This window comes from Rhinichthys klamathensis, unplaced genomic scaffold (assembly GCF_029890125.1).
Source record: "Rhinichthys klamathensis goyatoka isolate OS25496 unplaced genomic scaffold, OSU_Roscu_1.1 h1tg000781l_1, whole genome shotgun sequence".
NCBI lineage: Eukaryota > Metazoa > Chordata > Actinopteri > Cypriniformes > Leuciscidae > Rhinichthys > Rhinichthys klamathensis.
In genome coordinates, this window is record NW_026607178.1 from 1192272 (window position 1) to 1336450 (window position 144179).

At 37.6% G+C, this 144179-nt stretch overlaps 4 protein-coding genes across 10 annotated transcripts; 2 read left to right on the forward strand and 2 right to left on the reverse strand.

The window, feature by feature from the left end:
- Positions 1–544: 544 nt before the first annotated feature.
- On the forward strand, positions 545–12883 carry hnf1ba (HNF1 homeobox Ba). Its single transcript, XM_056243147.1, has 9 exons — positions 545–1005; positions 3193–3392; positions 4239–4509; positions 4596–4831; positions 8403–8563; positions 9285–9411; positions 9489–9668; positions 9762–9880; positions 12453–12883. Exons 1-9 carry the CDS (start codon positions 638–640, stop codon positions 12471–12473), a joined length of 1683 nt encoding a protein of 560 aa, XP_056099122.1. The 5' UTR covers positions 545–637; the 3' UTR covers positions 12474–12883.
- Positions 12884–19283: 6400 nt separating this feature from the next.
- synrg (synergin, gamma) lies at positions 19284–73452 on the forward strand. 7 transcript variants are annotated; one of them, XM_056243243.1, is made up of 24 exons: positions 19284–19359; positions 24715–24755; positions 24925–25049; positions 25165–25292; positions 25370–25475; positions 26492–26603; positions 28364–28675; positions 30612–30887; positions 32205–32279; positions 32379–32575; positions 35666–35905; positions 35989–36125; positions 37448–37566; positions 37849–37911; positions 38883–39842; positions 48285–48827; positions 54386–54549; positions 54718–54771; positions 58177–58273; positions 59232–59380; positions 61000–61110; positions 61791–61829; positions 67132–67164; positions 72309–73452. In XM_056243243.1, the coding sequence occupies exons 1-24, from the start codon at positions 19325–19327 to the stop codon at positions 72438–72440; spliced, it is 4248 nt and encodes a 1415-aa protein (XP_056099218.1). In that variant the 5' UTR covers positions 19284–19324; the 3' UTR covers positions 72441–73452. The 7 variants fall into 7 exon arrangements, with proteins under 7 accessions (XP_056099218.1, XP_056099219.1, XP_056099220.1 ...); XM_056243244.1 differs by lacking the exon at positions 67132–67164; XM_056243245.1 differs by lacking the exon at positions 61791–61829.
- A 10543-nt stretch (positions 73453–83995) lies between these two features.
- On the reverse strand, positions 83996–92108 carry dusp14 (dual specificity phosphatase 14). The gene is made up of 2 exons (XM_056243203.1): positions 91839–92108; positions 83996–84893 (listed from the first exon to the last, which is right to left on the reverse strand). The coding sequence occupies exon 2, from the start codon at positions 84773–84775 to the stop codon at positions 84131–84133; it is 645 nt and encodes a 214-aa protein (XP_056099178.1). The 5' UTR covers positions 84776–84893; positions 91839–92108; the 3' UTR covers positions 83996–84130.
- Positions 92109–103493: 11385 nt separating this feature from the next.
- tada2a (transcriptional adaptor 2A) lies at positions 103494–120260 on the reverse strand. The gene is made up of 15 exons (XM_056243153.1): positions 120127–120260; positions 119544–119650; positions 119381–119440; positions 119027–119118; positions 115327–115490; positions 114031–114119; positions 113860–113932; positions 113061–113124; positions 110489–110532; positions 107570–107680; positions 107232–107303; positions 106950–107082; positions 105360–105403; positions 104124–104197; positions 103494–104017 (listed from the first exon to the last, which is right to left on the reverse strand). The coding sequence occupies exons 1-15, from the start codon at positions 120149–120151 to the stop codon at positions 103832–103834; spliced, it is 1338 nt and encodes a 445-aa protein (XP_056099128.1). The 5' UTR covers positions 120152–120260; the 3' UTR covers positions 103494–103831.
- Positions 120261–144179: the final 23919 nt, after the last annotated feature.

The following is a 144179-nucleotide window of genomic DNA, read 5'->3' on the forward strand; positions in this document are numbered from 1 at the left end:
CATCCAAAATTACATTTATCCTTAGAGATGTTAAGAAAACCTAAATTGATTTTTTTTAATAGAAATCTCCTGTTGATTGAAAACAGACTATTGCTAGTCTGATGAGCTGAGACAAAATCAAGCTAATTATTAATTTTATTCATTTTAGATAAAGTTATTATAGCTACATATTGAAACATCGTTAGTCACTCTAAATCACTTGGTGTTTGTTTTGTCAGTGTGATATCTCAGTTGTATGACCTAAGTTTATACAGCAACATTTAGCCTAAATATGTAGCCTACATATTTAATTTATTATTATTATTATTATTACGTGCTTTAACAAGAGTCGACAAAGTCCAAAGTTCTTTCGAGTTGTGCTGATAACAGGCCAGTCAGTGTAAACACGCTGTACCTGCGCGTTAGTCAGTGTGGCCCAGGACAGCTCATTTGCATAAAGGCCCTCAGCAGACGCCCACTCATTACCATATTTTATATCGCCTGCCCTCTGGAAGCATCATGGCAAGTTATATCATTCAGTCCGACAGGGAAGTGGCCTAACTTTTCGGAGCAGGTGTCTTCGGAGGAGTGAAGAGGGGAAATTTCACATTCTGCATTTCCCTCTTTACACCTCCCTGCGTAGCTACTAAACATTTAGATGTTCGCAAAAATGGTTTCAAAGTTGACGTCTTTGCAACAGGAGCTTTTGAGCGCCTTGTTGGACTCTGGAGTTACGAAAGATGTGCTTCTGCAAGCTTTGGAAGACCTGGACCCAAGCCCGAGCGCTTTTGGAGTTAAACTGGACAGTCTTCAGATGTCGCCCTCCGGTTCCAAACTCAGTGATACGGATTCAAAGCCGGTGTTTCACACGCTGACCAATGGACACAGTAAAGGGAAGTTATCAGGGGATGATGAGGGCTCGGAGGACGGGGATGATTTCGACACACCGCCGATACTGAAAGAACTGCAGTCTCAAAACACAGAGGAGGCAGCGGAGCAGAGGGCAGAAATAGATCGGATGTTGTCGTAAGTTTATCACTTGTATAATATAATCATAGGCTATAATCAAAGAGATCGAAGTGAGAAAGAGACAAGGAACTGTAGGCTACTGTAGCCTACTGCAGTTAAAGGCCGGCTGTTAGGCTACTGTGAAATTACTGTCGTTTGACAAGCTGTAATTTTGTCGTTATAGGATTGAAAACAGTTTATTTATTCGTTATAATACAAACATTTTCACAGAAAAAGTAGCTACACATTTACTAAAAATGTGCTGACATAAAAAGTTATTCTTAATTAAATCATTCCACTAAAATGGAAACGTTTAATTGTTGCCTTCTAAAATCACAGGGCGTTGATAAGGTCATACACTTTTTATAGGCTATACCACTTTTAATTAAATTTCTGATTGAAGTTCTGAAAACTGATAAAATGTAGTGTTTTATAAATTACTGCGATACGTTAAATCGACGGAAAATATGTGGTTATAATGTAGCCTAATGACCAACTTTTCTCAACCGCGTAACATTGGCTTGAAATCTGGAAACGAAATTCAGTGATGCTTTTTCAAAACAGATTTAACTAGCCTACTGGCTGCAGTGTGTTTACAAATTTAAAAGCACGCGCCAGTGTTTCCTCTTTTCACATTCTGGTTACTAATTATCTACGTGAGTTATTTCTTTAGAGATATATCAACTAAAGAAGATCTATTTATTATTAACCACCTCTGCCCTCTCGAAAGAAAATAAATACACGCGCTCTGCTGTCTGATTTCATCTCTTTTGACGTTGTCCGTAAATGTATTTTAGGCCATGTAAATAAAATGATTGATGATTATTGTTGTATTGTTATTATTATTGCTATTATAGGTCGTGTAATCATAATATTATTTCAAATACAATTGCAAAAAAACAAACAAAAAAAAACGCCTAATTGCATTTTTTTATTAGGCTATAGGCCTTTTTTATAATTCAGCATATGATATAATCAACATCGACGTCACGAAATATAGCTGAAAATCAAAACTAAAGCACGTGGAGTTGAGTTATTAATTTTATCCTATAAATCATCAACTGAAAGACACACAGTGACGAATGATTAGCGTGAAAGGAGATCTAGTTATTCATTGTCGAAAGTTATAAAGCAAGCACGGACATATATGTTGTCAGTCTCTAAATCAAACCGTCTGGACAGATTTCAAGAGCAAAGGTTTAATCTGAAATTACTATGGTAAGACTAAACTTCGTTTTAATGCATCTTAAAGCATGTCTGCCGCTTTTCGCGTTTTCTCTCCTTTCTTATTTATTTAGGTAGCCTATATTTTTTATTTAACTTAGTAATAAATATTACACAGCTTTTAATTTAGTTTTGTTTTTAAGGAAAAGCATATACATTTAATAATAGCTTATTATTATGTTGCATCAGCAAATTTACCAGCCTACGGACTGGAAAATAAGAAAATCTTTCTAGATATTTCTCTATGATTTTAGGCTATAGGATAGGCCTATTGCACGTAAAGTTCTCGTTGGTAAGCTCTTCAAATTCACCAGATAAATTTAAATGCTCTCTGAATGTGAACATTAGGCTAATAAATTTATTTTGAAATATGAATAGAGTTCTTTGGATTTATTTGCATCCAACAACTTTTCTGTTGATGAATAAAAAATATTGTTATTATCTTGAAGCTAATTCCATAATGCTATAGGCTATTTATTTATTAAGCCATGTCAAATTCGTTTAGTTTCTCTAATGCTATTGAGTTTTTAGCAATTTTCGTCTCACGCAAAATGTTCTCCTTCTCTCTAAAATATAGAGTATTTTTTAAAACCATGTTTAATTATACTTTAGGGCCGTCTAAGTATTATTGTTTTTGAGATGGCTTTACAATGTTCTCGGTGAACAATATAGCTGTCGTGAAGTCCTTCAGTTGTCTCTAACTTGTCCTTTTGTAATTAAATCACAGTAGTTGGATTGCGTGCAATGAAGTCTTTAACCTTTGGAATTATTTACAACCTATTGAAATACACTGATTAACGATTGGTTATTAGCGCTGGGAACAATTGACCGCACTTACAAAACAAATAACATGTTAAACAGATTAATAAATTCACTATCATAAATATAAAAGAATCGAAACCAACTGTTAAAAGGTGACTTAAACTAATGATATAAAATGAGTTTGTTGTAGTTATTGTTTTATGTTTCCGGTCTCTTCAGGGAGGACCCGTGGCGCGCGGCCCGCATGATCAAAGGATACATGCAGCAGCACAATATCCCTCAGCGCGAGGTCGTGGATGTGACAGGACTCAATCAGTCGCACCTGTCACAGCACCTGAATAAAGGCACGCCTATGAAAACGCAGAAACGCGCTGCGCTCTACACCTGGTATGTCAGGAAACAGCGGGAGATCTTGCGACGTAAGTTAATATTTGTATTTCTTGCTGCAATGTGAGAGTTTACTACAGTGCTACAGTGAGACTATAGGCCTAGTAATATAAAACTGCCTGAATCAACTGCATGAAATTAAATAGTAGCCTATAAAGCACCACTTTCCACCGGAATCTATGCATTAATTATGAGGATTATGCAAAATCTATTCATTCTTTTTCATAAAAATCTTTTTCATTCTTATTTTTTTTCTTATGTAATTTTAGAGAGATACAGATTCAGTAAGGGCAGAAAGAGATTATTAGTGATGCACTTAAAAATAAAGGTTCCAAATGGGTGTTTTAGCATTAATGCCATAGAAGAACCGTTTTCGGTTCCCCTAAGAACTTTCCAATCAACAGTTCTAAAAAGAACTAAAATAGTGTGAAGAACATTCTAAAAATTTCCAATATAAAGAACCTTTTGTGGAATCTAAAGGTTCTTCATGGAACCAAATATGCCAACAAAGAACCTTTATTTTTAAGAGTGTAGGCCTATTATTATAATTTTTTTATAAAAAAATGTTTTTTTTTTGGAGACTGGCTACTTATTGCATCATCATTTTGAGTTTATGTTGTCATAAAAAGCGCAATGACATATAAAAAGGACAGTCATATAGAATGATGCAAAGGTCAAAGTTTATCCCCCATGGTGATTCGGTGTAACATCACACCCCGAAAGCTTTAAAATGACTGCATGTTTCTTGCAAAATATCCATTTCTTTCAAGAGATGTTACTTTATTCAACTAGGATTAAAAGCATATGTTAATTTAAACTTTATGTCCTATATGAAAATTCTGAAAGTGACATCAAAATTCCTCTCTTTTACTTTTCAGAATTCAACCAGATCTCACATGGCTGTGGCAGCAACATGTCAGACAAAGGCAATCAGGATCAGGTGCTACTTTTTTTCTCAGACTTTAGTCAGTCTGCGCAGGGTATGGTGCAGCCAGGGGATGATGCTGCCGTTGAACCTGCTTGCAAGAAGCTCAGACGCAACCGGTTCAAATGGGGGCCTGCATCCCAACAGATCCTTTACCAGGCTTACGAACGGCAGAAGAACCCCAGCAAAGAGGAGAGGGAGGCACTGGTAGAGGAGTGCAATCGGTACGGAAGAACTTGCTATGAATGTCAAAACTACTTCCTCACTTTCATCCCAGTTATGCTAATATTTTTCTCTTGACTACATTCAGGGCTGAGTGCCTCCAGAGAGGAGTATCGCCATCCAAAGCTCATGGGCTTGGCTCCAACCTGGTCACAGAGGTGCGAGTCTACAACTGGTTTGCCAACAGGAGGAAGGAAGAGGCTTTTAGACAAAAATTGGCCATGGATGCCTACAGTGGGCCAACGCACAGTCTGAACTCCCTCCTTTCACATAGTTCCCCACATCACCCACGAGCCAGCAGCTCCCCACCAGGAAAGATGCAAGGTATTGACACATCCTTTGTAATCTCTCGTCTATTATTTGATATTGCTCTTAGCCTGTGAATGTGGCTTAGGGTCGGAAAATACATTTATTGATCATTGTCTCCTCTGCGGTATGGTGTGGCAACGAAGTTGAAGAAGAGATGAGGTAGTTGATGAGATCAGGGGGAAAGAAAGAGAGCAGGGCAGTGATCAATGAGTGTGACAGAGTGAGCTGAGCAAATGGCATTGTTATTCCCAGCTTTGAAACACATACCAAGAACAATCTGCATTGTACCTGCAATCTCAGCTCTACTGAAGTCAGCAGGCAAGAGTGAGGCACAAAGAGCAGCCACCCTTGGACAGGACACAGGGTCAACCCTGGGTCATGCGGCTCAACTCACTCTCGAGTCCTAGTTATACCTGTAGGGTCACTGCGGTTTACTGCAGGCCCACTCCTCTGTTATCTAATGAATTGTATTCCCAGAAGGATTTATTGACTTAGTTTGATATGGCAAGACTTCGGCAGTAAAAGCAATACACTCTTTGACTCAACCAGCTTATTACATATTGTTGCTCTTTCATGTTTGAGCGCCAAAGAGCCAGTGCTTTCGCAGTGGGTGTTTTGCTTGTTTCTACGCATGTGGCACAGCAATAAGTGGCTTGTCTGTTTGCGTGTGGTGTTTCCCTCTGCACACCTGACCAGTCAGTGACCTCAGGTTGTGTTAATTTGGATGAGAAGGGGGAGGAACGGGATGGTATCGGTCTTCTCTTCCGTGCTTTTAGTCGAGGGTCTTACAAGGTGTCCCGCCAGATCCCTGCCAGCAGAATCAGCTGTTTTTTGGTGTCAGAAGCAGGCCTGACAAGAATGGCACAGCAGGACCCCTCATCACGTTGCCAGGGCACAGCCTGTATTATGCATGCTTAATTGACAATTAAAATCCTCAGCTACTACATCTCCCAGGCCTTTGATAAGGGACTCCCTTCTTCCCTGCTCTCTTTACCCTGTCTCAGCAGGGAACCCTTTTGTTTATGGTATATTAGAAGACTGTAGTGACTGTAACCGAGGTTCATTTATCTCTGCTAGGCCAGGGGGAGGGACAACTCGGATCCCCTCTCACCTTTATGGGCTGGGGTATAGAAGCAGTAGCTGGGCTCTGAGCAGAACAGCAGGAGCTGTCCGCTGGGCTTTGGCTCTTTTCGGGCCAGACAGGACTGATGAGCCCCTTCTGCTCGAGGTATGGAGGGTGCTGGGTGATTCCCGGTCTCAGCCCCCCTCTCGGAAACTACGCAAACCCAGGTTTTGTTAAGAGGTCGTTACCAGGTCAGATCGGAGAGAGACTCTACTTTTTTTTATTGATTCAGGTTTGGCCTGTTGATAACAGACAGGCCATTTTGCCGCTGCTGGAAGGTCAACTGATATGTGTTTTTGGGGCCTGACTGTGATCTTCCCTATGTTTGTGTTGTGGTGCCGTTGGGAAAGCATACCGCTTTCAGAATTCTCTTTGATAACATTTAGGTAGAAAATGTTGGAGTGGTTGTCTAAAGCACTGAAACAGTATCTATTAATCTAAATCTTTAAATCTATTAGTAAAGAAACTTGTATTTGAGACCGTCACCTCATGACCAAGGAAACTAGAAAATTTACCCTTTTAGTAATGTTTTTTAATTTACCCCTGACATATAATAGCAAAGGAGAAGCAGAGAACATTAGAGTTCAACTATCCTTGCTTAGTCTATTGGGGGCCGCAGAAAGGCTGAAAGGCCGAGTACGTCCTGCTAAGACCCAGGAGGCCTCTCATATGCGGCAATGCTATAATGAGCACTGCCTGGGGATGAAGAGCAATGCTTTGATATTACATGCATCCCAGGGAGAGCTGAACCCTTTAAAATCTGCTGAAGTCTAATGCTACCACTCCCCTTTAGGATTTCTCACCGCCCTCTGCCTCTAACCAAAGTTTGCGGTAGCAGTTTTTGTATTGTTCAAGCTATACTAAAAGGCGACTACAAAGCGAATTGTTAAAGTTGAAAACAAAGTTGATTCGTAACAAAATCTTGTCCAGGGAGATTGATAAGCCAATATTTAGCTATTTTGAGAATATTGTATCAGCCAATAACCTTATACACTGTCTAGATATAACTACCACCAGTGGTTGCTGAAAGTGTCTGTTGCTTTTCTGAATAGCGTAATTAAGACTTGGTTTATGATACCATTCCATGTAACTTTTATGTTGTGGTCTCAGAGGTTGTATTTCGGTTCCTGGTTCCCTCAGAAACCGAGCCCTCCTGCTGGTCAGCATGGCCCAGACAGCGCAGACCGAAATGATTGAGCGTGAGAGGAGATCCCTGCAGTCCGAGTGAATGCCTGATGGAGTCAGACAATAGCCTGTTCTCTCTCTGACACTTTTAGTGGGTGCGCGGTAGTAAAGTAAAGACTGTTTATGGTTGCTGGCCCATTGTGTGCTGAGCAGGTTGTAGGTCCAATGGAGTGCTTTATTGTCCTGCACTGGTGTTTACAAGACACTGTAGAGAGCTGGCAATGCTGTAAGTGTGCAGAGGGGGGCAAAGTTGTGTCTGCAGAGTTTCCCTGCACAATGAAACACAAAAAAGGATAAATCGATTTGTTCTAAGACCTTTCTGTCATATTTTTGCTGTTCTGCTAGTCTTTTTATTAGGTGCGTCACTCTGGGAGCACTCTGGGAAAGAGGTAATCAAAAACAAAGCCTTATTTCATTCGGCTGTGTCGTCATCTTGCTTGGCTAGCCAACCTGGTATTTGAATGTAGGAGTAAAGACTTTTGGACTGAAAAATGCCTATGACATTAGTATTAATTGAGTAATGTTTACCTTGTTCATATCTGTGGAGCTTGGGGTTGGCAAACACCCATTCGATAGGAGACAGGCTGAATTCCTGTGGCCCTGAATGTTCAAGAGTACCCACACAAGATAAAAGGTCTAAACAGAGAATTAAGCTTCAGTAGAGCATTATTATCTCATAAAGCTTTATTTTACGTAGATTTCACGTAGACCTCTCTGCAGAGTTTAGCCTTGAAGTTTCTAGTAATCCCGAAGACCTTGAATAACAGGTTCGGGTGTTTAATAGGCTTTATGCACAGCTTCACTACTTCCTGAACTTTAGCCAGCTCCTTTGTTTCCTGTCTGCCATTATTGGACAAACTGATTAATCCAGGTGTGCCTGATTATTGTTACTGAGGCCAGGCACACCTGGATTAATCAGTTTGTCCAATAATGGCAGACAGGAAACAAAGGAGCTGGCTAAAGTTCAGGAAGTAGTGCAGCTGTGCATAAAGCCAATTCGAGCTGGAGCCAAACGCTGCTAGAAAGTGGCCCTCCAGGAGAAGGATTGGATACTCCTGACGTAGATTATGAAGTTCTGAAGGTCAGTGCAGCATAGTTTTCAGAGTTGCGGACAACCCACATGTACACATTCAGATGACCTTGACCGTTCAGGGACCAGGTGCGGAGGGCACTGTTTGTTTACTCTGCCCTAACTAATAGATACAGACTGGGACAAATTTGCAAAGCATTTAGGAGACTAAATCTGATCATTTTCTTTCTCGCTTTCTTCCTTAATAGGTGTCCGGTACAGCCAACAAGGTCCTGGTGAAGTCAGTTCCTCCTCGACGATCAATCACCATAGCAGTAATGCCATGGTAACCAGCCAGTCAGTATTACAGCAGGTCTCTCCGGGGGCACTGGACCCCAGTCACAGTCTCCTGTCATCTGACTCCAAGATGGTGAGCACTTCTGAGCCCAGATAAGATATCGCATGCCTGCTCTTGACACAGAAACACAAAGTATGGCCTAATAGATACCTACCTTCACCCAGTAAGTGGGATTACAAATGCTGCATTGTACCTCCCAGTGCTAAACTTAGAGGCAGAAGGCAGGCCTTGGCCCATAGTGCACTGCAGGGCCGATCTTAGCAAATGTTAGCCAGTGGAAGTGAGAAAGGGGCACGGCCGTGGCTGTGCCAACAAACCTGACAAAGAAACATTCTGTTTGTATTGATTAAATGCCCCGCAGAGGAGGAGAAGGGTGGAGTTGTGCTTGTTCTCTGTCGGTTGAGTGACACCGGCGCTCAATGGAGTTCGTTATCTGAATACTAATGTTTGAGTTGGGCGAGATGTTCATGTAGCCTTTTGTTTCAGGACAATTTTCTATGCATTAATTTTTCTAGCAAGGCTGCGGTGTTACGTTATAGGTCAAATTCATCATGGTTTAGGGTGGGTTTCTGTCAATGGCAGGGTAGGAGGAAGGGAGTATGACAGCAGCTTATCTGAGTAGTCAGACGGTTGTCTGAGCATGGCCAACTCTTAACTCGGCTTATTCAAATAAACCTCTGTGTCTCTGTCAGGGCTCCGACACCTTCATAAGATAAGAGTACAGTTGAAACAGTTCTGACAGAAGCATTCATTCTAGTCAGTCCGTTGAACTATTGGTGCATTTTCTTCACAGATCTCTGTATCAGGTGGAGGTCTTCCTCCAGTCAGCACCCTGACCAACATCCATGCATCTCACCATGTGCACCAACAGACCCCCAACCTCATAATGCCCCTCTCTGGAGTCATGGCCATCGCACAAAGTGAGTGACCCACCTTGCTTTCCTTTTCAAATTCTTTATACATTCTCCACTTGACGCCTCATTGTTCTCGCGTCCAGGTTTGAATACGTCGCAGGCACAGACGATACCTGTCATCAACAGCGTTTCAGGCAGTCTGGCAGCTCTGCAGCCGGTGCAGTTCTCGCAACAGCTAAACGTCCAACACCAGCAGCTCATGCAACAGTCAGCTGGCCACATGAGCCAACAGCCCTTCATGGCCTCCGTCTCACACTCACACAGTCAGTCCACGTCCTCTGTCCAGTATCTACTGATCTAGTCAAGTTCTTTCAAATACCTGTTGATGTGATTTTCTGTTTGTGTTATCTTTACAGTGTACTCGCACAAGCAGGAGCCACCCCACTATTCTCACTCGTCTCGGTTTCCCCCCACCATGGTGGTGACAGATGCCAACAGCCTCAGCACACTGAGTTCAATGTCCTCCAGCAAACAGGTCAGTCATCCACAACATTTACCAAGACAGATTTAAGTCTGTTAGACTACGTTCAGACTGCAGGCAAATGTGGCCCATATCCGCTCACAGTTTGCTCACATGTGACTCAGATCTGCTTTTCTCATGACAGTGTAAACAGTACAAACCACATGGAATCTGATCTTTTAAATTCTGATTTGTGCCACTTCCATATGTGGGACTTAATCCGATACAGGGCGGATGTTTAGCAATGCGACCACAGTCATATCGGAATTCATGCAGAGCAACATTTGTCACAATTCTGCACTCATGGGAGTCACTTTTTTACATACCCAACGTTTTCAAGAAAGTTGCGAAAAGGTAGTCAGTAAAGGACAGAACTCATAAGTATTATAGTGAAAACTCTCTCTTCTGCGGCTGATCACGCAATACGTAAACGCAAACGCAAGTCAATTACTTTTATGTCCGCCGTGTTTACTTCCATATGCCAGTGTGTTGCTTTATCGTTCATTTGCACATGCGGGTCAGTTCAGGACCATGATCTGTTCACACTGGAATCTAATATTGGCCACATTTAAAACAACAATGTGAACAGCTATACAAAAAAATCGGATCTGAGCAATAAATCTGAATTGAGCACTAAGGCTCGCTGTGTGAATGTAGCCTTAGATCTGTTCTAACACAGCTGATTGGTTTCTTTGTGGGTGCTCAAGTCTATCTGCATGTCCGGCATACTTCTGCAAGCTTCTTATGGGTAAATAAAGCCATGTGGGATGGAATTGTTTACTGTAATCACTTTTAGCTTCATTAAAGCTACAAAGATGCTTATGACATGATCCACAAACCTTTTTAAGCCAGCTTATAATTCATATTGCAATCGCATGAGTTTTTTCGCTCATCTGCTATATTTATGACAATCAGTTGGGCAAAGTAATGGCGGCAAAGAGGAAAAAAACCCAGAGATACCAAGAAAAATGTTTATCATTGAATTTTTTTCATACCAGATTCCAAAAAAACATTTTACATATCTGTACAATATTACATTACTACATATATTAGCACAGACCCTACCAAACATTCACAGATTTTAAAAAAATATTTAATCCACAATCCGTCTCCATATACTGGCAAGAGTATTTTGATTGTACAGTAAAGTTTCATGTATGTTTGATGTAGCTCAGAATATTGCTTTTAAGCACCGTTTATCAACATTTAATCACTAACATTTCTTAAAGTGATCAGCATAAGATTTCTGGAAAGCACTGATGTTGAGTTTTTCTGTTAGATAAAGGCCAATGGGGTTTTTATCAGGCAGAGAATCTGCACACAAACCCAACCTGCTCCAGTGTCTTTGTTTAGCTGGGTTTGTTGCACATCTCGATCAGTGAAGCGAACCAACGTGGATACTCCTCAGAATTCCTATTTCCTTTTGAACAGCTTGACCAATCAGTCACCCGTGATCCAAGCCTGAGCACGACTTGATTGATGAAACCGCCTTTCGCTTTCTTTGTCACACTTTCTTTCTTTCTTTCTTTCTTTCTTTCTTTCTTTCTTTCTTTCTTTCTTTCTTTCTTTCTTTCTTTCTTTCTTTCTTTCTTTCTTTCTTTCTTTCTTTCTTTCTTTCTTTCTTTCTTTCTTTCTTTCAGTAAAATTATTTTAGTTTTTAGTTTATATGTATATATTAGTTTTGTTTTACAGTTTTTTTTCTATCTATCTTTCTTTCTTTTCTCGCTCTCAATGCAGTCATTCCTGAGTCCAGTTTAACAGTGAGTTCAGGAAATGATCCTCACTGTTAATCAAAGCCCTCGTGCTCCTTCGGCTCCGCTGCCGTGGATGGGAGTGTATGAAGTAATTACGTCTTTTCCCCTGCGCTCTGTGACCGCTCTAGCCTGAAATGCGGTCTGCAGTCGCCGCTTTTACATGCCCAATTTCCCACGCTGCCACATCACTGGCAGCACAAACCCTGGTGGCTTGAACCTCCTGCCAGCATTTGGTTCACTTATCAAGATCTTGTCTCTAATTCTGAATAATATGCAAATGTCCTCAATATTTCACTTGTGTGAGATTATTGGAAATGTCGGTTGAAAGCATTTAGATATCCCAGGTATGCGGTTCCTCAACCCCCCACCCCCAAAGTACTGAGAGAGCAATTTCAAGCTCTTATCAGCCTGGTGTATTTGGACTGGGCGGTGCAGTGGGCACTTTGGGGGACATTACAAACCACGCTCTGTCTTTATAACCCTCCTGTTTGCCGAGCTATCCCACTCAGCCTAACAACAAAACCTCACCTCCATTTGGAGACCTGCATCTAATGAGTGTAGTCTGAGCAGCTGGCCGGCACCTTTATCAGGTGCGTCTGTTTGTCGGCCAGCGGGTCACGACAGGGTCACCTGCCTCTCCCTCTCCAAAGAAAGAGTAAAAACACCCAAACAATACGAAAATGTCGGTTACAATGGAAAAGAGCGCACAGGGATGAGGTATATATTTGGTCAGGTGTGGCTGATAAGGAAATTCCACCTTCGCAGGATTTGTTCACATTTCATACGGAATCATGCTTATGTGACCATTTCCTGTTTCTCTCTTTATCTTGCAGTGTCCGCTGCAGGCCTGGTGAGCGTGTACACCTGACTTCCTCGATGCCTAGCAACAGGAGCACATCGTCCTGACCTCCATTCTCCCGTATCTGTGGCAACCCATAATAAGTGCTCGCAGCACGTTGGATGATGAGTTTGTCAATAAACCAGGGGCTGCAGTGGAGGGCAAGACCCACAAGACCGAACACTGTCGGGTTGTTCAAGAAGTCTGGCGATCAACGGACGACCAGCAACGGTACAAACTTTAGTGACGGTATTTTCCTTCTCAGTGATGGACGAACCGTATTAATGAACATGGGTGATCCTGAAGAACAAACAAATAGGAAAAACATGGTCAGACAAAGCTACAGATACAAATCTGCACCAGAAAGGAACGAAAAGACACCTGCTTTCCAGCCAGTTCCTGGAATAAGGGCACAATATGTTTCTAGGTGTGTGAAACATTGACAATCAGCCAATGAAGCATCTGTAAGGTTTTACGTAACGTATGACTGTGATGCAAAAACGTCTTCCATTAAATCTGAATGCTTAGACAATGTTCTGTACAGTTGGATGTAAATACAAGCAATTATTATATCACCATTATTATGAAGGATATAAATATTTGATAATCCATGTGGTGTGCTTTTATCTGTCTAAACATGTAAACTGTGATTTAGGATGTGACAATCTAAGGAACAGGTATGACGTATTGGAATATGCAATGTGACGGAGTGCGCAGTTTCCAAAGGTTAAAAGTGAGATAAATGTTAAAGCACATTCAACAAAACCTGAACCTATCGATCTACCTTTAAGTCTGGTTTTAAAATAGACACTACTGTCAATGTTGACTATTAGCATTGGTGTCGTCAGATAGATAAGACTCATCTTTCTGTGCCAGCGTTCAGATGGAGGAACTCAGTATAACAGACTCCCATCCAACAAATACTGGATTAATTTTACGGTCGATCAGAGAGACAGATAACTCTATCCGCATAGCCGGTCACCATCTTTGTGATACCGAAGGGAACGGCCATGAATCATGACGACGTGCCTTTCTAATCTAAATATTGACCTACAGTCAAACTGTCATTGTCATGTTGGAGAGATATGTGAAAAAGAGCGTCCTGTTGAATTGGTCTGTTATTGGACAGTGTAATTGTTATCAGTAGGAATTTCATGAAAGTTGGGAAATTGAGCCCGTTCGCCATTTCAAACAGTATTATTTGCTCACACACAACTCTGAACTAACAGGAAGCATTGTGAAATAGTTTTTATTGTGGCTCTTTACCTTGTTTGGTTTTTTTACTGGCATGTAAGTCCATGAATTGAAAACTGACATTGTCATTTTGGTAAACTAGTGCAAACGTCCCTTTTTAGTCCCATCTGAGAGTTTGAATACTTGTCAAAAGGTCACTTCGATGTTCTTTTTTAATGTTGTTGACTATGTTCCCACTGCCAGTTGACCTGAGGTTACAGTACTGGTTTATTCTCCTGTTTATGCTGGATTTATACAAAATGTGATTCTTTCCACATTGTATTATTTTTGTATAAAATGAAATCAATCTTTTAAAATCACTATTTATGCTTTACAAAAAAAAGTTCCAAGTAAAGTTTTTTTGCTCAAGATTGATAACAGTGGTCTGTCTCTGATTTGAAATGTGAAATTAGAAAAAATTCTGTATTTCTTATACATTTCCTCATACTGAATATTATAGTCTAGTATTTGCCAAGCTACAGTATTATGAATTTTACTGTTCTTTGCTTAGTTTTTCTTTTGAACACAATGATTTTTATGACATGGGTGTTAGGAATGTGTTTCCGTTCAGCAAGGGCCCATTACCAACCAACCCCTCCTTCCTGCGACAAGCACTATCTGTCTTGTTAAATCCCGTATACTTTATAGGACAAGCGACTTCTTCTATGGTGTTCTTAAATCTTTTTAGTTTGCACAATATTTTGACAATTTAAGTCTAGGTGCTTCTCATTCATTTCAAATATGTTGTGTGTTGTATGTTGTTCAGCAGCGTGAGAGAGGATGGGGTGCATGTTTGGAAGAAAACCTCCCTGTTGCTCTTTGTTTTCCTCCTACAGGTCTGAAACAACAATTTTTTAAATTCCCCACATGGCTATTACTAAACTTGGAGGATGAGCCGCACATTTTTGATGGAAACGAAACTCGTGCCAATGCCACACAGAGCGAGTGACCATGTTGTTGCTGTAGGGTGGAAGAGTATGCTTGGAAAACATGATGGCTCCATGAAGACAATACACTGTAGGCTGGGCACTAGGTTACGCACGGCACACATGCATTTATTTTACATGGGTCTCTTTTAATAAAACAAGTGTTGTAGTTTTAGTGATAGTCTTCTGTTTTTATTTAATGAACTTCTTGTTCACAATCATGCCTACATTTTGTCTGTGTATGTAGAGATTACTTTATATTTTCTTCTTTATTTACTGTTGTGACACTCCAGTATGAATTTTAAAAAACTGTAATTGAGTGTTTATGGGAATATGTACATTTCAGGCAGGTCTTCATGACCTCTGACCATTTTGTTTTTCATAACCATGTTTTTTTTTTTTGTCATCTTACAAATTACATTTGTATTACCCTTTGGTGAAAAAGATTGGAAATTTCAAATATGTTTTGAATATGACCAACAATTTGGAAATGAAAAAATCTTTTGACTTGTTAAACCTAATTCCATAGCCAGCATTTTGCATTTCCTAAATACACCAAATTAAATAATATTTTCACACGTTTGAAGGGTTATAGCATGACTGTTTTCTTCAAACATCACATCTTTTCACTGACACTGTTGTCTCCTTGATCACCAACTTAAAAAAAAAAAAAAAAACTTTATTAGGGGAAAAATTGTTGGAAATTACATCATAGATGTCTTAGACAGCCCTAAATGTGTTAATGTCTTTAAAAGAAGTCTTTTATTCTCACCCAGACTGCATTTATGTGATAAAAAATACAGAAAAAAATATTATGAAACATTATTACAATTTAATATACCTTTTTTTCTATTGTAATATATTTTAAAATGTAAGTTTTTCCCCGTGAAGCAAAGCTGAATTTTCAGCATCATTATTTCAGTCTTCGGTGTTACATGATCCTTCAGATATCATTCTAATGCTGATTTGCTGCTCAAGAAACATTTTCTATTATTATCAATGTTGAAAACAGTGTAAGACATTTGAACATTTAACAAAAATAAAAATTGCTTTTAGAGACACCTAAAAGCACATTTCGAGTAATTCTCTAGCTTGATGACGTGCTAACAGCAGCTCATACTGTAGTAATGTTATACACCTCAAAACTTTGTTCTGTTTTTTTTGTTTGTTTTTTTGTTGAATGTGCCTTAAAGTCACTCATGGAGTTATGAAAGAGAGCGTCCTGCTGGGTATACACTTGTAACCCAATGATGTCGCCCTGTTTGGTTATCAATGAGGCCTTTGATTTTGCTCCCAGGGAGCCACTAAAGATCTTACTGCTGCTCTCTTTTACTGCGCTGCCCTGAAAAGAGCAGAGGAGCAGAGAGAGAGAGAGAGAGAGAGATGCTTATTAGCATTCTGAGGAGGTGCTGAGTTAACAATGCAGTCAACAACAATAATTATAACCATTGTATTAGTTCAATTTAAGGCCAGCGCTGTAAAAGCTGGCCTGTAATTCTTGTATTTTAACAAGGCGAATGGAAAAAAATACAATAAAGTGCTATTATTGATGTTGAATGTGGTGTATTTTGTGGTAGTGAAACAATTACAGACTTTATATTACCAATATTTAGCTGTTAATTACCTGATGGTTTGTCAATGCAGGTGAGAGTGGGGTAAACTGTGCCAATTTTTTTCACAGGGAAGATGAAATGAGATGTATAGACCTGAATACATTTAAATAAAATTTTCAAATATAAGACACCATTTTAACGTAGGAAGGAAGTTTTTATCATAAAATATCACTCATGTGCATCTTTCAATCACAGGCAGTTGTGTTTCATTTTCAGTTCAAACATATAGCAATAAGCATTTGGTACCCCGGAAGGACTGAGCCTTCGTTTCCGAACAAGACTCAGAGGTCAACACAAGAGCAAGATGGACACACAGAGAACAGAGAGACGGGACAAAGGGACAGAAAATGGAAGTTACAAACTGAATGTAGCTGTGTGTTTAGTGGTCAGAAGAGAATGGGCACTACATCAACTCCAGCTGGGCCCCAAAGGGTTTTAATGGGCAGGAGAACCCAGCAGGGGTCAGAGGTCAGGAGGCCAATCTCTGCCAGGGCTAATTGGTAACATTGTGTCAAACTGAGATCAAAATTAGCCTTTGAAGTTCTGAATCTGAACAGTGTTTAATACGCTTTGAAATACAGTTATATTTTATTACATTTTAACATAATTCGTAAATAATATAAGGTAATAAAACATAGGCCTATGATTTATAAACTGTAAACTATTGATGTAATATATTGATGGGATAGATGGATAATATAATTTCCCAAACTTTTGATTATTTAAATAAATAATTATTATTTTTTGTATTCATTGTTATTCATAATATCCAGTCTTCAACTAGAAATTCACAAAGTTCATAAATTCAGTGAATTCAAACAGTTCATAAATATCCAAAACATACAGTCAGTGAAATACATCATAAACAGCTTCATGGCTTGACAGGTTGACAGTAGCTGGAAGACTTGAAGCAAAGGTGGCAGAGAGGAATAAAAACGTCATTATTAATCACATCATTGTTCTGCATCTATTGAGGGGAAGCACACTGCATTCAAAATACAATGATAGTGAAATCCTTACAGATGAGAAACATAAACAGACATTTTCATGACCCCACACACTCCTCCGTGAAGGAATTCATCATTCCTGCCTGTGTGATCCTTTGCTAGTTTATTGATCAATTCTAAACACAAGGATTTTGGAATGATAATAGATCCATTCGGGCCATTTGTGTCTAAATGGGAGTGAATAAATCCAGCCTTTCAGCTCAGAGACGAATCATACAGTAAAAGGGAGTCCTGTCAGAGAGCAGTGTCCACGCTGATGCTGGAGCGGGATCCCGTGATTTATGGTGATTGGTGGGATGCTCTGAGTCAGTTGTGGGTTAATGTTCACCTGGGTCACAGGGACACTGCTGGAACCTGCCTGTATTCACATCAGGCCCTCTGATGAGGCTGGCCTCAAGCTAAACCCACTACTCTCAGTGGGGAAACAGCGTCCTTCAGAGCTCCTCAATGGATCCTAATGGTAATGTAAGGTGGCTATTCAGCGAGCTGAATGGGCTCGGGTAGAAGAGAAATATCAATCTTGTCCAATGTATTAACACAGCCAAACTCAATAGCCCACCCCCCTTTTCCATGGTACCATTATTCAAAATCAAAATAAATGAATAAAAAAATACTGTAACTACTGTTTTGCCCCTCTATTCAGTTTAACTGCCCTTATAACTAATAATAATCAAGTAAATATGACATAGGTATTAGCAATTCATTTGAATTTTAGTTTATTTTACAGCCAATGTATTTTCACAAAAAGTCTTGGCATAACCCTGTAGTTTCATCCAATTAAAAATAATTAACAATGTGGACAATGAACAAAAATAATGTGAGGGAAATATCGCGGGACAGTGTCCCGGGACATTTTTTAAGAATTTGAGGCACAAACAATGATTTAATTTTATATTTAATAAAAATAAAAAAATCAAGCAAATTGTTTATTTATGCAAAATATGCATTTATCAAATAACTATATTTAGTAGCCTACAAAACGAGACCCTCCTAAGCAACAGTTTAATTTAGGCCAAATATATGATTATATGTTTAAATGTTGTAGTTAATTAATTTTTAATTTTATTAACATTGTCTATGCTTATTTAAGGTTTATTGCTAAAATACCAAGATCACTCCAGGGTTATTATATAGTTTACTAAAACCAAAACCATAAAAAACTGAAATAACAAATTAAATTAAATATATAAAAACCGAAAACTATTTTATTTCAGCTATAGTTGCCAGGACAACATTTGATGTACTAAAATAACTAAAAATAAAATTAGATAAAAATAAAAATAAATAAAACTATATAAAAAAACTAATAAAAGCTAGTAAAAAACTAAACAAAACTACTTTAATTAAAATGGAAAATATAACATAAAACTAATAGGCTACGAATTATTAATAAGAACAATAATAGTATATCAATGATACTAATATAACACTGGACCACACAAATCTGGATTTTAAATTGTATTTAGTCACGTTCCAAATTTTGATAACCGGGCTGCAAGTGCAAATCTCATCCAAAAATAAAATATGAAAATTAAATAGAAAATAAAAATACACTATTAAAAATGAAATAGAAAGTAGAAGCAGAATAAAGAAAAAACTTTTCAGCCCGTATTTTGTATCCTGTTCGTGGAGGCCAAATTGACGTTTAGGTTTAGCGCCCCCTGGGACAATCCAGAGCCCATTTACGATATCTGGGACAAATACTACAATGGCGCCATCGCCTGTGCAATTATAGTAACTGCAATGAGCGCAAGTGGTCGAACATGAGCAAAAGCTTTTTTTTTTTTTTTACAGTCTATGGCAAAAACTGTGCTATTTACAAATGATAATAACGTGTAAAAAATACACACAATACAATAATTTAAATTTACAAATAAAAGTTTAAAAATGAAAAGGACTAAAGTTTATTATTATATTATATAATAAATAATTTTCAAATTGTAAAATGAAACGTAAAACGTTGTAAATAAGTATATTAAAAGTATTGAAAATAAAAGCATCAGATGAGGTGACGCAACTGGTGGTGTGACCCCGGAAGTGGCGCATGTCTGTTCTCAGCGATGACGTCATTTCATTGAGCTGTTTAAGATGGCGCTTCGGCCCGGAACAGGGGGAGGCGGCAGGTACAGAATTTCATACTTTAACGCTTTGTTTTTTATTTTTATCTACATGTATACGCTTTCTGAAGTCAGTATGTGATAATTCACGTGTCTGTTTAAAAATTCATCCGTTGATCCCGCAGTTTCACTTTATTTAGCGTAACGTCTGGGGTGTTAATGGCTGAGTCTGGTCAGCTGTGATGGTGATGTGACGTTTGTCATACTGTATCAGAATGATCATCCGTCACATTCATATTCGTTTCTTTTTCTTTGCGTTTTTTTCTTTGCCATACACGTGGATACATAACGATATCGATGTCCAAACGTTATTAAACCGCTTGTCAGCAGACTGAGTGACTAACATCCAGAAAAAGATATTTACTGGTCGTGTCTCAAAACCTTGTGAACTGCCTACCTAGACAGCATTTTTCGTGTTCATTGCTTTTTTCGAACGTTCTATTCGTTGATGGCGTCCTAAAATTATATTCGATCGCAGTGTTTCCTACAGAATTATTCGCAGATACTGAAATGTTTGCAGGACTGTCCACCTTCGCTGTACTGTACATCTATAATACAAGTATTAAAACATACACATAAATGTATTTATATTTTATACATTGTAATTTTGTTTCCCTCTTTGAAATGCTTTAACTTCATGTTGCCATATGGACAATAAGTCAGTAATGATACTGGTTCATGAACCTTGAGTACACTAGGGTACAATTAATGACAACAGTGTACTGGAAACGATTAAAATCGCTGTGTTATGCAATGCTAGGCCAGTAGTTAGCGATGTCACTTTGAATAGAAAAACTACACTGAACACGTAATACGCATGTACATGACGTCACCGTTTTCACAAATGAATGTTTTTGTAGTTTATACGGAGACAATAACACATCGTTTTCAAAAACTTGCATTTTGAATACCGTTTTCAAAACACATATATTTTTTTAAACGGTGTCGTGTAGCCTAAGTGACCCTTGTGTTCATCCGCGCTGTGCCGTGTCGAAGTACAACTCACATAAAGTTGATAATTCTGCGAATAACTGCAATTGCAGATTTCGAACAGAGATGGCGACAAAGAGGAAAAACTGCGGACTGCAGCTTTCATTTAAGCATTCGTAAGACTTTCTCAGTCTGGTAACTACAAATTCTGAGAGTATTTTCAGCGATTAAAAGAACTGTCTCATAAGAGTAATTTTTTCTTGAATCGGACTACACTGCTTGTGTTGTGTATGTTTGGTTTTGTTCAATCCAAAGCAATGGAGCAACCAGAGCGTTTTATTATGCCCAAATATTCTATTTGAAGTGTCCATTCTGACCAATTACATGATTTCTTTATTGATGTCCACAATCTTTTTTTAACATTTCAATTAATCCAAGATTCCAAAAAGATAATTGAGTATACAAAATGTGGATATACAAAACTTACATTTGAATGTTTGCTCGTGGGCAAATACATCTGAAAGGTGATTCAAATATAATGATGTAATAATATTAATGATAGAGGGTGATATTCATTGTTTGCTGGTACCTGTTATACATGTAAGATTCTGCAATGTTTTGGTATAAGCTATCAAAGTTATAGGAATTGGTAGACCAGACCAGAGCCACCCTGACCAGCATGATGTATGTTTGGAGATGAGACATCAGCTCTCTGATGTGGATCTGGTGACTTGACAGCTCCCATATATATTCATAGTTGCTGCTTTTCATGTTGCGTATAGTTTTCTGGATCAAGATAGTATCGCCCTAGTGGGTGTCATTGAGCTTACAAATATTGATATCGGGCCAGTAAGGCACTTTAAATGTACCAAAGTTTTTACAAAGTAGAGCACATAGCTGTCAGAATGGATGGAAAGTCCAACTTCATGTTTTATTTACCTAAAGGCCTTTAGTCTCTGCTGAACTGCTTGAATAATGAATGTCTAGTTTCAAACGGGGCAGCATCGGGTAATAGATACCTGCCGTGAAACTAAATAACCACAGGGTTCTACATAGAGCTGCTTTATTTGGCAATATAATAAAAGTTCAACAGCAGCACTCCGAATTTACATGGAAGGACTTTGACGTGTTTTGCCACTTCTGTAAGACGAGGAACAGGCTAATGTGATTGTCAACGATTTTGTAATGCAAATTAAATGCTGTTTACCTTCTAAAGGTGTATATTAAAGAAGTAAACAATGCAAGAGTTATATTTTTGGTTGATTTATATGACAGGATTTAGTAGTTTGCTGAAGCAGCAGCTCCATGAAGTTAGATCCAGTCTGGTGGCTATAGCTGTGATGGGCATCTTCCATATGGCCGAGGCTCTTAAACAGCTGCAGTGGAGGGCATAGGTGTTTATTAGAACAGGTGTAATTGTATTTTTGCTGCCAACACCCTAAAAGATGCTTATCAGGTCTGAGAGTTCAGAAAAAAGACTGAAGACAGCAATGTCATAGATGCAATCTGTTATTCTGTGTGAAAGTCAGTGACTAAATAAATAAGTCTGCCGGCCCAGTGCCCAGCCTCACAGACCCAACACAAAAGGAGTTTGAGGCGTTTGACAGCTCTCAAATTCCCGTATCAATTCGGAAGGTAAGAGCTGATTATCTGTGGCAACCCTAAAAAGGATTTAGGGACATTTCTGAAGTTTATATCCCATTTAAAGTTTTGTTTGGTTGGAAAGTTGGATTGAAATGCCATATTGTAAGAGAGCCTATGGTTTTATCTCACGTTTGCTTTTGTTTCCACTATCAGTCAGGTTTAGAGTCGGGAGGAAGTGTGTTATTTTCAAACCCAATAGAGCATTAAAGGGATGGTTCACCCAAAAAATGAAAATATTGTCATTGATTATTAGCCTGGGAAACCTAGACAACTTCCGGCAAATTTAGATTTGCTCTGAAAGTTAGTCTGGCAAAGAGCTCATTCAAGCCCATTTCCAATCCGTTGAAATTGCGGCACCAATCAGAAACGTTGGGGCGGGCTTTACATGATGACGACAGCGCTGGGATTTTGAAGCAGATTTTGTAGCCTACATTACAAAGATGGATGCCGCCGTCGAACATCACTCGTTCGAATCAGCTATTGCGTCTGTTTCAAGCGATCTGAACGTTTCCTTTTTGTTAAAAACCGAGCAAAGAACAACACTCAGAGATGTTTCTCCACCGCTCTGCATACGTCATCTCCTTCATCGCTCTGATTGGGTTTAGGTCTATCCGCGACGTCCGTTGGTGACGCCCCTCTGGAAATGATTTCTCTATGACGCTTTACCAGACCATAACTCAGTTACAACTGAGAATGGTCTGGTTTTAACCAGGCTAATTGATTATATACTCACCCTCATGTTGTTTCAAACCCGTAAAAGACTGAGTAATGAATAATTGATGGCAGAAGTTTCATTTTGGGAGAACTAACCCTTTAACTCCCCTGATATTCCATTTTCTTGCTCACGGGACACTTCTCATGAACACTTTCATGACACTTTAAAAGTGTCATGAAACCTGCAAGAAGCCACATAATATAATTTTGCAGTAGTCACCACAGGCACTTTTTTTTCCAGTGAGTCTAGTTTGGAAGTATTGAGTGTTACTGGTTAATGCAGTGGTTTATGATTTGTCACACTTTTTTTTTCCTCGTAGGAAAACTTTGTGGAAAAAAACTAAATGGGAAGGTAAAAGGTGCCAACACCTTTGTCGTTGCTATTCTAACAGGAGATATTTTGCAGAATGTTAATGCTGCTTATTCCCTTGCAGTAGAAGCACACAGAATGCAGGCTTGGGGTTAATGATGTATAAAAAACAACAACAAAAAATATTTTTAAATATTATATTATTGACTTAATAAAACCACTTTTTTTAATGTCTATTCAATAATTTTTTTTTTACCACAATATCAAATTATCTTATTTTGAAAGCTTTTGTCAGCAAATAATTATATAACATTTATTTATTTGAATAAAGCTAATGTATTGACAACCCTAATACTTATTAATAAACAAGAATATATTAAGAATGAATATGTACAAGAAATATGAGATTTGAGAGCTTTGATAGAGAGATGATTGTTTTGTTAGCAAAAACAAAGAAACTCATTTATGAATTGAAGAATCAAAGATTTCCTAGTTTATTATGATAAACACTTTGCTATCATAGCATGAGATGGGATATTTGGTTGATGTCCAATGGGAAAAGCAGCTCTTCAGTATGTCATTGGATTTTAGACTAATAGCCTATTCAAGCATTCAAATCTTTGAACTGAAAAATGGTTCGTAACGGTTTAAATGCTACTTGATTGTGTTGATTTTATATTGGTTTGCAAATATATTCCTTATTTTTTTAATTGCCATTGTGCTTATACCAGTTTATCTTAACAGATCTTGTATAGACTAGGTAAATGGCTCTGCATAAAGTGTTAGACAGCCATTAATATGCTGTATCAAAGCTGCTGTTAACATGTTTCTCAAAGACAAAAATCCTGTCAGAAAAGCTCAATCTCAGGTTTTGTGGGTATAACCGTGTTTGCTCATGGATGGATGGATGTTGGCAGTAACAGTTTAAAATGGTGGATAAATGTGATCTCTCCACCCTGATGGCACAGCAGATCTCTCTTTGAATGTTAATCTGCCTTAATCCAGCGTTTTATTTTTTTCTCCTCCCTCTGTTGTATCGCAGTCTCTGTGAGCGCTGTAAAGCTGTGAGCCTGCAGGCAAACAGATGCAACACACACAGACAGATCGCTTTGTGCCAGAGAGCCTCGGTGGAGTGTTAGCCCACATTTCAGACTATTGCAAAAGCAAACAAAACTAAGCTAATTCTCGATGAGTTAATTTTACAATTAAGTAATTAAGACCCCAAATATGTTTTGTTTTTTTGTTGCTTTTTCAGCCGAATATGTTTGGTTGCCAAAATGTCTGTTCGTGAAAATGTTGGCCGGTGCAAAGTCTTTAGCTAGTAGTACCACAATTTTTTATTAAAGATGATGACCCATGATTGTTTTTACATTTACTGTTGTAGGATCTTCCTCTGATCATTACAATATTTGCAAAATGTTACTTTCATTTTCCTTATGGAATGAAAGCATAAATCTATTTCTGTTTTATTGTAATGTGTTTCTTAGCTGTGAAAACAATGTAATGAAGGGCCAATACTGGAATGATTTTGATTTCCTCTGTGGGGCAATAACATGAAGAACCTTCCAGAATAATGGACTTCGGCTGTTTTCATAAATGTTTTCTCAGTTGAATGATTGATTGGTTGCCTTTAGCCGTCTCTTGCATGTGGAGGGCGATAGAGTAAAGACATTAGCTTGACACTGAAATGAGCTTCAGGGGTTTGAAATGGGCAGCCTGGTAAATGACTACAATATTGAATGTGCCTGTCTTTTCTGTTCTAGTTTTATGTACCCTGTAGGAGGGGGTATTGGACCACCGCAAGGTACGCTGCTGACATTTTGCCTGTATTTTGCATCTTTCCACATTAGATCATTTTGTATTGGATACGCTTCTCCAATACAACATCTTTTATAACATTTAAATAGATTTTTTTTAATGGTTTTACATTTGTCATAAACAATTGACATTTTTAAACTGTTATTTAATGGCAGGAATGATGCCCATGCAGCAGCAACAGCAGCAGGGCTTCCCCATGGTCCAGGTCATGCAGCCCAACATGCAAGGCATGATGGGAATGAATTTTGGAGCACAGATGCCTGGTGCCATGCCAATACAGGTCTGTTCTGTTTCTGACGGACTTTTGAAATGTCTAAGACATGCATTAACAATAAAAAAAAAAGTGGACTTCAGAATCGTTAGATGTCCTAAATATCTTTCTCCCGTGTTTCTAGGGCGGGATGGCAATGGGAATGCAGACTCCCGGGATGCAGTTCATGGGTCAGCCTCAGTTCATGGGCATGAGGGGCCCGGGGCCACAGTTCCCTGTGGACATTCAGAAGCAGATGGCGGAGGAGCATCAGTAAGGCTTTACATATTCCCGCTGCCGGAAAGTTGCTTGCATGCCAGAACTCGCTTCTGATTAGTGTGTGTCCATAGAAAACGTCTGGAGCAGCAGCAGCGGATGCTGGAGGAGGATCGAAAGAGAAGACAGTTTGAGGAGCAGAAACAGAAACTGCGTCTACTGAGCAGCGTCAAACCCAAAGTGAGCGAGTCAACTTGACATCAACAAATGATCATATTTACTTTCTAAATATAGAGTAATATGTAGAGTAATATGCGATGATGGTAAAAACGAAGTGATGCTTTTAAATATGAAATTAAAACCGCCAGTAGGTGGCGGCAAGTCACTGTCTTTATGAGTGAGTCATTGAGTCATTAATTCGTTCAGTAACGAAGCACGTGGCTGTAATTATGTATGAATGATTGAATCTCACGATTCGTTCACAAACACTGCTGTGGCTTTCGTTGGCGCTATTATTTTGTTGCAAAAATACTGACAATACTGTGTTTAAAATGAACATCACTTAATATTAATACCTCTCGTTTGTTGAAATGTTGTATAAAATCAATGTCACATTTGCAATCGTGTGGATATTCATATAATGTGATCAACATTAAACATAGGGTATGTTTTTGTACCGTAGAGAGTTTGAATCTTAAATCTATCTGTATGCACACACAGTCTGTGTCTATATTTGTCTATATAGTTAGTGCTAAATCCCTACTTTTACAAAGGTACATTGTCGAGAACGGCAGTATAGCGTGATTTGCCAAGGCAGCATAATCTGCACACAACCTATCATATACACGCTGCTTGTGTGAGTGCAGTCAGTTTTGACCGCAAAAGATGAGGTAATTTGATTGGATGTCATGTATTTACGGCATTTTACCTGCTAGAAATACATGCTCAGTTTTAATGTTATTTTAAGTTGGGGTAGAATTAAATCAATGGCATTTATGAACTCATCCCTATTTATGAAATGAACTCAGCACTTTTTTCGCGTACCCCCTTCTGTCTGATTGAACCTAATCATGATTATTGTCCACTTTATATTCCAATCATAAATTGCCATCCAAATAAGGTATTTGATGGACAATATAGCTGCAGGAGAAGTTAATTAAAATAATAATGAGTTATTATTGCTGCTATATCACTGTCTGTCTTACTCTATTCTTTTTCTTGCAAATCAACTCCTCCAAACTTCTATTTTTGTACAGACTGGGGAGAAGAGTCGTGACGATGCCTTAGAGGCCATCAAAGGAAATCTGGATGGGTTCAGCAGGGATGCCAAGATGCATCCAACACCGTCTTCACAGTCTAAGAAACCAGGTACATCCAGTGACACGTTCCAGCTGCACGACTGCCTTCCGGCCATTTGCTTTTCATGTCCCTGCTCATGACGTCAAGGGTCACAGCTCAGACATCTTTTGACAAGGCCAGAGTGGCTGTCAAGAGCTAAAGGACATTACCAGGGACACGCTGTTAAAGGGATAGTGCACCCCAAAATAAAAATCCTGTCATCATTTACACCCCCCCCCCCCCCCCCCCCCCCCCGTTTCTATCAAATCCCCAGAGGAACACAAAAGGATGAATTTGAAGAATTGTACTGGATGCTGTTTTTTTGGTGCTATATTATATATATATATATATATATACAGGTTTGGACTGTCACGAGGGTGGGTAAATGATGACAGAATTTTCATCCTTTAGAAGCATTTCTGCTCTCTCAACACAAACGCACCACACCTTTTTCATTGAGCCAAACAGCTGTTTTCTTCCCAGCAGCCACCAGGTGGCTCTCCAGATTGGAGAGTGTTTGCTGTTTCCTCATCCTCCATATAACACATCCTCCACCTTCACACTCTTGCAGTTTCACCCCTCACACCTGCAAAAGAGCTTAATATCACAGTGTTTCTAGTTAACTGTTGTAACTGTCTCTTTAGTTTTTTGTAAATCTTGTAATCAGGGTCCAGAATTAACTTTTTGCCACCCCTGCAATTTGCAGGTGAATTGGAAAAAATAAACTGGTCAAAAATATTTATCACCGGCTAAAAAAAATTCTGTTTGAATTATTTAATGTGACGTTTGGGGTCAGTAAGATTTTTTAATGTTTTTTTAATGTTTTTAAAAGTCTCTTATTCTCAGGCTGCATTTATTTGATAAAAAATACAGTAAAACAGTAAATTGTAATATACAATATTAAAGTAACTTATATATAAAAATGTAATATATTTCTGAGATGACAATGTCTTTACTGTCTCTTTCAAACAATTTAATGCATCCTTGTTGAATAAATGTACAATTTCTTAAAAAAAAAAAAAAGTACTGATCCAAACTTCTGATTAATATTATTTTTTTAGTAATTGCATGCATGTCATCAGTCAAGTCAGATCGTCGTTCTTAAAATTGGACCTAAACCATGTATTTTTTCAGTTTGTTGATATAAGCCAACTGGCAAAGTAACTGTTTAATCACTCACCAAAGCCAACTTTTACTCTGATTTGTTATGAACGTTCACATCCTGTTTTATATTGTTAATGTGACATATTTTTGAGCAAAACAGGTCAGGATATTAAATGAAAAAATGTGGGCGGTAATTAATTGGATGGTGAGAAGGCAATGTTCCATAACAGAATGCAGTCAGAATGAGACTCTGCTAAAAGAATGCTTAAATATCTGTTTGGCTTTTGTATAACATTATCCATCAGCATGGATGGCCTAAGTGATGTTAGCAGAAAAGGAAAGACGAGCATTTTCTTTGGAATAACATGCACCGGTGAATCATTCACAGTAAGACCAGAAATGAGTGTCAAGTAAATAAATAGGATCAATTTTGATTTTAATTTTGGACCCTGTCAGTAGTTGTTTATACATTTTTTTTTTTATATTTTTTTTTTTATACAACAATTCAATTTCCATTGACATTTTCATTAAAAGGTTGAGTTTGTATTTGTTAACATCAGCACCACACCTAATGAAATTCAGTTACCTTCCTGTTGTTCTTTGTAAAACTGTTTCTCTTTTTTTTGTGTGGTCATAACTCATGATGTGCGTTGTGTCTGTCTCACTCTCTTGTTTGGTTTTTGCAGACTCATCGCCATCTCATACCTCTGTCACCTCTCACTCGCTTCCTCCTGCTTTCCCCGATGACGACGATGAGTTTAGTGACTTTGTGCAAGTCAACAACAACTTTGTTGATGCCTCCTCTTCTTTCCCCACTTCATCCCTCCCTCCATCCTCCCCTTCACTAAGAGCCGCTCAAGTTAGCCAGCCATTAGAGTTGGGGCCTGGCCAGCATCCCCCTTCCTCTCCTCTTCCTCACACTGTCCCTTCATCTCTCTCTGTCTCGCCTGTCATCCAACACTCTTCTGTCATCTCCAGCTCCCAAACTGCATTCCAAGGTAACGCCCCTCTCACAATCGCTCTTTTTCTATCATACCATCACTTGTTAGAACCCGTACCCAAGGGTCAGATGCAATGACTACACAACTTAAGGGCCGTTAACACAGAACGATTTTTTCCAATGCGCTACTTTTCCATAGGTTTTCTATGTAAACGCTAGATGGACGTGTATGACCATTGTGCGCTCGTATTGTGTCTATTGCAGCATCTCGCACGAGTGCCTCGTTTTTAAGACGCCGTGTCAAGATAAAATAATTCAACTTTTACATGCTGCGCCATTAATCAATGTCAGTTCCAAAACAGTGGACCAATCAGAAGACCTCGGGGGCAGGGCAAGCGTTGCAACATTTTGTGTACTATGACAACTGTTTTATTTGACTGCAACTAGCTTTAGCTCTTGATGGTATTCCCTGTATTTATATCTGCATCGGAGGATGGGGTGAACCAAAATGGATCTCGGTCCTGGCGTTCTCTGACACAGTTTTTATTAGGGTAAATGCCATAGCTGGTGCAATTTATTTTCTTTTTGTCCCGTGTCAAAAATAGTATCTATCTATTCTGCTGTTGAGCTATTTTTGTTATCGCATCACGTCTCGAAGTGCGTCTCAAAACCCTTGCATTCTGTGCTGCATTTTTTTTTAAACCAGATACGCGTTTTGTTTGAATGGCCCCTTAGTGTTTGTTTCTCCATTGTAGCCCATTCGAAGTTTCGGGTCGGTAGTTTTTAAAAAATATTTAAATGTTTTTGAAGTCTCTTATTCTCACCAAGACTGCACTTATTTAATCAAAAATAGTGTCATGTCATATTGTGAAATATTATTACAATTTAAAATAATTTTCTATTTTTATATATCATTTAAAATGTGTGAATGAATTGTTCTTTTGGCCTGGTGTTTTTCAGTGAGCTAGTTGATTCCGTTCTCAAGCCAGTTTTAATATCGAACGATCATTCACATTTACAGCTGTCATGGGCTCAGAAAAAACAGTTGTGTACTGTAAGTTGGGTTTGTATGCGCCAGCCAAGCAACTCTTATTGAGATGAATGTGAATGTTAACACATACCCTTCTCCAGTTCTTTAGGACCTTTTTGCCCATAAACGCTAGCTTGCTGTGTTCTTGACGTAGAGTCAAAAGTCTGTCGGGGTTTCTGATTCAGATATGATGGTCACCATCTGTGAGATTTGCACAGTGATTCTGACTCAACCATCACCTCCCTTCAGTTTTGTCAGGTTGCAGATGGTGTCCCATATGCTCTTATAATTTAAGCTGGAGTAATATCAGAAGACCAGCTCATGCACACAATGCCGATTGTGACAGCGCCCTGATAAGGCTCAAAGTGAAGCCTGCATGGAAGTGTGTGTTTGAGTATTACTGGTTCAAAACAAGTTAAACTCTACTGACAGAATTTATGTCATGAATGATGTCTGTTACCACAGAAAATAATTTAATTTGGACTAGAGCATATCACAGACTGTGGCTTAATATTTTGTGATGTTAGCACAACATTAAAGGCATTTAACATTTGCCAGACAATTATATCATGCCTAAACATTTCTTGTTTTTCCCCGGGCTTTGTGAAAGGGGTCAGCAATTAGAATAGTTAATGTAAAGGTAAAGTTATTGTTAAATGAAGCTGTTTTCTCATTGACATTGGTTACTTACCTGGCTCGGCAGGCTCGCTTAGATGTTTTATCAAGTGAAGTGAAGTGGTTTAGTCATAGTTGGACATTATCTGTTCCAAAACCCAGTGAGCTTCCTTGTTGTATACTCTTTTAGGCAGCCTCATCCCTCTCTAATAGAATATATCTTGTATCCGATGACTATGGATATGAACTGTCAGCAACTTCTTGTACATACACACAGTCATGTTTGGTACTCATGGTTAAAATATAAGTTTCTACAGTTCAAAATGGCCTCTGTTCCTAATTGATTCAGGCCCTTCTCTGGAGGAGAAGATGTTCTCATCATGCGATTTGACATCTGGTAAGAAGGCCCAGGTTAGTTTTAAGCCACGACAGGCTCTGTCTGAGCTGAGTCCGAGAGCTCAGGTCACAGCCCAGTTTCACAGCAGTACCAGATCCCGAAACTGGGCCCAAACCCAAGATGACTTCAATTCAGCCTTCATGACAGGGATGCCTCCTGAGCCTCTCGCCGCAGCTCAGTCGCCCCCTGCGGCAGACAGCCCGCCCGTCCAGCCCACTAATGTCAGGGGTGAGAAAACATCTGGTTTCAGTCCCACCTCTTTTCCGAGCTTCTCAAAATTAACACCGCTTGCAGCTCGAGACTTCCTGCCCTGCCTCTGTTTGCTAATCATTTTGAGATGTGCTTGGTTTAGAGGGGCTGATTTCTTAACTTGTTCTTGTTATAAAAGTCTTTATTGAAATCTTAATGTGATTATACCTAACAGTTCTCAATGAATAGCTGAAGTAAGATGAAGGATTTGGTTACTTGGATGTCTATGGTAATGCAAAGCCAAGGCATTAAACTGGAGAAAATGCATTGGCCTAGATGCTTTACCTTTGAAGACAATGTGCTCTTGAGCATGAAATATGTTCAAAGACTAATGGGAAAGTAGAATAAGATAAAGATGACTTAATGAAAATCTCAACTGGATGAAGAAATCTTCTGAAAATCTTCTACCTGCAGCACTTCTTTCTGTCCTGGAAATCTTACTAATGGTGCACGTAATAAAAAAAAAAAAATTGTGCATGTGCGTGATTTAACTCGTATATGCTGGGCTTCATCTCTTAGCACGGTGCTATATGTGTATGTGTGTGTATATATATATATATATATATATATATTTTTTTTTTTTCACTTCTATGTGATTTTTCACTCTTCCTTATTTTCCAATTTACACGTAATGATGATTCTAGATTTTTCAGGGTAACATGTCTGTTTAATCCAGGGGTGTCCAATCCTGCTTCTGGAGGGCCATCTTTCTGCAGAGTTTAGCTTCAACAAACTTGCTGGACATTTCTGGTAATCCTGAAGACTTTGATTAGCCTGTTCAGGTGCGTTTAGTTAGGATTGGAGCTACCCTTGGTAGGAAGGTGGCCCTCCAGGATTAGGATTGGATACTCCTGGTTTGGTCTGTCAGCTGAGCCCACTGGTTTCGTTAAGGCGGACCTGTTGAATGTTTCACTACTGATGATGCTTAGTTGGAGAATTAATGGCTGTAGCCTCATCTGTTTGCCTAATTTATTTCACCACAGGACAGTTTTAGCATAGTGTACACATTGGCAATGCAAATAATGATATGAGTGTCAATGCTAGTACAAAGCAAATTCTTTGTATGTTTTGCCACCAGCTCTCGGCTCAAGACAACTAAACTGACAGCAGAATCAGTGGGGGTCTTTAGTGTATCTGTGCATGGCGTCAGTAGTATATCCGCACTGGGCTTTGCCGACAGCAGGTGTGGGGGACGTCTGACTGTGCAATAATCACGTGGGATATATGCTTGATCAATCACTCTTAGCTTAATAGTCCAAAACAACATCTCACTGTCTCCATGTCCATCACAAACAGGCGTAGGCGTCTACCCCCAACAAGACATGCAACCCATGGTGCCAGCCTGGTTGTACAATGACTCGCTCATCCCAGGTATAAACTCTTGATATCTTTGGCTTTCGTGTCATTTTGTGGTTTTCCAAGATAAGTTTTATATCACAATGTCTAATTGCAAATGGTTGCTCTTCACAGAGTTGTTCAAGAAGGTCCTTGACTTCACCATGACACCAGCAGGCATTGACACAGCCAAACTCTACCCAATTCTGATCTCATCGGGTCTGCCACGAGAAGCACTTGGACAGATCTGGGCCTTGGCCAACCGAACCACACCTGGCAAGCTGACCAAGGAAGAGCTGTACACCGTACTGGCTTTGATTGGAGTCGCCCAGGTAAAAACATTAGTCTCAGAAAGTCCAAAATTTCCAAAAATGGAATATGTTCATACTCTGTTAGGTGGATCTTAAGGCCAGAGGTTTGGGGTTCTTCTTATCTTCTCTTGCTACCCTTGGCAGCTACTGTCCCGTGAATAGATACTGTAGCTCTTTCATCAACTCAAGGGACCCTTCCAGTATTAATGCATTAGTTATGCAAATTTAAAAGCTCAATAAAGAGCCATCTCTTCCAGCGTCTCTGTTTTGAAGAGCAATAAAAAAGGAAAAGCTCTGGAGGATGTCAGCCATGGCATTGAAAATGGAAGTTGACTTTAATGAATATTTTAGGCAAACAAATCAGACGGCCTCTTGGCAGAGGGAGAAATAGACATCTGGATGGAGAAGGAGGTCTATTGTCTGACAGCCCTGCTTTTCAATTTTGTCTCCCTGATGAAAGACGTGCTGTAAATTCACCATTCCTGTACGAGGCTTATTAAAGCGCTCTTGTCTAATAGCTCACTAAATCATTGTTATGTGTAGGGAGAATATCAGCTTTAATTGAGTATCTTATGTTTATAGCAGTGCCTCATACCTCAGCTTAAAGACTGTCAGTAATCGGTGTTTATCAGTCGGCACTCAAAGATCTGTGCTACTTATCATTGACGATGTCATGCTGCTTTAACGCTTCTTTTTATAGTTATTTGGCTAACGGGTGGTATGCTGTATTGCAGGAACCTTTAACTCCAATCCTGGAGGGCCAGTGTCCTGCAGGCTTGACAACCAATCCCAAATTTAGCCCACTTGTCCGTAATTTGAAATAATTATGAAAACCTTGATTAGCTTGTTCAAGTGTGTTTGGATTAGGACAACAATCTTATGTCAGACTGTTTGATATAGATCCTAGCCTAAACTTTGATCCTATCATTCTGTTGACAGCTTGTAGGAGCAGTTACACTACATAAAATTCCTGATTCCTGACCAGAAATTCATCAGGGTCTAAAAAAAGTAATGAATTTTCTCTCTGTCACTCTTAAGCCCAAAGTGTACTTCAGTTTTTGTGTACAGTGCACGTAGTAGGGATGGGCATTATTAATCGACGATCGATAATTGATCATTAAGAATTTCGTCGATCATGTTAATTTGTTATCGATAAAACTAAAACTAAAAAAAAAAAAAAAAAAATATCCTTTCCTCTAAATCTTTGCTTGCCTGGCTTATGCTACTCCGAGCTATGTCTGAACTTTGTATTTTGAGCACTTCTTGCGTTGCTTTTGCCTCTTCACGATGACTCGCTTGGTTTAGTCCTCAGTTGTAAGTCGCTTTGGATAAAAGCGTCTGCTAAATGACTAAATGTAAATGTAAATGTAATATGGTTGCGGTGCGTAATGTGAGCCTTGAAGCAATGAACCGCTGGATTGCACCACTGCAGACGGGTGGAAAGTGAACGGAATAAGTTGTTTCCCGGGCTGGTCAAGTTAGCGCAGAGGTACCTGTGCATCCCGGCAACGTCAGTCCCCTCAGAGCGGGTGTTTTCGGCGGCTGGACTGAAGAGTTTGTTTACACTCGACCTCGACGCGTCCGCACAAGCACGAGCAAAGGTGCGCGAGGCAAAAATGACGTAATTGCGGTATTCGGCGTTTTACAGGCGAGCGCGTGGAGTATAAACGCCTCGTCCGTTTGCGGAGACTCACGCTGCAGAGCCAGGCAAAAGTATAAACGAGGCTTGACGGTCACCATGTTGCGGTCGCGTCTGACCCCAGGCCCAGTCCATGTCATCAACATGCTTATCTTTCTCAACAAAAATCAGTAGACTGGTGCAGAAGTTTTATGTGAGTTAATAGATATTTTTTTTGAGGCTTTGTTAAGTAGCCTAATTTGTTGCTAGGTAGGCTAATCTCTCTCACACTCTTTCTCGACTTCGTACCTTGGATAGTTTTGAGTTACATTGAGTATTATTATGTTTTTGGTTAAGTTATTGTTTAACATGATTTTTTTTATTATTATTTTGGAACAAACGATCGGGTCTCTGTTTGAGGACGCCAACTCGCAGCTGCAGGTTTTGTTGCTTTTTAGAGCACCGCAGCGCATATTTCAAGTTTAGCCGAATGTCCAGTTTAACTGCCGCAAGTTGATTATCTTGTAATAAAGATCTCATCGAGGAAAAACACGCTGTATTTTTGTATTTTCATTGCATTTTTAATTTATAAAAAGTTAAATAAATAATTAATTTTAATATATAAAAAATATTAATGATTAATCGATAGTCGATCGTTAATTCTCCCGACGATCGACTAAGAAAATTTAATCGAATGCCCATCCCTAGCACGTAGTGTAAGTTCGACCAAGTCGTCTTTACTAGGTGCAGACTGGGTCACTCAAGACATGCACATGGGTTTATATTGATAGACGAAGTTTCTCCTTTATGTCCTTCGGATGAGACGTTAAACCGAGGCCCTGAGTCTCTGTGGTCATTAAAAATCCTATGGCACTTCTCGTAAAAGATTAGGGGTGTAACCCCGGTGTCCTGGCCACATTCCACCCATTGGCCCTTGCCAATCATGGCCTCCTAATAATCCCCATCCACTGAATTGGCTCTATCACTCTCTCTCTCTCTCCACCTGTAGCTAGTTTGTGGTGAGCGCACTGGCGCCGTTGTACTGTGGCTGCTGTCACATCATCCAAGTGGATGATGCACACTGGTGCTGGTTGAGGAGAGAACCCCTGATATGATTGTAAAATTGTACATATGAAAGCGCTATATAAATGCCCCATCCGTCCGTCCGTCCAGATCCTTTGACTGTTAAACATATTCTGTTGGACTGTAATTTTTAGGATACTGCTAAAAAATGCTTTTATTCAGAAACATGTTTACATGGAATATTTCAGAATGTATCACCCAAATTTATTTGAGAATTTCGATCTTATGTCAAGTTGGAATGCTAACATTGCGATAAAAATATTATAAACAAACAATTGACCTGACGTGCCTGAAATTTGTCTTGGGTAACAAAATTGTGGCCAAATAATACAACGTGAACCCGGTTTAATCTGCTTTGAATGACTTACTAACTAAACTCCTTTGTTTTATATTATGGTTGTATTCTCTAGAGTGGTCTCACAGTCATGAGTTTGGACATCCTGGGTCAGTTCCCCTCACCGCCTGTGCCCAATCTACCCGCCATGGCTATGGCCATTAATGCTGTCCTGCCTCAGCACCAGCAGCCCATCATGACCCAGCCGCCCGTGTCCATGGCCATGCCTGTCACTGCGCCACCTGTCATGGGAATGACCCCTAACCCGGCTGCACAACCACCAGCCACTTTCATCACCAACTTCCCTCCAGTTCAGGTTAACATTAGACACTTTATAACAGATAATAACTGTGTGCTGTTATCGCAAAACTGATTGATTGTTTCGTTGGCTTACTTCAGGCTACCAAGCCTGATGACGATGATTTCCAGGACTTCCAGGAAGCCCCCAAAGCTGGAGCTGGAGATGACTCATTCACAGATTTCCAAGGAGAGACAGGGGGAGCGTTCCCCAGCATGAAATCATCATCCCAGAGCTGGTACGATCGCCGCTTTTCCTCAACCTACTTCCTTATGAGTTGTGGCATATTGTTGCATGCCCGTGAAAGCATATTTTATACGTAATGCAAATAGCTTAGAGAAATGCATCGTAAAACAGCATCCTGTCATCTCTCTTTAGTGGTTTCTGATAGTTTTTATGCTTTGTTGATTCCTCCAGACTCTGGTTGCTCATCTGGAGCATGGAATCATGCTCTGCTTTGTAATAGCTTGTAATAACCCGCCCGGCGCAACAATTAAACCCCTGCTTTCTTTTTTTTAATGAACCCATTTCAATGGACAGCTGATAATCTCATCCCATTTTATTTCTATTCACATCTGCACGATTTTATGCTCCCAGGGAAAAGACGACGAAAGGCAATTACGGAAAGCAGGGAGTGAGAGGTTGGAAAGTGTATTCGCAGAGTGCGGCGGCCTTCACCGGTCGATCAGCCTCACTAAACAAAAATATTTTGGTGCTTGGATGTGTCAGATAGCTCTCTAATTAAATCAATGGAAATGAGAATGGTGAGAATAATACAGGAAGTGATGGTGAGAGCATTGGTGTTCTCCTGTGCCAGGAATATTGCTCTGTTATGAGGGAAGTGATCCAGGGGGGGGGGTACTGAAGTTACTAGTACTGAAGTTACTAGTACTGAAGTTACTAGTACTGAAGTTACTAGTACTGAAGTTACTAGTACTGAAGTTACTAGTACTGAAGTTACTAGTACTGAAGTTACTAGTACTGAAGTTACTAATGAAACTTCAGTATTAAAGTACATACTTTAATGACAATGGAAAATTAGCTTGTTGTCACTAAATTTGAAAGAAAATACATTTAAAAATATATATATTTAGCTATAACTGTTTTCAACATTGATAATAAGGGAATGTTTCTTGAACACCAAATCAGCATATTAAAATGATTTCTGAAGGATAATGTGACTGAAGAAGACTGGAAGTGCAGTTCCTTAAAAAAATTATTTAAAAAATCTTACCGACCCCAAACTTTTGAACGGAAATATACATGCTTTTCAGTTGAGACATCCTATCACTGAATTGTCTAATCAGACAGACACTAATATCACAAACTGTTTGCATTTATGTGTAAACATTGAGCTAAATGTATTATTTTAAATTCACTTTCAAGATGTTGAGAACTCCTTTCTCATTTCTCAAAATCTAATCGATAGTGTATCTGTCAATTTTTACATGCTATTTTCAATTTGTTTTGATTTGGGACACTAAATCCCTGTATAAATCCTTGTAAAAGCACTTTGATCTTTTTGTATTGACTCGTGTATGTTTTGTCTGCTTCATACAGTGTTCCTGCCATGTTGACTCCAGTGTCAGGATCTTCATCCTCCTCCTCCTCTGATAAATATGCAGTGTTCAAACAGCTGTCAGTGGAGCAGCCTGCAGAGCCCACAGCTCCTGTCTCAGGTAACACAAACACACACACAGCTCTATACACCTCATTAGTTAGCCCTTTGAGGACGGCAGATCTCTCAGAAGACTGCTGTCATATCAGTTTAACTTTAAAGACAGATTCTCTTGTCTAAATGCATTTGAGATAAGACTTTGAATTATTGTGTGGCTCACAGACGTGTTTTGCATAAATTTATCCTGCTATTTATCACCACCTTCCAGCTCCTGCTATATACAAAGCACACTTTACTGCCTCTACACACTGGCATTGTTCACTGTGTTTCTCTTTTGTTCTAGATTCAGGGGACAAATACAGTGTTTTCAGAGAGCTTGAGAAGCCTTCAGACAGAAAAACAGTTGGTAAGCAGATGCATGTTTGACAGCATTGTGTACAACACAGATCTGCATTCAAAAAATTATTTTTAAAACCATTTCACCAGCCTATAGCGTGTTTAGTTTCATGAAGGGCTCCATACACTGATGTAGGCATGTGTGCGTGTCCCTGTCTCACTAGAGCAGAATCCAGTGGGGACAGCTCTGAGAGAGCCAGTAAGTCAATGGTTGCAGTGATCCCTTTTCCAAACCTCCCATTCTGTTCTGAACTCTCTCTGCCTTTGATTCATTCTGTAGATCACAGCTGAAATGGAAAAGTTTGTCGTTCACTTCTAGTGGTCACTCAAAATGGGTTTTCATTGGCCCATATTGAGAGGGCATGGTAGCTAATGACTGATATAATGCCAGTATTTGATCAAATGCAATATAGTGACTGCAAATGTGTTAATGAGCAGTCCTGCAGTGTGCTGCTATATTTACATGCTGCAATGGACATGGTATGGCAAAATCTCTCTAGATTGCTGCCACGATATATACAGCCCTAGGCTGTCAGTAAATGTTGTAAGTAATTTAATCGGCCAAGCGGGCAATCTCAAAATGGCCAAATATCTCCGATTGGTCTGCTCTTGTCACTTCACTTCAAATGAAATGAGAATGGATTGTGGTTGCACCTGAGTGTGTTTGTTTTTTTATGGTGGTGTTAATGTGCTGACTGAAAAATGCTGTTACGGTATATGTGATATATTCTATCAGGTTGATTTCTGTCTTCGCAGTAAAAGTCGTTTCATTGTGCCACCTTTTTCATTTCATTTCAGCAGTCAAATGCAGCTTGTTAAGCATTGCTAATCCGTTTTTCTCCTTTTAGGCCTGTAAAATGAGGCTTTGAGCTACTTGTAGGCAAACTCTGTTTTGTGCCGTGCCACATCTCTGTCCTTTTGTTGTGGTGTGAAATGCATTTTGCCATGCTCTTCAATTGTTTTCTTTTTGTTTTTCCGCAGGGGAGGGATTTGCTGATTTCAAGTCTGTCAGTGCCGACGATGGCTTTACAGACTTTAAAACGGCCGACGCCGTCTCTCCACTAGACCCACCAGACCAAGCCAAGTTCCAGACAACTTTTCCTCCTCCTTTCACTTCTTCTCAGTCTCTGTCTCATTCGCAGCCATCCTCTCTGGCTCAACCTAGAAATCTTCTCAACATGGCAGACCTGGACCTCTTCACGACAATGGCTCCTCCTGCTCCCACTTCCACTGCCGACTCCAAACTCAATCTGTTCCCTTCAGCACCTCCATCCCTAGTATTGCCCTCCACAGTTGCGAAACCTCCCAGTGTAGTGGGTGATGACTTTGGCGATTTTGCCCTTTTTGGCTCCTCATCATCCTCTGAAGTAGCTCCTGCCACCTCTGTAGCAGGTAGAGGAGCCGGGACAGTGGTTCAGGACGACTTTGCTGACTTCATGGCATTCGGGAGCTCAAGAGATCAGAAAAGTGAGGCCGACTCTGGAGACTGTGGCGGCGAGAGCCAGGCAGAGACGTCCCAGCAGCGGCAACAAATTGGCGGCGATAAGTATGACGTCTTCAAGCAGCTTTCACTTGAAGGTGGCCTGGCCTACGACGATAACAAAGAAAGTGGTGGGGGCTCCTTCTCGTCGCTCAAGAGTGACAATGACGACTTTGCGGATTTCCAGTCCTCCAAATTCTGTACGGCGCTGGGCGCGTCTGACAAGAGCCTGGTGGACAAAGTGGCCGCCTTCAAGCAGGCCAAAGAGGACTCTGCCTCTGTGAAGTCCCTGGACCTCCCATCCATCGGGGGCAGCAGCGTGGGGAAGGAGGACTCGGAGGATACACTCTCAGTACAGCTAGACATGAAGTTATCAGACATGGGTGGAGACCTGAAGCATGTGATGTCTGATAGCTCCCTAGATCTCCCTGGTTTGTCGTCGCATCAACCCCCAGCTGCAGGTGAGGAATTAGTACGCTTGCTCTGGTGAAGTCTGGCCCACTCTTTCTTTCGCCACTTTCTCTATTTCATACATGCTCAGACCGCTCAGGCCTCTCAAAGGCTGAACAACCGCCCTATCAGACACCCAGTTGGAACACTGTATGTGTGTTCAGTGCGGCTGAGTTAGTTACATATCAAAAACTTGCTACACATCATAACATGCCGTCATTCCCATCGAAGTTATATACATTTCCAGTTTAATCATGCACAATTGTAAACCTACAGTATTGATTGTTGTTTATATTTATGTATTTATTTATTTATTTATTTATTTAATTTAGCTGATGTATTATTAATTTTTACCAGTCAAACCTTGTGCTTGTGAATTTGAATCTCATAAGATTAGTATTATTGCTAACAGCACAATAACTGGTTTTATCAACTCCTAGTGTTATCAGGTGATCAGGCAGTTACGAAAGCACATTTATATGCAGTATTTAATTCGAATAGCTCGTGACTTGGTTTTCTCTCCTGTCGTCCGTCTGTTCATGTTGTCATTGTCGCCATCTCTCATTAGTTACCCAGTTTCCCTTGCTTTGATTGTCATTGTATCCAAATCACAAACCAAAGCAGCATGTAATCATTAAGGGTGCACAAAAACTGTTCACAATTTTAATTTCTCACACTTTTAGGACTGATTGCCCACTTATTTTTGCAACTGATAAAATCAGATCCATTTGTTCAGTTGCCATAGTAATATCTACATCAGTTGCCATAGTACTATCTACATCAGTTGCTGTAGTAATGACTTACTGTAACGCAATGACAAGAGAATGAGAATAGCTGGAACGGTAATGTGGCAAGAACAGGAAATTTGGAATTTTGCTTCACATGTCCATTCTTTACATCTGGACATACTGACCTCTGTGAGATGCAACACAGAGGCATTATGATAATGTCTAATACATGAATTTGAAGGCATTAGTGTATTTTATACAGTATGCTGTGTCTGAAATCATACTGTTAACTATATAGTGAATACCACATACGGTAGTTTGCGATGTGGGAAAATAAAATTTAAATTAAAAATAAACATTTTAAAAAAGTCATTTCTGACACAGTGTCAAACACAATGTGCAATAATGCCTATGTACTTTTCCAAAAATTCCTAAAGATTTTTTTTTTAATTTGATCCAACAATTAATTTCCAAAAATGTAATCCGATTTCATATCATGTAGTTTGGATTAGATTAGTAAATATCGGATTTCATGCTTTTCAGACAACAATTAAACTGATTGGAGTGGGATATAACAAAAAAGGGCTTTTGGCGCAAAGCCAAACTGTATAATGTTCACATTTGACTTTATAATGTTCACATTCAAATCTTTGATTAGATGATTATGAGAAAGACAAAAGATTATTGCACAAGATGGCAATATTCATTTAAATTCTGCAAACACAAGACGTCTGGCTTTACATTCGTTCAGATTTTTGACTCCGAGCCATTTTGTGCTCATCAGAATTTCAAATGGAATATATAAACTGCCAGATTAATATGCTAATGACGCTGAAGCCGTTTTTTCCATTGCAGGCAACTAGGTCTTAGCATGATAATTGAGCTTAACATTTCTCTGCTTAATCTGATCCACAATTCCACCTTCCTATCAAACCATATCACAACCTTTCTTGGTTATAAAGAACAGGTTTTAATTAAATATCATTCTGGACACACTTGTTTTGCATGTTCATCCGTTCATGTGATGGTTATCCGTGTTTGCATGTGCATGGAGAAACCTTGATGCCGTGCCTCAGTGCATACATAAGCAAAAATGACAAAGCACTACTTATTTAACACGAGTCATATCACACAAGCATGAACTGGCTGCCCTGTACTTGAGCTGCATACCTCAGGCATCTGATACTAGTCCATGCTGAGAAATGGGAGTGCACATTGGGGCGCCAAGTTAGTGAGGTTTTCCCTTAGAGGCCTCGGCGACTGCCAGGAGCTCTTAATCGGCCTGTTTGTAATCAGATGTCTTTTCCTAATGTCAGTCAGTCAGCATTTATTTACACTCATTCTCTGCTTCTCAAGTTGTCTGGTCTGCATGAAATGCATCCCTCAAATGTGTGCTTGTGTTCCCTTGATCATTCATCGTCATTATGTATCAGGGTGAGAACACAGTCACGGTATTTCATCCAGTCAGCGCCAGCCGTCATATCAGCCCTCGTGTGCACAGACTGGTTGGAGTTGAGGAAGCACAGTAGAAAGAGTTCCCATACACTTGTGTGGTCTCACCAGAGCCAACAGCCAGACCTGAAAATAATAGAACGCTGCTACATCTTGTCAGAATTTCTATAATTACACGTTTCTTACTAGTAATTACCCGTTTTTGACTAGTTGAAACCACTTACATTTGTCAAACTTATTTAAGTTGGAAATGTAATGAAATCTCTGACTTCTCCGATTTGACTCTTGTACCTTCACATAAAAGCAACTAAAATGACTGCAGATTCAATATTTGAAGGTGAGCTTTTTCGTCTCATAATTACGCTAATTCCAACATGACATGAATGCAGCAATAGACATCAGCCAGAGTAGATATATTTAGGAGCCGTATTTAGACTTGAGCAAAACAAGGCCGTGAGGGATGGAAGTAGTTTGTTCAATATGTTGTATTCTCTAAAGGTCTTAATTTTAGAGATACTACGTGTATTTCTAGAGCTGATATATCGGTACTATATCGATATTACACATTTTTCAATTTATCAGTTTCAGTCGATATTGGATATTTAATTCTAGTTTTACATGTAGATTACCTTTGCCATCATGTAATGCTAAAACGAAGATTATTGGAGAACGTTTTACAAGAAAATACTATTTCAGCCGTAAAAATTTCACCTTTAATTACATTTTTTACTTGCCATTTCTTTGTAATTAATTGTGAATTTTTTTAGCACTTGATATTTAAAAAGTAATTTAATAAGTAATGCATAAATTCACTTATAGTATTTTAAACAACTGATTGTTGTGTTTACAGGTTATTTAGGCAATATCATTTTGATATCAGCTATTTATCCTTTTTGGCTATGAACATACAAATCAAATGCCAGTATCGACCAGAATTTTAGTATTGGTGCATCACTATTTTCACAACCCAGTGTTTTCAAGAAATTTTGTTCCTCTCGATTTTCAGTCTCTTGTCCGCTGAATGTTAAGCAACCAGATATATGTTAAGAATATAACATCCTGAATGAACTGTAATTCCATCTCACGCGGTCTCATTTTCGTTTACGTCGTGTTAAACTTGCCTTCCACTCCGACTGAGGTCTGTAGGAATCCCTTTTGCCTTATCTAAATGAATTATGTCATCATTACCTAAACCACTGTTGATTTTTAGTTACATCTTATACAAATGCTTCTAGCTCGGTTACTGGACACCTCTAGAGCCCAAGCATAAATATTGTAGCATGTTTATAGTGTTGGGTTTCCTAACACTTGCCCTACGCCCTTGGATGTGTAGCTAACCACCGTAGACTATCTCTTTTCCAGGCCAGAGCGCTTCTCGTGGTCTTTCCATGAGAAGGTGACTTTACTTCAGGTTTGTTGCGCTACGTGAGAGTCTGCGTCTGCTCTCGTAGACCACACTGAAGGTGGAACTCTTTCTAACTTTGCTTTTCTATGCTTCAGTATGTGCCAGCCTTCAATTTGTGAAATTGACAAGTATATACATGCAGTAAACAATTAGTAGGATTAGTCAGTTTTTCTGGCATACTAACAAAATAGGTTGTTTTTATCAAGAATGGAAATATATACATGCAAATTTAATAGTGTATTTTTATTACAGGAAAATAAGCTCTTATTTATTTTGAATATAGATAGACTTGATTAATACTCCTGATTGTGTTGCATTTATGCCAGAAAGCATATCATTTGTATTTATGAGGAGAATACTGCTTGCCGTGATATGAAATTGTTACCTTTTTGACTTGTGTGGGTCAAAAATAGCTCCTACTGAGATGTACAGGATGGCGAGAGAAAAAGGGTACCGTCTCTTTTTGTCGTTCTTTACCTGTCACTCAAACCAATAAATGCTCTGATAGGCTAGATTTATCTGGTTTCTTTTAACCCTTTGAGCACCTAATTGCGATTTAATAATTCTGATTGATAGAATTGAATAATTTTGTTTATTAAATTGTATGGCAACTGCATGCCATATCTTTGTATGTAGGCTACACATCTAAATCAAAGAACTACAGTGGACAACATCTGAAGTGGATCAAAAAAGTTTTGCTAATGTATTTGCTTAATACAACTAGATAAATGCATCATTTTATAATTTAGTTAATCATTTAATAATATTTGACTAATTAAATGGGAGCCTTTAAGCTTTGTCACTTGCTTGCAGTGTACATTGTGAGTGTCCACATGAATGAAGGTGTTAAATTAGTCACTGTGATTGGTTACAAACTACAATGCTCAATAGTTGTAGACCCAAATTGAACTCTGTAATTGATGCTTTTCACAATTAATCAGGGCAGACCTAAGCGGATTCTCAGTTATTCTTTTGATTTAATTGTGCAGCCCTAGTTTGAAGTTTTGATTAGTTGTTGTGGGTGGTGGCTTGCCAATTTATCACAAAATGTAATAATGAGCATCTCTGTAAATGCTCTCAGGTTCTCAAAGGGTTTTAATAAGCTGCATAAAACCAATATTAGCATCACCTTAATCTTTGCTTAAATGTTCTGTATCACCTTCCCTTATTTCTGGTTGCTTTTTCCTTTTATAGTCCGACTACAGTGTGTCTTTGACCAATGAGAACTAATCTAATCTTAATCTGTGAATGTGCCTTCTCAATGCTGGGTTCTGCATCTGGATTTGGGATTTTCTGTCTTGTTTTTGTTTCCTTCTCACTTCTGCTTTTTCTGACTTTGCATGCCCTTGTATTCTTATAATGCAAAAAAAAAAAACTTTTTAATTGTTAGTTTGGCAAGACTATTGTAACAAGATCTTTCATGGAATTTTGTGACCTCTCTCTCTTTCTCTCTCTGCCAATGTTGTCGTAATAAATATGAACAATGGTACAGCAGACATGCGTGCCGTCTTGATTTCTCTCTCCATCCTTCAATCTTGCCACCCAAAGCAGATTTAGTCATCAGAATTATCACACTGCACCAGCTTCTTGTCAATTTCACAAATTGATTGAGTATGTGAACAGTCGTGCCCCGCTCAACTGTGAGGGAATTAGGTATTGTCATGCATATGTGATTGTTTTTTTTTTCTAGAGCTGCCAATCAATTATAAATTTCAGTATTTTAAGTAGAATTTGTTCATTTTAATCAACATCATGCCCTCAAAATGAAGCCAGTTCCTGCTTATTTATCTGTATTTGAAATAAGTGCATGCAGTTGCTTCAAAGTGCACAGCACAATGCAGCTTTGCAGTTCTTTTATCAGTCTGTCAGTGTGTGGATGATTGTATGGTGTTGTGAATGATTGCACATCACTATACTGAAAGCCAGAAAAATGGCAAAAATATCTCTTGGTGAGTCAGTCTAGTTGCGATTTAAAAAAAAGTCAAAACTGATTCATTTTATAAAAATGAAAGGTGCAGAATGACTGACATGGTTATTTTGACCTTCAAAATGAAGTTGTACTTCTAGTAACAAATCTGAAAAGCATTCATCAATCCTCATATGCAGATGTCACTCACCCCAAACTAGTGAATAAGAAGTTGAGTGTATCTTCCTCGGCTCAGAATGACTTCTGGATGTAGATAAGGACTCCGGAATCATTAGAGTGGCTTTGTGTGTCAGAAGTGTCTAGTTCATGAACCAGGGCTTCATCATATGACGATATCAGGAATAATTCATCATGACCAGGGGGAGCATTTGAGGCCATCCTGAATCCCTAACCAATAGACAAAATGACACTTTCATTTGTCTGGTTTTTAAGCCATTTGTAAATGTACATTAACTCAACAAACACACAAGTTTGTGCTGTTTTTGTGTTTTGATAGTTTTGACCTAATGCATAAGGGAGTAAAAAAATAAAGTGGAAGTTTAGTTCGAACCGGGGTATCAAAAATTGGTATTGTGAATGCTGTCATGCGGACCCCGGAGCGCACCAGGCTACTGAACCCGAGACTAACTGTAGCAGTTTGGACTGGAAAAGTGGCGAAATTCACAATTCGGACTCTGGTGTGCACTATTTCAGGAAGTACAGTAACCTGCGCATGGGTTTTAGACAATGATGATGTCATTAGTTCAACAAAACACATGTAGGGGTTGACCGTGCTGATGATTTAATTTGGTTGATTTAACTTGCACCAGGGTTCGATAGAATCAAGTTGAATGTGAAACCAGACCAACGCTGTGGGAACAATTGCACTTGGACTGCAGCAAATGTGCCCAGTCCGAAAGACCCCTAAGGCTTAATATGTACACTATATCTTTATTAAAGATATTACAAACTTTATTACAAAGCTTGAAGAAAAAAAATGCAATTTTAACTTAAAACAAATTTAGATAAAGGGGAGAGATTTAAAGACTTTGCCCAACTTAATTTTAAGCTTTCTTCTTTTATAAAGAAAGTGGAGGGTTCAACACAATTTGAATTTGTATTGATAGCATCACTGTCTTTCTGTTTATCACCACAAAAAATTACAACTCATTCGTCAGTGTGTAAAAAAATCTTGTGCACTATAATGTCATTTTAGGCAAGGCAAGTTTATTTATATAGCACATTTCATACACAATGGTAATTCAAAGTGCTTTACATAGAAAAAAAAAAAATCAAACGAAATAACAAATAAAACAGTTTAGAATGAAGAAATTAAAATAATCAAAAGAAACAAGAATAGATAAAACAGTAGAATAAAAAAATAAAAAAATATTTTTTTAGTGGAAGTCTGTAGGGCAAAAGGTAAAAAAAAAAGTTAAATACATGTTTCAGAAATTTACCTCCAAAACTTACACATGCGTTAACGTGAGTGTTATAAAGCCACTTATTCTAATCCAGTCTTTCAGCTGCTGACCATGGAAAGCTGGTAAACATGGTAAGTTTCACATATGTGGATATCAAAAAGGGTCTTTAGATCAGTGGTTCTCAACCTTTTGGACTCAAAGGCCCCCTGATATTGGCTATTTTCTGGTATTTTCTTCAAAGCTTGTTTTGTCTTGTTTTCAAACGTTTTGACCGAAACTAGGAGTGTTGATATATTTAATCATCCATGATTCAAGAATTGTTCAATTGAAGACAACAGTTATTTAGAGAGAAACTAAATATTTGTATTTTTTATTTTTTATTATATTCTAATAGAAATATTTATATCTTGTTTTTTAGCATTTAAATTTAGTTTGGAGGTTTTTTTGTTGTTTTATATTTTAATAATAATTTATTCATTTATTATACATTTCAGTCATCTTGAGACCCCCTATTGGCCCCAGCCTCCTGGCTGAGAACCACTGGTGTAGATCCGAACCAGAAGTTTATCAGCGTAGAACGCTAGTCCCACCACTAAATGGGCAATTTAGACAACTTGACAGCCTAAATACACATTTTTGTATGGCCTTGCTTCATAAACTTTTGAAGGTGTATTACTACTATAAATGCTGCTTTAATTAAATGCAGATTCTGTCAGTAAAACTAAACTTTTATTGAACCCAGAACATCCTGTTCTACAATTATACTACAACAAGAAAGTACTTAACTGCTAAACTGTACTATAACTATAAATGTACTAAAATTTGTTAACCTAAAAAATGAAAAATCTTGTCATTAATTACTCAACCTCATATTGTTCCAAACCCGTTAGACTTTCGTTCATTTTCGGAACACAAATGAAGATCTTTTTGATGAAATCTGAGAGATTTCTGTTCCTCCATTGACAGTCCATGTAACTACCACTTTAATGCTTCAAAAAGTTCATAAAGAGATGGTAAAACTAATCCATATGTATTGATTAGTTTTACCTATATCCACATATAAACATTGAATTAAGCGGTTTAGTCCAAATTTTCTGAATAGACTCGATCGCTTTAAATGATGAACAGATTGAATTTAGGCTTTATTCACATATAAACATTGATCAGCGAACATAAACAGAGGCTCAACTGTACTTGCTTGATGCCTCTTGCAGAGGCTCAAATGTGCTGCGTAAAACGAGAATGAACCTCATTGGGGATTATCAGATAAAAGTCTAAATTCAATCTGTTTATCATATAAAGTGAACAAGTCTCTTCAGAAAAGTTGCACTAAACCGCTCAATTCATATGGATTAGTTTTAAAGCTTTAGTCAAAATGGTAGTTGTGTAGCTGCTCTCTCTCAGATTTCATCAAACAGATCTTCATTCATGTTCCAAAGATAAACTGAATGAGAGTGAGTAATACATTTTTGGGTGAACTATCCTTTTAAGGCACTGAAACCTAAAAGTTCATGGATGTTCCATTTTGTCTTTTACAGAGTCTGATGATTTAAAATTTGACCCCTTTGGCACATCTGCCGTCAGCAGTCTGGGCAGCTATGACTGGTCCGACAAGGACGATCTCCCATCTGGTCAAGGAAAGAAGCTCCAGGGAGAGTCTCAAGGTGGACTGCCATCCTCAGCTGTTGTCCATAGGAAAGAGACATCTTTCGGGAGCTCTGAGAACATCACCCACACCACAGTTGCCAAGGTGACCACCTTCCCAATCGAAGACGGTGGCTCCACCGCTGAAAACCGGTTCGAAGCCTTCGCTGACTTTGGCTCCATTGAACAGGCCCAAGATGACGACGACGACTTTGGCGACTTTGCCAGCACGGTTTCTGAGAAATCCGACTCCCTTCCTGGAATCACAGAAGCAGAGAGCAACCAGGGCGAAATGACAGATGACTTTGGAGCCTTCCAAGGAGACAAGCCCAAATTTGGCAAGTCAGATTTCTTGAAGGCCAGCACACAGGCCAAGGTCAAATCCAGCGAAGAAATGATCAAGAACGAACTCGCCACCTTTGACTTGTCCGTGCAGGGTAAGTGTCATCACAATATTTTATGCTAAAATATTAGCGTTTCGAAGGCTGCGTTCTCCAGAGGTCGCATACATTATCAAGGATGTGTCATTTCAGAAAAGTAACCATTAGAAAATTGACCATTATTTCTTGTAAAGCTTAAATTGTTGTAATTTCTTTTGACTTTGCAATGTAATGGTTACTTTCCTGAAATGAGGCGGCCTCAATGACGTATGCGGTTGACAAATGCGACCTCCGGAGAGAGACAGCAAATGGATCTCATTCCCTAAGGGAATTTGTGCATGAAATCTGCATACAAAAGGTTTCTACAAACAAATCATGAGTCACCAATAACTTTTGTACAAACATTTAATTCTAAATTGACAAAACCAGTAGGAATAACTTAAACCACACGTATGCTAAAATCACATAATCAAGATGACTTTATGATCGCATTATGGTGAATTTTATACATGGATAGTTCAACATAGCCTAGTGAAAGAGTATGAAAAGCTGCGTTATAGCTATCTGTATAACAACACTGACACATGCATGTACAGCTGCAAATGAGAGCTCTGTAATCTGGGTCTGTATAAAAGGTGTTTATTGTGTTGGAACTGGTTTTGAGGATGGATCCACTTTTCAAGGATCTTGTTGCACGTGCTCGGAAGAAAACGCGTCTTTAGAGTAAGCATCATAGGCTTTCTGAGAGTGACGAAAGGTTGTGAAACTTGGTTTTGTGAAACACGAAAGCACGTTTTATGCAAATGACTAACCTTGGGCACTCGGTCGCTCATTTATAATCCAAATTCATTAACATTAGAATGAGGTTAAGAACAAGTTCTCATGTGCGTACCAATACAGAATAATCCACGCAGTTATAACTTATTAGTGAATGAGCCCCAACGAGTGCATTGGATCCAGTGCATCTCCACAGCTGCATTCTCTCTGAAAGTCAACAGATGGCAGAGTGGCATCTGATGCGCACGGCAACGTCAATATATAAACGTTACCACCCAAATCCCTCATCACTTTGGTTTTTCATCCTCGCTCCCCAATAATGCATTAGCACTTACTCAATGACAAAAGCTTATTTGCCTCTTATTGATCCCCAACCGCATCCGGTAAATTTCATTTGTTCAAACAAAAGAGGGTTTACTCCTCTGCCGACCTCCTATCAGACAGTTAATCTGAGGAGTGAGGTTTGTGCAGGAATGGATTAGCGGCTGAAACCATGCAGAGACTGATGTGGTTCTCAGCGGGGGGGTGATTTACCTGTCGCTGCGTCAGATGAGCTTGTTGTGCCGCTGTCCGTCTCCTTGCTTATGTGTGCACGGCATGCTTTTCGTGCCAGTTTGACTGTGCGATGCCTCATGAATAATGTATGTCTCTATTACTATGCTGCTCTTTTGCACATAATTATCATTTGTTGCAAATGAGGTGTTTGTGGTTTGTGTTGTGGCCCCACCGTGGATTACCAATGACAGTTTGTGTGCTCCAGAAAGTTTTAATTATACAGCAGGATCAACAATTCAACTCGTACATTAAATATAGAGTGAGTATGGGGTAAGATGTGTCATCCCCTTTGTCACATGACCTGTCGAAGTATTTAAATGCATATGTATTACAAATACAATTCAAATAGACCTGTGAAGTGCATGTTTTTAATATCTGATTTAAAATTCCTTTTTTAATTTTTTTCCCATGACATGTGGGGGTGGTACAGCTCATTAAAATTATCTAATTTTTGAACCGAAACGCTTAAGTAGTTTGACAATCCTATTATTTCGTAGAAAAAAAAAAAAAAGTTTTAACAAAACCTTATATAATTATGATATACCTAATATCAAAAATATTTAAATGATATATGTCCGCCAAAGTCACGTGGTGCGATCAACATGCATAAAAAAATACCCATAAAACAGGAAATGTTAGGAAATGGCAAGGCAAAATTTACAAGCTAATGTTGTGGTATGACTCATGATGTGTTATTTTTATATTATTTACATACTGTTATAAAAATATTTACTAATTTAAAATATGAAAAAATACTATATTTTCAGTTTTCATTTTAATTTTACATTAGGTTTTAGAAATGTTATGTGCTTTCATCATTTATTTTTTTTATATATATTTTTATTTAACTTTACAGGTCCTTCTCAAACAATTAGCATATTGTGATAAAGTTCATTATTTTCCATAATGTAATGATAAAAATGTAACTTTCATATATTTTAGATTCATTGCACACCAACTGAAATATTTCAGGTCTTTTATTGTTTTAATACTGATGATTTTGGCATACAGCTCATGAAAACCCAAAATTCCTGTCTCAAAAAATTAGCATATCATGAAAAGGGTCTCTAAACGAGCTATTAACCTAATCATCTGAATCAACTAATTAACTCTAAACACCTGCAAAAGATTCCTGAGGCTTTAAAAAAATCTCCCAGCCTGTTTCATTACTCAAAACCACAATCATGGGTAAGACTGCCGACCTGACTGCTGTCCAGAAGGCCATCATTGACACCCTCAAGCAAGAGGGTAAGACAGAAAGAAATTTCTGAACAAATAGGCGGTTCCCAGAGTGCTGTATCAAGGCACCTCAGTGGGAAGTCTGTGGGAAGGAAAAAGTGTGGCAAAAAACGCTGCACAACGAGAAGAGGTGACCGGACCCTGAGGAAGATTGTGGAGAAGGACCGATTCCAGACCTTGGGGGACCTGCAGAAGCAGTGGACTGAGTCTGGAGTAGAAACATCCAGAGCCACCGTGCACAGGCGTGTGCAGGAAATGGGCTACAGGTGCCGCATTCCCCAGGTCAAGCCACTTTTGAACCAGAAACAGCGGCAGAAGCGCCTGACCTGGGCTACAGAGAAGCAGCACTAGACTGTTGCTCAGTTTTGCATGTCATTCGGAAATCAAGGTGCCAGAGTCTGGAGGAAGACTGGAGAGAAGGAAATGCCAAAATGCCTGAAGTCCAGTGTCAAGTACCCACAGTCAGTGATGGTCTGGGGTGCCATGTCAGCTGCTGGTGTTGGTGCACTGTGTTTTATCAAGGGCAGGGTCAATGCAGCTAGCTATCAGGAGATTTTGGAGCACTTCATGCTTCCATCTGCTGAAAAGCTTTATGGAGATGAAGATTTCATTTTTCAGCACGACCTGGCACCTGCTCACAGTGCCAAAACCACTGGTAAATGGTTTACTGACCATGGTATTACTGTGCTCAATTGGCCTGCCAACTCTCCTGACCTGAACCCCATAGAGAATTTGTGGGATATTGTGAAGAGAAAGTTGAGAGACGCAAGACCCAACACTCTGGATGAGCTTAAGGCTGCTATCGAAGCATCCTGGGCCTCCATAACACCTCAGCAGTGCCACAGGCTGATTTTTTATTTTTTTTTGTATTAAAAACACTTCTTTTATTGGTCGGATGAAATATGCTAATTTTTTGAGACAGGAATTTTGGGTTTTCATGAGCTGTATGCCAAAATCATCAGTATTAAAACTAGGGCTGGGCGATAAAACGATAACGATATGTATCGCGATAGACACGTGATCGATATCAATAAAAAATGTGTTCGATAAAACGTTCGATATTTTTTTTCTTCGTCGGAAGAAACCACAGGTTGCGAAGCAAGTTTGGTTGCATTATCAAAGGCACGCGCTCTCTGGTAACCTAGCAACGTAGGGAGTGACACGCTCAGGCAATCATGTAACGTGTCAGTTTTGTTGCGCCATATCGTTGTCTCGTGCTGCTGGGTTCCTCTTCAGTAACCGGCGATTGATAAGCAGAAAATGAGTGCCCTTCATCTGCATGCCATGCAGGCTAGAGTTGCGAAACATTATTGGATAATTCGCTCTATTCGCGTTTGATGTGAACACAGCATAATGAACAGGCTGCGATGTCAAGATTTCAATGCTGGAGTGTGTGTGTGTGTGTGTGTGTCCGACTCCCCGCGCGCGCGCGCGCGCGAGAGAGAGAGAGACACGCGGGCGCGATCGAACAGTGGAGACATAAAAACATACTCCGTCATTTTGTTAATACAGGACATCATTCAGTCTGCAAAGTGTTTACTTATATTTGTGTAGGCCTATACTCGCAATAAAACACAACATTGTGCTTTTGTCACACTGTATTTCTTGTCAAACTGTAACCTACAACTGTCACACACCGTTTTAAAAGCAAAACATATTTATCCAACCCTTTTTAAAACAGTCTGTGTGTTCCATCTTTTGGACATTCATCATATCGCATTGGTTTTCATTTCTTGTCCTCAAAACAGAGCACTAATCTGTTTATTTTTAAGTTACACATTGATTAAAAAAGAAAGTGAAATATGTTGGTAGATTATTTTATACGGAAATCAATTATTTATAATTCTGATGAGAATAAAGTTAGGGTTAATTAAAATTAAGGAAAACAAATATATTGATCTGATATATAGCAAATTAATTTTAAATTCATTCAGGTACAATTACCAAACATATCTCATATCTATCTTTTTATTAGTTTAATTAATAAACCAATTATATAAAACTATTATCAGTGCACTATAAATAAACTGGTTCTATGCCTTTATTAATAAAACTTATTTAAAAAATACAAGGCTTAAGACATTTATAAAAATGCCTAATATATTTCTGTTTTGCTTTTTACTCCATTGTACCGAAATCGTACCGAACCGTGATGTCTCAAAAAAGAAATCAAGCAGGGGGCACGTACGATCACAAACCCCCACCACCCCCGTCCCGCCGCGCCACTGTCACCTTTTTTACTCTGAGGAGTTTGCAGGTCTGATTGTGAATTTAGACTTATGTTTACATTCTAATTATTTGAGTTTTCCATGGTTGTGTTGACATTTCTGTCTTGGGATTGTAATCAGAGGAAGGGTAAGTTTAAAATAAAAATGTTTAAATGTAATATATTTTTTCTCCTGGTCCTTATTTTAAATGGGTCATAAAAAAATCAATAATTATCGATATCGACCGATATGAAACACTGATATCGTGATACAGTTTTCAGCCATATCGCCCAGCCCTAATTAAAACAATAAAATACCTGAAATATTTCAGTTGGTGTGCAATGAATCTAAAATATATGAAAGTTTAATTTTGATCATTACATTATGGAAAATAATGAACTTTATCACAATATGCTAATTTTTTTAGAAGGACCTGTATTTTTATTGCAGTTTTAGTGATTTTAGTACTTCCAACTTGTTTCAGTTTCTAATGTTTCTATTTCTAATTTGTTTGTCATCTAATATTTGTATTTTATTTCAGCTTGATTTCAATGACCAAAAACATTTTAAGTTTATTTTTTACCTTGCATAATATATATATTTAACATTGTACTATATTATCAAGTTTACTTGCTAGTTACATTACATGATGTTTTACAGTCATTAAATTGAAACTTTCTGGCAAACTTTCTTTTATTTTTACTTTCATGTAAAGTTTCATATGAGTCCCACAAGAATACAAAGAGTATGTACTTGGCACTCATTTTAAACCTAGTTGTTTCATGTTCTTTATCGTGGACACTCCCATTTGTCATTGACCCATATATTTGTACAAAGGTTCTCATAAGCGTAGCCACAGTCTGGGAGAGAAAGAAATTGTACGGTCCATCCCCTCTCCTGCCCCTGAGCAGCCCTTCAGAGACCGCTCCAACACCCTAAATGAAAAACCAGCGCTGCCGATCATCCGTGACAAGTACAAGGACCTCACAGGAGAGGTGGAGGTCAGTCACTTGCTCTTTGTTCTTCTCCTCCCTCGTTCTCTTTGAGCACACAGACCGGTTCTCCTTGTTGAATACAGCCTGAGGTTTCTCAATGAACAAAGCTCTCATTCGGTTTCATCTTTTTCATTCTTTTTCTCCCACTGTCTCTCGTCCAAACACTCCTGGCAGGAGAGTGAGCGATATGCGTACGAATGGCAGAGGTGTTTGGAGAGCGCTCTGCAGGTAACGTATACCTCGACACACATTCATAAAGAGTTTTGTATACACTTTAAAACTCTATCAGTCTCTAGATAGACTGATCATGATATCACAATACCAAAATCAACAGAAAACTGCTTCAGCCAGATCATAGATTCAGCAGTTGCTCATTTCACGAGCAGTAACGATAGCCAATCATCATTTAAATACTGTTTCAAAGGTATAGTAACAAAAGCTGCCTGGTTGTTAAGAGGTCACTGCCAGTCAAAACATATTTGATGTTTAATATAAAGTTATACAGAGTAGGAGTTTGGAACATTTTGGAACCCAACATGTTGCCACAAATGTAAACCTGTGCCCTTATTTATAAAATGCAATTGATCCTAATTTCCATAGATTTTATCCTACATCCTAAGTGAGGAACAAATAGGGATTTATAAAGGCAGAAACTGATGTGAAAATGTTTTATGCGTACGCCAACTGAAGAGCATGCGTTCAAACTTTTTGGTGCTCGTATACCAGTAATTCAATTAATTCATGATTATGGAATGATATGCATTCATATAATTATATGTGCAAATTATAACTGCTTTGTTATAATTACATCACTGAAATGAATTTCCTGAAAATAACAATAACAAATGGCTACAAACACAGATACTGAAACCAGGCCATGCCATGCATTGTCTGAGAGCGTGCTTGGATTTCCTTGCCTATTGATACTTTTCTGAACTATAAAGGGATATTTGTGGGCGTTCTGTAGGTGGAGTTGATGCGCTTGTACACATTGCTGTGAATTTAAGACGAACTGTGATTTATAAAGAGGGATACATTTATGATTTTTTTTTTTTTTGCATACAGACATTTTATAAATCTTTCATAGAAACATTTTAGAAACTGTTCTATGTTTGCATTTATGATCATTACATATAAATTTGATTGACAACATGTCTTGTTGGTTGTTGCAGTAATGTGCTGGCTTGTTAGAAGAAAAAGTAATGGATTTACAGAGAAGGACTGTTTCAGGTGCGGGAAACCTAAAGGGAATATTTCAGGCTGGCAATTTAAAATCTTTTTTAACATAATTAATTTCCCCCCTTTTTTTTTTACTACTTAAAGGGCTAGTTCGCCGAAAAATGAAAATTATGTCATAATTCACTCCCCCTCATGTTTTTCCAAACTTGTATGAGTTTCTTTCTTTGTTGAACAAAAAAGAAGATATTTTAAAGAATGTTGGTAATCAAACAGTTGACGGTAGTCATTGACTAGGAAAAAAACGGTAGCCATAGTAGGAAAAAAATACTATGGCAGTCAATGGCGACTGTCAATTGTCTGGTTACCAACATTCTTTAAAATATATTTTGTGTTCAACAGAAGAAAGAAACTCATACAGGTTTGGAACAACATGAGGGGGAGTAAACTACAAAATTAAAATTTTGGGGTGAACTATCCCTTTAACCCTCTGGGGTCCTTCGGCCCAAATGGACCCGAAGCATTTAAATATATATTTTTTTTAAATCATTGCTTTATCGGAATGGTCCGAAATTTGGTGACTTTGTTGGTACTTGGCATATGAACACCCCAAAAAATTGGGGACAGGATTTGAATAGTCTAAGTGGTTGTAAAAAAAATAGTCACACTCAGGACCTTCGGGTCCAAATGGACCCGCATAGGAAATTAATGGGAAATTGGCAAAAATGTGAAAATACAGAGTTATTTTGTGCGTACAAACACCAAATCAGCCACGATCCAGAAAAAAAGCACACAACAGTGAAGGGGTGAATCTATAAAACATCAAGAGTGCAAAACAGACACATCCACACACACACACACACACACACACACACAAACACACTTTTATACACCTACACAGTAATAAATTCAGATTACATATGGGTTTTGAATTTTTAAAATGCTCAGTTTGTCCACCAGATGGCATCCATCTCATTTCAAAAATTGCTTTCATGAGGCCTAGGCTTGACTCTAAAATGAAATACAGCTTTAAAAAAAAAATATAAAAAAAAATAAATAATTTTTTTTACATTTCTATTATATTCAATGGGGAAAAAATGGGTCATAATTATTGCATTAATATTAATTATAAATCATTTTTATTTTTGAAATTATCTCAAAACACCAAAAAAGAAAAGAAAAAATATTATAAAAAACAAGTAAAAAAAAAAAAAGATGATTTTTTTTTAATAAATATTAATCCCACCCTTCCGGCCCATTTGGACCCGAAGGTCCTGAGTGTGACTCTGAAATGAAGGACCCCAGAGGGTTAAAGTGCTAGTTCACCCAAAAAAGAAACATCTTTCATGATTTACCTTTTCCAAACCTGTAGAGACCGTGACATGCCAAGCCGCCGGTCAACCACTGTCGGACCATCATTGAAGGAATGTCGGTGTAGTTTTTGCGGTGTGTTCCTCACCTCTGGCTCTAGTTGGACCCCCCTGGCGTTGGCTTTTCGGCATATTGAGCATGTTGAATTGGCGGCAGAGCCCGACAATTAAAAGGGATCATTTTAATTGGATGTTGATTTTGGAAGAAAAACAGAAGTGATGAAATCAAGCAAACAATGAAGTCTAGACGACAAGTGCTGCTTTGTTATCATCTGGACTGTGATAAACAAACCATAAACAGTCTACTGCCACTTGCTGGTATGGAGACAGAGTTATTTCTTCTCTAACAGAGACGCAGTATGTACATTAGTTGGCCGTTGGCTTTTATTATTTGTGGTGTGTTCAAGGTCAACTGGCTTAAATGCAGGTGACACCACAGTTGGCTTTCATTGCATCTAGATTTTTGTTGGTTTGGTGTGTCTGGGCCTTATGGCTTACTGTGTTCTGCGAAACACAAATAAAGATATTGAATAATAATGGAAGTACGAATCTTCATAAGATCATCTTTTGCGTTCCACAGAAGACAGAGTCAATATGAAGGCGAGTCAATTATTACGAAGTTAATTTTTTTGAGTCCACTTTCCCTTTAAGCAATTTCAAGTCATTCACATTAGATGCATTCTTGTGTTTAGACTGGAGTTATAGTCTAATGTTCAATGATGAGGACATAAAATTACTTTTTTGTAACGTCTACTGAATCTACGTGCTTTCCTCAGTTTAATGTCTTTGAATTGCAGTATATTCATTTTGGGGGCTTTTCTCAGGAAATATTGATATATGAAATCATTTGTGATAATCCAGGATTAAAATAAACATTTAAGCCTGGTTTTTATTTTTTTATAAATGTGTGCATCTTGAGACAAAACAATGGCACTGACATATTTTAAGATGTTAGTGCAAGTTGCTTTCGTTTAAAACAGATTAAACATGCTAGTCTAGGACTAGTCTTTAGCCTTGTCTGTGAAACCGGGGGATAATACTGTAAAATATGGCCACTTTACAGCCATGTCTTTTCTTCCCCTTTCAGGTCATCAACACTGCTAATAACACCCTTAATAGCATCAGCAGTTCCACAGTGTGCACAGAGGTCATCCAGTCAGCACAGGGGATGGAGTACCTCCTGGGTGAGACTACGACTACATTCACACTTCATTTACTGATCAGAGACCAGCATTACCCATCATAACAGACATCAGTAAATCTCATAAGATCAGCCATGTCACACAATATCTTCATACACATTCATACCTGCTCCTCATGCGTCCCTGCAGTCTTCCGTCAAACAGACAGGCCAGGTGTTCTGGTTATCTGCTTCCTATTTCTGTAGACACACACACACACACACACACACACACACACACACACACACACACACACACACACACACACACACACACACACACACACACACACACACACACACACACACACTCAGGGTGGCTTTAATGAGCTGTACGTGCCTATGCTGGCGGAAAGGGAACACGGGGTGCGGCTGTTACATAGAAACAAACCGTTAAAGCTCTTTGATCCGGCGATTGTGACTGGAGACAGAGCAGGGCATTGTGGGTCTGACCGGGAGAGGCTAGTGTTACAGAGCAGAGCAACTATTCTGGGCCGCTCTAATGTGTTCAGCTTAAAAGGACATTCAGCACTGGTGAGTGCTGGGAACGGCACCGCCGGGTTATTGTTTCTCCTGTTTGGTTATGCACAGGCTCTGTTCGCACTGGACACAAATAGCATTGGCAATATCTTTAATACTTTCACTTTGGTTGCTATAGTAATGATGGCAAGAGAAAACTGGAAATACTGTTAACGCAAAAACTGACTCATTCACATGTTCTTTTGTTTTTATCGTCAAATTTAGGGGGGAAGAGCATATTTTGAGTTGACTGCTATGATGAATAGTATCATACCATAGCAATCACAACTATCATTATAATAGCACATTTCTATATTCATTGACACTCTTGGTTTTGCATTTCATTGAATTGTGTTCTTCATGTGTTCTTCAATTGTGTTCTTCATGTGAAGGTTTTTACATGACAAATGTTGTTGTTTTTTTTTTTTGTGTGTATATATCAGGTGTGGTGGAGGTGTATCGCGTAACCAAGCGTGTGGAGCTGGGTATCAAAGCCACGGCCGTTTGTTCGGAGAAACTACAGGAGCTACTTAAAGACATCAGCCGTGTGTGGAACAACCTGATGGGCTTCATGTCGCTGGCAAACCTCACTGTGAGTTTACCGAATAAACAATACCAGATCTTGTAGTAAGTCCAGTAAGACACAAATATTGATTAACAGATGCTTAACAGATGATTGGTTGATTTAAAATTTAGTATGAGTATAACTGAGGTAAACTGTGCTTTATGTGAGCTGTGAGCTCTGGAGCAGTAGGCACTTCTTTAAATGTGGCACAAAATACAAAATGTGGCCTATTACAGCTATTATACAATTTAATTTAATTAATTTTTTCTTTCAACAAATGGTGTGCTCTGAAGGAGCTTAACCAGTTTAGTGTTGGTACTTGAAGTGGGTAGGCAATAACACTAGTTTAAACACTCTTCACATCCTGATAGCAAATAAATAATAGAAGTCGTCTGAATATTAAAAAATGTACTACTTCTGTGGAAGTCTCAGGACCCCAAAAATATTTTATCTAATCATTGCATTCGGTCCAACAGACATCACATGTCATCAATGTGTCCCATGAGGCTATGCAGCATTGTAGATAGTCAGTCAGTCAGTCACCAAGCGCCCCAAACAAACAAGCAAACCTTTTACAGTTCCTCCTGATGCAAACTAACGAGCTTATGCTACGTTCACACCATGTCGTTATTACCCGTGACGCTCTACCCGGAGCTGTTCACGTCCTCCGACTCAGAGTTATGCGTTTCTATGTCAACTCTATCAACACTGAAATGAATTTTCAGCAGTCAGGCATTACAAGTCAGAGCTCTAAGTTGTTTACAGTCATTATTATTGTTATGTTATGTCCTTTGAGACATGAGGTAATTTAACGCCGTCTCTCGTGATGCTTTGCAAACTCTGCTGTACTCGTTCATGTGTTTTGAAGGAGGCGTGGCTTTGGAGACGCTCTTATGCTTTCAAATCTAGCTTGCTATTGGTAGCCTCTTCGAAATTTCCTACCCTACCTTTTAACCAGCTTAAACCATTTTAGTATATTATTTTATAACAGTCAGTAAACAAAAACATAAAACAAGTATAAAGTTTTAAATTATATCATATAAAATGTAACTAACTCAATTTGAGTTTGAAATAATTATATCAAGAGTTAATGAGAAGTGAAAATCAACATTTTAACTGGTCGGATAATAATATTTCAATGCATATATCATAGTTCTTACAGAAATCATGGTATTTGTATCATGGTATTTGTATGTTTATATCTTTGTAAGCATAAAGTCATGAGGTACCTTATTTGTGGAAAGTGAACAAGTTGCATGACAAAGCTCTCTGCGGTGTACTCATGGGAGAATATCGATGCCAGCAGATAATATTAGAGTTGTGCGGTCAGATAATATCAGCTTGGGAAAATGAAGTCTAGGCACACTTCCGAAAACCCACAAACGCTCTGAAGCATAATAAAAATGAACGTGGTTAGAGAGTGGAGGGTTTGTCTCTGCACGGATCCTGCTGTTTTGGCCAGATTCTGTAGCTGATCTATTGATCTGCAGGGCCAATCAACTGCTGTGAGGTTGATGGGCTGGTTCAGTGGCCTCTGTGATCTGAAGTTTGAGTGGCAGACAGCAATTTGTGTGGAGGATGCAATGTAGTCCCAATTGCTTTTTAAGAACTGAATTCATGATGATTGTGTGTGTGTATTTCTTTAGCCCGACGAGAGCTCACTGGACTTCTCCTCCTGTATATTGAGGCACGGCATTAAGAATGCCAAAGAACTGGCGTGCGGAGTGTGTCTGCTCAACGTGGACTCGCGCAGCAAGGTCTGTACGCACCAAGAACACACACATCTGCATACAATCATCAGCAACACACGCAAAACACAAATATATTGTATTTTATCTTTGATAGTTCACCCAAAAATGAAAATTCTGTTATTTATTTACCCATATGTTGGTCCAAACTCTCTTATATCTTCTGTGTAACACAAAACAGGAGTTTTAAAGTATGTTCTGCTTCCCCTTTTCCATACCATTACAATGAATAGGAACCAGAGCTTTATTGGTTCAAAAGAAGGAATTCAAAGCACTATAAAAGCATTATGAAAATATATCGGTTGAGCAACTGTTTTTGTTCGCTGATCAATGTTAATATGTGAATAAAAGCCTAAATTCAATCTGTTCATCATATAAAGTAATCGTGTCTTTTACTCTAATTTTACAATCTCTTTATGAACTTTTTCAAGCGTCAAAGTGGTAGTTTCGTAGCTGTCAATGGAGGGACAGAATTTATCTACAGATTTCATAAATATCTTCATTTGTGTTCTGAAGATAAACGAAAGTCTTACGGGTTTGGAACGACGCGAGGGTGAGTAATTGATGAGAGAATTTTCATTTTTGGGTAAACTATCCCTTTGAATTTCCCATTCAAAAACAACAACAACAACAACAACAACAAAAAACCATCCCTCCTGACTATTTCTTTGATTTTCACAATTTTACAGAAGAAAAACGAGAACACTTTTGGACGCCTGTTTAAAAGAGTAGGATTCACTGAACTGCCTCAACTCCAATTTGCAGCTTGTTGCAGGGGTCAGACAGACAAACCCGTGTGTTGCTGCCAAAATGACCAGAACTCACCTCTCGCCACTCAACTCCTTTCAGACTGCCAAAAACGGCTCTCAGAGGCGCGCTCTGACTCATGCATCTAAATCTACAGACGCTCGGTCAAGGCCACGCTTTCATTCAAGTAGCTTTAGGTGTTTAATTTGGCTATGAGCTCTTAGCTCCTGTTTTCTGAGCATTTACAGAAATCTTTCATGTCGAGCTCGTATTGCCAAAGAGACCAGTGAGTCTGATTGACGGCCAAAAAGCATGAGGCAGGCGGCAAATAGGTGATGTATTCGTCATTTTGGCACCCCTGGGCGGTGAAGAAAAAGTGGTATGGGGTAAATGAAATATCATATGAAAGGGAATAGTTCACACAAAAAAATTTGTAATTTTACTCACTTTCATTTCAACAAACCCTTATTCTTTTCTTTTCTTCTATGGGACACAAAATATTTTTAGCAGAATGTTCTAGCTGCTCTTTTCCAGACCATGCAAGTGAATTAAAAGTGATGGCATAAAAACAGCATTAAAGTGTTTCATATGACTTGTGCATTATATTTGGTCATGAGTTTGACGTCAATAATGCTATGACTTTAAAAAGCAGCCACCTGGTCAGTCAGACAGTATGCTGTTACCAAACTGACTTGGTTCTCGTTTTCATTAATTTTTTTAATTTAGTATTGACTTGGTACCAAAGTAGTTTAGACCAACATGACATAAATGACAGAATTACAATTTTTGGGTGAACTATCCCTTTTAATTATTAATTATTCTATTCATAAGCACAATCCAATCCTGTACAGGTTTAAACACGTAATTGTCACTTTGCCACTCGCCCTGGTAACATATAATGGCCATTAATCCTCGTCTCACTGAAACCCTCCTGAATCTCCCTCACATTAATGCGACGGTCAAGGGTTGCTGATGAAATAAGGGGTAAACATTGCTCAGAGTGCAATCAGGGATGGAGGGGCTCAGTGCAGCAAGGAATCATGGGACTGATGTCTGAGGAGCAGATGCAGCTCAGTCATCAGTCACGGCAACCAAAAACACAGGTGCTACTAGATCCGCTGAACACATCCAGCCCGCCGCAGATTAATAGAGCCGTTTCCGTCTGCTCCTGACATCCGATTAATATCCCACTTTTTAATTACGTTTTTGGTGGGTTTGGGGGGCAGCGTCACTGTCTGGGGCGAATTAAATCAGGGTTTTGAAGGTAGAGCTGCATCTCTGAGATGAGATGTTTTTAAAGGTGGGGGTGTTGGGCTACAGGTGGAGATTTTCACTGGGGTGTGGATGATTCACTCTGCTGACCTTGGGCTAGCATTCAGTTTCTGTCCCCGCCGGGGAAGCATGTGATCTTGCTGCGTCTGCTAACAGGATTTATCTGCAGGAATGGGCAACAGTGTATTAACTTAGCACTTTGCATAGATTCGCTATGCAAACTAAAATAAAATGCTATATACACTACCAGTCAAAAGTTTGGGGTTGGTAAGTTTTTGTTTATTGTAAATAAGTCTCTTATGCTCAACAAGGCTGCATTTAATATATCAAAAATACAGTTAAAAACAGTAATATTTAAAAAATGTTTATATATATGTGTTTGTATATATATATATATATATATATATATATATATATATATATATACAGTATATCTATCAGCATCATTACTCCAATCTTCAGTGTCACATGATCCTTCAGAAATCATTCTAATAGGCTAATTTGCTGCTCAAGAAACATTTCTGATTCTTATCAATATTGAAAACAGTTGTGCTGCTTAATGCTTTTGTGGAAACCATAATGCATATATTTTTAGGAGTCTTTTAAAGAAAGCGTTTGACATAGAAACATTATTTTGTAACATTATAAATGTTTTTGCTGCTTTGTTCAATTTTAATGCATCCTTGGTGATTGAGTACTAATAAAAAAAACAAAAAACGTACTGACCCCAATGTCAGTATTTTTTTTATGTTAATTTTAATATAAAATGGTTACATTTTACAATTATTTTACATTTATATTATAACTTATAAAATAAGTTTCTGACTAAGCTTCATTTTATGATAATAAGACTTGTAAAATATTTGAAAAGAATATTTTAATATTTTATAAGACTTTTATATGCTAAGGTTAGCCACTTCAAGCGGTTTGGCTTGCTTTTCCAATGTATCTAGCTAACCACACAACTCAAGTTGTGATCTCTGTAAAGCTTTTTGCAACACTAGCATCACCAAATTGAACTGCAAAAATGATTATCCATCAGGTTTCCCAAACAATCTAATCGGTCCCGCCATTTGTTGAGCTAGATACATCAAACCACTCCAACAAACAGCATTTAGAAAGCGTCCCATTGTTTACATGCTTCACCAAGTCAACCTGCGAATGGCGTACTTTTAATACTTTCTCATAGTTAACTGTGCAGAGACAATTACGTGTTTTGATTTTAAAAATTGCATACTTCACAAGTCAATTAACTAGAAGTAGTTATAGATTGATTCTCAAGACTTTGTGCAGTAAACACATGTTTGCTTAGAAGTGTTTAGATTATATACTGTATGTCCAGAATATAATATGAATTTGTTGTGTTCAGAACGATTTGAAAGTCTGGTAGTGTATGATCCTCAGTCATTTAGTGTGTAAATGGTTACCAAGGAAAAGCTGGGAAACAAAGTCGACAAGTGTATGATCCCTAGTGTTTTTAAATCTGTTCAGAATTTGTCATGTAGTGTATATTCCAGCCTTAAATGTCACGCTAATACAGCATCCTATTAAAAACCCTTACTCTGTGAGATGGGCATCCATGCTAAAATTAGAATAGATGCCAGGTTATTAAATTCAAGTACCTGTAGCACAGCTGGTTGCCCCTAATGTGAAAAACAATAACAAGTAGCTGTTGATAGGAAGCCATTAGTTTGTATTTATGCTGTATCTCAGCATACCTTTTACATTATGCCATACAGGAGCTGTCTCAAATGTAAAAAGAATTCTGGCAGAGTGGAATGTTTCAGATTTCAGAAACAGCAGTTCATCGATCTTTGATAGATATTCGGCCTCTATGCTTTTTTTTATTATGCATTATCGGCTCACAAAATACATAAAAGTAGTTCAAAATCATGTAAGCAAAACATGTAAGAAGTCTCGAGTTGTTTTGAACATCCTCCCATGACATGGTTGGTAAACAAACAAGCTTGTTAGTACCCTTGCAGTTAATTAAATGGAAGTCTTGCACACCAAAAAACATGCAACCTGTTAGTTTTGCATTTATAAATGGTTGCCACAGTCTTGGAAAAGTCAAGGTCAATTAAATAGTGCATCGACAGTAAGAAATACATTTTTAACTTATGTTTTGAAAAATCAATACTTTTATTTGGCAAGGATGCATTAGATTAATCCAAAATGACAGTAAAGACATTTATATTGTTACAAAAGGTTTGAATTTCAAATAAATGTTCTTTTGAACTTTCATCAAAGAATCCTGATTTAAAAAAATCATGGTTTTCACAAAAATATTAAGCAGCACAACTGTTTTTAACATTGATAATAATAAGAAATGTTTCTTGAGCAGCAAATCGGCGTATTAGAATAATTTCTGAAGGATCATGTGATGTGACACTGAAGACTGGAGTGATGTGGAAATTTTAAATAGTAATATTTCACAATGGTATAGTTTTTACTGTATTTTTGATCAAATAAATGCAGCTTTGGTGGGCATAAGAGACTTCTTTAAGGGTGTGTTCACACTTGGCATGTTTGGTTCGATTAAAACGAACCCTGGTGCGGTTCCTCTGTTAGTGCGGTTCATTTGTATAAGTGTGAACGCTGCCATCCGAATCCTGGTGCGCACCAAACAAACAGACCAAGACCCCTGAAAAGATGGGTCTCGGTCTGCTTCCAAACGGACTCTGGTGCGGTTCGACTGATATATGAATGCAACATGATCCAAATACATGTAAACAAACCAAAAACAGGAAGATTAGACCCTAAAAAGGACCGAATGCTCACACATATCGGTTTTCTTCTCGTCATAGTCGCAAGTTTGCCCATCATCATAGTTCGGTACAGGCATCAGAACCCCTCGCAGCGGATCTTCATTTGTGTGTGTGACGGAGAGATTCCTGCCGCTGTTTTGACTCCTTTACACATTTTATAAGCTCTTCTCGAGTTCTCAGCTGGTCAAGATACCATAACATGCAGGCTACGCACATACAACGAGCGCATATATCCCAGCACACATCATAAAAGCCAACCAATCAGGTTGTGAACATATCCCTATGCCTTTAGGTGCGGTATCTTTTGGTTCGGTGATAAAAATGCCAATCTGAATGCTAATCGGACCAGGACTAAATGTTTTTTTACACCCTAAGGGTGCTTTCACACTAGCACTTTTGGGTTCAATTGACATCAGAGTTCAGTTCGATTGGATGATGTGAACGTGGTCTTCCGAACTCCGGTGCGCACCTGCAAACCGGTTCATGTGAACTCAGAACAATTGCGTTCATATCAGGAGCGAAACGTACCAAAGTGAACCGCTATTAATGACGTATGATTTGATAATCATAAGAATGTGTGTTTGTTTCACTCACTTTCCTGTAGAGCGTGACTGGCGTACTGCAAGCAGAGAGAATGTATCATTTCTGCTCTCCTTCAGCGCTTTTAGAGCATTTGCAGTACATTTGCAGCAGATAGACGCAAGTGGCGTTACGTACCGAAGCTTTGGGGGAAAAAAAACAATGGTTCAAAAACAAAAATATAAAAGCGAGGTGAGCAACGCTATTAATTTTGCCGTCTTCTCCTGTGCCGTCATTCCCGAGCAACGGGACGCTGCTTTGAGGCAAACGCACCGCGGGTCGGACTCTAATAATATAATCTGAACACCGTCCGGCAGGGGGAGGGGGAGCAATCAAACTCCGGTTCAGACCAGGCAATCGAACCAAGTGTGAAAGCACCCTAAAACATTTTAGAAAATGGTTGTATATGCATTTCCGGTGCTCAGCACAACCCCTATTAATGGTACAAAGCTATCTTTGATGATACTTAGGAACTCTAGTTACTCACAGTTGCCCTTTCTTGTCTTGCACTGTAGCTAATTTGCAACAAGCTTCCGCCTTTAAATGGACACCCTTCTTCCACTGTGGGCTCTCTGGTGTTCTAGTTTTGCTCATTAACCAAACAAAAAGAGAAGAAAAAAGCTCTATACTAACGCTGATGCTGACTTGTTTATGCTACTTGCAGGCACTGACAAAAGACAGTCGCTCCAAATTAAGGGTAAATATTTCAGTTTTTCTCAAAGCTTCACTTTAGTGAATGTAGGTTAAAGCTGAAGTGTCCCTCACTGTCCTTCAGACTTTGTTGTAAGAAGGGTTGTCATCTTTGCAGGTAGGATGCACTGTTTGCAATCAGATAGTCATTAACCTTTCCGCCAGCTAAACAAGGTCGGTTGAATTAGGATGACCTTTTCAGTGATTCTGAGCCACCTGTTCATCTGAGAGGAGAGAGTGCGCTTGTGCAGCAGCTGCCGTCCCTCTGTGCACCACAGACACATACACACGTATATACACCGCGGGATCAGCCGTTCATCACACAGCATTGTTCAGATGTCCACTCAGACACGTACATTCTCTCTCTCACTTTCTGCCTTTCTTTTCCTAGTACAGAGATGAGCAAGTGCATCAGAAAGACCGACAGATGCTATATCATTTATCTTTGACTATGCATATATATATAGGGCTGTCAAACGATTAATCGCGATTAATCGCATCCAAAATAAAAGTTTGTGTTTACATAATGTGTGTGTACTGTGTATAATTATTTTTAATACATAAATACCCACACATGCATGTGTATTTAAGAAATATTTGCATGTATATACTGTATATAGACTGAATGTAGCCTATATATAATGTATATTTTATATAAATAACATATTTTACTTAAATATATACATGTGTGCATTTATATACAAAATAATTATACACAGTACACACACATATAGTATGTAAACACAAACTTTTATTTTGGATGCGATTAATCGTGATTAATCGTTTGACAGCCCTAATATATACACATATATATATATATATACACTCACCGGCCACTTTATTAGGTACCCCATGCTAGTAACGGGTTGGACCCCCTTTTGCCTTCAGAACTGCCTCAATTCTTCGTGGCATAGATTCAACCAGGTGCTGGAAGCATTCCTCAGGGAGTTTGGTCCATATTGACATGATGGCATCACACAGTTGCCGCAGATTTGTCGGCTGCACATCCATGATGCGAATCTCCCGTTCCACCACATCCCAAAGATGCTCTATTGGGTTGAGATCTGGTGACTGTGGAGGCCATTTTAGTACAGTGAACTCATTGTCATGTTCAAGAAACCAATTTGAAATGATTAGAGCTTTGTGACATGGTGGAAGTAGCCATCAGAGGATGGGTACATGGTGGCCATAAAGGGATGGACATGGTCAGAAACAATGCTCAGGTAGGCCGTGGCATTTAAACGATGCCCAATTGGCACTAAGGGGCCTAAAGTGTGCCAGGAAAACATCCCCCACACCATTACACCACCACCACCAGCCTGCACAGTGGTAACAAGGCATGATGGTTCCATGTTCTCATTCTGTTTACGCCAAATTCTGACTCTAACATCTGAATGTCTCAACAGAAATCGAGACTCATCAGACCAGGCAACATTTTTCCAGTCTTCAACTGTTCAATTTTGGTGAGCTCTTGCAAATTGTAGCCTCTTTTTCCTATTTGTAGTGGAGATGAGTGGTACCCGGTGGAGTCTTCTGCTGTTGTAGCCCATCCGCCTCAAGGTTGTGCGTGTTGTGGCTTCACAAATGCTTTGCTGCATACCTCGGTTGTAACGAGTGGTTATTTCAGTCACTGTTGCCCTTCTATCAGCTCGAACCAGTCTGGCCATTCTCCTCTGACCTCTGGCATCAACAAGGCATTTCCGCCCACAGAACTGCCGCTCACTGGATGTTTTTTTCTTTTTCGGACCATTCTCTGTAAACCCTAGAGATGGTTGTGCGTGAAAATCCCAGTAGATTAGCAGTTTCTGAAATACTCAGACCAGCCCTTCTGGCACCAACAATCATGCCACGTTCAAAGTCACTCAAATCAACTTTCTTCCCCATACTGATGCTCGGTTTGAACTGCAGGAGATTGTCTTGACCATGTCTACATGCCTAAATGCACTGAGTTGCCGCCATGTGATTGGCTGCTTAGAAATTAAGTGTTAACGAGCAGTTGGACAGGTGTACCTAATAAAGTGGCCGGTGAGTGTATATATATATATATATATATATATGCATGTATGTTTGATTAGTGACCTTGAAATAGTATTTAATAATAGTATAAAATAATATTTTATAATTTAATACTGTTTTATAACAAGGCAATGCAATCACACTATGAGATATAGTTGCAATTACAAGAAATTTTATTCTGCAATTATGAGAGTGTCATTTGTGTGATATAAAGTCACACTGTGAGAAATAGTTGCAATTACAAAAAAAGTCGAAATTATTAGAAATAGTGTGATTTGGGAGATATGAAGTCAGTTGCGAGAAATATTCACAATTATGATAAATATTTTTATTTGCGAGATATTGACGCAGTTATGAGAAATGAAGTTGCAGTTACGAGAAATAGTGTAATTTGCTAGATATAGTCAAACAGATATAAATTCTCAATAACGAGAAATAGTTACAATTATGAGAAATAAGTTGTAATTGCAAGAAATAAGGTCACAATTATGAGTGTGTCTTTTGCGAGATAGTCGCTTTTGTGAGAAATAAGGTCGCAATTGTGTCTTTTGCTAGATATTATCGCAATTATGAGAAATAAGGTCGTAATTGCAAGAAATAAGGTTGCAATTTTGAGAAATAATGTTGCAATTATGAGTGTCATTTGCGATCTAGTCGCAATTACAATTATTAGTGTCTTTTGCGATAGTCGCAATTACTAGAAATAGTGTCATTTGTGAGTCACACCGTGATATTCTGTTGCAATTGAGAAAGTTGCAGTTGTTATATTTGAAGTCACATTATGAGATATAAAGTTGGAATTAGAAGAAATAAAGGCACAACTGTGAGAGAGAGTCACAAGTGCTCTTTTTTAGAACATCTGTAACAGGAATGTACACAAGTAGAAACAAATTGACACAAGAGACCAATATCAAGATCCCCCCTCTTGATTTTTCTTTAGCTTTTTAACAAACATCCTTTAAACAGGAGTAGGACAATATTGTTTTACAAGAGAATATAGGAGAACTTGTTTGTTTGTGTGTGTGTGCGCGCGCGTGTGCATGCATAGTATCAGTGTGGGAGGGCATGATTCACAACATGAGTCATTTCTCCTTCCAACATCAGGAGCTTCATTCTGCATAACTGCCTTATCACAAATGCACAACTACAGCTGTGACTTTCAGAATGAAAGCACACTCGCACGCTTCGCATCGATATATTGAGTGAAGTTCACTGGGTTCTTGTTTCGCCTCTCTATATATAGAGCATATGTAGGAGGATTGCGCACTTCTTTTTCTTTATTGATCCTACAAATTGTCAGTACACCGTTGGGCTCTTGTCTCTTTTATGAAGTGTGGTGATATGCCACCCTGCAGTCAGATACTATATGACTAGTTCAATGTCTAACATGTAGTTTAGAGACGCAGGTTGAATGTAGTGCTTGTTGACAAGTTGGAAGGGTTTTTCTGGGTTCAGTACAGTTTGAGCTCTAATCGGCAGCATCTGTGATTGAGTTTCCACGAGGTCATTTTGACCCGTCACTTTAGAAACGAACCACAGCATAAATAGGTCATATTTGTTAAGTTGCTTGTATGAATTCTTCCATGCAGTAATGTACATTATGGGCAGACAGTGTTATTTTAGTATCATTCATACTATTATAGTTTCATATTTTTAAATTCGATTTTTATTTTGGAAATTGTTGCGCGTCATTTGTATTCGTTTTTTTTGTTTGTTTTTTAAATACGTCTATAGTTTAAGTTTTAGTTATTAATACTTAATTTTAATACATGAACTAAATTAATATGAGAAATGTTGCATGAACTAAATGAATATAAGAAATAAGCTGAAATAAACATTACTTGAAATAAAATAAGTTTATGCTTTAATGGCTCGAAACGAGGCATTAGGTAATGATAATAACCCTGGCTATGAGCTCAACTCCTGTCATGACCATGTAAAGCCACTAAACACTGTGACCAGAAGTTGAAATATTGTATTATATCAGAGAAGGTTAGTAAATGAATATTACTAGTCTTATAGTAATAAGTGTAATGGTCAAGTTTATTCAAATTCTGGCCAATACAGATAAGTGATGTCTTCTTGTTATAGGCGAAAACTGATAAATAACTGATATAAATATTCTCCGCTATATTGCCTAAAAAAAAAATTCTATATATCAATTGTTTAAATTGGGACAAGTGAATTTAGGGGTCATTTACACTACACTATTTTCAACTGAAAAGGGATTTTGGCGTTCATTTACACGACAACAGCGTTTTGGGGGCCTGAAAACGCAAACTTTTGAAAATGGGATTCAAAGTGCAAGTTTTTGAAAACCATACCATTATCGTCTCCATTTAAACTATAAAAATCCGAATTTGTGAAAACTGTGTCGCATGTGACATGTTTCGGTCTATAGGCTCGTAGTGTTTCTCTACAAACTGACATCGCCAACTACTGGCCTGGCAGCAGAATACAGCGTTTTTAGTCGTTTTCGCGGATCTGTGAGAACAGGGATTGTTTTGACATTGGTGTAAACAAATGCGAAGACATTCGTTAGTGTACCGTTGACATGTAAACGTGCCCTTAGACATCAAAACATCAAATGTACTGTATGAAAAATGTATTGCATTAAACAGTGTTAGTGTTATTAATTTAGTGTTTTTAATTCGATGTTAGATGACCGCAATGCTAATCTAAATGTAAAAATAGGTTAGATAACCGACATGATACCAATATATATTGTATTAAAAAAAAAGCTTAATTTGTATTGAACCTGGAACATTCTTTTAAACCCACCTTAAAAACGTTATCCCCCGGTTTCACAGACAAGGTTAAACCTAGTCCTGGACTAAAATCCATGTTTGAACTGTTTTAACTGAAAGCAAATTGCACTGACATATCTTAAAAACATTACTGGTGTGCATCTTGAGACAAAACATTGGCACTGACACATTTTTTTCTAAGACACGTTTATAAAAGCTACTTAAATGCCCTAATTGAAATAAGGCCTATTCCTGGCTTAATCTAAGCCTTTTCTGTGAAACCAGGCCAAAATCCCAGTAGATCAACCCCAACCTGTCCCTATCATTTAGTTGGACTTTATTTTATAAAATAATTTTTCTCACCTTTTCTTGCACAAATCCTCTGCAGGCCTTTAATTCTGAGACGGACAACTTCAAGCTCATGTACGGAGGTCACCAGTACCACGCCAGCTGCGCTAACTTCTGGATCAACTGCGTGGAACCCAAACCGCCGGGTCTCATCCTGCCCGACCTGCTCTAGAACCCTGAGCCGCTGCCTGAAGGATCATGGGAGTCACTTTAACTGTTTAACGCTGTTTGCCTTTCAACCGGTACAGCTCTCGCCATTTGAAATTAGGACGCAACTAGATCTAGATCTGCCATTGTCTGTAGGAAGATCAGATGAGATGTACTACTGAATAATAGCTATTTAAAATATTGTAAATGTGTCTTTGTCTTTACCTTTTTGGATCTGACTCGGTCATGTACAGATGTGTCTGGTTGGTTGATTCTTTGCTGTTGATTTCTCTACCATGCGAAGTAAATACTGCAGAGCTGTTCTGCATGTTATGAATATTAGACTTGTAATATAAAATCCATAAAACAATAAAGGGAGAACATTGGAAAGCATCAAAAACGTGTAGCAGATATTACTGAAATAAGAGAGAAACATTTAGACATGGGTATTTTCTTTTGTGTGTCATTGTTTTCTGTTATAATTGTGCTGGAACACAAGTCACTTTTGTAGTGGGTCTGGAAACGGTCCTTGAACGCTTGTGAGTTTCTGAGAATCTTTTCTAAAGCATCAAGCCTGGGAGCTGTTCTGAAATGTTTTGATGTTTAGTGTTCTGAATTTAGATGTGACGCTTTTAAAGGACTTTGTTGTGTGACACTTTGAAGGAAATTCAAAAGTCTGGGGATGTAAGAAGTACAAAGTCAAGCCTTTTCCCTCTTCTTCCAACTCAAGCAGAATGACCCTAAACTTTCATAATGAATTCATTTCTTTTCATTGAGGCACTATTAATGAATTGATGAGGATACAAAATAGATTAAATGGCTTTGTGTGTACACGATGGTCATTGTTAGCGTTTTACTGAGGTCTTAATGGTCTTTTAATGGTCTTTATTGTCATTGTATCATGAATCAAGTTCAACTCATTAATTCTTCTTAATTTATGAGCTTTTTCTACTAAAATTATCTTGTGTGTCCTTTTATGTCTGTATTTCTGTTAATACTTGAAGCCAGTAAGGGCAAATTAAAATCTTTGAATGTTAGTATTGAATACAAATGTGAAATTTCTGTCGCACATTAGAGTGATTACTCTTCGTTTCTTCATCTGTATCAGGGCCAGCTAGTGACACGTCCCTCACACAGCGCTGGTAGCTGCCATTCACAGCAATATTACCTTGGCAACAGTTTCCAAGGATACAAGACTTTGAATTTGTAACATTGTAAAAATACAGTAAGATTTAGTCCCAGTCTGTGCATACAAAAAAACAGTGATTTCTTTCAATTTATTTTTTTTCCCACCATGTTGATGCTGTTTTGACAGGCTGTCAAAGTACAGAGTGGATGATGTTCTGTATTTGTAACCTTTATCCACCTAGTCTTCGCTGAACAATGGGGATTAGATTTATTGAGACTTTTTTGCTCTGTTAATCCAGATATTATACATACTACACGAGGTGAAATAAAATTCTGTTCCATGCTCCTACACACTTAAAAATAAAGATTCTAAAAGTACATTTTTGCAGAAATGCCATTGAAGAAAAAAATGTGGGTTCCCCAAAGAACCTTTCAGTAAACAGCCTCTTATTGCATTTGGCTCCGTTTTGACCCGGAGGTGGTACATCATTTATTTTTTTTATTCATAGCTTGTTTTTTACGAAAAATAAACTTTGTGTTAAAGGGGTCATGGTACATGCACTTTTCAAGTTGATTGTACTGAAATGTGTTTTGGCAGTGCCTGTACACAACCATCATATCTATCTATAAATTACAGGAACGTCTGTCTGTCTGTCTGTCTGTTAATCGAATATCTCTCGAACCGTTAGTCCGATGGATTTCAAACTTGACGGGTGTCTCGCTACGGGCACGAGTAAGTGCAGTGCCGAGTTTGACGTTGTTTGGATTAGAAATGAAAAATATATCGTTAAATATATATGTAAAAGAAGTACACATTGAAGTTGTGGTTTAAAAATAAACATTCTGTCAGCTAAACATTAAGTCAGCTACACCGTTTACTTCTGAAGTAAAAAAAGTAGCGATTCTTTTCGAGAAATGTAGCGATTCTTTTCAAGGTTGTTATACATTTATTACAATGTAATTATACATTGTTTACAGTGTTATTAGGGCCCGAGCACCGATGGTGAGAGGACCCTATTGTTTTTGCTCTGTTTATTATTATTCTTCTTCTCTTAAAAGAATCGCTTTTTAGAGGGCCTAAACATGCTCAAAAACTCATGAAACTTTGCACACGCTTCAGAAGTGGTGAAAATTTACGTGTGATATGGTTTTCAAAATTGGGTGGGGCAAATTCGGTAAATTATTGCCCCCAGATTTTGCCCCGGCTCTACGTTTCACGTACAGGTATGAAATTTGGTACATACATGTAATGACCCAATACCTACAAAAAAGTCTCTTGGAGCATAGCCCTAAACACAACAGGAAGTGAGCTATTTTGAACTTCCTCCTAGATTTTGTGCATTTTTCGTAATTTCCTGATGTTGTACTTTAACGAACTCCTCCTAGAGATTAAATCAGATCCACATAATATTTTGTCAGTCTAATCTTAAGGCCTTTGCGACGTTAAATTGCGAAGATCTAGAGTTTTCGTCGAAGGATGTGACCTCGGCGGCCTGACAAAAATGTAGATGTGCAAATCCAATTTCAGCCTCTGGGTGAAATATGCATCATCAGATAACTTCTGTGTAAATGATGCAGTTCCGATGTTGCTAGGCAACCACAGACAGCCTGCAGTAACTCAGGCATACAATGTCCGATCTGCCCCAAACTTCACATGTGTGATAAGAGTCCTGTCCTGAACACATGACCATCCTCATATTAGATTATTGTAATAGCGCCACCTGCTGGTAGCAGGAAGTGTGATAAAAATAAATGACTTTGACATAGTCCTCCGGCTTAAACATGCTCGAAAACTAATGAAACTTTGCACACACTTCAGAAGTGGTGAAAATGTACATGTGATGTGGGTTTCAGAATTGGGTGGGGCAAATTACTTTAACATATTCCCCCTATATTTACATACTGCCCACCGTGCTCTGTCTTCCTAAAGCCACCGGGTGGCGGTGGCACGGGTGTGAGGGCCCTTTCATCGCTGCTTGCAGCTTTAATTATACATTTATTACAATGTAATTGTTTCTTACAATGTAAATATACATTACAGTGTTATTATACTTTATTACAATGTAATTATAAATTTGTTACATTATTATTTTGTTACATTCTTTTTTTTAAAGTAGCGATTCTTTTTGAAAAAGTAGTGTAAAAAAATTAATTATACATTTGTTAGTCTTATTATACATTTATTACAATGTAGTTATACGTTTATAACATTGTAATTAATTTATTACAGTGTTATACATTTATTACAATGTAATTATACGTTTATTACAATGTAATGATACATTTATTACAGTGTTATTATACATTTGTTACATTATTATTTTGTTACATTCTTTTTGAAAAGTAGCAATTTTTGAAAAAGTAGCGATTTTTAAAAAAAGTAGCGATTCTTATACGTTTATTTCAACGTAATTATACATTAGTGTTATCATACATTTGTTACTTTATTATTTTGTTACATTATTCTTTTTGAAAAAGTACCGATTCTTTATGAAAAAAGTAGTGTAAAGTGATTATACATTTGTTACAGTCTTATAAAGTTTTTACAATGTAATTATACATTTATTACATTGTTATTATACATTTATTACAGTGTTATTATACATTTATTACAATGTAATTATATGTTTATTACAATGTAATTATACATTTATTACAGTGTTATTATACATTTGTTAGTCTTATACATTTATTACAATGTAATTATACATTTATTAGTGTTATTATACATTTGTTACATTATTATTTTGTTACAATATTCATTTTTGAAAAAGTAGCGAATCTTTTTGAAAAAATAGCGATTTTTTAAAAAGTAGCTTTTGGGAAAAAGTAGTGTAAAAAATAAATTTATTTGTTACAGTCTTATTATAAATTTATTACAATGTAATTATACGTTATACGTTTATTACTATTTTGTTACATTATTCTTTTTGAAAAAGTACCGATTCTTTATGAAAAAAGTAGTGTAAAGTAATTATACATTTGTTACAGTCTTATAAAGTTTTTACAATATAATTATACATTTATTACATTGTTATTATACATTTATTACAATGTAATTATACGTTTATTACAATGTAATTATACATTTATTACAGTGTTATTATACATTTGTTAGTCTTATTCGTAATAAATGTATAATAAGACTAACAAATGTATAATAACACTGTAATAAATGTATAATTACATTGTAATAAACGTATAATTACATTGTAATAAATGTATAATAACACTGTAATAAATGTATAAATACATTGTAATAAACATAATTACATTGTAATAAATGTATATGTAATTATGTTTATTACAATGTATTTATACATTTATTACAGTGTTATTATACATTTATTACAATGTAATTATACATTTATTACAGTGTTATTATACATTTATTACAATGTAATTATACGGTTATTACAATGTAATTATACATTTATTACAGTGTTATTATACATTTGTTAGTCATACATTTATTACAATGTAATTATACATTTATTACAGTGTTATTATACATTTGTTACATTATTATTTTGTTACAGTATTCATTTTTGAAAAAGTAGCGAATCTTTTTGAAAAAATAGCGATTTATAAAAAGTACCGATTCTTTTGGGAAAAAGTAGTGTAAAAAATAAATTTATTTGTTACAGTCTTATTATAAATTTATTACAATGTAATTATACGTTATACGTTTATTACAACGTAATTATACATTACAATGTAATTATACATTTATTACAGTGTTATTATACATTTGTTAGTCTTATTATACATTTATTACAATGTAATTATATATTTATTACAGTGTTATTATACATTACAATGTAATTATAAGTTTATTACAGTGTTATTATACATTTATTACAGTGTTATTATACATTTATTACAATGTAATTATACGTTTATTACAATGTAATGATACATTTATTACAGTGTTATTATACATTTGTTACATTATTATTTTGTTACATTCTTTTTAAAAGTAGCGATTCTTTTTGAAAAGTAGCGATTCTTATTTTTTTAAAGTAGCGATTCTTTTTTAAAAAGTAGCGATTCTTATACGTTTATTACAACGTAATTATACATTACAGTGTTATTACACGTTTATTACAGTGCTATCATACATTTGTTACTTTATTATTTTGTTACATTATTCTTTTTGAAAAAGTACCGATTCTTTATGAAAAAAGTAGTGTAAAAAAGTAATTATACATTTGTTACAGTCTTATAAAGTTTTTACAATGTAATTATACATTTATTACATTGTTATTATACATTTATTACAATGTAATTATACGTTTATTACAATGTAATTATACATTTATTACATTGTTATTATACATTTGTTAGTCTTATTATACATTTATTACAATGTAATTATACATTTATTACAGTGTTATTATACATTTATTACAATGTAATTATACATTTATTACAGTGTTATTATACATTTATTACAATGTAATTATACATTTATTACAGTGTTATTATACATTTGTTAGTCTTATTATACATTTATTACAATGTAATTATACATTTATTACAGTGTTATTATACATTTGTTACATTATTATTTTGTTACAATATTCTTTTTGAAAAAAGTGGCGATGCTTTTTGAAAAAGTAGCGATTCTTTTTTTTTTTTTAAAGTAACGATTCTTTTTGAAAAAAGTAGCGTTTCTTTTTGAAAAATGTAGCGATTCTTTTTGAAAAAGTAGCGATTCTTTTTGGAAAAAGTAGTGTAAAAAAATAAATTCATTTGTTACAGTCTTATTATAAATTTATTACAATGTAATTATACATTTATTACAACGTAATTATACATTGCAGTGTTATTATACGTTTATTACAATGTAATTATACATTTATTAGTGTTATACATTTGTTACATTATTATTTTGTTACATTATTCTTTTTGAAAAAGTAGCGATTCTTTTTGAAAAAAGTAGCGATTCTTTTTGGAAAGAGTAGCGATTCTTTTTGGAAAAGTAGCGATTTTTGAAAAAAGTAGTGTAAAATTTTTTAATTCATTTGTTACAGTCTTATACATTTTTTACAATGTTATTATACATTTATTACAATGTAATTATATGTTTATTACAATGTAATTACACATTACAGTGTTATTATGCATGTAATTATACTAATAAATGTAATTATACATTTATTAGTCTTTTTATTCATTTGTTACTTTATTATTTTGTTACATTATTCTTTTTGAAAAAAGTAGTGATTCTTTTTGAAAAAGTAGCGATTCTTTTTGAAAAAAGTAGTGATTGTTTTTGAAAAAAAAGTGATTCTTTTTGAAAAAGTAGCGATTGTTTTTGAAAAGTAGCAATTCTTTTTGAAAAAGTAGCGATTCTTTTTGAAAAAAGTAGCGATTGTTTTTGAAAAGTAGCGATTCTTTTTGAAAAGTAGCGATTGTTTTTGAAAAGTAGCGATTCTTTTTGAAAAAGTAGCGATTCTTTTTGAAAAAAGTAGCGTAAAAAATGTAATTATACATTTGTTAGTCTATTTATACATTTATTACAATGTAATTATACGTTTATTACAATGTAATTATAAATTTTTTACAGTGTTATTGTTACATTATTATTTTGTTACATTATTCTTTTTGAAAAAAGTAGTGATTCTTTTTGAAAAATGTAGTGTAAAAAATTAAATGATACATTTGTTACAGTCTTATTATACATTTATTACAATGTAATAATATGTTTTTTTACAATGTAATTATACATTACAGTGTTATTATACGTTTATTCCAATGTAATTATAAATTTTATTACAGTGTTATTATACATTTGTTACATTGTTATTTTGTTACATTCTTTTTGAAAAAAGTAGCGATTCTTTTTGAAAAAGTAGTGATTCTTGAAAAAATAGCGATTCTTTTTTTTATTTAAAGTAGCGATTCTTTTTGAAAAAGTAACGATTTTTAAAAAAAGTGGTGATTCTTTAAAAAAAACTAGTGATTCTTTTTGAAAAAGTAGCGATTCTTTTTGAAAAAAGTAGTGTAAAAAAATTTAATTATACATTTGTTACAGTCTTATTATACATTTATTACAATGTAATTATACATATTATACAATGTAATTATACGTTTATTACAATATAACTATACATAGTTTAAAAACTATGTATAGAACTATGAAAAACTATGTATAGAACTATGAAAAAGTAGCGATTCTTTTTTGAAAAAAAAAGCGATTCGTTTTGGAAAAGTATCGATTCACTTTTGAAAAAGTATCGGTTCATTTTTGAAAAAGTAGCGATTCTTTTTTGAAAAAGTAGCTATTCTTTTTTGAAAAAGTAGCAATTCTTTTTTTGAAAAAAGTATTGATTCTTTTTGAAAAAGTAGCGATTCATTTTTGAAAAAGTAGCGATTCTTTTTGAAAAAGTAGCGATTCACTTTTGAAAAAGTAGCGATTCTTTTTGAAAAAAGTAGCGATTGTTTTTGAAAAGTAGCGATTCTTTTTGAAAAGTAGCGATTGTTTTTGAAAAGTAGCGATTCTTTTTGAAAAAGTAGCGATTCTTTTTGAAAAAAGTAGCGTAAAAAATGTAATTATACATTTGTTAGTCTATTTATACATTTATTACAATGTAATTATACGTTTATTACAATGTAATTATACATTTTTTACAGTGTTATTGTTACATTATTATTTTGTTACATTATTCTTTTTGAAAAAAGTAGTGATTCTTTTTGAAAAAAGTAGTGTAAAAAATTAAATGATACATTTGTTACAGTCTTATTATACATTTATTACAATGTAATAATATGTTTTTTTACAATGTAATTATACATTACAGTGTTATTATACATTTATTCCAATGTAATTATAAATTTTATTAGTGTTATTATACATTTGTTACATTGTTATTTTGTTACATTCTTTTTGAAAAAAGTAGCGATTCTTTTTGAAAAAGTAGTGATTCTTGAAAAAATAGCGATTCTTTTTTTTATTTAAAGTAGCGATTCTTTTTGAAAAAGTAACGATTTTTAAAAAAAGTGGTGATTCTTTTAAAAAAACTAGTGATTCTTTTTGAAAAAGTAGCGATTCTTTTTGAAAAAAGTAGTGTAAAAAAATTTAATTATACATTTGTTACAGTCTTATTATACATTTATTACAATGTAATTATACATATTATACAATGTAATTATACGTTTATTACAATATAACTATACATAGTTTAAAAACTATGTATAGAACTATGAAAAACTATGTATAGAACTATGAAAAAGTAGCGATTCATTTTTGAAAAAGTAGCGATTCTTTTTGAAAAAGTAGTGATTCTTTTTGAAAAAGTAGCGATTCATTTTTGAAAAAGTAGCGATTCTTTTTGAAAAAGTAGCGATTCACTTTTGAAAAAGTAGCGATTCACTTTTGAAAAAGTAGCGATTCGTTTTGGAAAAGTATCGATTCACTTTTGAAAAAGTATCGGTTCATTTTTGAAAAAGTCGCGATTCTTTTTTGAAAAAGTAGTGATTCTTTTTTTTTGAAAAAAGTATTGATTCTTTTCGAAAAAGTAGTGATTCATTTTTGAAAAAGTAGCGATTCATTTATGAAAAAGTACTGATTTAACTGAATCTGTAAGTCAGCTACACTGTTTAATTCTGAATATTATATTTTATTCTGGTGCGCTTAACGTTATCGTTTTCTCAGAGTTTAGGCTCCTGTGTAATAGTAGCCTAGGCTATTAAGCAACTCAAACATACCAAACCAACAATTACTAAAAATACACAAAAACTGATTTTGCACGGGCATTGCACTAGTAATGATAAAAATCCATCCAGTGTTTTTTTTTTTAATCTCCTTATATGTTTTCCCCTGCCTCAAATTGAGCCGTTCGATCTTGTGACGTCACTAGATCGGACGCCCCTCCCACGATTGTTGATTGACAGCAGCGTTTCCACACAGACCCGCCCTGAGTGAGCTGTCACCATAGTCCGTCATTGTTGATACGCTGGAGCAGAATGGCGTCTAAGCGATTGTGGTGTTCTGTTCTTGGGTGTAATAGCGAACACAGCAGTCATTTTGATGTTCCTAAATCCGAACCGCTGAAGACGCAGTGGCTGAGTTTTGTTTACGAAGGGAATATTTCCCACGATCAAAGTCAATGCTTTCATGTTTGCGCGAATCATATCTCACCAGACTGCTTTATAAACGAGGGTATAAATCTGGTTTTGCTAAGCTGCTCCTGAAAAAAGAATTGGTACCAACTATTCATGTCCCTGCTGCAGCTCCAGAAGAAGTGAGTGTTAAGTTTTATTAACCTTTATATTAATCTTTGCAAATCGCTTGCACGCTTCACGATGAATGCGGAAAGGTTTACACTCAGGGTACATTACGGCATGTTTTCCATGTACGACGTTCTTAATATAATTCATAATCCCACGTTTAATGAACAACGCGTTATGGTTATTGTGTTATTACAAACTGTGTACGTATACATCAGTAAACACATAGCGTTCGTATCTCTACCCTGCCAGTACATACAAAGATAGATCAAAGTGACACGTTAGCCAACCATTCAGAAACGTCCTGTTCGAGCCTTAATTGTCTAACTTCTTCAAGGCCGTCATCTTGTTCCGGGTCCGACTCCGGTTCAAATTGATACGGTTGGCGATATTTTTTTTCCCAGGATGGTAGGCGAAGGTACTGCCTTTTTCGCCTCTGATTGGCTAGAAGGGCTCTCCTCCGATTGGTTATTTGATTTGGCCGTGAAACGTCATCAATTCAGATGAGAAGTTACACATATACACACACAACCTCTAAACCTACCCATCACACACACACACACACTAACCCGACCCCTAAACCTACCCATCACACACACACACTAACTCGACCCCTAAACCTACCCATCACACACACACACACTAACCCAAATCAAATAACTAATCGGAGGATAGCCCTTCTAGCCAATCAGAGGCGAAAAAGGCGGTACTTTCCCCTACCATCCTGGGGAAAAAAATATTGCATACGGTTGCACAGATGTGTCCTCAGAGACTCCCGCTGCCATTCTCTCTCCAAAATATACCCTCAACTGTTGTCAAGGCAACACTCCACGTGTGTTGTGTCAAAACAGTCATTATCATTTAAAGACACATGAACTTAAACGGCGTGCTGAGTTGTGTCTGACCAGGTAAAATGAGTGTTTTCTTACGATACTAATGAGAATTTTTAATTAAAGTATATTACAAACTTTTCATTTAGACCCTAAAGAATCAACTTAACTTGTATGAAAATGGCATTATATGACCCCTTTAAGACTAAAAATACACCATTTATTTTTTCAGATTTTTGTTACAATTTTATTTTTTTATTTTTTTAGATATAACATTTAAACTAAATTGTTTTAGTTTAGAACCTTTTGCACTCGTGTTCATTTTGACCCAAAAGTGATCTGTGGCTTTACACATGAAGTTATGCCATACACACACATACATACATACATCTATTAGATAGATTTGTCTCAAATTACTTCTGAAAAATACATTTAACAATTTAGGTAACCATTTAGGTGCCTGCCATCCATTTAACAACAGCCAGTTAATCAGTCATGTACAGTATACAGTAGGGATATATTACTTTATCAACAAGTAAAACTATGTAGCATTGCTGTAATTTGTACACATTAAAGATGTAAATATTAAAAAGTGTTCAAAAGAACAAGTAAAAAAAAAAAAAACAGTAAACGAACCCTGAAAAAAGCACAAGGAATGCATTAAAATGTTACACCCTTTATTTATTTTATCACACTAATTAAATCTGAACTCTTTTACATGAATTCTGTTTTTTTTTTACATGAATTAGTAAAGTCTTTGCTAGGAGTTCTGTGACTGATGTCCTCCGGTTATAATTACTGCTTCACTGCAGAAAACATTTGAAAGAAACATCTTGAGTTAAAAATTTAAAACTGAGTAGAATTGCAAAAAGACCAAATTGACCAAAAATGATTCATTGAAAATATTACTTTCAAAACGCAACTGTTTTGCATTCGCAATGATGTTACAAATCCCAACACATGGTTTATGGTATGTTCATTAAATTTTCCTTTAATATACACAAATAGTTTACAAATGTGTTAAACATTTTAGCTTCTTTTAGCTAACTCTTCACAAAACCTTCCAAAACTTTTATATTTTTTTTGTTTACTTTTTTTTCTGCACACGTTTAAATACACCTTGGAATATAATATTGTTTTAATATATATGTATATATATTATTTGCAAATGCTACCAGTTATCAAGATCAGACTGCTGCTTCAACAAAGACAACAGCCAAAAGTGAAACAACATCCTCAGAATATTAAGTTTTGTAAGTCTTGAATTTCTGATTCTTAGCACTGCACTTGGTTCCCAAAGTGCTCCAAAAACCATTATCATCGCCAAGATTCATTTCAGCATTCAAGGATGATTTATCATTCCTGACCTCATAGTCCAGTTATGGACATAAGCACTACCGTCTCGCTTTATACTCTGACAGAAGGGACACGTGGACGTACGGAAAGAGCCCGGAAGACAATGGAGTCAAAGATGGGTTATCGGACCTGTCCTCTACGCTTGAACCAAAGTCCAAACCCCTCTTCACAAGCCCCAGAAAGGTGCCAAGTTCCTGCGGTCCCTCTCGTACACGTCAGGAATGACACCGTATGGTGTCTGGATCATTTTCACAGAGTTCCTTCCAAACAGTTTCCTCTCGTACTCAATGAGTTGTCGCCAGAACCCTCCATTAGGACGAATGACGGGTCGGCGGGCCTTGACCCAGGCGTGAGCTTCGGCCAGGGAAACTCTGTGGTACTTCATGAGGTACGCCAAACAGAGTGAGGCGGAGCGGCTCACCCCAGCCGCGCAGTGCACCAGGACGGCTCCCCGTTTGCGGCCCACGCTGTGGATCTTATCAGCCACACTGTCAAAATAAAGCGAGATCGGCGAATGAGGCATGTCGGCCAGTGGCACTTTCACATACTCCATGTGCGGCCAGTTGAAGTTGGGCAGCTCGATGGTGGCGTTCACCACACAGGTAATCCCTTTGGACAGGAGGAGGCTGCGGTTGGATGCCACATTCCCCCGAGCAAGGAACAGGGAAGGAGTGATCTGGGCGATGCCCCCCAACAGGCTGCTGGTCTCGGGCACCAGTCGGGGGACAGCCGTGGGCACCACTGAACTGCGGTGATGGTGGTGGTGATGGTGGTCTTGGTGGTGGAAGAACCCCTGACTTCGGGAACCCATAGAGGAGCGGAGAAAGGAGACAGAGAAATAGAAACCTTGAGGTGGCGCCAGGATGTCTTTCAGTTCTCCGTGGTCATCTCAAAGTGAATGATGAGATCATACAGACCGTTGGGTGCACCTAAAACAAACCGAGAGCAACACAAGTCAGTTGGTTTGGAATAACAAGTAGTGCAACCTCTGGAACAAGTGCCTTGCACACGCAAAAAAATGTATACATCGTATGTCCATTGTGGGTTATGAACCTACAACCTTCTGGTTAGTCGTTAATAAAAAGAACATATGATCAGATTACATCATAAGTAAGGAACATCTAGATGTATAAAGGCAAAAATTATGATATGAAAATGTTCGGTAACGCTTCCTTTTACAGTACAGTACTTAACGTGTGCTTACAGTGTACTTACCTAGAAAGTACTGGCTAATATAAGGTAAGTACATGGGTTAGGGGTAGGTTCAGGGTTAGTACCTAGTTATTACCCAGTAATTATAATTATAAGTACATAGTAAGTACATGGGTAACAGGACTGTAAAAGGAAGCGTTACCAAATGTTCTTATGTGTACGCCAACTGAAAAGCATGTAGGTGAAATTGAGGCGCTTGCTCACATTTTTGAATTTAAGATTCAAGAACTGTGATTTATACAATGGGATGCGTTTAGGATTTTTTTTTTTGCATTTGGACATTTTATGGTTCGTTTTTAGGAACATTTCAGAAATCGACATACATTCACATTCAGGATCATTGTACGCACGTCCTTATAAATGAGGCCATAGAACACTGTCCCATGGAAACAAGTACTGTTTAGGCGCTTTTCTACTGCGTGGTACGACGCGGCTCGGTTTGCTTTTCCACTGCAGTTTATTACTGCTTTAAAGTGGATGGGATTATAGACTGATCATTATAGTTGCCCCGCCTATACTGCCGTGACATCATCGTAAACACGACACAAACACAAACAAACAGTCGGTTAAAGCAAGTTGTTTAAAAAAAGTTGTGTGAACAAATGATACTGGGGGTGACTGTTGCCGACTATTTATATCTAGTGGGATTGGTGTCTTGTGTTGCAAATCCAATGATGCTGGTAGTGACGATTCTCCCTGACCAATCAGTGATCTGCAGTGTTCACACGTCACATTTTAGTATTGTTACAGCTCGCTTTGGAGGTCAGGTGATACTAAAAAAGTGTCAAAGCGTCATATGTCCATTTTAATTTGAAGGCATTTTAAGAGTCCAGAGAGGTGCTTTACAAGTGTCGATGACTGAAGCTTCTTCGACGATGGTAAAACAACATTAGCATGGCTGAATGCTGGTTTAATGGACGTAATTGCTGTATGTACCCAGCAGATGTGCCCTTCTGTCAGACTCGCGTCCCTTGAGCTGTGCTTGAGAGTGTGGGGGCCAGACGGAGCAAGTGTTTACTGGAGCCTGGAGGACCCTTATTAATCAAACCAAGAACAAGGCTCGAAACCTGTTATACGCGAATACACTGTCTGACAGTACGCTTGATGTATCGCACAGAACAAGAGGGCAGCCAAGTGACTCAGTATTCTAGAGGAAAAATACCTTTTGGAGTTTGGAGTTGTAAAACTGACAACGATTCGACTGAATAACAATTCTTTACTAAAAAAAAAGCCATACATTATGAAACTTTAAATTTGGTCATGGTTTGGTTCAATCTGAATAAATTATTTTGCTTTGCAGACATCTAATGAATCAATAAGCCCCAAGAAGTTGTGGTTTACAGTGATTTTATAAAAGCTGAAGGGCATTGTTAGGCACGAAGCGGAGAATCACTGCAATCCACAGCTTCGTGGACTTACTGCCTTTATAAAAAGGTTACCACATGTTGCGCATACTGTGCCTGGCAAGATCTCATAAAATAAACACACAGCAACAAAAATGTAATAATTTATTGATAACAAATAGCAGAAAGGTTGCCAAGAATCACACATGCAATGGAAAGCATGCTTGGTGCAGTACTACTACTGTAACGAGGTGACAGGTATGTATTTTACAATAGCTTTAAACACGACTCTCAATCGAGGTTAAATAAGAATCTCGTTTTCTTCTTTTTTTTTTAAGCCAAAGTTAATTAACTGCCTGTGTTGTGATAGCAAGTCCAAGGTTATCCAACTTTTTTGCCTCAGAGAATTTGTTTTTATTCCCATTACATTACACCAAAATCTTCTTTAAGGTTGATCTAAGGCCATGATCAGTTCTTTATTCAGGGATATGCAATCAATGTTTTAACATTTAATTTAACATACATTTTTCAAGATTTCTTGTCAAACGTGCTCCTAATTGAAGAATCATCCATTAATGAACGCAGAGTATTACTATAATTTGATCATTATAATTAAGTATCATTATAATTGATGCACTGAACTTTCTTTGTCAGATTGATGCATGCATTTTTACATCCTGAGCTAAAAGACTTGCTTAAAATCAATGTCCCTATCACACACTAAAATGACTTCAAAATGCACTAGAACTAGTACATTTCTAGCATGCCTAGGGGGTTTAACCAACAAACATTTCATTGTGATCGGAGTAAAGGCATGGCTGAAAAAACTCTTTGTCTTCTGAAAATATGACTGAAGCACACAGCTGAAGGACCCAACGATCATGTTCTCAGGTAACACAATCATTCAGTCTTCAATTTTGGCCCTCAGAAGCCCCTGTGGATTCCAGGTGCGCTTTAATCTGCATCCTCCGATTTCTTGTGCTCGAGTCGCTGGCAGGCATGACAAACTACTGAGTGTAGAGCATCTGTTTTTACAGCCTACCTTTCAGACATCAACATGTTTTATTGAAGGGCAGACGGTCTACTTATGTCTTGTGTGCTGCATCATCCCTGAGGGCTCTATAACATTCATATTATTTGCAGTGGACTGGCCCTTAATAGTATGCCACAAATATCAAACCAATCATGTTAAACTAGAATTACATCTGATGTCTGTGCAAACAGCAGCTGTGGTGTGGTAGTTCCCCACCGTTTTTCAGAGCTTTATAGCATCATGTGGCCACTTCTATATGCGTTTCACCATATATTTTATTTATTTGAGTTTAATAGAATTGACAATGTTATATTAATAATATATAGATATTATTAATGCCTTATTTTTATTTGATATATTTTAATTATTATTTTAATAGTTTTTTTAATTATGATTATGATCTAATAATTATAATAAATAAATATTGTATTAATTAATTGCATTAAATTGACAGTATTCCTGAAATGCACAGTGGCAAAAGGACCAGCAATTTATGGCAGTGCCCTTGCGCCCAGTAGTCTGCTATACTGTGTTTGCATTAATAAAACCCATCTGCCCCAGTTTGTGCTGGCTGTCTCCCTGAGCCTTCCTCTACATCAATGAAAAACAGCCCGCCTGCCATTCTCAAGGGACTCTGATCGCAATAACATCTACAGTCTCTACCATCCTTTCAAACGGGGCACACAATCTCTCTCTGGCTGTCACTCAATTCTCACACTGAAATCACTGAGTTCGGATGCCACGTGTGGTTCCGCACAAACTCTTCTTCACAGCTTATGGGCTTGTTAACACAAAAGGGCAGGCAGTGTCATTGTGACTAAGTGTTCTTGGCTAAATTGTAGCTTTCGAATCAAATATGGCATCATAGTCATCCCAAACAGCAACATAGTGTCGGTCCAGATCCGGCTCACATCTGGTAAGCGTTGAATCCGCATGTCCCAGATGTGACCCGGATCTGGGCAGATACTATTTTGCAGTCTGGAATGTCAGTTCAGATGTCATCACGTCATTTGTTCTTGCTTATCTTGTGAACGAATGTCATTGGTGCATATTTGACTATTGTGCTTTTTTATTTTTTATTTATGTTGCTGTTTGAGCATGATAGAGGTCTGCAATGTAACAAAGCACAAAGTCACTCCAAAGGGAGTTATTCTCTATCAGTAAACACTGTTTCTGAACTCCCCGAAATGCCTCGATTGTAGCCTTGAGTTTTCTTACAGGAATGTACACATCTCAATATTTCTCATTTAAATAATTCCTGGTTGGGTTGCATTAGTAGCGAGTTGTCACAATGTCTAAGAGACAATATTTTTCCACCCCGAATCTAAACCCCCTATTTTTGGCTTGCCTTAGGCGGATGAACTGAGGAAACAGGTTAAAATGTATTCTTAACACTATTCCTCACCAGTATAAAACCACAACCTATTGTTGTTCTCAACATTTTTTCTGCTTTCTGAACCATGCAGTTTGATGCAGGTCAGATGTTATAAATGACACCGTTATCTAAAAGATGTATAAAATAAAGAATTACCACTGTGAAACGTCCTGCACAAGTAGTGCATGCGAAGGTGGTTTGGGTTCATCTTGTTCTTCTTGACGTTCATTATTGAACACAGACTCGAACTGATATTCCCAAACTGACACCATTACAGTAGTGTTTACAGCAACCTCAGGAAGCCTTCAGAGCTGATACTCGCTGGTTATGGTAAGGGGCGTTACATTTCCAACACACGATCTAAGCAGTAGACCAATCACAAAGAAACCAAAACTAAAGCAAAGCAGCACGTGAAAAAAGGTGCGACAACAATGTAAATTGTAAGAAAAATAACAAGTTTTTTTTAAAGTTAAATTATGTAAACATATTACCCCATGAACAAAATTATGAACTTGTTAATTAGCATAATAGGACCCCTTTAAGAACTATTGTGGAGGGGAAGCGGAAGGTTTTTTAAAAGATTAATTTCTGGTGCCGTAACCCATGACTACTGTAGGTGTTGAGGAATAAAGGCTTGATATAAGAGCAAAGATGAACCTCAGCAACCCAAAGTGCTGATAGATTCAAAGGCCTCACTGCTGACTATAACAGCTATTTATACAAGTGAGTGAGTAGAGAAGTGGGAAGAGAAGAAAGAGAGGAAATGAAGGAACATAGGCCTGCTCTTTTTGCTGTATTTGCATTACTTTTTGCTGAATGCATTGCTTCTAAACATAAAGCATATAGTTGTAGGAATATGAAAATGTCATTCCAAATCTTTCATTCCAAGTCTTCTGTATAACACCATAGAAAAGATTTTGAAAAACGATACAATAAAAAAAAGAAAATGACCAGGCGATGGATGTCAAGCTTCAAAAAAAGAACAAACGATCTATATAAAAGATATTCATATGACTCAATATGAAAGTCACTCTGCAGTGGTTCGGGTAATGAGACAAAAATGTATGGGGAAAAAAAGCTACAAGATATCTTCTTTTGTTGTCCATGGTTGAAAGAAAGTCATACAGGTTTGGAATGACATGAGAGCAACACTAGCAAATTAATTGCAACTATTTCTTCAAAGATAAATGTCTGCTTCTTGTATTTTTTTTATCAAAACACAATGTCTATGAAAACAAAAGGGACTAAAAATCCATCCCCCTGTACATTACAGGTAAATTAGAAGCAACCACTCAATCTTAAATTAATGTATTTTCCATTGGGCGCCAAGCAATTTTGCTACAAATGCAGTAAATCATTTTCCCCACCTGTGGAGTGGCGTGAACAGATATTCATGGCATGACAGTAATGGGCTGCTATGTCAACCTCATACACACACATACAGGCACTCATCACTCAGTGTGTGACTTTGGATCTGCCAACACTAGTGCACATCTCGGATTCAGTGCCGCAGGTCTCGGATGCTGTGTGTGGAAATACTCCCAGAGTCTGATTCCACCTCCGCAAGCATTAATGGGAATGAGAGACACCTGCTGAGAAACTCGAGCCCCAAAATGGCAGCCCTTCTTCCACACCAAATGTGGAAAACAGGAAACTAAACCTGAGCCGTGTTTACTCTACCAGCTTAATCTTGTCAATGGCCTAATGAAACAATCCATGCTCAATCAACAAGTGGTTCCAACATAAAGATTTAGTGACACTTTAGATGCAAATATTTTAAAGATTTAAATTTGAATATGCTGCAGATAAAATTGACAATCTGCCTAATAGGTCTATCAGTCCTGTTTCTCCTTAAATAACGGGGTTTCTTAGAGAATCATAAAAGAAAATACAATACTATATTGCACGCTGTTCATTTTTACATTTCTGTGTATTTCTAATTATTATGGTCGACCAATTATTATTTAAGTGGTCGACAAATATAGGTTTTTCAATGACCGATACCCATGCCGATATCCATACAGCAGGGTGACTGATACATAATGTACTGAATCTCCAAATTACTGAAATTAATATTAATTTTACACAATATAGTTTGATTTAAAGTACCAATAAAACAGAACACACTTGGACCAGATATAGCTTTTAGAGCCTACAAGGAATTTGAGTTGTAAAATATTTATTTGGACATGTAAAATTAAATTTTTGTATATAATTTTTTCGATTTTATCCAGGTGTAAAAACTGCGAGTTAGTGGAGTGCAGTTAGGCTATTTGTTAAGAGTGAACAACATGATAGTTGAAAAACAATTCATTAAAGAAAGCTGGCAAAACCTTAGCGATAATAATATTATAATATGTAAGTCAACAACACTGAGGTGAAAGGAAGAGGTTAATGCCAGTGAATGAGTGTAGATCGTATTTTGTTGCATTGAGCGCTTCGTGTCTGACTCAGTCAAGCACAGCAACCTGTTCCATCAATGGCATCCATGACACATTTTCAAAAAAAGCATTTGAATGAGAAATATTACTAAATATCTACTGATACGACGGCGACTCAGTTGGCTGCTCAATTTGAAAGAGACTAAGTGTAGTTCAAACTCTAGTGACGGAAAATGATTGAATCATCGTTGAGAACATGGCAAAAACATCGCGCAAAATTACAACTAGGCTAGCTCCACGCACGCGAACTGTTTATCTTCACTTTGCGCATTTTCTTTTTCTTTCATTAGAAGCATAAAACGCATAACATTTGAGTCGGACAAACACACTTGTAAATACGTTACATTCCGAGATTTAAAGACATAAACATTACAAAAGCGACATACTACACTGTTGCGTCAACATCAGCGTAGACTCTGTTTAACAAGATTACTCGTGTTCCTCTGAACCAAAGAACAGACTCAACTTACCTCAAACACAAAACATTGTCCTCTGAAATTATACACTGGTTACACATTCACTTGATGGCAGAATGTAGGCTATCTCTATCACGTAAACAATCTGATATTTCGGAAATATTCCGTAAAATTTGACAACTCCACGCACTTCGCCGTGATGGAGATGAGCGCGCGCGCGTATCTATGGTGCGTATGACAACAGGAAATTTTCTATTGGGAAAACATAAGCTTAAAGAGCACAGAAGCGCCTCCCCCGTCCAACACTACAGCCAGTCAGTCCTCATACTGTCACATCACGATCCACACTCAGCTACAAATATGACAATACATTCTCAGCAACAAACATCATGTGGACATGAGAATTACGCCACTATAATAAATGTAAAGAGCCTCAGGCACATCATATTTATGAGGGTGGTGCAAATATACAGGTCATTTTACTGGAGTTCAGAATATAATCTCTACTCATTTAGTAATTACTGTTGGATTAATTGTATTTTTAGACCAGTTGCCAGTAGTTTAGAAGCTGTTTGTCAATATAGGACTAAAAGGAACCACTAAAAAGATAAAAAGCAAGCAACGAATCATAACTTTCAGAGTTTGTGGATTGTACATTTCTCAAATAAAACACGATCTCATATTGTCAAATTATAAAGAAGTTTAAAGGAATAGTTAACTCATGATTTAGAATTCTGTCATTTACTCGCTTACGTGTTGCTGATGACTTTCTTCTTTGGAACATAAAATGAGTATTTTGCGTAAAAAATATAGCCGATAAAACATGAAATTGTCTTGAATTGTCATGACTTTCTGAGTATTGATCTTTTAGGCGTTTGATATGTAGCAATGTTGTTTTTCTTTTAAGTCACCATGAAATCAAAATGGACAATTATCATTTTTTACAGAATATTGCAGTATTTATTATAAAATGCTTTATCTGTGCACATCATTATACTTTTAAAATTCCATGTGCCCTCATAATCTATAATCAAATGAACATCTCTTCTCTGATGACGTGTTTACTGGCGCGAGGGCAGGACAACCTGTCAGTCACATGAGATCGACCACTAGTAAACCCACTGACAAAATCAAGTCCCAGCCAACATTTTTCTTGTTCAAAGATGTCACAATAGAGAATAAAAAAACTATAGCATCGTCCATTTCATGCTAACTTTAATGAAATGTATTATAACGTGTTACTGAGAACATTTTTATTGTAGGCTATGTGTAACCGGTCCTACTCGACCCGCTCTGAGCGGGATTGGAACCGGGGTCTCCGGACATGGAAGACAGGTGCACTAACAAGGACACTAAAGACTGCAGCCTCAAGCGCACCTCTTGAGGCCAGGGGAGTGAGGTTTACACACACAGATCTTACTGGTCTACGTCCGTTACACTCTACGACCCCCCTACACCTCACTCCCATCTGGGTCACGGCACCAAATGTAACCGGTCCTACTTGACCCACTCTAAGTGATATTTGAACCGGGGTCTCTGGCAAGGGAGGCGGAAGTGCTAACAAGAATGCTAAAGACTGCAGACTCTAGCATCTAGCGTCGCCTCTTGAGATTAGGGGAGTGAGGTTTACATGCACAGCTTTTACTGGCCTACGTCCGTTACATATGGAACAAAGCAGCCTGAACATTCTGCCTAACATCTCATTTTGTGTTCCATGGAAGAAATGAAGTCATACAGGTTTGGAAAAACATGAGGGTGTGTAAATGATGAAATAATTTTCAGTTATTTCTATTTCTCTGCCCACCCATCTGATGAATGGATAAATCTTGACTCATACACAAATAATTATACAGTGAATCACGAGGGCTTGCATGAAGATCATTTTAACCTGAAATTCATTTAATTAATTTTCATCAGTTGATTTATGTCTGGGAGTCTGACTTCACAATCACCGTAATAACACTTAAGCCAGAACATAATTGGCATGAGCAGTTTCTGGAATGGCACATCTCAAACACAAACGTCATGCTTATCGAGGTCAAGAATGCTAAGCTTCAGTCTGAGATGCTTTGCTGTTACAGTGCTACAAGAATTTGAGGCACAGAACTCAAACTCTTTATTTGAGATACCTCACCTCGGAGGCAAACACAGAGCTGTACTGTTTGGATTTCCAGGATAAATGTAGTGGCATCAAATGCAGGAACATTTTGAAAAGAGAGAGGACAAAGACTGAAAGAGTCATTGACACACCTGATACTCTCTGCTGGGGAGAGAGCTCAAGCCCAAGGGAGGGTCACTGCTTTCCTGTTGCTCTGAACAATACAGGCATTTTGACTACTGGTGTATACATATATATATATACACTCACCTAAAGGATTATTAGGAACACCTGTTGAATTTCTCATTAATGCAATTATCTAATCAACCAATCACATGGCAGTTGCTTCAATGCATTTAGGGGTGTGGTCCTGGTCAAGACAATCTCCTAAACTCCAAACTGAATGTCAGAATGGGAAAGAAAGGTGATTTAAGCAATTTTGTGCGTGGCATGGTTGTTGGTGCCAGACGGGCCGGTCTGAGTATTTCACAATCTGCTCAGTTACTGGGATTTTCACGCACAACCATTTCTAGGGTTTACAAAGAATGGTGTGAAAAGGAAAAAACATCCAGTATGCCGCAGTCCTGTGGGCGAAAATGCCTTGTTGATGCTAGAGGTCAGAGGAGAATGGGCCGACTGATTCAAGCTGATAGAAGAGCAACTTTGACTGAAATAACCACTCGTTACAACCGAGGTATGCAGCAAAGCATTTGTGAAGCCACAACACGCACAACCTTGAGGCGGATGGGCTACAACAGCAGAAGACCCCACCGGGTACCACTCATCTCCACTACAAATCGGAAAAAGAGGCTACAATTTGCAAGAGCTCACCAAAATTGGACAGTTGAAGCAGGGCTCGAATTTCGGCGCGGGATTGCGGGTAGAAAATCCGCCTCAAAAACAGCTGGCCAGTAACATTTTTCGCGGATTATATTGCGGTCTTCATGAGTATACTCTAAATATAGTCGCTTTTGTCTTTAATAAGCATAAAACGCATGCCAGTATACACAGGAGCCGTGCACTAGCTCTTAAAGTGACGGCAGCCATTTGTGTGTGTCATTAATTTTGTTGTCAAAACAACAAAAGATAGCTTTAAGTTAAAGGAATCAGGAATAATAGCCTGTGTATTTAATTTATTCAGGACTAAAATACTACCCAGTGTTATTTCCCATTTGATTACTTTATTCAGTTTCTGTATATGAATACTAGTGTTAGACCTATTCAAAAACGTTTCTCTTTATTTGTCTTTATTTGTATCTTTATTCTATTGTATTTATTTGTGCTACTTTTTTCAATTCAATTAAACAATTTAAATCAAGCTTCCTTGTGTTGTGTAAATTTACAACCCCCGTCCCCAATGTAAAAATGCAATGAGCGCAAACATTTAAGCAAGATAAATGTAATAATTTTGTTTGGAAAAAATGCTTTTCCCTTTCTCCCCCTCAAAAAAAAAAAAAAAATCCCCCCCATGAGAATCATCTAAGGGGGGATTTCCCCCCCATTTTCCAAAACGAAATTCAGGCCCTGTTGAAGACTGGAAAAATGTTGCCTGGTCTGATGAGTCTCGATTTCTGTTGAGACATTCAGATGGTAGAGTCAGAATTTGGCGTAAACAGAATGAGAACATGGATCCATCATGCCTTGTTACCACTGTGCAGGCTGGTGGTGGTGGTGTAATGGTGTGGGGGATGTTTTCTTGGCACACTTTAGGCCCCTTAGTGCCAATTGGGCATCGTTTAAATGCCACGGCCTACCTGAGCATTGTTTCTGACCATGTCCATCCCTTTATGGCCACCATGTACCCATCCTATGATGGCTACTTCCAGCAGGATAATGCACCATGTCACAAAGCTCGAATCATTTCAAATTGGTTTCTTGAACATGACAATGAGTTCACGGTACTAAAATGGCCCCCACAGTCACCAGATCTCAACCCAATAGAGCATCTTTGGGATGTGGTGGAACGGGAGCTTCGTGCCCTGGATGTGCATCCCACAAATCTCCATCAACTGCAAGATGCTATCCTATCAATATGGGCCAACATTTCTAAAGAATGCTTTCAGCACCTTGTTGAATCAATGCCACGTAGAATTAAGGCAGTTCTGAAGGCAAAAGGGGGTCAAACACAGTATTAGTATGGTGTTCCTAATAATCCTTTAGGTGAGTGTATGTATATATATATATATATAAACAAACTGCTTGTGTAAAGGAGGATGCAGAATAATGTAATTTATCCTGATTTCTTTTAAAGACCACACATAAAATGGTACAAAAACTGGCACTGGGACAGTACCCTTTAAAAAGGTTCTAAAATGTACAATTTAGGTACTAATGTACACTTTTGGTACCAATATGTACCTTTGAAATACTAATATGCACTCTTTAGGTACAAAGGTGTACCTTTTGAAAGGGTCCATCCTCAGTGATAGCTTTTGTACCTTTTTTTCAGAGAGTGCAGGAAAGTAAAATCAAAGTTTTTTGGCTTTAAATCCATGTCTATTAAGGCTATACCTTACACATTGCTGCCAATGCTCAAACATTTAGCAATAGACACTGTTCTCATGTCACATACCCATTTTCTTGTGCACTGAAAAAACATTGCAGAGCAATGAGGACACTGACAAAGCGCTGACAGACAGAGCAGGTTACTTGAAAAAGTCTCAGCTTTCAAATTCTGTCGATTTTTATTTCATTATTTTATTTATATATACATTAATAAGTTTAGAGGAAACATGATTGCTGGAGAGGAATGTGACTCACTGGCATGAGGATGATCATTGTTTAAAAAAGGAACAGCGATAGATGGAGAAAATGACAGAGAGAGAGAGAGAGGGCTGAGCCACAGAGACAAGACTAAAATGAGACTAAAATGTCAGATGAGTCACAGTCGTTCCAGTGAGACTGAGCTTTAATATGTTTCTACTGGCTTAAATGGAGGCAGAAAATTTACTGTGATGCTGTTGGGAAACAAGCCATAATCTGATCTAAATGGAGCCTCTCAACACCATACTCAACAAGGAGAATAAAAATATAGATCTGACCTACTGAAAACAAAAGCCCATGACACATTCTCAGAGTTCAGATGCCACCCTGTCACCAAGACAACGCTAACTCATCTCTTTGTATTTAGCCAATATTTAATTAAATCACTGAAAAAGAATTTCGAACCTGGCAGCAAACCCATTCCACTGCCCTTATGTGAGAGCTGGACCAGAAATAGATGTGGTGTGCCAGGCATGCTGGAAGAGCTCCAGAGTATCCCAGCTCTCCAGAGACAGACACTCTCCCATCTCCCAAAATCTCCCTTCAGATGGACAGGCTGAAGTTGGGTGGTTTGGCCTTGCCTCAGGCATCTGTTAACACATCTAGACATCTTGCCCATGAACACACAGATCCAGTGCCTACAGCTGTAACAAGATCTCTGGATTAATTGAATGTACCGGGTTCAGAACAAGTTAAGCTCTAGCAACAGCATCTGCGCCGTGATCAAAGCCACATTTCATTTCGAATTGGCCCTCAATTTTTAAGCAAATAAAAGTGCAGTTAGTTATGAACGTACAATGAAAATCGTTTTGGAGGGTTTCAATGCAATGTGCAGTTTGTAGTTTTATTAAAGCTTTATTATTGTTATCATGTTTAAGTCTTGCTGTGCAACTTTTGAAACCTTTGTGTATTTTGATGTTTATTCCAGTGCAATGCTTTGCCCCACAGACTTCCATTTAAGTGCAATACTGTGATTTTTGCTTGATTTAGAAACAGAGGTTTACTCGCACAGCTCTTACTAGCAGGCCTTGATTGTACTCTCGAGTTTTCTTCTGGGAACGTACACATCACAATATTCCTCATTTTAATAATTCCCACCCAAGGCATAGGCAAAAGGCGGTGATTGGAATTCAGTAGGTTATTGGAAGCTCATTCCACTAGAACGGAACAGAGAGAGGGAAGGGTCTGGAAAGTGATTTTGTACCTTGTTGTGACGAAGTCACCAGTCGCCGCTCGTTCACTGAGGTTTGGCTGTTAGCAGAAACAGTGCTTTACTTACAGCCTTAAATCAATAGAGAGAAAGAGGGAGGTAAACAGCGCTAAGAGCATTTCCCTCAGACGACTGATGTAATTTCCATAAAAATTAGACGATTAGTGGTGATTATTATAAAACCTGGACTGAGGGCCGTGGAAAAGACAACAAATCCATTGCCAGAAACATGTATCACCACAAACCTTAGTAAATAAACCATATCACCATCCTGTAAAGCACTCATGAAGCTGCTATGTCCAGTTTGTGAATAAACTCTTCTTCGGAGTCAGATCTTTTAAAATGAATCATTTGATACCGATTAATAAAAATAATTCCCACCCAAGGCATAGGCAAAAAAAAAGAGGAAGGGTGAGGCCTGGTTGAGTTGCATTAGTAGTGTGTTGAAATAAGGTTATTGTAAGGTGTTTGACACAGGGTCAAAGAGGTTGAGAACCACAGCTTTAAGGCCCCGTCCACACTACTGCGTTTTCGTTTAAAAACGGAGACCTTTTGCTACGTTTGCACCTCCCGTCCACACTAAAACGGCAAAAACGGAGACCCAAAACGGAGAAGTTTAGAAACGCTGCCGATCCGTTTTTCGTTTTGAATCTCCGGAGGGCGTTTTAGTGTAGACGGGTCAAAACGGAGGACGTAGTAGAGGCTCACGCTCGGCTCTATGATTGGGTGTCATCAGTCATGGCGTATATCTTTGCTAGCAGCTGTTGTACAAGTAAATTCTCCATTTTACAACACTATAACTGCCTACATGCGCCGGAGTCAAGCTATTATTCGAGCGATCTATGACAATTCCCGTGTGCAGCGGCGGCATTGAACGTACATGGAGCGTCGGTTTGGGGTTAACCCAGAGCATGGTGGGATAATTTTATCAATGAAGTTGTGTTTACACCGGCACGCGCATGCCCAGTGTTGGTGAATGGTCACGTGATCCGCGTTTTCAGTCGTTTTAATGTGGACGGAGATCAATTCTAATACGCAGCTAAAACGCTAGTGTGGACGGAGATCGTATTCGTTTTAATTATCCGTTTCTAAACTAAAACGCAGTAGTGTGGATGGGGCCTAAGTCAACTTAAAATCCCAAATGACCCAATCTTCTCTCTAAAACACATTTATAGTCTTATTGTCAAAGATTCATTAGTACATGTAATTCAATAAATATAATCTGCATAATCACTCATCAAAATGCCCCTGAAATTACTTTTCCATTGACATCACAAGGACATCTTAAGTTTCAAATGATGGGTGTCTGGTAAGTATGGACACTTTTCACAATCCAATCAATGCCATAATGATCAAAATGAAGTCCCGCTCTGCATGTTTTTCTTGTGAGCATCCCGTTTGATGTCACATTACAGAAGTTAAATGGGTTGAGAATATCATTTCAAGTGCAAATTCTAATGTAGGCCATGCCCAACAAACTATAGTGTTCAATGTCTGTAAGAAGGAGCCTAATTTGCAATCCAATTAATGCAACGTTCCTGCTGCTGGTACAAATATTCATTCTAGCAGAATTGGATTAACAATGAATAGACATGAAGCCTATTTTTGGCTACTGACGCATTTCTTCCCTCACAGAGAGCTGCTAATGCAGTCCGGTGTCTGATCCCAAAGGCACCTGTGTCTCTCCAGCTGTGATAGCAGCGGTGAACAGACTCCATGACATTACTATAGTCCTCAGCTCCAGCTGTCCCTGCATGTCAGACATCTCCGCCTCCAAGTAACGAATTAGCAAGCGGATTTATACAGGACTGCGTGCGTATAGCCGATTAACACACGCCAGTTCAACAAACGCTGGCTGTGTACAGACTAAAGTCTGCTGTTAAGAGCTCAGTTACAACATCATTGTTGTTTCGTTTTAGTAAGTACACATTGAACAAACTGAATGTGGATTAAGGTGCTTATTCTCAAGTTAGAGAAGGATTTGGTGGGTGAAAAGACGTTGAGGAGAGATGCAGAGCTTCAGTGCTGAGCTCAGTCATGACTCCTCAGCCGAGCATGTGTAACAGTATGAGGAGTGTGTGTGTGTGTGTGTGTCCGCTCTCCCGCCGTCCCTCCTCCCTTGAGCCGATCCTCTTTCAGACTACAGCTCTAGAATGCCACGGACCTGGTTTCCAAGGAAACCGTGAGTTGTGACAATAGAAGACAAGTTTATATCCATGTTAATCACTGCCTAGCAATTAAGGCGAAGCATTTGCCAATGGCTCAGACACTTCCTTAAAAAGGTGAAATTTACTTTCTTAACCACGTTCTTGGTTATATTGTGAATGATTTATCAGTGCATGTTACTTCCAATAATACAAAAAGTCAAAATGTAATAATTAGTTTCACCTTTGAAATGACTTTTCCTTCGAACTCTCACCAACCTCTATCAAAATCTTGTCAATTCCAATAGATGACATTCTACTTGGCACCCGTTTTTACCCGAATCTACAGTATTTGCTTTACATGTTATTCCAAAGACAAAAATATATTTATCATCAAATTGCATCTGGGACATAATAAAAACCGCTTAAACCAGTCGGACCAGGTCTCTGTTTAACTGGTCTTTCGCCCTATCTGATCTACCTTTTTATTGCACTTAAGTCAGTCACATTTAGGTTTTAATCAGACAGCGATAAGTAGTGCTGAGATTGTGTGTAATGCTAGCGGTATGCTTAGCTAGTATGCTTGCAGTTAGCTTGCAAAATGTAACAAGTTAAAAAACCACAAAGAACGGAAAATGTGTAATTTCACAATTTACTGTACAACATGATTTGTGCGATTCACAACTTAAAATTGAGTGTTTTGTTTTTTGCATGTAACAATTTAAAAAACATTTACAGTATGTTCATAATAACAGTTCAGGTGACAGACAAAGCGCTTTAGTGATTTCTAATCAGGCACTGAATGAGTACCCACACTCTTTCAGTCAACTGAATCTCTTTAGGGTGCCTGTGCGGACTTGATTGAATGAACAGGTTGCATTCTTAATGACACTGGAGGTTGGAAGCTCATTCCACTAGAACGGAACAGAGAGAGGGAAGGGTCTGGAAAGTGATTTTGTACCTTGTTGTGACGAAGTCACCAGTTGCCGCTCATTCAATGAGGTTCAGCTGTTAGCAGAAACAGTGCTTTACTTGCAGCCTTAAATCAATAGAGAGAAAGAGGGAGGAAAACAGCGCTAAGAGCATTTCCCTCAGACGACTGATGTAATTTCCATAAAAATGAGACGATTAGGAAGTGGTGATTATAAAACTAGGACTGAGGGCCGTGGAAAAGACAACAAATCCATTGCCAGAAACATGTATCACCACAAACCTTAGTAAATAAACCATATCACCATCCTGTAAAGCATTCATGAAGCTGCACTATGTCCAGTTTGTGAATAAACTCTTCTTCGGAGTCAGATCTTTTAAAATGAATCATTTGATACCGATTAATAAATGATTTGCTCACTGACTCAATCGTTCATCACACAAAGCTACCGTAAGCCTTTAAATTGATCAAGTCAGAATTTAGAACTTAAAAGATTAGTTCACCCAAAAATTTTAATTCTGTTATCAATTACTCACCGTCTCTCCCTCATGTCGTTCCAAACCCATTAGACGTCCGTTCTTCTTCCAAACTCAAATAAAGATATTTTTAATGAAATCTCACACCTCAAGCAAGTACGTTTGAACTTCCATTTACCATGTTTGAGCGCTAGATATGTTTGCTGATCAAAGTTTATATGTGAATAAAAGCCTAAATTGCACCATTCATCATATAAAGCCATCGTGTCTCTTCATAAGACCTGGATTGTGTCTTTATGAATTTTTTGAGCCGTCAAGAGTTTTGGGTGAATAGACTTTCAATGAAGAGACAGAAATTGCTCGGTTTTCATTGAAAATATCTTCATGTGTGTTTTGAAGATGAATGAAAGTGTTTGCAACCACATGAGGGTGACTAAATTATGATAGAATTTTCATTGGGTGAACAAACTCTTTAAGAAAGTAGTCATATGGACTAATTTTGTGATACTTTTATGGTAAAAAGTTTTTTGTTTTTTTTAAGTTTGAAAGCTTCAGTCCTCATTCAATAGGTGAATTATTCTTTAAAGGATGGAAATGAACTAAAATGCATATGACTGAACTGTGGGTGAAAATTGAGTGCATGAGGCGGCATCAGGTCTCATTTAAAGACAGGCCAGTGTGGTTTGATGAAGGAATGAGTATGCAAAACAGCAGATCTACCTCCTACACAGTGAGCCGACACCAGAATCTGCTGTCTTTCTGCTCTGCTGCCAGTCAGCGGCCGTTCTCTCACACGCCAAACACTTTACGGATCAGGGACATTATAGCATGCATCCCCAGTCTGATGCTACGCTCGTGTGCGAGGATCGTTTCTGCCTAGAATGCCAAACGAGATGGGAGTCAAACGAAATTTAGATGGAAAAATGTGAATCTAGACACAAAATTCAACAATACGTTGTGACAAGAGTGCTGCCGTGATACTTTGACAAACACTCTCTGAGCCAGGAAAGCAGTTCAGATTCAGAAACTATTTAATGTGAGACCTCCGTGCTTTAGGAAATGTCACCAAGAGGAATGAGTACGCAAATACAAATATCAATTCCAAACCCCACACCTTTCAGCCATCAAACAAGCCTGCATTTCTCCATGGGGCTTATTCTCATTTGGGCAGGGGCTTATCATCAAAGGTGGGATCTGGAGCATTAAACAGGTCGCTCTACTCTTTTGTGATAAGCTTTCTAAAGGCTGGTGGTTGCTGCTGCTTCTGTCATCCGTGTGCTAATGCTGCTAGCGTTAGTCACGGTTCTCGCAGGTCATGCCGTTTCACTAGAGCGAGAGGCGACAGTAATAGATTTCACACTCAACTGGCGTAAATTTTGCCACTCGAGATTTCAGAGCACTTTTTCCTCAGCCTTCACATTAAAACTAGCCACAAGTTTTAAAGAACATATTTATGTAATTCTAACAACTGTTGCACAATTTTTTTTATGAATTATGCATAAATAATAACTGAAGTTTAATTAATTAAGTTTTAATATTACAACATACTCTGCATACTCAAAAGAGTGAGTCTCACAAAACCTGCCTAGATCATATTTCACCTCAATAATACCAAGAACAAAATAAGATATTACACTTTGCATTAAGAAACTGAAGAGACTTGGATAAAGACATTTTTGCATTGTAAAATTATTTTCAAGACAATTTCTCCCTATTGATGTAATGTTTAGTGTCATTTTACTTTAACTAGTTTTGTAATTATAATTATTACAGTAAAAACAAGGCAGTACAATAAACATTGTCTGTATATTTTACAATATAATAATTATATATTATACTATTTAATTTCACAATATAACATATAAATTTTGTCCTAAAAAAAAAATGCATATATTATATTATAGTGGCGGGTATTGAATTGTCATGAAAAAAAAATCACAATACACTTAATAGTATAAAAATCAGATTAATTTTCTTTAAGAAAAATATTATTTCTTATTTCTTTGTTAAATTCGGAGTGAAATGTGATCCAGACATGTTCTTCTAAGACTTTGAGATGCTCGTCAAAAAAAATTCTGACTTCAAAAAATTATTCGACAATTTTAAAGGCATATAGATTAAATACTAAATAAAACGTGTTAATGTTACAGCGTCGTGTTATCAGATTCTCCTTGGCACAAACAGCAGCAGTCTTTGTGCACAACTATCGACTTATATAGTCCAGAACACACAACGAAGCAGCACCCAGTCAGTCTTTCAATAACAAACAGGTGCAGATGTGTGAGGAATTAATGACTTTGAACGAACTACATACAACCAATACTCTGAAAATCTATCATCTCTCATTGCTCATTCTCAACATGAATGATCTACAATGAGCATGATTCTTCATTTATCAGATGTCCTTGCAGCAGTTCAATCATCACTAAGCCTTATTGATGTAGCCCTCTTTGATAAGGAAATCGTAGATTTTGCGTGTCTTGTTGACATCTATCTTGATGAGCGATCGGGCCTGCGCCAGCCGTAGACCCCCCTGCCGCCGGCACTCGTTCAGCAGGGCCTGTTTGTACTCCAGATACGCTCCAGGCACCAGACGAACCACCTGACATAACTGAGAGAGATGATGACAGAATCATTTAGGATCCATTATATCCCATCAATTAGGCAGATGTCTTCAAAATGAGCTTGTGCCAGAAGCAAAATCAGGAGTTGCAAACCTCTTTTTCTCTGTCGTTGAGTTTCTCAGTGCCAGGCAGCCCTGTTAGGTTGAGAGGAGGTGCGCTTCTTCTGCCTGTGGATCAGAGGAGCGAGACTATTCAGAGCTAACATCAAGAGCTAACACTGTTGTGTGCTAACAGATGTGTTGCAATTATCTAATAAGAAATAATCAAGTAAAGCAATAAGCCACAATGGGCTGTGCATTACAGCAATTATACCACAGATGAATTAAACGTTGTGCTGCCTTTAACAATAATAATAATAATAATAACAATCAATCAATCTCAACTCTATTATTGGTATTAATAATGGTTCTTATTATTATCAATGTTGAATATAGTTTTTGTTGCTTAACAACCTTTTTTTCAGGATTCTTTGATGGACAGGAAGTTCAAAAGAACAGCATTTATTTGTAATATAAATCGTATGTAATTTTAATAATGTTTAAATATCAATTTTTATTTTTAAATCTTACTTACCCCAAACTTTAGAATGGTAGCGCATCACAGTTTCTACACAAATATTGAGCAGCACAACGGTTTTCAACATTGATAATAATAATAAATGTTTCTTGAGCAGCAAATCAGCATATTAGAAAGATTTTTTAGGGATCATGTGACACTGAAGACTGGAGTAATGATGCTGAAAATTCACAGAAATAAAGTACGTATTAAAATATATTATCATAGAAAAAACTACTAATAATTTCACAATATTACTATTTTTACTGTATTTTTTAATAAAATAAATGCCTTGGTGAGCAGAAGAGACTTCTTCCAGTCCAACAACATTAAACATTCTTAACTTTTGATAGGTGGTGTATAGCAATATTCAATACATTACATATATCATTCAATAAATTGATTTAAAATAAACTAATGTCTGCTTTAATCAGAAATATGCTTTAATTTCCCAACTTATTTATCAGTATCAGCCAACGTTGTATGCAGTCAGAGTGTGATCAGATTCATATGCATTTAAATATGTCCTAGTTGTGCAGTCAAGTGACAAAAGGAGACAAAATGTGAAAGTATGAGAGAGAGAGAAATACAAAGAGATGTGAGTGGCTTCCTTTTTTGTTGAGCGCATTTACAGCAGTGCATCTCAGAGAAAAGATTAATGTGTTTGAGCCTGCGGCTTCACGGCTGAAGAGGACATCACAAAGATTGCAAAAAGAGACCTGAGTGGAAGAGAGGAGACAGAGTGACAAATGGAGGAAATAGGCAGCATTGTACCTGAGGTGGTGATGGTGGTGACCACAGGAGTGATTCCAGCGTCGCTGTAAGAGAGAAACACAGTCAAAGCAAAACATTCTCACACAAATGCTTTTGAAACATCTCTGAAAGACGGGCTGGGGCTCTTGGGGTTCTCAGCTAAATAAAATATAAATAGAGAACCTGATTCATCATTCACTTTTACTTTGTCTACTTTTGCTGAATATCTACATCAAATTTTGTGAAGCTACAAAAACAAAAACAAACTGACAGCCAAAGTTGTTTGAATGAGAATACACGGTGGACTAGTAGGCAGGTAGAGACATGAATCACATATGTGATGCCAATAAAACAGCAGAAGAAAGAACACTAGAAATAAACAGCAGTGCCCTCATGGCAGCAATAAAATAGTAGAACTGAGTATGAGTGATAGTGTCATGCTGGAATGACAGTTATTATACATTTAAAAATAACAAAAACATTGTTTTTATGTTTTTTTTTATTTGTCTCATACAATACTGTTAAAAAGTTTGGGGTCAGTAAAGGTTTTTGTTTGTTTGAAAGAAATGTATGCTTTATTCAGAAATGATTAATTAAACTGATCACAAGTGAAAGTAAAACATTTATAATGTCGAAAAAGATTTCTATTTTAATTAAATACTGTTGTTTTGTATCAACTTTCTGTATCAACAATATTAAGCAGCCCAACTGTTTTTAACATTGATAATAATAAGAAATATTTCTTGAGCAGCAAATCAGCGTTTTAGAATGATTTCTAAAGGATCATGTGACACTGAAGACTGGAGTAATGATGCAGAAAATTCAGTTTTGCATCACAAGGTATGTATTCATTCAAAGTTGCGAATTGAACTAGTGTGCAAAATATTGCATAAAACATTTGTGAATAAAGGAGTTTCAATCTCATGTTCAAGTGACCAAAATCGTCACTTGAACGGAAAATTGGCGCAAAATATCTGCAATAAAAATGCAAGTTGCTGCAATCGAGAAAGCCACTGTGGCTTTTTCCCCCCTCCATCATAAAAGACTTTGGTCTTAGAGCGCGTAGACGAAACACAATAAAAGTTCTCATGTTAGCTTGCGTTCGGAATTCGGATGATGGTGTTTGTGAACTCAATTGGTAAGACGCTTCTAGGAGGGAACTAAACCAAATCATTCTGATGACAGACTTTGGTTCAGGCATTTCAGAATGATCATTTGAGATGATGTGCATGAAATTGGTCAGCTGGTTAGTCCAGTTATCCAATCACATCCACAGTTGAGGCAAAGTCACAATGAGTTTTTTGTTTGAGACATTGAGAGATTTATTTGGTAAATGTGTCTCCGTTGTAGTTCTTTGCGCATATCTTCTTATCGGATGAAAAATGTATTTTGGATCGATAGCAGAATAGTTTTTTCAATGTATTTATTTACTTTTAATTGATTATTATTTCTTAAAGAATACTGTTATAATAAGTAGCCCAGCATTAAGTTCATTTGGAGCTCAATTATTTGTAAAATAATTGTAATAATTACAATATTACATTGTAATAAAGTATTGCAATAAGAGAAGTATAGAGAGTTAGTAAGGTGGCAGTAAGGAAGTGATCTTACATGGCAGCCTGTTTGTGCAGCCACTGTTGGCAAGCACGGGCATCGTGAATGTACTGCAGGACGTCACACAGCACGTTCCTCTTCCTGCGCTCGTCCTCTCGAGTGCGCTTCACTCTCTCATACACCTTAGCACCTGCAGTCCAGATGACACGGCTCAGATCAGATTGCAAATCTGACTAGCTAATATGGATCATATTTGGATGGATCTGTCATTTTTATGGTGAAATACTCTGCTATTACTCTGAAATACTTCCTTTAGATTTAGGCTACCGCCCATCTTACCACAGAAGGACTGAATTCCCTCTCTCCTGTACTCCTGCAGTCTGTGGATCTCCCTCCTCAGTTCAAACTCCACTGAGAGAGAGAAACAGAGCAGATGGATCTGTGAACTTTTCACCCTGGCTGATTCAGATACTGGGGCGGACAGACTAAACTCATGAATGACATGAGGGCTTGTTCATCTAACCCCAACTGTCCTGCACATGCTCATTAAACCACAAAACACAGGGCTAGACTGATCCTAGGTCAGCTGAGGAATAAAACTAGAGAGTCTAGTAAGTATAGACCAAACTGATGACATCCTATACATCAAGTGTGCAAAAAGAGGATTAAATACTCACAGGCGTGACTCTCGATGAACTTGTCGTGCTCTATGGGTCCCACCACACGTGCGAAGCGCCTCATGACATCATAAAGGTCCTGCACTTCCTTGGGATAGCGCCTCTCCAGAACTGACAAAGCAAAAGATGCACAAAATCAATCTGATGAAGTAGAGAAAACACAATGGCTTTGTTCTAAAACCGTATTAGCTACCTTGCTGTCTACATAGGCAGCTACCTTGTAAGTCAGCATTTTAAATGGAATGGAACCTTAAGTGATTGATTTGGAAAACAGCACCCTTACATGAAGAGCAGAGGAGATGCAAATCACAAGTTTTTCAATGTAGTTTGACTAGTTTGTGTACTTCAGTGCGAGTCCTGCTGGGAAGTTTGTATTTATGAGTAAGCAAGTCTTAATTAGAAAGTCTGTAGCGATGGCGATGTACCTTTTCTGCATAAAATTCAACACGATTTTTTTATTCTACATCTACAAAATGATGTATGAAGAATGCGAATTGGGTCAGGTGTGTTTTTGCTTAAAGCTGCAGTCCGCAGTTTTTCCTCTTTGTCGCCATCTCTGTTCGAAATCTGCAATTGCAGTTATTCGCGGAATTATCAACTTTACGTGAGTTGTACCTCGACACGGCACAGCGCGGATGAACACAATGTTTAAGGAGAGTGTGCGGCTGTCAGTCACTGTGCCGGTGTGGATACTGGCATTCAGAATCACAGATTATTCTTTTTGGAAGTATGACCAACATAAGAATTTTCACTGGAAAATGTCATCTGAACAAGTAAGTAACATCCACTTTTGTTCTGGTTCTGACATTGCAGTAAATCACGCTGATTAAATCTAACAATCGCTTATCATATTACGTAAAACCATGCAAATTATACTTTGTTCTCAAATTGTTAATGTTAACAACGTCAGCATTGCGTGACTACATTTAATGTCCTTCCGATATGTATCCTCCTTGTTTTTGCATGGGCCGGTTGCAGTCTCTTTTTTTCTGTAGCCACTCCGAAGTCCGAACGAAGTCTTGGTGAATCTGCAGTTGTCACTGGTGATTGTCGTTTGAACGTTTCTGGATCCGCCATCAAATTGATAAGTTTAATTATATCAAGTGCTGTGAAAAAAAAGGCTATAAATCTCCATCTCCAACATCACACGCAATATAGCCTACTTGCCGAGACTCCTCCTTTATGTGTACAGATGTGACGTAATGACTCAATATAGCCTACTAGATAGCCTCCTTTGTGTCACTACTGTGACGTAGTGACACAAAGACATGCTCGAATCTCCCGCGGAAATCCACCAGTACCACTGGAATTAAAAACATTATTACAAGCTTACCGTTTTGAATCGAGCTTGAGGCAAGCAGATAGTTTTGAACACCGGCTGGTTATGTATATTCTCAAAAAATTATTTTGGATAATTTTTAACCCAAAAAAGCTACGGACTGCAGCTTTAAGGTTTTTATTCAATTTATGAAGGTGCTGTAAATTGAATCGCTATATATTGTCTTGCAATGTACAATACTATAGTACTTTGTACATGCAACTTAGAGTTTTTTTGTTAATAAAAACCCCCACTAGTTTTAACAAATTTACCGTCAATACAGACACTGCATCCATTGTGTCCAATTTGCTTTCTCACTGACATGCCACTAACTCGGAAACTTAAGGTTTAAAGAAAAGTCCCCCCCCCTTTTATTAGGACTTTGTGCTTTTAGAACAGAGAAAATCTGCTACATCAGAAAAACTGCGTTTGATTGGCTTTCTTCGAGAAGCAAATGCCAACAGCAATGTATCAAGAGTCCAGCTGTGCCAAGCAGCCCTGTGAAAGTCTCCCTGATGGTTCTTCACCCACCACTGAAGCTCAGCTCTCTTGGAAGGGGTTGAGTAAGGAGCACTATCAGCGATCAACCCTGCTGCTACTGAGCAAGAGCGATAGAAACAGAAAGCTGCTATGTGGGTGAGCGTGAGGTGTGATATTCTGCCTCCACTATGCTGTGATGTTACCGAGAAACACAAGCGCATACACTCACCTCTGCCTGTCACTTATATATACTGTATATATATATATATATATACACACACACGTATATACATCACTAAAGATGTATCGAACTACAACATCAGTGCCCTCCATGCAGCAGTGGCTGATGGGATACGAGACTGGCTGGTGTGCGCACGCACAGCCAGGTCAAGCTGTCTTGCTCTCTTGAATTGGGGATAAACCAACACCGCTGCGAGCCATCAGGTCTTGGCCACTGCTTCCATTATCACTCGTAACACACACACTTTCTTGCAGTCTCCATGACAACAAGGCTGCAGTTCCACGGTAGCTATCGCCTTGCTTTTGTCTTGAGAGTGCAGGGAGATGAGGAGGGCGTCTGGAAGCCAATAGATAAATAAAAACGACTTAAAGCTCTCCTTGCATCACAACACTCAATACGTCTCAGGAAAACACGCAAACCCGATTGGATTTCCCAGTTTGTTTCGCTGCATGAAGAGGAAATAATTGGATAAGAGTATTCCTATCGAAACCAGCTGGCCAACCATAATGTCCAGTGGGAAATAGTCAGGGATGGGCTTCTATTTACTGAGAGAAGCAACACAGTGCCCAGAGGGCCTGGATCAATAAAGACTCGAAAGATGCAATCTCCTTTGTCATTACATTCGAAATGTTCATTTCATGCCAAACTATTCATAGGGGAGCAATCACAGCTGGCAAAAACAGCTCTGGGATCAGTGTTTATCTGGGATCGCAGTATTTCGGGGATTCATTGTAAACATTTCACACAGATGGCTCATGTTATTGGGGGTCAGGGAGAACATTGCCTCACATACTGATCATATAAATGGAGTATAAGAGATGGAAAGAGCGTTTGGTTAATATGATGCCCAACAGCATGAATTTAAAAAAAGAAGTCTTACTTTGAAACTTGCGTAGGTTGATTAGGCCATGGTCTCGAATGATCCTAAAAGACAACAATTTAAACATTACACAGTACTAACTCTAAGTATATATATATATATATATATATATATATATATATATACATACAGTTGTAATCTATATCATTCAACCCACATTGCAAATCAGGTTTATTGGCAAATTTTAGACTTTCAGCTGTTTGCAATGAACAAATCAAACAAAAGTAATTGAAATAGCTCAACACAACAAATGTTTCAAGTAGTTTCCCCAAATTCAACTGAAAATGCAACTTTTAATGACTTCTGCTGTCTCAAAATTATTCAACTCTCTGAATAGAATCCCTCACAAAAGCACAAATCTACAAAACAGGTATTGTCTCAAGCACACCTGATGCAACTAATCAAGGGCTTCATTAGTTGCACCAGGTGTGCTTGAGCTAGAACACATGACGTACACCACTACTGACCCAAAAGCACAAGAAAAGTCGGCTGACTCGGCTCCAATTTGCTCAAAATCATATAAATAAGCCACAGAAGTTTTTGGGATTCTGTTCTGTGGAGCGATGAAACAAAACTGGAACTTCTCGGCCCTATGGATCAGTGGTATGTCTGGAGGAAGTAGAATGAAGCATACCGGTATGCTGAAAAGAACACTGTCTACAGTAAAGAATGGTGGGGCTCAGTGATGCTCTGGGGCTGCTCTGCATCCTCTGGCACTGGAAACCTGCAGCGTGTGGAAGGCAAGATGGATTTATTGAAGTATCAGGAAATCCTAAGAGAAAACGTCATGCCGTCAGTGAGGAAGCTGAACCTTGGGTGTCATTGGACCTTCCAACAGGACAATCCTCAAATTCCACCAAGGCTTGGTTGCAGAAGAAGTCCTGGAAGAGTCTACAGTGGCCATCACATTCACCCCATAGGAAATCTCTGGTGGGATTTGAAGGCGGTTTCAGCATGCAAACCCAAGAATATTACTGAGCTGGAGGCTATGAGGAACAGGCTAAGATTCCTCAGAAACGCTGTCAAAAGCTGCTGTCTGGTTACATCTCGTTTGCAGCAGGTCATAACAGCAAAAGGGTGTACTAAAGATGCTTGCCATGAAGGGGTTGAATAATTTAGAGACTGCAGAAGTCATTAAAAGTTGCATTTTCAGTTGAATTTGGGGAAACCACTTGAAACATTTGTTGTGTTGATCTATTTCAATTACTTTTGTTTGATTTGTTCATTGCAAACAGCTGGAAGTCTGCAAACCTGATTTGCAATGGGGGTTGAATAATTTCGATTACAACTGTATATGATGATGAAAATTCTGCTTTGCCATCACACGAATAAATTATATAGTAAAATACAAAACAGTAATTTTAATCTCATTTATATAATTTTGATCAAATAAATGCAGCTTTGGTGAGCAGAAGAGACTTCTTCCAAAAACATAAAAATCTTACCAACCCCAATATACATTATAATGAATTTTTTCAGTAATTAATCATATTTTTCATATAAGTAATTGTAGATGTTAACATTATAATAAACAAAATATTTTATTTGACTTATTCCTACTTTTAAAAGATGATGTATGAAAAATATTTAATGCTGTAATTAATAATAATAATTAATAATTCATTACATTTATATAGCTCTTTTCTCAGCACTCAAAGCGCTTATGCTGTAGTTTTTGGCACCTTTGTGTATTATTTAGTGGTATAATTGTTTATTTTTATTAATATTAATAAATGCAATGTTGGTGTTGCCTTCATTTTATTAAAGCAACACACCACTTTAGGCTGTGCATTAGTGAGTTTACCATCATTAGGGAGCTTCACATCGTGTCTAATGCCTAAAACACTTCTAAATACATTCTATGTTATTGATTAAAGTGTCATTTACAGTATATTGTTCACAGCATTTACAGACACAAAGAACTAATTGCATTGGGAAGGCAATAAAATTTACTTAACCATGGTAAAATCACTAATGCACAGCCTTGGTTTGCTGCTTTATTGAACCCCGCTTTGCATTATCAGCTGAGGGCTATGTTTTATTAAAAGCATCTCATTTGTGGTGTGTGTCTGGTGTGGTGGTCTCAGATGTTGTGTGGAAGCGGCGGGTCACTGGTCTGGTTGCAGCTCTGCAGGAGATCTCAGACGACAGCTGGGGCTCCAGTTCAGTACACAACTGAGGTCAAGCTCGCCTCGCAGTCGCACACATACCACAAGCCAGGGCTCATTAATGCTGATTTACACACCGTTACTGTTACCACTAGAGCTGTTTGTGTGTTTGTGCTAAGAATCAGGCTAGCTGATCAGTTGCTATGGATTAGGTTACATAATAACACACCAGATAAATACCAGGAATGCATTACAATGTTGTATGTGCATGTGATCATTTGATTCAATTCTTCAATTTGTAACAGTATAGCATATCTTTTTGTTTAAAAATATTCTGTTTATTGAGAAACATAAGTTTAAATGGAAATATAAATAATGCTTGAATTTTTTATATAATGTAATAGTCTAATGTGGCCCTCTAGTGGTTGTTCTATGGCAGTACGACATGTGTTTTTCCTACTTACTTTTTTCTCCTCTGTCTCTCTTTCAGTCTGGAGTGATAAATATCCACTACGGCAACCTTGAGTGCTTTGAAAAAAATACCAAAAACATGGTAAAAAGAAATTAACAAGAACTCAGCTTTAACTACACTGTGATTTGATTAACATTGCAAAAATATAAATGAATTAATCCATGCAAATTCTGTCATTTTACTGAAATATATATTACTATAGCATTTTTGCGCATCTTGCTGACCCCAAACTTTTGAATGCTATTATGTGTGTGTGTGTGTGTGTGTGTGTATAGATGATAAATAGATACACTGAACAAAATTATAAATGCAACACTTTAGTTTTTGCCCCCATTTTTCATGAGCTGAACTCAAAGATCTAAGACTTTTTCTATGTACACAAAAGGCCTATTTCTCTCAAATATCGCAAAGTGGCCTTTTATTGTGGCCAGCCTAAGGCACACCTGTGCAATAATCATGCTGTCTAATCAGCATCTTGATATGCCACACCTGTGAGGTGGATAGATTATCTCAGCAAAGGAGAGGTGCTCACTAACACAAATTTAGACAGATTTGTGAACAATATTTGAGAGAAATAGGCCTTTTGTGTACATAGAAAAAGTCTTAGATCTTTGAGTTCAGATCATGAAAAATGGGGGCAAAACAAATGTGTTGCATTTATAATTTTGTTCAGTCTAGATAGATAGATAGATAGAATCGCTTAGGAGTGTATCAGCACATTACTGTGAGAACCACATTTCATTTCAGTAAAATGAGAGAATTGATTCATAATTTTGTATTGTTGCACTTACTATGAAGAATATCAGAGTCATCATCAACAAAATCAATATCTTTCAAATCCCATTCAGCATAATTATCAAACTCCTAATTTTAGAGACAAAGAGAAAACAGGGAGGTTGCTTTGAATAATGTATGTATGAATTTGTTCTCAACAGACAGCACATTAACTGTAGATCACTCACCTCCATGAAGTCTGCTCGAGCCGGCATGTATCCAGCCATATCTCTAGACAGCTGAGAGTCGAATGAAGGCCTTGGAGGATCATCAGTGGCTGAAAGAGACAAGACACAACCCTTACCTAAAAATATATTTATATATTATAAATAAACAACAATCATTCATCGCCACAGTTTGAACATTGTTTGCCATCTTATAAACCATATGAAACCGAAAAGCACATCTAGTATTCATGCTGTTCATCTGCCAGGCCAAAGTCTGAAAAATCAAGGCCTGCATGGGCTGTTGAGCTCTTATACTTTTCACCTGCACAGTGTTTTATTAAATGTATTAAAAGAGGATCAGGATGACATTAAAGAGTAAAAATATTACATTCAAAATCTCCATAAAAAAGTTGACAGTATCGATTTAAAACTTTTGGCCCTCCAATAAAAAATAAAAAAACTGCATGTATTTTGTGGAAGAACATTGTTTTGGTTGTGCTTCGGCTCTGCGTGACTGTGCGGATAAATATGGTTCTTTATCATAACTTTAAAAAGTGAGAGAGATTAACCTACTGCTCGTAAAACATTAACTACTAGGCTTAAGAAATAAAACCAGATTAGATGGAAAGGATCTCAAGCTGACTAGCTGAAGACGTTACTGTAGCTTTACCCATTAATAGACACTGTACTTACTTGAAAATAAATTCCAGCACAGCGCTACAACAACCATAATGAAATGAGCCTTCACAATAGATAATGCTTTACAATGAACTCTGTAAGAGAGCTACATATGGCAATTTATCTGTTCAATAAAATATCTTACCTGTTGAGTAAAAAAAGGAAAAGAAAACGCATAGTAGCAGACTCTCCTCTGTTCGGCGTTTGTTTAAAACTGGTAATTCCCCAGAGGTTCAAGATTTAGTGGCTCCATCTCAACCATTCTCGCTCGTTGTGACAACAAACCACTCCCACACCATACACGGGTTAAAGTAGCCAGAGCATATTTTCTTTATTTACAGATATGACGAGACTCGAGAGACACATGGGCGAGTGACATTTGTACACAATTTCCCACGAAAACCATCATCAAATTTAAACACTTATAATAGGCTTACCATAGTGAATCAGGGTAAAGACAAAACCACGTTTTGGAATAAGGACTGCTGATGTATTGACACTATCGATAATTGTCCATAGTGTACCTTTAATGAAATTTTACTGGACTGATTAGACTTTTAGTTTGTTTATACCTTGTGTGTGTGCATATTTTTAGTTCACAATCAACACAACAGTAACTTGTTTCTGGTGCTCACTTACGCTTAAAAGGAATGGCAGTGTCTGCTGACCGAGACAGAGGATCTTCCATCTGTCTGAGATTGAGCAGAGTGGAGGCGAACAGAGGATTGTTGATGAAGTTCTTCATGTAGTGGCCTTCACACTCCTCTTTGGTCTTGGTGCGCATCTGGTAAGCCACATCCTGCCTGAAGAAACAGAGAGGTCATTAGTAGGCATGGGCATTGACACAAATTCGATTTTGATTCAAAAGCTTACAATTCAATTTGGTTCAATGCCGATTCATCTGAATATATCAGAATATCATACAGTACATCATTTTTTTCTCAAGGAAAAAAAATCTATAATGTAAACTGTACATAATGTAAAAAATGTAAACTATATATGGAACCTTGTCTGTTGGTAGGCTACATTATTATAATATTAAAGGTTAACCACCAATTTGTATACAAACATTTAAATTGCACATAAAAAAGAAAATCCATGTCCAGGCACTCCCCAGTGGGATGCAAAAGTTAAAAAGCCTTTATTATTTTAAGGGCTAAAACATTTGAATTGCACAGTTTAAATTGCACTTTTTATAATAATGATTTAATAACTTTTTAATGGCATATTCAAACATACATTAAATACTGAAGAACAGTTTAAGCAAAAATATGAACAATATGGTGCATATATTTATCAAAATGCTCCTCTCTAGAGTTTGTTTTTTTGTGCTAAATAATGAGTTTCTGGTCACTGAATGGCTTTTCTGAAGTAAATGTAATGGTACGAGGCATTGCCAACAAGCTGTTTTAATGTCTTTCTGTGGTTGATTGAGCGATTACATGAGACGTGATACTGATTTCGATAAGTTGTACTGTATCTTTCAACATACTTTCTGATGTTCATTCATGGTTATTTTGTGCTATAACTACTATTTAAAGGTGCTGTCTGTAAGAATGACAGATAGTGGTTGAAATAGGTACCACTGTCCAAATTTAAAATATCAGAGATTGTTGTTTCCCCCACCCCCTCCTCCTCAGACTCGACGCTCACACGGGTTGCCAGTTTGAGGACACGCAACAGGAACGAGCGCAATTGACAACGGAAGCCGAGGAGACTTACACACTGTAAGTTAATGAGTTGATTTATCCGCGTTTTAATATGCTCTCGTTCATATAGATTTTTAGATGGATACCGAGGCTTTTTAGGTTGTGTGGAATCTGCAATCTCTGACCCAGTTTGTTTGCTCGTTTTCAAGGCTGCAATATGGTGTGTTTCCTGCCAACTGGCATCCCGGGGTGTCGAAATACTATTGGGTGAACTGGCAGTGGGCGAGATACCACAGACCAAAACGAAACCCGACTGACAACACGGAACGTGTAAAATAATAAGTAAAATAACTGGCTGTAGAAGTGTTTTTCAGAGAAACGAATATGTGAACTTAGCATGTTTCCTAAATATCTGCAAACATATTATGGTATTTTTATGCTTTAGTAGATTAAAACAGTTACATACAGCACCTATAAAGAGGAAGAGATTCACATGTACTAAAACAGGCGGCTACAGCAATCTGTCACGCCACAATAAAGAGTGTGGAAACTGTATTTATTGTTTGAATTTGGTGATAAAACTGTCAAAATTGGAAAACAGACTTCGCTTCATAACAAAAGTAACAAAGCATTTGCAATTTATTAGATGGAAGATGCGCTACAAATAATGTTTAGTGAAGTTTTGTTCATGCATCAACTAAAAACAGCATGGACTAAAAAAATCAGTTCTGGGGATTAATAATAGATATCGGTTCAGCAAATTAGAATCGATTAAAATCATAATATCAATCATTTCAACCCAACCCTAGTCATTAGCAGTGTTATTTTAGCATTATGTATAAACTATTATAGCATTTTGAATTAGATTTAACTTTTATATTTATTTTTATTTCGGTTTCAGTAATTTTAGTACTTCAACTTTTTTTATTTTAGATATTTGCCAAGGCAACATTTCTAATTCATTTAGACCATTTTAACAGTTTTTAGTAGTAGTAGTACTTAATAGTGTTAGTTAACAATAACAACACTGATCACACAATTCTATCTAAAATACCTACAGTGAGGAAAATAAGTATTTGCAAGTTCTCCCACTTAGAAATCATGGAGGGGTCTGAAATTGTCATAGTAGGTGCATGTCCACTGTGAGAGACATAATCTAAAAAAAAAAAAAATCCAGAAATCACAATGTATGATTTTTAAACTATTTATTTGTATGATACAGCTGCAAATAAGTATTTGAACACCTGAGAAAAATCAATGTTAATATTTGGTACAGTAGCCTTTGTTTCCAATTACAGAGGTCAAACGTTTCCTGTAGTTTTTCACCAGGTTTGCACACACTGCAGGAGGGATTTTGGCCCACTCCTCCACACAGATCTTCTCTAGATCAGTCAGGTTTCTGGGCTGTCGCTGAGAAACACGGAGTTTGAGCTCCCTCCAAAGATTCTCTATTGGGTTTAGGTCTGGAGACTGGCTAGGCCACACCAAAACCTTGATATGCTTCTTACAGAGCCACTCCTTGGTTATCCTGCTGTCTGCTTCGGGTCATTGTCATGTTGGAAGACCCAGCCTCGACCCATCTTCAATGCTCTAACTGAGGGAAGGAGGTTGTTCCCCAAAATCTCGCAATACATGGCCCCGGTCATCCTCTCCTTAATACAGTGCAGTCGCCCTGTCCCATGTGCAGAAAAACACCCCCAAAGCATGATGCTACCACCCCCATGCTTCACAGTAGGGATGGTACTCATCATTCTTCTTCCTCCAAACACGGCGAGTGGAATTATGACCAAAAACTTCTATTTTGGTCTCATCTGACCACATGACTTTCTCCCATGACTCCTCTGGATCATCCAAATGGTCATTGGCACACTTAAGACGGGACTTGACATGTGCTGGTTTAAGCAGGGGAACCTTCCGTGCCATGCATGATTTCAAACCATGACGTCTTAGTGTATTACCAACAGTAACCTTGGAAACGGTGGCCCCAGCTCTTTTCAGGTCATTGACCAGCTCCTCCCGTGTAGTTCTGGGCTGATTTCTCACCTTTCTTAGGATCATTGAGACCCCACGAGGTGAGATCTTGCATGGAGCCCCAGTCCGAGGGAGATTGACAGTCATGTTTAGCTTCTTCCATTTTCTAATGATTGCTCCAACAGTGGACCTTTTTTCACCAAGCTGCTTGGCAATTTCCCCGTAGCCATTTCCAACCTTGTGGAGGCGTACAATTTTGTCTCTAGTGTCTTTGGACAGCTCTTTGGTCTTGGCCATGTTAGTAGTTGGATTCTTACTGATTGTATGGGGTGGACAGGTGTCTTTATGCAGCTAACGACCTCAAACAGGTGCATCTAATTTAGGATAATAAATGGAGTGAAGGTGGACATTTTAAAGGCAGACTAACAGGTCTTTGAGGGTCAGAATTCTAGCTGATAGACAGGTGTTCAAATACTTATTTGCAGCTGTATCATACAAATAAAAAAATAAAAAAATTCATATATTGTGATTTCTGGATATTTCTTTTTCGATTATGTCTCTTACAGTGGACAACATGCACCTACAATGACAATTTCAGACCCCTCCATGATGTCTAAGTGGGAGAACTTGCAAAATAGCAGGGTGTTCAAATACTTATTTTCCTCACTGTAAATGAGCCATAGTAGAGTTGGAGATATCAGAAAAATGACTAAACTGACCAGTTGCCAAAACCACAGTCCATGACGGCCTCTAAAAGAGCCATCTCCTCCTGCGCGGTCCAGCCAGGCTCTAAAACAGGAAAATCTGAGGTCTAGAAGAAAGCAGATCACAGAAAAGATATCATTTATGGACACAAGAGTGTACAGGATACAAGTTATGAGGTCCAGAATGTAACATTTAAAAATTAAATTAAACAATTTTATCTAAAAAAAAAAAGATTGGAACATATACGTTTTAACCAACATTTAAAAAACAACTATAATGTATATCTTAAATCTAAATGTTTATTTACATATGAAGTATGAACCTTTTATATTCAGTGTAATAAGTTTAATCCAAACTGCTCTCTTTACCATGATTTCATACTTGTGGTCACTCTGGTGCTTTTTATACTCATATCCTCTTGTAAAGCACTGCAAAAGAAAGATCAAATCATATAGTACATAATAAATTAACAGTGAGAGTATGAGATGCATGCAGTCAGACGGTAGTGGGACTCTCGATCCAGTGACCCACCTGCAGACACAGGAGGAAAGGTGACGGTCCACATTCAGCACACTTAATGTACGGCTCCACTAGATATGATGAACATCCACGACAGGGAGGCTTATCGAAAGGATCATCTGTATGATTCACAGGATAAAGTTATCATCAGACCTATTCTATAACTACCTGTACTTATAGTAGTAAAAATATGTCAAATAAATAAATAATAATAATTACAAAACCATATGGAATTTGTATTTTCAAATATACTTTTCATTTTAATGCACTACATTTTTTATGTGTTACAACTTCTCTTGCAAATACTGGGGTGTCACCATAGTACAGTGATGGTGTCTGTCAGATACCATGGTACATTAATATAACGTTATACCTTGGTGGATGATTACTAGATTCATAAAACATGCTATTTACATACTCCAAGGTATTTCAAACAATATCATGGTAACTTACAAAAACACGGTATTGTCAGATGCTAACAACAATGGTAGTACCACAGTAACTTATTTTGATAACGAACGAACGGTTTCTTTTTCGTATAAACGTAGGTAGTTATATGCCCTCGATAAGAAGATTTGCTAAACAAGGTACTTACTTCCAAAAGACGTCAGACGATCCATGCTGCAGATGATGTCTGATCAGAAAAATGTACAACCTTCCTCTTCTTTGATGTCGTTTTTAGCGCAGTTGAGATGATTAACTTTATAGGTTTTTTTCTGTTGATGAATACTCAACGGTTACAGGGATCAAGCCTCATTTTTAAAAAGGAATGAGTGAAAATAAAATGTATGTTGTATTTAGCACATTACTGAGAATGTAAACACACACTTCTATGTCGTTCTATGCAGTTCAATGAACATCCCATGAGGAGGGGAAATTAGTTTTTGCAACAGCGCCCCCAGCGGCACCTGCGTGATACGTTACCTGGACAGAATGCGCGCACGTGGCACTTGTTTATTTCAGATGAGTCAAAAGGCCTTCTAGTCAGTCTGTCAGTGTAATTATTTTATTCATGTAACTGAATATCCCAAAAAAAAAAAAAAAAAAAAAAACATACTGTAGCCTATTTACAGTCCCCTACAAGTGTGTACTAATCAAACTTATACTTTGAACTTGCTGGGTGTGTACACATATTTTGCATTAGTAGCTAAAAATACCATCCCAGATCTTTCAGCTTCATCACTTTTCCATCAGAAGATCGTCGTAAGTACTAGGCCTACCTCGTTTTGATGGATATCTTGCTTATGACGACATATGATATGATCCAAGCTGTATGTCCAGTCTGTTATTTAGATATGTATGCTTACACTTTTAATGTTTTCAAACTTTAACTTCTTAAATTATTTGATTTTAGTCATGTAATGACTGATTCCTGAGGGAATATTTATTCAGTCTCATTTAGTTTCTTTTGTGTTCAACAGAACAAAGAAATGTATGGTTTGGAACAACTTGAGGGTGAGTAAATGACAGAATTTTTTCTGGGTGAAAAATCCCTTTAACACTAAACTGCCAATAATGTAAGCCACTGGGAGACCACAGATGGTTGTCATTCATTGCATTGCATTAATAGAAAGACAGTTCACAAATTATTTTAATGGTATTTAATTTTCATGAGTTGACTAAGTACACAGCTGTAGTACCGATTTTCTTGCGTACCGCCACTTCCCACATGTTGCCATGTACTTTGAAATCGGCACAGGGAATCTTTCGTGTGCATTCCTATTGAAATTACTTTTTATTTCCCCCCTTCAGTCGTAAGTTCTTCTTCACCTTGAAAGAGGGACCATGTGAACACCTAGTTGGATGCGAGTCATTGCAAGAGGCTCGAGCTGAAATGGAACAGATCAGGTGCTTTTCATTACAAGTGTTTACAAATAAATAGTGAACAGACATGCACTTGAAATGACTAGGAAATTTCTAAAAGCTAAAGTTATTTTAGAAAACAAACCGCTAAATAAATGAGAATCTTACCATCATTCCAATTCTCTGCATTAATGACTCCAGCCTGGTTTCCACACCTGTTGCAAACACAAAAAATTAAGTTCATTTAAAGTCCATTCTTTGGAAAACAAAGGATCAGAAAGCAAATGTTTTGCAATTAGCATAGAGTGCACACTGTAACATCTGCTTTTTAGCCTTTTTGCATGTCCCGCCCTAATCCTTTAAACACTTGAGCACTGTTTGTAATACATGATGATACTATGGTTGTTTGTAGAGTAGCCTGCATCAGATTAATCTCTAAAAGCCCATTTACACAATGGATGATAACTATAACAATAACAATAAAGATATAGTTCTAAAAAATATGTAAATATAAAAGAATAGCAGCCCACACCACAACTAAAACTGGACAGAAACGATATTGTTGGAATCACTTTTTTCAGAACGTTTTTTTTTCCAACTGATGGACAATAAAAACATTGACAGTAATAAACAGAATGTTATTATCCACTGGTGTGGATGCTAATATAGTTATCTTTATAGCTATCGCTATTAGAGTGAACAGGCCTTAGGCATCTCATACAATGAATTTTAAAAGGCGTACCTGGCTATGTATTGATTGTAGCCAGTCATATCTGGGAAACAGCTTGATGTCATGGGAAAGGTTTCATCTCCAATCACCATCACCCTACCATGTCCATATGGATTTTCCTTGCACTGTACAGAAACCTTTAATGAAACACACAAACATACAAAGCCCTTCAATTTACAGCAGCCTACGGAATTAGGTTTGTTTTCAGTATGATCCAAGATGGCCAGTAAGATCATCGGACTTGACCAGGTGTCGGCAGCTCAGCTGTACAATGAGCTTATCTTAAAAAACACTAACCAAATTCTCAATGACCCCACTCACCCTTTCCATCATAAATGTATTAGAAAAAGTAAAAGGTCAACTGGTAGAATTTTACAACAGATAATTAGAACAGAAAGGTACAATAAATTATTTGTACCTACAGCGATCAGATTGTATAATGATCAAGTACATCGCAAGCTATCACATTTTTAGCTACCTGATAATATTAGTCAGTTTTACTGTTAGATGTTGGATTGTGATTGCCATTTCTGCAGTAGTGTTATTTTTAATATATTGTCATTTATATATATGTTTACTGGTTTGAATGTGGTGGCTGTTTTTAGAGAATATGTTGTGACAAGGGCGCGTAATAAATGACCACATGAATTTCCCCATGTGGGATAATAAAGTTCACCTTGACCCTGAGTACTAACGGACTAATGAATACATAACACAGACACATTCAAGAACTTTTTGAAGCAGAAAATAAAACTTTATAAAGTTCAAAAACGTTGATTAAAAGGAGATATTTAAAAATGAATTACTCTATGATTTCCAAAACTTGTGTTGCTCTTTATATTTGAGGCCCTATTATTACAGACAACAATTTTTGTGCATGCAATGTTAGTGACATCATCCAAGACATCATAGCCAAAATAAATAAATAAACTAAACCATTTGTGTTCGGGCACTAAAGAAAGAAAGAAAAAAATAAATAATAATAGGTGCCTTACAAAATATAAACATGAAGGTCATGGCTTTTTCTGACATCTAAAAATGCTATAATGCTGAAGGTACGTTTTCAACTATAAGAGAAGGAAATTAACCAAATGGAGTGGTTTTCATAGTTTGATGATTAGTTTTGACAAGAATTTTTCTATTACAGGTGGTTAGTACAGTGGATGTCATAACTGGTTTTGTAAAGCGCGAATGAACCGCTGTGATATTTACCACAATATGACTAACCTCTTACATCTTGACTATAACAAACAAAATGGCTTCATAACAATCGTTATCATCACTTTAATCATTACCTAGAGACTAAAAACGATGCAGTTAACTCAGCAGCATGGGGACCAGCATGGCAATCACGGTCATGCATATGCCACACTCAGTCAAACATCTAACGGTAACGGTAACATCTAACGGTAAAATACAGTTCATTTCCTACATGAGTTTAAGAACAGATTTGCAATAGGCCTTCCTCCTCCAATTTTGAATTTGTAAGCTTACATGGTTGTATTCAAATTTTACCTTTTCGTTGCGGTCATGTGCAGAGGACATTTTTCTCTAGTATCCCGAAGTATTTGCGTGATGCACATGACATCACGTTGTGCGTCATTACGTTGTGCGCCAAGTTGTACGAATGTAACTTTTACGTGTGACTCCCTCATCAACATTTTATATTATATAAATTGTTTTACAATACAAAGGAAATCAGTGTTATCTTCTCATATTCTAATGATACTAAATGAATAAGAAGTATTTGTCGTTGTGTTTTCTCCTACCTTCTGCGACAAGTGGTATAACTGGAAGTTCTCATAGCTGGTTCTGGACAGCATTCCATTTCCGAAACGAATACACAATGAAATTTGTTTTTATCTTGTAACTTTTCTGAAAAGCACACTTAACGTACATCCATTCAGGACTGATATTCGCTCATGCTGTGGGATAGAAAGCATTTCTTCCAACACAGGAAAAAACCCCACTTTCCTGTACCACCCATCCTTCCTATAACCAAACCACGTGAAATAAACAATTTTGCTTGAAATATGCCTTGTACCCTTACAATCAATAATACTGGGATTCCAGCGAACAGCAGATAGTTTCATCTGAAAATGTTAGGCTGAGTCTCTTACATTGTCGCTTTCTGTTCCTCTGTCAAAAATGCAGTTTGTTGCTTATTTGCATTTATGGCTGACTAGATATGATCAGTTTTGCAAGTAAACAAACTTGTTCTTGTTCAAACTTGCAGTGTGCAAGTCTTTTCAGGTAAGAGTTAAATTAAATTGACAGTAGACCCATGTTGCGGAGTTATTTCTGGAAGGGGTCATTAATAAAGCTTTTGACATATAAGAGGTCATCATATTTTAATAATATCCTGTAAGTTACAGAACTGAAAACTTCCTTGTTAGTCCAAAAACAGCTTTTATAGTAACCAAGCCCAGCGAACGACTCATTGTGGAATTTGCTTAATAGATAAGTGAAAGACCGCATCTGTAGAAGAAAATCTACTTTACTCCTACTTCATCATTGCCCTGCCCACTGACGTGTTAGTAATGAGATGAAGAGGAGAGAAGAGCGATACAGGATCTCTGGACTATAACATTACCTTCCAAAAGATCCTAATGCTAGGAATGTGGTTATTTATTTTCAACTATGACAGTCATAATGTCTCAATTGAGCATTATTTATTACAGGGTGTCTACAGATATAAACAAGTTAAATTTAAGACTTTTTAAGACCTTTTTAATGCCACCTTGAATAAAATTTAAGACCAAACCTGTGATGAAAATACACATTCTATTACATGCGTATATGTAATATTTAATGTTTAACCTAAGTAATTGAAGTAATTTAATATGAACTGCTTCAATGTATGAATCAATATGAATCAATGTAACATTTGTAATCGTGAGAAGATTCAGCAAAATAGCTCCCGTCATGTTATGTTACTTAACTATATGATATGTTATAAACAAAAAACTAAACATTTTAAGTTTTTACTGTAGTATGTTTTATCTTCTGTGAGTTTTTTTATGTGTGCTGTTATGCTCATTTGTTTTGATTTCTCACTATAAAATCTCTCACAGAGACAGGCAGCGAGTCTCAACAGCGCTACCAGAAAATACATTATCAATCGCTGTTTATCAGGGACATGCAGAGAGTTCCTCAGGGGCAGGGGCTCAAATGTAAAAAGGGGCATATATATATATATATATATATATATGTGTGTGTGTATATATATATATATATATATATATAATATGTACCGGCCAAAAGTTTGGACACTACTATTTTTAATGTTTTTGAAAGAAGACTTTTATGCTCATCAAGGCTGCATTTATTTTATCTAAAATACAGAAAAAACTGTAATATTGTGAAATATTTCCACAATTTATAATATATAACTACTATTATAATATACTTATAACCTTTGATACTTTTTTCAGGATTCTGAGTTAAAAAAAAAACAATTTATTTAAAATAGAAATATTTTGTACCAGTATACACGACCTTTCAAAAGTTTGGGGTCAGTAATATTTTTTTTCTTGTAAAAAATTTAAATTAATAATGGGCTATTTTTTGATATGCTAAATTGATCAAAAGTGACAGTAAAGACTTTCTATTTTAATTAAATACTGTTCTTTTAAACTTTTTATTCATCAATGAATCCTGAAAAAAGTATCACAGGTTAAAAAAACAACTGTTTCTGACATTCTGAAAAATCATGTGACACTGAAGACTGGAGTTATGGCTGTTGAAAATCCAGCTTTGTATCACATAAATAAATGATATTTTTAAAGTATATTAAAATAGAAAAACATTTTAAATGGTAACAATATTTTTCTGTATTTTTGATCAAATAAATGCAGGCTTGATCACATAAGAGACTACACACAATAGGCCTGTAGGTCGCGCCTGGGTTTCATTTAACCAACTATGATAGTTTGATTAAATGGTAAACGATGCATCAATATACATAGACTAAATAAAAGTGACTTTAATGCTACTTACCAGTAATGTGACTTTTGGTGCTGGTTTTGTGCAGTGCTTTGTAGTCAATTAACATCCATTGTTTAATTCAGATCACTTAATAAATGTTAATTCATTTGTCCATCTAATTTTGAATGACTGGAAAATTACCGCTCCACTTCACATTGTCTAATGAAATTTTTAACTTCTTGTGACAGATAACGATTGGTCGGTGTATTATACATTACAAACAGGCTTCAATGAATTCTGTAATATTTTTAATTGAATCGACGCACTACCTTTTATTATAAAAATAAATAAAAATGTTTTGTTCATTCCTTCCTGCCGTCGAGCAATATACTCACTGAAATAACTATATTTGGCTCGAGAACATCAGTTCCCGAGCAGACTGTGGAATACCTATGTTTACACTAGTGCCTTGTCATTTTAAAACATATAACTTTTGCTACGGTTACGCCTGCCGTCCATACATTACTCCAGAGTTTTAGACCCTCGTCCGAAGCAAGACACGCAACTTGACGCAAGTGACGCAACCCATAGCAACGCGTTGGGGCAACGACACCTCAGATTGACAGAAACGTAAAAATAAATGTGAATTTTCGCGCTTCGATGCTTCACTGGTTATTTGACGGACATTGGGTCCGTCACACTGGAAAAATGTTAGCGGTAATGTGACCAGAAATATTTAAGACCCATCGAATCTGAATTTAAGACATTTTAATACTTTTTAAGGCCTTTTATTAGGAAAACTTTATTTAAGACATTTTAAGACTTTAAACCCGCGGCCACCCTGTATTAGTATTTAGTACATTTCACTGTGAGTTGTTTGGTAAATCAGTTGCAATTTCGGTGCAGGCTTTGCAAACAGACTTTTACGATATGGACTCAATAGTATTGCCATAACATGTAAGTAACTGTGTTAATTCTAAAGCCTGATCTGTGACCTTCTGATATGTCATGAATCATGTAGCCTACAGCCAGGTGTTCTTTGTCTATGTGTCAGTAAATCAAACCAGTGACTAAACGGTCGACTTCACATTTTTTCTCTATTTATTTATACATTTAAGCATTTTATATACATTTTATGCTGACAGCAGACAGTTAGAGTTATAGATTCATAGTTTGTAAAAAAAATATATAACTACTTAAGCTTATAGAAATATAGTATGCCTACATATTGTACTGTTTGCTACATTAAGGTTAGTTTTTTTTTTTTACTCTAATTGTGAATTTGATACATTCTGCCCCCTCTCTTTGGCTTTTTCTTCTTTCCCTTTGGATAGACACGCTTCTCTTTTTCATAGCGTTCATCTCCATTCATCAGCTCATGGCCGTTGTCTCCAATGCCATTGGATGCCAAGAATCCTGGAGAAATACCCACATCAAGGTACACAAAGCCTTTTTGTTATTGAGTCTTTGATACAAATCATGTCAATATAAAGTGTTTTATGTTGCATTTTGATAGTTTGGACTTTTAGAGACATTTCTCACCATCTGTGAACGTTAGGCTGTCGGCACCCGTATCATCTGTGTTTGTGGTGAAGCCTGCAGCTGCACTGATTTGTCCATTCACAGCAAATGAATCCTGCACTTGACCAGCAGCTGAGGAAACATGAAACAAATGGAAACAATACATACCACAAGAATACTTATAGTACACACAAAATATAGGCCTACAATTAAAGATGTTCTTTAGGACACAAATATCTTTTAAAATAGGTTTAATTTGTTAACATTAGTTAATGCAACTAAAAGTAGGCTAGTTGTATAGCATTTAAGATAATATTCATTACTAATGTGTTTTAATATTCCAAGTTGAATAAATTAACATTAATTAAATTGAATTAACAATGAACAATATATTTATAAATTAACTTAATTCAAGATTACTTTAAAACTATATATATATATATATATATATATATATATATATATATATATATATATATTATATAAAGGTTTGACATTTGATATTAGAATGATTTCTGAAGGATCATGTGATGCTGAAGACTGGAGTAATTCAGCTTTGCATCACATAAAATAAATGTAAATTAAATATTCTATATACAGGTCCTTCTCAAAAAATTAGCATATTGTGATAAAGTTCATTATTTTCCATAATGTAATGATAAAAATTAAACTTTCATATATTTTAGATTCATTGCACACCAACTGAAATATTTCAGGTCTTTTATTGTTTTAATACTGATGATTTTGGCATACAGCTCATGAAAACCCAAAATTCCTGTCTCAAAAAATTAGCATATTTCATCCGACCAATAAAAGAAGTGTTTTTACAGTTTTTTTCTGAATGCTTAAGCGCTAATCGTGATTCTTGTAGCACAATTTCTAAAACTATTAATACGTGTAGCAAAACCACTCACTGAGTTTGCAAAACTAAAAGCACAAACACTGCTTTGCACTTAGTTTGCAATTTTGTAACACACACTTTGCAAAACTGTAGGCACAATTCACTGCACAACACTCTTTTTGCAGAACTTTAAACACAACTCACTGCTTACACTCAATTACCAAATTTCCAACACACTCCTAGCAAAATTATACACATGTATGGCTATCATTAACACTATTTTGCCAACTGTCTGGCACACTTTCACATGTGAAAACTGTTTTAGATAATTAGTTCACTTTGCAATCAGCCTAAGCACTATAAATAAGCCACAGGTAAGCTGTCTGTGTGGAGTACAATGGAAGGAGCAGTAAGAGTGAGAAGAGTGAGAATCAGAGGAGGCCGAGGAGGCCGAGGAAGAGGACGTGGAGGTGAAGAAGTTGGAGGAAGAGGACGTGAAGGTGAAGAAGTTGGAGGAAGAAGACGTGGAGGTGAAGAAGTTGGAGGAAGAGGACGTGAAGGTGAAGAAGTTGGAGGAAGAAGACGTGGAGGTGAAGAAGTTGGAGGAAGAGGACAAGGAGGAGCAAGAAGAGGACGAGGAAGAGGACGTGGAGGTGAAGAAGTTGGAGGAAGAGGACGTGGAGGTGAAGAAGTTGGAGGTGAAGAAGTTGGAGGAAGAGGACAAGGAGGAGCAAGAGGAGGACGAGGAGGCCGAGGGAGAGGACGTGGAGTTGAAGAAGCGAGAGGGTTAGAGGAAGTTAGAGGAAGAGGAAGAGGAGGAGCAAGAAGAGGACGAGGAGGGGAAAGAGGAAGGGTAAGAAGAGTAAGAAATAGAATAACTGATGACATCAGAGCTACAATAGTGGACCATGTCATCAACCATGGGATGACCCTGAGGGAAGCTGGCCAACGGGTTCAGCCTAATTTGAGCCGCTACACTGTGGCAAGCATCATTAGGACATTTCGAAATGAGAATCGGTAAGTACTTTGTAGCACTGCCATACTCTAATGAGAAACACAACAGTACCATACATGCAAAAATACTGAAATTGTTACTTTACAGAATTGCTAGACGTCCAGATGCTGGGGGCAGAGGAAGAATGTTCACTCCAGAGCAAGAGACCCATATAGTGAACATGGTGATTGCCAATAATGCAATAAGACTGCGCGAAATACAGCAGCGCATAATTGATAATGACACCATCTTTCAAAATATACACAGTGTAAGCATTTCTGCACTAAGTCGTGTACTTGCGCGCCACAGAATAAGAATGAAGCAAATTTACAGAGTTCCTTTTCGAGAGAAACACAGAACGTGTAAAGCAACTGCGATATGACTATGTGCAGGTAAGCTATAGTGTCATTGGTTCTGAATTTGGAAGTGCATACTGTAGTGCTGTGCATGGGCCTGATGTGTTGCATTTGTTTTGTCTTGTCCAGAGAGTGATGGAACTAGAAGCAGATGCCATGGGACATGAGCTACTTTTTGTAGATGAGGCCGGTTTTAACCTCAGTAAAACCAGAAGACGTGGCAGGAACATTATTGGACACCGTGCCATCATCAATGTCCCAGGACAACGTGGTGGTAACATAACCATGTGTGCAGCTATAAGCCAAAATGGTGTTGTTCACCATCATGCAACCATAGGCCCATACAACACTGCACACATTATTGCATTCCTGGACACCTTACATGACATGCTCACTGTTCAGAGACCAGAGCATACCCGATATGTCATCATATGGGACAATGTTAGTTTCCATAGGGCTGCCTTGGTCCGCAACTGGTTTACAGACCACCCATTCTTCATGGCACTCAACCTCCCTCCATACTCTCCATTCTTAAATCCCATCGAGGAGTTCTTCTCTGCCTGGCGCTGGAAAGTGTACGACCGTCATCCTCATCAACAGGTAGCCCTTTTACAGGCAATGGAGGAGGCATGTAACCTGACTCCGCCAGATGGATTTGCTCCGCATATCCATCTGGAAACCTTCCGTTGAAGTAGTTTTGGTAAGGGGCGAAAATACTGGTTAGCTGATTGGCCTATGTTGGTGATAGACGGGCCAAATCAACCAATCAGATCAACGAAGCATATGACGTACTAACAGAGCGTATCTTTTCCTCTGAGAAAAGCCTCCAGAGCAGTGTTTTGCTCTTCTTTCAGTGAAGAAATACTCTGTAATTCCGATAAAACTTGCTTGATAGCCACGCTGATGCTAGTTTCATCCGCTGAAGCCGACATGTTGTTTAGACTGAACTGTCGCGCTTCTCGTTGCGTCACACCTCAACCCGCCTCAAAGCCAACGCTGATTGGACGTTCGTTTGGTGAACTGCTCCCAAATTTTCTTTAACGGAAAGTATCCAGACTGATCTGCGAGTGAAACCTTGAAAGCTCGCGAGATCAGGATGGTCTCACGAGGCTAGGAGGCATGTGGAGATATTGACCAGGCATCATGTCAGGCCTGGATACGGCATTCAAGGAGATATTTTCCCCGGTGCCTTGGACTGGAGGATATCGCATGCGATGTGGACGAAATTTTGTGGCCGGACCCAGAAAGACGACATGATGTAGGCTGATTATTTTTTTTTTTTTGTGAAATTACTATTTTGTGTTCTGACTTTGTCTTGGTTTTGAAGAGTGTGAATAAACACCAATACTTGAAGTTTGGATCCTTGTATGTTTACATGACACTATGACAAAAGTATGACCTCAAATTGACATCTGTACACAGAGAAAGCAAAAGCCAGATGTGTTTTGTATTCATACCATCAGTGTGTAGTTGGCACATTGTGTGCTTAGTAGATGATGGCTTGTGTTTGCTGTTTGATACGAAAACACCATTTTTACGAAGGTGTGAAGAGTTAATCTAGCTGTGTTCGCTTTTGCAAGAGAACTACAATGTTTTGATAATTGGGTGAAAGGTTTTCTTATTTGTGTGTAGAGTTTTGCAAAAATAGCCAATAGTTACAAAAAATGTGCTTAAGCAATCAGAAAAAACTGTAATACAAAAAAAAAAAAAGTCAACCTTCAAATAATTATGTTCAGTTATGCACTCAATAGTCAATACTTGGTCGGGAATCCTTTTGCAGAAATGACTGCTTCAATGCGGCGTGGCATGGAGGCAATCAGCCTGTGGCACTGCTGAGGTGTTATGGAGGCCCAGGATGCTTCGATAGCGGCCTTAAGCTCATCCAGAGTGTTGGGTCTTGCGTCTCTCAACTTTCTCTTCACAATATCCCACAGATACTCTATGGGGTTCAGGTCAGGAGAGTTGGCAGGCCAATTGAGCACAGTAATACCTTGGTCAGTAAACCATTTACCAGTGGTTTTGGCACTGTGAGCAGGTGCCAGGTCGTGCTGAAAAATGAAATCTTCATCTCCATAAAGCTTTTCAGCAGATGGAAGCATGAAGTGCTCCAAAATCTCCTGATAGCTAGCTGCATTGACCCTGCCCTTGATAAAACACAGTGCACCAACACCAGCAGCTGACATGGCACCCCAGACCATCACTGACTGTGGGTACTTGACACTGGACTTCAGGCATTTTGGCATTTCCTTCTCCCCAGTCTTCCTCCAGACTCTGGCACCTTGATTTCCGAATGACATGCAAAACTGAGCAACAGTCCAGTGCTGCTTCTCTGTAGCCCAGGTCAGGCGCTTCTGCCGCTGTTTCTGGTTCAAAAGTGGCTTGACCTGGGGAATGCGGCACCTGTAGCCCATTTCCTGCACACGCCTGTGCACGGTGGCTCTGGATGTTTCTACTCCAGACTCAGTCCACTGCTTCCGCAGGTCCCCCAAGGTCTGGAATCGGTCCTTCTCCACAATCTTCCTCAGGGTCCGGTCACCAATTCTCGTTGTGCAGCGTTTTTTGCCACACTTTTTCCTTCCCACAGACTTCCCACTGAGGTGCCTTGATACAGCACTCTGGGAACAGCCTATTTGTTCAGAAATTTCTTTCTGTCTTACCCTCTTGCTTGAGGGTGTCAATGATGGCCTTCTGGACAGCAGTCAGGTCGGCAGTCTTACCCATGATTGCGGTTTTGAGTAATGAAACAGGCTGGGAGTTTTTAAAAGCCTCAGGAATCTTTTGCAGGTGTTTAGAGTTAATTAGTTGATTCAGATGATTAGGTTAATAGCTCGTTTAGAGACCCTTTTCGTGATATGCTAATTTTTTGAGACAGGAATTTGGGGTTTTCATTAGCTGCCAAAATCATCAGTATTAAAACAATAAAAGACCTGAAATATTTCAGTTGGTGTGCAATGAATCTAAAATATATGAAAGTTTATTTTTTATCATTACATTATGGAAAATAATGAACTTTATCACAATATGCTAATTTTTTTAGAAGGACCTGTATATATATATATATATATATAGAGAGAGAGAGAGAGAGAATATTAAATATTGAATTTACTTACCAGTGTGATTCTGCCCAGTAACTCTTACCCTACAAATGATTGTGGGGGGAAAATAACTAATTACACTTAAATATAGTATACCATACAAAATCAATAGGCTTAAAACTGAACACCTACTACAACATGTGTATATGTGTCAGGTAAATGTCAAAGGTTTACCCATGATACGAGCCAGTCAAAAATGGAGTGCACCTCCTTAAGGGAAAGGATTCTTTTTCATAAACCACTTCAGCATTCATCCCGAATTGGTCATCCTGACACTGGATTGAAATCTGCAGAGTAATAACAAATTGTCTATATAGCGTTCAAGCAAATATTTAATACTTCTCTATTTGCATAAATCATACGCACTTTATCAGTGTCTTCACATTGAACTGGTATCTGAAAAGAAAGAAATAGAGGTATATTAGTAAAATCCTGTGGAGAACTGATAAGCAAAATGTTCTTAGGATCAGTAATTATTCCAATAACTAAAACATTTCTTGAAAATGACCTTAGCATTCCAAAATTCATGCTAAACTATCTGACTCTGCTTTCGGTCTGTCTGCGGTCCTCCTCCATCCCACATATTTGTTTTGCAAATGACAGTGAACTACTTTTAAACTAACTAGACAGTGATCAAACATTGTTCCTTTTTAACCAGTCTTCCACGTGATGATGATAACATCATGTTTTGCAAAACAAACAGAAACTTGTGGCCTGCCCACAACATCTAGGCTAATAGGCTAATGCTAACCCGCTTTCACACACTACCAAAAACCACACACCCTTCCACTATATAAAGGAAGTTCATCTTCACAATATTGATTCGGATTCGGCTTTACTTCGCATAGAAAATATAGTTCTTATTCTGCAATTTGTGCATATAAAGTACCCTTTGTTTTCCACGTGTCATGGCTGAACTGTTAGCTGCTCAACTCTTAAATTCTCACGAGGCATCCGGGTTACTCTCGCAGAGAACACTTGCACTCATACTGACTCATGCTGAGTCATATTTTTCCTCATTTATTGAAGAGGGTAGTTTCACATTTACTGTCTGTGCAAACAGACAATATTTGTGTGACACTCAACATCATTTCCTTAAGCTGAAAGAACGTACAAACCTAAGAAAAAGAAAAATGAAAAGCAATAGTTAATAAGTATTATACATCTATACAGAGGGTCTATATATAACTATATATAACTACAGACTATATAACTTATATACAGATTATGTACTGTGTTAAGAAACAGTCATGAGGTGTACTCACTTGAGTGGCCTTTTATTTCAATAATATTATACCATCTGCATTGACTTCCATAGTATTTTTTTCCCTACTATGGAAGTCAATGGGGTCCATGAACTGTTTGATTACCGGCATTTTTCAAAATATCTTCTTTTGGGTTCAGCAGAAGAAAGAAATTCAAACAGGTTTAAAACAACTTGACGGTGAGTAAATTATGACAGAATTTTCATTTTTAAGTGAAATATTCCTTTAACATTTCTAAAACTTTCCATCTCACACCACTAGGTGATGATCTTGCACCACTCATTGTGACAAAGTAGGTAGACAAAAAATATGTAGCTTTATTTCCACCGTAGACGTACACAGGAGCATATGGAAAAGACAATCATTGAAACGCCACAATCCCATTATGATAAACAATAAAGGCACACAAATAACTGGACTCTGTTCTACAGGGCCCCTATCTCCTCCCGCCACAAGAGGGCGATAGAGAGGGCGGTTGGCACCGGACATTCCCAGTGGGATGCTGGAAGATCCTCAGGGAAAGGTTTCACACTTTTACCAGCTGCTATCAAGTGTGATCTTAGAGCCGCACTATTGATTTCCAAACAAAGAAAGGTTCCTAATATATGATGCTTAATAACTTTTATGCAAATAGCTGTTTGCACTGTGTGCTGTTTAAGTTTCAGTCCTAGTTTTGCCTTTGTTGGCATATAGTTAAAACCATTGACTGTTCTTTGATAGCCACTAATGACATCACTGCTTGAAGTATATCCAGCGTCGGTTTTAAATGTAGTCAGATGCAAATGCGTTCGCTATACTCTTAAATATAAAGGATCTTTATTTGCATCTGTGGTTCCATGAAGAACTTTTAACATCCATGGAACCTTTTTATTGCACAAAAGTGGAAATACATTGGGAAAAGCTTCTTTAGATCAATAAAACGTCATGTGAAAACCCTCTTTTGGAAGTTTTATTTTTAAGAGTGTAGGTTTACATACCACACTGCACTCAGATGTGTTATAAATGTGCTTTAGCGAAACCTGTGCATGTGTCAGCCGATTGTTCGTTACACTAACAGTCTTTCTTCTGTTCTAGAATTACCAAAATCTAGACTCTGAATAATGGCAGCACAAATTATACACGGGGGAGCAACAAATAAAAGCTATGATGCAAATCACATACAGAGAGACACGTGGAGGCCCATAAGGCAGAGCGGTGGGACTCCGTGCCTTTGGGCCCTGCACCGGCTGGCTTGTGACCCGCCCTCTGCCTGTAAAGGGTCTGAGAGACACAGACCGGTGGGGTTCGGGCCCCTTTTGTACTGATCTAAGACTTGGGTCGCTCCATAAAAGAAGTGTGCCACATTATCATCAAAATATATCCTAGCCCCACAACCATCACCCCATGACACAATACATACATCCCCCCTCCTCAGGCTTTGTTTCTCACTCTCCCCTTCCATCCTGACACCCCCAATGGGGCCCCAAAGATGAAAAGAGAGCATCTGCTATATGTCTCTGTGGGTGCTCTTTTAAAAACAGAGGCTGTGTTAGAAATGGATACTAGATCATGCAACTTTAAATTTAATTCAGCAAGTTTACTCTTTATTATTATAAATAAATGTTTATTATTAAAAACTTAGTATTTTTATTTATATATTTTAAATCATATTATTATAATTCAATTATAATTTTGGGGTCAGTTAGATTTTTTTAAAAATATTTATGCTCACAAAGGCAAGATTTATTTAATGAAAAATATAGGAAAACATAACGCATAAATGATTATTACTATTTTAAAAAACAGTTATAATAATTAAATGTAATATTTATTTTTTATGTTTAATTTAATATATTTAAAAATGTAATTTGTTCCTGTGATGCATAGCTCAATTTTCAGCATCATTACTCCAGTCTTCAGTGTCACATGATCCTTCAGAAATCATAATAATATGCTGATTTTGTCACGTAATGCTCGGAGACCAGAAAGTTTAGTTCCAAATGCAGCTTTAATCAGAAGGTGACAATCCACACACGTAAACAAATGAACAGGCAACAGGTCAAAGCAGAGCCGGATTAGTACCCCCAGGGACCCCTGGGCACTGAAGCTCATGGGCCCCCCTCCCCTACCTGACAACCACACCCTCTAAAGGAGGCGATAAAAAAATATAGTGACAACCAGAAAAGACAGCTAACCTTCGCACCACCAGACCCACTCCACAAATGCAAACACACACACACACACACACACACTATTGGTCAAAAACTGAATGACTAGTTCACAAGACACAATGCATAAAATTATCCCAAGGCAGTATATGGCTCAAGAGACCATTTATATGGCAATATAGTGTTCACTTAATTGGTAATGGTACCTGAGGTGCAGAGGTGGGTAGAGTATTCAAAAACTGTTTGAGTACAAGTATCATATAGGCCCGCCCGTCCATCCATCAAACATATTATTTAGATTTTGTTTTTATTTAAATTACTATTATCATTTAGGCTATCTTTACCACAAAAACAGAAGAGACGAGCATTATTTCTGCCATCTGTAGCCCAAAAATCATTGCCTGTGCTTTGGTTTATAGTAACTTATACAACTACAACTACATCAATGTCGAAATAAAGTAGGCTAAATCTGCAGAGTTTTGCATTCAAATGCATGTAAAGGGAAACATTGACACAGGGAAGAAAGAGTTAAAACTCTTCCCATGTGCTCGCGCTCATGACAGCTGAACACGGCCACTTCATCCAACGCTCGTGATGTTCTTAAATCTTCCTGTTATGAGTGTGAAAGCGCTTCAGACGATTCAGTGCGTAAAGGAATCTGAACAAATCATTCAAACTGATTCGCGAACCTATTTAGACAGTTCTGCCCATAGATATCCATAATAAAGGCTTGATGTCTCGTCCGCGCTGCTGGCCAATGGAGGTCGACGTCCGCACTGGCGGCCATCTTGTCACAGGCAGCTCGCTCACTCGTAACATTGTGTTTTAATGGTGCATGTACTTTTTAAATAACCATAACTTGCTAAATTTCCTACCGATTTTCAAACGGGTTGGTTTGTTATAAACGTCAGAGATGTAGTTACGACACTGCACACTTATGAATAATAAGTGTATCAATAAATAATCATCCAGAATTATAGCCACGTTAATAACGTTTGTAAGAAACCAAACCGTTTGTAAATCCGTCAAGATTTCAACGAGATAAGAGTATTTGTGTTCGAGCTGATCACTCATCTTACATCAGGGACCACAGAGTCCGCCAGAAAGCTTGCCTGTGACAAGATGGCCGCCGGTGATGACGATAGAGACTCCGCCGTAAGACATCTAGCCTTTATTATGGATATCTATGGTTCTGCCAACATGTTTGATTAAGTCTTTGAACAGAATCTACTCAAAAGAGTGATTCATTTTGTGAATTGAGCATCGCTCATGCCCAGAAAAAAAAAGATACAGCGCGCTTGGAATAAACTACGCATTTAACAACATATTACTAAATAACGAGAGGAACGTCGCCATATTACTAAATAACGAGAGGAACGTCGCCCAACGTGGTAAAAGTAGTTTTTTTCATTTGAAAGGTAGGCCTACTCGAGTTAAACTAAGTAAAAGTACCCACATTTAAATCAAACGTTACTCTTATAAGTAAAAAAAATCCAAAAAAAGATTAATGTAAAAGTAAATGTAGGCCTACTTTGTTACTACCCACCTCTGCTGAGGTGTCATTACTTTGTTGTGTTTGCTGATGATGATGACCGGCCTCATCTCTGTCTTTTTCCACAACTTCTTCGCTAAATCTAACGTTTCCTACCGTTAGCTGAGGCTGAAAGTAGGCGGCATAGACGGTAGGCGGTAGAGGCCAGCAATCATTCCAAGCTAACGGTGGTAAGCTCCATGGGACATTTTTAATAGCAGCCGCTTCTTTCTCTTCCTTCTTTTTTTTCTCTTAGCAGCCCCGCTGGCCTTTATTTTTTATTCTGATTGGATAATTATTAAGATCGAGGCCAAGCCTTGTGTATACTATTTTTATGTAGCGCAAAAAAAAAAAAACTCCGATCACGGAGGGCCCCTCTCTGCGCAAGGGCCCCTGGGCACGTGCCCAGATTGCCCATATGGTGGATCCGGCCCTGGGCCAAAGTCCAGGTAGGCAGTCCAAACAAACAAACACACAAGGCTGGGGACAAGGCAAACGGGTTATCCAGAGGCAGGCAGAGACAGTCCAAGAAACCGAAATACAGGGAACCAAAGAAATGCTCAGAGATGCAGTGCAACACATACAAAACTACACAGTGATTGAATGTGAAAACCAGGCTTTTAAGGGGTGAGCTAAACAAGGTAATGACAAACAGGTGAATGTGATCAGTGATGAGTCCGGGCAGTGAGTTATGGGAAATGTAGTTGTGAGGGAAAATGACAATCTGAAATGGAGTGCCCTCTGGTGGTTCTCGAGGGCACTCCAGCTGATGACCGTTATGATTTGGGCTCAAGAAACATTTATTATTATTATTATTATCAATGTTGAAAACAGTTGTGCTGCTTAATTTTTTCAGGATTCTTTGATGGATAGAAAATTAAAAAGATCTGAAATTATATATATATATATATATATATATATATATATATATATATATATATAAATAGTCAACATTTGAAGTGGATCAAAAAAGTAAATCAAAGTTGTCCTAAGAGAAGAATGGGTATTGTTCAAAATTCATAACTTTAATGAAAGGTTTTGATCCACTTCAAATGTTGGCTACTGTGTATATATATATATATATATATATATATAGTGTTACTAAAAATGCAATACCAGATGCATTGTGGGATACAGTACTGTTTTCTCTGTTGTATATTGCACAGTTTGGCAATTGTATTAGGGAAATTTCATGTTTAATACTATGCATGCATAATTTCTTCAAATATTGAAGAAAACAAAAAATTCCGAGCAATGCAAATCACAATTTTTCTTCCCACACAGCCTAAAGACCCCATGCAAAATAATAATACCTCTTTTTTTGCATTAGGGCTAATTTAGGAGTCCTGCATCATTAGGCACATCAGGTGGAGCCATACGTCAAAGAATGATTCCACAGCTGGTTAAGATGCATCATGCGCCACATTCAGTGTCAAAGAGCACAGTATGGAATAAAGAAAGAGGGCTGATCATATATTATCCCTGATTATGATCTCATTCCTCTTACTTCTGTGCCTCATTGGTTCCCTGCAGCAGTGATGCGTAATACCACTATGACATCACTAATGCATTCGGCTGCCTGTCTGCGCTGATGAATGAGGTCAGTTGGAGGAATCAGGGCCTGCTGCCAAACTCCTCCTCATACTCGCATATGCACTCGTTCTGCCCGGAGGCCATCCAGATGTATTTATGTAAAGGTTTATCTTTTTTGGCAAATTTATATGAAAGCTTTTCCTATTTACGTGCAAAATAATGAAAAGAGAAGAGCCTGTCACTCAAACTAAAACCTAAAAAGTGCTGATGTAATGACAACGCGGATAATTTATCTTACTTTATTTACTTAACTTAACATATTATGCTTACTGCATTTAGATGTATATTATTACCAAGTGATTTTTTTTAAACCCCTAGAATTTTTTACGAGTAAAATATCTCTGAAGTATTCCCATTAATGTTTAATCTTTTTTAGCACACCAGGAGGACTAGGAACATGAAATTGTCCAGCCATGACTTCTTGTTTCACAGGAGTATAAATATGAGGAAAAACAAAGGCCAAATTCCCTTAATCATCCACTACAATGAGTAAAACCATAGAATATAGTTCTGATGTGCAGGAAAAGATTGTTGAGCTTCACAAAATAGAAAGTGGCTGTAAGAAAATAACTAAAGAGTTGAAAATCCCCATGTTGACCATCAGGGCAATAATTAAGAAGTTCCAATCAACTAAAGATGTTACGAATCTGCCAGGAAGAGGACGTGTGTATATTGCCTTAATGGACGGTGAGAATGAAAGTTTGAGTGGCCAAAGACTCTTAAGGATCACAGATGGAGAACTGCAGAGATTAGTTGAGTCTTGGGGTCAGAAAGCCTATAAAAAAAAAAAAAATCAAACAACCCCTACATCACCACATGTTGTTTAGGAGGGTTTCAAGAAAAATCTTCCTCGCTCATCCAAGAACAAACTCCAGCAAATTCAGTTGTCAGACACGGCTGGAACTTCAAACGGCACAGGGTTCTGTGGTCAGATGAAACTAAAAAAAGAGCTTTTTGGCAGCAAACACACTAGATGGGTTTGGTGCACACAAGGATAAAAAGTACCCCATTTGTACAATTTAATAAACCGTTGGATCTTTAATGTTGTGGGCATATTTTTCTGCTGGAGGTCCTGGACTTCTTGTTCAGATACGGCATCGTGGATTCTATCAAATATCAACAGATAAAAAAATCAAAACCTGACGCCTGATAGAAATCTTATAAATGGCCTTGGTTGGATCTTCCATCAGGACAACAATCCAAAACAAACATCAAAATCAACACAGAAATTTGTTACGGAGCACAAAATGAAGCTTCTGCCATGACCGTCCCAGTTGAGTGGAGTGAACTGGAGAGAAGAAGCACCAACATGGATCTGGAAACTGAAGGATCTGGAGAGATTCTGTGTGGAGGAATGGTCTCTGATCTCTTGTCAGTTGTTCTCCAAACTCATCAGGCATTATAGGAGAAAACTCAGAGCTGTTCTCTTGGCAAAAGGAGATTGCAAAAAGTATTTCATAAAAGGGTGCCAATAATTGTGGCCAACGTTTTGGAGAAAAACATTTATTTCATAATGAAATTCGCATTTTTGTAGTTTACACGTAGTTTATTTTATTTAATTTTTTTCCAAAACTTGCACTTTGAAATCCGTTTTCAAGAGTTTGTGTTTTTTCAGGCCCCCAAACGAGTCAAAACGCATATTTTTTTTCTGTTTTAACATGGTGTCGTGTACATAGCCCGTAAGTACACAGTTAAAAAGTGATAATAATGTCAAATTAAAAGAACATTTTAAATCATGTTTTAATCATTCTTTAAAGAATTTTTTTTCTGTGTTGACTAACATAATAAAGCACATGTAAAAGTACTTGGTTAAAAATGAAATGTGTAAAATGTGTAACTGTAATGTGTAATTTGATATTTAATTTAAAGTAAATATATTTACTAAATTGCAACTTCAACATTACAAATGTGTAATTACAAACATATTTAAATATAAATTTAAACTATAACAAATTTATTTAATTACAGATAACATGCCTTTAAGTGGCCCAAAAACATTACATTCAGTTCGCACTAAAGTATATTCTTTTAAAGTATATTATTTCTGTAATAACTATTTTTTTATGCTGAAGTGTTGAACTGTTCTTTTCTATATAATGAAAGCATGTAGTTTCCAGGGCCTGCCAAAGCATTTAATTTTTGAGTGTACTGTTCCTTTAAATGTTTACAGTTATTGCATCAGCCTCTGTCATTCTTACATTTGCGATAAAGTGCTGCTGTCAGTTATAATTGCATTAAGATCACAGTAAAGGCAGGTTTCGCCCTCTATTAATGAATCTACCTGGATCCATCTGGCCGATGGGTCTAATTAAAGGCCAGATGCTGGTTAATGCACAGCGTGAGTCGAGGAGGAATAAAGAGAGCGTTTCTTTATGTGTGAAGTTCTGTTCGTGCGATTCTCTCCACCCATCACACAACTGAACATATCTGAATTAGTGCCTCTGCCAGAAATGACCTCATTCTAATACACACAGCTCTATCTGAGGCTGTCAGTATTTAATTCACTTTTGATTCATTTGATTCAACGTTTAATTCATCATTGTTCGTTACACAACAACACCCCTCAGTGCCACAGAGCTTTTGTTCTTACTGGAGCTTTCGAAAGGCGCAATAAAAACACTTCTGAAATTATCTGTTGACACCTTTTGCTGCAGATTATAAGTGGCGTACTGAAATACTGTCACAGAAGGGAAAATATGAGAGCGTCTTGGCCAATTGTTCATTTCCAGTATTGCTGAGGATGAGATTCATTTCAGTGCATCATCACCTAGTCATTCAGAGTCCATCTGCCTGCCTTCACAAGCCAAAATGATGACGAGACCGAGCGCTTTAATGCACTGCTATTAATGGCTGCATTATTCTGCAATAACTCATGAAGATTTGTTTTCATAAGAAATGAAACTTTTATGATTTTCCTAGTCAGTTAAAACTGTTTGTGTTGCTTGTTAGCATGCAAAATTTGCCTGCTGTTGCTTGACTTGGCTTTGAACAAACTTTTGCATTTAAATAATTCCACATTGTTTGTGATACAGATATGAATCCCTAAAATTATGTAGAGTGTGCTTGGTGATTCGATCAAGAGTTTCGCCTGGTGGTAGTGGTTCAATTGATCACAAAACTCATGGTTCGGGTGATATTATGGTTTTTTAGAGTCACGGGTCAGTTTATTTTTTGGATCAGCAATAAAAAAATAACAATATAAAGATAAATAAAATATAACAAAGTTACAAATAAAGTTAGGTTTAACTGTAGTATTCAGGTACAGGCATGTAATAATTAGACCTAAATGTAAAATAACACTTAGTGTTCATTGTATAAATTAAATATGGATTGATATTTGCTCTTTTGTAAGCTGTATTTTGTTGTTTGAATTGAATAACATTATTGACTTAGACAGTAGCAGGTAAATATAGGCTGATGTCACTCTAAGACCTAACGCACGGATCCAATATACACATCCAAATTCTTTTTCAACTGTTTACGTTCACTTAAAAGACATAACCGAATGTGTTTACGAGAATACTTGCAGAGACGGGTATTTTGACAAGTTTGTGTGTTTGTGTCTGTTCAAGAGCAAGGAGATGCGAAAGTGGAATCAATTCGTTGTTCGTACCAAATTGATCCCTCTTTTGCATCTCCTTTCGTTGTTATGGTTTAAAATCGCTTGAATGTGTAAATCGGCATGACAAAACATATGCAAAAAGATAAACTTTAACTCTGTGATGGTTAAACTTTAAACTTCCGCAAATCACATGGAATCATGGAACCTGGAGCATGTGTATCACAGATCAACTACGATCCAGTTAACCCCTACCTGGTGGACAACAAAATCCCATAGATATACAGCTATATAGACGAGAATATCAGAGAGATTTGGGGGTGGAAGCGACAACCTAACAGCTTGGCAACCACCATAACAACCGCATAGCAACACCTTGGTAACCACCCACAACACTCTATCATACCAGGCCAGTTTTGTATGAGCAAGTAACTGATTCATTTTCAAACAGACAAGAGACATTCAGTGAAATGCCCCATGTGTTACATAATCTACACCTGACCTAATAACACGTGTTTTATGATACTTGAAAAACTTTGAACTACAAGCTTGATGTATATGCATTATGTAAATGACCTATCACCAAATGTATTAATTATGCAGGAACTACTAAATATAAGCATATCTGGGATTATTTGGGCAACTGATTCGAATTTTAAGTGAATTTTAAAGAACTGTTGGCATTATTGCGCATGTTATCCTTTATTGAACTCTTGAACTAAAAAGTTCAATTTACCCCCCCCCCCCCTCCCCCCCTCCCCCCCTCCCCCCCAACCACCAATTTCACCCCATTCATTCTGCTCCTAACACAAACTGATGTGCTCGTGTATAAAAAAACAATTATTTCTTTGTCTTTTACATGGTTAACAAATATCATATGCATAAAAAACAATCTGAAATTCTTTTGTTTTAATGTTTTTGGCTAGTTCAACATCTATTAAATATACAATCCATAATATGTTCATGCACTACCGTTCAAAAGTTTTGGATTCAGTAAGATTTGTTTTTAAAGAAATTATTACTTTTATTCAACAAGGAAGCATTCAATTGATCAAAAGTGACAGTAAAGACATTTATAATGTTACAAAATATTTCTATTTCAAATAAATGATCTTTTGATCATCAAAGAATCCTGCGACAAAAATATTAGGCAGCACGACTGTTTTCAACTTTGATAATAATAAGAAGTGTTTCTTGAGTATCAAATCAGCATATTAGAATGATTTCTGAAGGGTCATGTGACACTGAATATGGAGTAATGATGCTGAAAATTCAGCTTTGATCAC

What these genes read in the sequence shown, in the direction of transcription:
- hnf1ba (XM_056243147.1), top strand. Translation starts at nt 638, where the DNA reads ATGTTCGCAAAAATGGTTTCAAAGTTGACGTCTTTGCAACAGGAGCTT. An exon ending in CTGGTAGAGGAGTGCAATCG is followed by an intron (nt 4,510 to 4,595) that starts GTACGGAAGAAC and finishes GACTACATTCAG; the next exon opens with GGCTGAGTGCCTCCAGAGAG. An exon ending in TGTCATCTGACTCCAAGATG is followed by an intron (nt 8,564 to 9,284) that starts GTGAGCACTTCT and finishes TTTTCTTCACAG; the next exon opens with ATCTCTGTATCAGGTGGAGG.
- tada2a (XM_056243153.1), bottom strand. Translation starts at nt 120,151, where the DNA reads ATGGATCGTCTGACGTCTTTTGGAA. An exon ending in CTCGAGCAGACTTCATGGAG is followed by an intron (nt 113,933 to 114,030) that starts GTGAGTGATCTA and finishes CTCTAAAATTAG; the next exon opens with GAGTTTGATAATTATGCTGA. An exon ending in TCAACGACAGAGAAAAAGAG is followed by an intron (nt 104,018 to 104,123) that starts GTTTGCAACTCC and finishes CATCTCTCTCAG; the next exon opens with TTATGTCAGGTGGTTCGTCT.
- synrg (XM_056243243.1), top strand. Translation starts at nt 19,325, where the DNA reads ATGGCGCTTCGGCCCGGAACAGGGGGAGGCGGCAG. An exon ending in GGGTATTGGACCACCGCAAG is followed by an intron (nt 24,756 to 24,924) that starts GTACGCTGCTGA and finishes ATTTAATGGCAG; the next exon opens with GAATGATGCCCATGCAGCAG. An exon ending in CCAGCCCACTAATGTCAGGG is followed by an intron (nt 30,888 to 32,204) that starts GTGAGAAAACAT and finishes CATCACAAACAG; the next exon opens with GCGTAGGCGTCTACCCCCAA.
- dusp14 (XM_056243203.1), bottom strand. Translation starts at nt 84,775, where the DNA reads ATGGGTTCCCGAAGTCAGGGGTTCTTCCACCACCAAGACCACCATCAC.